This window comes from Patagioenas fasciata, chromosome 15 (assembly GCF_037038585.1).
Source record: "Patagioenas fasciata isolate bPatFas1 chromosome 15, bPatFas1.hap1, whole genome shotgun sequence".
In the NCBI taxonomy this organism is placed as follows: domain Eukaryota; kingdom Metazoa; phylum Chordata; class Aves; order Columbiformes; family Columbidae; genus Patagioenas; species Patagioenas fasciata.
In genome coordinates this window covers 17107760-17249094 of record NC_092534.1, presented here as the reverse complement: position 1 = coordinate 17249094, position 141335 = coordinate 17107760, and the positions used below count along the sequence as shown (strand labels likewise).

The following is a 141335-nucleotide window of genomic DNA, read 5'->3' as shown; positions in this document are numbered from 1 at the left end:
AAACGACGTGACTCCTAAAGCCAGCCGCGTGATTCAGAGCGGGGGGCTGACTCACGATATCTGAGTACTACACACTGGCAATACCGGCCCCGTTCCGGCGGCGCCGTCCCCGGTGCAGCGAGCAGCCTCCCGCCGACCCGGCGCTGGAGCGGGGCCGCGTGGCTCAGCCTGACGCACCGGGACCGGGCAGCCGCTCGCTCAGGGCAGCGCTCAGCACCCCCAGCCCAGCCCTGCAGCAGGAGGGGTCTCTGCAGCACACACAGGTGCAGTTTTGAAAGCGATGCCATTGGTGGCTCAGGAAGAGAATGAGCCTTGGCGTTTTGCTGTCTTACAGGTGAATTAGAAATTAGATGGAAATGCTTTGATTCCTTTACCATCACATAGGCTGATACCAGCATTTAAATGAACCCTAAGTGCTTCAGAGCTCCAGGTATTTGGGAAACACCTATCAACATGGTCTAGACAAGGAGGAAAGCGTGAAGAGTAATGGGAGTTCAGGGGCTTGAGATTTTTGTTGGTATTTGCATTGCTTTTATAAAGTATTTGTCAGTCATGTTTGCAGAGTAGGAATTCTAATGATTAATTGGCATTGCTATTGTTTATTGCTCTGATGTGAAATCTATTTTATGTATCAGTTTGGAATTCAGCCCAGCAGTGGATTACTGTTTTATCCATGTCCGGTTTAGAATATTTGATTTAAGCTTTCAGTGTGCAAATTAATCTTGATGTATTTGTAAATGGAGAAGCTGTGCAGGTTTCTATTTACGTGATATTAAAGATAAGGGACAAGAAGCAATGAAAATGGAACCAAATATTTACAGTTGGGAAAAAGAGAAACAGCAACATCTAAAATCATATTCTACATGAACCAAACTAGAGAAAAAAGGGCTGTAAGAACATAAAGGTGGATGTCTTTGCCTGGCTCTAGGAGATATTTATGGATGTAGCAGAGTTTAAACTGAAATTCATAGTCATGGGCTTCATGAGAACACGATAGGAAGCTCTGTGGTCTGCACTGTGTTGCAGATGTTTGTACATGAAATGGTATTGCCCAGTCTGGGGTTTGCACTGGGGAGCCCGAGAGCAGCACCATGAGCCTGCCGTGGGGCTGGGGACGCCGAGAGCCGCACCATGAGCCTGCCGTGGGGCTGGGGATGCCGAGAGCCGCACCATGAGCCTGCCGTGGGGCTGGGGACGCCGAGAGCAGCACCCTGAGCCTGCCGTGGGGCTGGGGACCCCGAGAGCAGTACCCTGAGCCTGCCGTGGGGCTGGGGACCCCGAGAGCGGCACCCTGAGCCTGCCGTGGGGCTGGGGACCCCTAGAGCAGCACCCTGAGCCTGCCGTGGGGCTGGGGACCCCGAGAGCAGCACCCTGAGCCTGCCGTGGGGCTGGGGACCCCGAGAGCAGCACCCTGAGCCTGCCGTGGGGCTGGGGACCCCTAGAGCAGCACCCTGAGCCTGCCGTGGGGCTGGGGACGCCGAGAGCAGCACCCTGAGCCTGCCGTGGGGCTGGGGACCCCTAGAGCAGCACCCTGAGCCTGCCGTGGGGCTGGGGACCCCTAGAGCAGCACCCTGAGCCTGCCGTGGGGCTGGGGACCCCGAGAGCAGCACCCTGAGCTTGCCGTGGGGCTGGGGACGCCGAGAGCAGCACCATGAGCTTGCCGTGGGGCTGGGGACGCCGAGAGCAGCACCCCAAGCCTGCCATGGGGCTGGGACATGGCTGGGATGCTGAGAGCAGCACCCTGAGCCTGCCGTGAGGCTGGGACACGGCTGGGGGCACAGCTGGGGGCTGGGGACATGACTGGGGACACGGCTGCACCTGGGACAAGCTGCCCTGAGCACAGGGTGGAAAACGATGTGCGGAGGTACCCGCACCCAGTATTGCTGGAGCATCATTGCTGGGTAATTATATAGCATCCGGGTTTGTGTTGGCCCCAAAGAAATGGAGCTGCTGCTCGGAGCATCTGCTGAGCTTAGTCCTGAGCTTCCAGGCAAAAATGAGTTGCTGGGCTTCAAGGACATCCCAGCTGGCTGTAAAACTCCTAGGTAAGCCTGGCCAAGTCGCTGGGTTTTATTTCAGTGAAATTTCGCATTTTGGTTTTATGTGTGTGTCTGAAATGGGGTTGAAAGCCACAGACTCGAATGACATTTTGTGGAGGAAATTGCCCAGCTTTTAATTTGCAGGGTGTTGCAGGGACGCTGTCCAGAGCAAACTGGGGCCCCTGGCTGCGGGAGCTCAGCGGCTGCAGCTTGTGCTCATCCTGCTCCAGCACCAACAGCGGAGAGCAGAAGAGACACCAGACAAAGGTGAGGGCACCTCCGTACCTGCACACCCTGCGCCTCGATTGGAATATCCCAACTGGTACAGTTCCTTGGGGAAATCTCTGTCACAGTCCATGAAACTGTTGTCAGATAGGCTTATTCCCCACGTGATTTCGGGAGCAGAAGACAGTTGAGGAACACAGAGAGAGAACATTAACTCCCAAAGAGATCCTGATCTTTTTAAAGGTTTTAGTGCTTTAAAAGCCATTAGAAAACAAGCTGTTATCCAAATACTATATCATATGATTGCTTGTTTTAATCATTAGAAAGCATGAGTTGAGGGGCAAAATGTATTCGTTTGGCAAGTGAACAGGAGCCAGAGCCTGGGAAAAGCAGCGCTAGGGCAGCTGTGCCGTGCGGTCCGGGCTGGCTCCAGCTCGCGGGGTGCGCTGCTCGCTCCGTCAGGCCGGGACAGACCTGCCCCCCTCTGCGCTCTGCTCTTCGTGCCCCCTCATTGTCATGCTACGGGGTGTTCTACTGGAGCGGGCAAGGCGGAAAATACTCAAAAGGAAAATATATTGTTGAAGACCAAGATAAAGTTTTAAGGGCTTGGAGAATTTCCCAATGGCTTTCGCACTGATGCAGTTTGAGCTCTGGCAGGAGATTTGGGGTATTTTTTCCCCTTGCTTTGGCAGCAGGGCATTGAGGAGGTGAACTGATTGGCTTGCACAAAGAGTGATTGCGGTCTCCAGGATGAAATGCTTCTCTTGGGTGTCATGTAACAGGTCAATAACAAATAGGCTGTTGCTTCTCAGATGAGCAGTGTTGAAGGCAGGCTCCCCTGCAGCCCTGTTCCCAGCGAGCCCCGTCTGGAGACTCAGGAAACAGGAGGTAGACGAGGTCTGGCAAGGTCTCCTCTCAGACGACGGGTGGTTCCTGGCCCCAACATGCCGGCCGGGTGATTGAGCAGAGGTAGAGGCAGCTTTGACAGTTGGCAGGAAAAATCTGAGGGGTTTTTTGTTTTACTGCAACTTTAAAATGTTATTACTATTCTCTCAAATACCGTACCCTATTCCCGGCGGGCGGCAGCGGGGCCGCGGCAGCGCGTGTTGCTGCGGGGCCGCTCTGCCGCGCTCTCCCCCTGCCGAATCTCAGCCCTGGGTCTGTCGCACCTGGTACGGGGTCTGCTGGCTCCGTGTGGTCTGTGAAACTCGCACTGCGCGGTCAGAGATCCACCACAACTCAAGCTGAGTTCAGTAGAATTAATTTGGGTTGGTTCCAAGATAGTTGGCAGAAGAATTTTGTCTAAAATAGCATCATTTTTACCACCTATGGCACAGCTTATTGGATGCTGTGCTTAATACGGAGCTGAGGAGGAAAGGGTTTTCCTATCACAAAAACTCCTCGTGACTTCTACCCCTCTCCCAACATCCTTCTTGGATTAGAGCGTAAAGGGCTCCTGAGCCCTGGGCAGCGCGGAGGGCAGAGCAGGAAGGGAGGGCGTTGCCAGGCAGGCGCCTGCGGGCGGTTGGAGCCTTGGGCGCCCTGGCCCACGTCTGCGCTCTGCCATACTGCAACGTTCAAGCCCATTTGTTATCTCAGGGCTGGTTGCTCAGACTGCGCATCCTCCCTTGGAATTACTGACTCATCCAGGATGGAATAAATATTTCCTAATGAAGATTTATAAAACTGCGATCAGTCCTACTGAAAAAATTTAGCAATTTGACAAGTTTGACAGAGGCAAAAAGCCTCATCAGAAACTTTTCGCCATCTGTGGTTTGTTATCCCTATATAAAATGTATATTAGCCGCTTGCTTACTTCTGCTGCTTTGGATTTATGAAGAAAAGTGCTGCCAACACCTTGCCCCTTTATGAGTAGAGGTTGATTGTCCGCAATAGCACGTTGATCCAGGATTTTAGGTACCTTTAGTGCTACTTTCGGTTGTAATTTATGACTGACATTTTCCTGTTTGGTTAATACAGGAATGGAGACATAAAGTACCAACTTAAATATTTATGTAGGTAGCATATCTTCTTGAATTTTTCGTGGTGGTTGGGAAATGCTGTTTAAAGAGCAATACATTGCAATTCAGTGGGAATGTGAAAGCTGTCAATGTTTTGAACAAAATCTGTGGATGCCATAAAGTGGTAGAATTACTCATTCGCCAAATCTGCTTCGGGAGGGAGCAAAATGTGTCAGTTAATGATATCTCAGTAGTGACAAAGAATTGGTCTAGAAAATTGGCACATCAGTTGAGAACGTCTGGTTATTGGTATTAGCATTTAATTCCAGCTAAAAGGGCAGAACTTCTGCGTGCAAGCTGAGTCAAAAGCAGACAGCGACTACTTATCTTGCCATCATGTATAATACGGAGATCTTATGATGCTCAACTCTCCTCATTCGCCAAATCTGATGATTACAATTACAAATGTCTTGAAAAGATCTTGCTTCCTTCCCACGGGCCGACAGCTGCCGGTGCTGTGCGTGCACAGATCCCACCGCGCGAGCTCCGCGGGCACAGAGCGCGTCTGCAAAGGTCTGGATCCGCGGCGCAGCAAGAGCTGAGAGAGCTGATTTGTATCTCTGGTCTCTTTCGCCCCACTTACCACAAAAATAGCTGGCAAAAGAGAGGAATACAGTTTAATAAAGTCTTGTGAAAGAGAGAAGAACAAAATTGATCTAGAAAATTATCTGCCTACTGTAGCTTTTATTGACACTTAATTTTTTCAAAGACATTGAATTAATACATACTGATTGTATAATATTAAAGTTTAAGAATATATTAAAATTTAATGAAAATGTCTTAAATAGCAAGCTGAAGAGCCAATGCTATCTAATTTTTTGTATCTGATGCTTCTACGGCTGAAATCTCTGCAAGCGTCTTTCTCTTTAACAGATATCAGAGCAGGCTTTTAAAGGAGCAGGTCTGTTTCCTAAAGGTCAGAGCGGAAAGCAAAGCCCAGCCCGTGCCCCAGCTGTGCCCTCCCTCCTGCCGGTGCTGAGCTGCCAGCATGGGCTCACAGGGGCTCCTGTGTGCACGGGGGGGATGCACAGGTCCCACAGGCAAAAAGAGCCGTGTGCGTGCAGCCCGTGTGTGCGTGCAGCCCGTGTGTGCGTGCAGCCTGCAGCCCGTGCGTGTGTGCAGCCCGTGCGTGTGTGCAGCCCGTGCGTGTGTGCAGCCCGCAGCCCGTGCGTGAAGCCCGTGTGTGCGTGCAGCCCGTGTGTGTGTGCAGCCCGCAGACCGTGTGTGTGTGTGCCCGCAGCCCGTGCGTGTGTGCAGCCCGTAGCCCGTGCGTGAAGCCTGCTGCGTGTGTGCAGCCCGCAGCCCGTGCGTGTGTGCAGCCCGCAGCCCGTGTGTGTGTGTGCCCGCAGCCCGTGCGTGAAGCCCGTGTGTGCGTGCAGCCTGTGTGTGTGTGTGCCCGCAGCCCGTGTGTGTGTGTGCCCGCAGCCCGTGCGTGAAGCCCGTGTGTGTGCAGCCCATGTGTGTGCGGCTGCTCCAGAGCTCCCCAGGCAAAGCTGGCCTTGGTGCTGCTGGTACACTGGAGCGATTTGCTTTGGTACTGTGCATCTTGAAAGGCACTCCTCCCCTTGTACAGAGGATATTTGTTATGCATTTTATAGTCCCAGGCGTGGCCATCTGCTAATACAGTCAAGTAGACACAATAAACAAGGTTTATCTCTTTTTAGGTTCTGTTACTTCAGGTTCTATTTTTGGTGCAGTAGGAGCCAGCACAGCTGAGCTGAAAGACTCTCAGAACATGCCATGCATTTTACAGCAAATGCGACTGAAGGGAAGTCGCTGAAGGACTTGAATTAGCGGCAGCACATAACAGGGAATTTGAAATTGCTGTTGCCCTGCTTTTCGCCAGGGGTAGTTTAGAAACTCTTTTTTCTGTAGGACACTCGACACTTTTATTCTCAGATTATATAGTCTGCGCAGTGCAAGTTTGTGTGTGTGAACTGCTCTGAGATATGAATGGTTGATACCAGCAAATCTTTTACCAATATGGGCATGGAAAGCTTTTAATTGCAGTCTGGAGGAGGGTCTGTCATGTTCAGTTTGTCTCCTGACACATCATAGACTCATATCTGCGTTAAATACTTAAATAAAGCACACCAGTAATTTTGTGTATAGACGAAAATTCAGCTGACCAGAGGTTAAGGTTTTTCTGCTTTGCTGTGGGTGTCACTTGTCAAATCGGGAGCTCACGGCTGGAAACAGCTCCCGGGTGTGAGCTGGGCACGCAGCCCATGCCGGTAACCGCGCTCTTTATTCTGCGTTTGGATGCGAGTCGACCCAGTCCCGAGGCGTTTGTCACTCCGTGGAACTCGCATGGGACGTGCTGGGGTCAGCCCGGCGTGGGCCGGGCCGGCGGGCACAGCTCCGTCCTGAGCCCGGTGCCGCCGCGGTCGCGTGGGATGGGAAAAGCCGGAGCCGCCGCACGCGTGTCCCCGCGGCCCTGAGGGGACGGGGGACCGAGCGGCTCGGGGAATGTCCCCTCGCTGGCTCCCGCGGCACCTGGCACACCATGGGTGGTGGGAGCTGGGCTGCGGCTGCTGATTTGTTAGTTTTTCTATTTATGTATTTATTTAAACCTTTTAACCTGCCGGAAGGCTTCTAGTTACTTGTTTGAAAGTCTCTGGCAAGATCTGATTGAGCTTGACTATTGGCAGTTCTCTTATGCATCTCTGCCTCCTGTAAGGCATCATTATCTCGGGTTGGTTCTCTCTTTCCCATTCACTGTGTGCACTAAGCTGCTCCTGAAATGCTTTTTCTTTTAAAATGTGATTATTCAGTAGGGAATTCGGAAGTGCTCTCTTAATTGTAAGAACTCCATGGCAGCGGGGCCCAGGATAAAGCCTAAGTGCTTAAGCTGAAATTTCTAGATTGTCTGGGGAAAAAGTTGTGGAAAATGAAGAAAACTCCACCTGCTGAGTGCTGTAACTTGAGAATGCCATTTTCATTCGTCCCTGTCTTTGCCCGAAATTGTCACAATTCCAAATCTTTGCTATGTTGATGCGTCTCAGATATGTCAGCCCTTTTACAGGGCTCCTCCAGCTCCTTTGTTGTTAATGTGGCTGGGTAGCACCACTCAGAGAGCCACTCTTAGGCTGGCAAACCGCACAGAACGTGTTGTTCTTGTTCTTGAGATAAACTTCACCAGTAATGGCAGGTCTGGGTCGGCGTTTGGTTTGGTTTTTGGTTGTTTGGTGTTCAGAAGAGTTCTAACTGACTTGCTTCAAAGTCTCTCTCAAGACCTGATTCGGCTGGGCCTCTTGCAGCTCTCTCCCGCAGAGGCGAAGGCGCCGGAGCGGGGCCGCGCCTCCCGCTCTGGTTGCTGCACCGAGGAGCGGTGGGACCGTGGCTCCCGTCTCGCACCGCTCTGGCACTGTGAACTTTGCCAGGTTAATGGTGCATGACTGGCTCCCCCTGCCATTTCCCTGATTAGCTGTGGTTTGGGCCAAGCCTTTGCCTATCTTAATCCTCTGCTAGTATTTTGAGACTTCTCGGATAACCAAAACAGATGAGTTGATGCTTCTGGGGGGGACACAGCGATGGAGAACGAGGGAAAGGCCAAGGCACTAAATACCTTCTTTGCCTCAGTCTTTACCAGTGAAACCAGTTGTGTTCCAGGTACACAGCCCCCTGGCCTGGAAGACCGGGATGGGGAGCAGAATGGAGCCCAGATAATCTGTAATAAGTAATTAAATTAGAGCATTAGGGTATTGCTCTGTGGGTGGATGGATCTTTTTGGAATGACATAGAACAATTTGGCATTGCTAACATTAATAGCATAGCAGGTGATTTTGCAATTAAAAAAAATGTGTAATAATTGGTCTATTTGTTCTTTTTAACTGATGCGTTTTACAGCAAGTGTCATAAATACTTGCAATTTGTAACATATGTTCAGGAGAAGATATCTGGTAATAGAAACTGTTCAATTATCACATGCTTCAGATATTTTTAATATCCCCACGCAAGGTAAGTGCGTTTTCTGAAGTCACAGCATAAATGAACGATCACAGTGAACCCCAAAATATCAGGAGTGCACTCAGGTGATGCAGCAGCCCCCTCCAACATTAGCACATAATTCCTTCAGATACCACCATGTATATGAACAGCAGTTGGAAAAGCAGATGTGTGATGGTGGCACTGGCAGAAGGACGCTGTGATGGCAGTCTGTGAGACACCTGGCAATGGCTGGGCTTCCTTCCCGCCCCGTCCTCTGCCTCCTGTTTCCTTTGAAAGCATCCCGAAGCATCCTCGGATGCAAGCAGTGATTGCTTTCCGCTGCTCCTGCGGGTCCCCGGCTCTTTGTGCTGCTGAGCTCTTCCCGCCCAGGCCTCAGCCTCGGCTGCCTGGAACATCCGCATCCCTCTGACTGCCCAAAACATCATCCGCATCCCTTCTGGCTGCCCGGAACATCATCCGCATCCCTTCTGGCTGCCCGGAACATCATCCGCATCCCTTCTGACTGCCCAAAACATCATCCACATCCCTCCTGGCTGCCTGGAACATCATCCGCATCCCTCCTGGCTGCCTGGAATCACTCTTCGCCTTGAAATCCCCCTGCGCGTTTTCCTCCTGCTCGGAGCTGTGTCCTCACACCCTCTGGTTTTGTCTCATTTTTCAGATCTTCCTGGGGGAGTTCTTAGCCTTTTTCTGTCCGTGGTTTTTTTCATTTAGTTTTGCATTAGTAATACAGGAAAGGGTCTGGGGAAAGGGGAAGGAAGCTTCAATTCTGCTGGAGTTTTTCCAAATCAGTTCATTATCATTAATCTTCCAGTGTTATTTCCCTCCCTTAAAGCTTCTTGGTTCATTATTACCACGAAAAGAAGAGGAACCCTTTGTTCGGTCAGAAGGGAATTGGTGTCTGTCAAGGCAGCAGCTTTTTGCTCCAGATTCCATATCTAATTTCGCAGAAAAATATTGTCAGCAAATTGCTGGAGGTATTGCAGTGAAACCCAGGGCTTACGCTACCAGCAAACATTCACACTTATGGAAATCTTTGCAGAGCTGTAGTATCAAAACAATAAATAAATGGACCGAGCAGAAAATGTACCTGAAATGAGGATGCGATTGGCACAAAGAAGAGCTGGCTAGTGGCATCATAAAACAATTAGCTGTCTCCTTAAGTGACACTTCCATTTCATTATACACAGGGAATTTATCTTTATTCATAAATTATCGGAAAAGAACTTTGAGCAGAAGAATAGTGCCTTCCCCATATGTGCAGTCTGTGCTTGCAAAGCAAAAGCTCCCAGCGGTTCGAAATGGAAATGTGTTTATTGGCATGGTTAGCAGCTCTGTTCTGCCAGCGCCTGCGGTGCTTGGTGTCCCACATCTGGCTGCCCAGCACTGGTGTGCGTGGCAGCTCCTGGCCCGGCGCGTGGCTCTGGTGGTGCCGTGGTGCGGGCACACCGAGCCGTGTTTGGCGGTGCCGTGGTGCGGGCACGCTGAACCGCGTTTGGCGGTGCCGCGGTGCGGGCACGCTGAACCGCGTTTGGCGGTGCCCTGGTGCGGGCACGCTGAACCGTGTTTGGCGGTGCCGCGGTGCGGGCACGCTGAACCGCGTTTGGCGGTGCCCTGGTGCGGGCACGCTGAACCGCGTTTGGTGGTGCCGCGGTGCGGGCACGCTGAACCGCGTTTGGTGGTGGTGCCGCAGTGCAGGCACGCTGAACCGTGTTTGGCGGGGCCGCGGTGCGGGCACGCTGAACCGTGTTTGGCGGGGCCGTGATGCGGGCACGCTGAACCGCGTTAGGCGGGGCCGCGGTGCGGGCACGCTGAACCGCGTTTGGCGGGGCCGTGGCCCAGCTGTGCACAAATATCTGGTCTCTAGCTGGAGGCCAATCCCTGCAAAGGATTATTGTTGATTGCGCAGAGATAAATACCGCTGTTCTGAAGCCCGCGTTTTCTCCAGCTTCTGGGGGATAATCCTGTGAGCGTATCTCTGCTCCAAGTGTTGCTACGTTTATCATAATTGGCATTATATTTAGAAACTGGGTTGTCATGTTCTCGCAGTTCGAACTGTTTGTCTTCGAGTCCTTTGGAATATTGCACAGATCCCTGGAAAGACCTGGATCTAGAAAAATGAATAAAAATCCACAAAGATCGCGTTTGTACCACCCAAGCTCAAACAGTTTCTGAGCTGCACTTGGGTTCTTCTCCAATTATTTCTTACTGGGTGGGGCCCAGAGAGCCCGGTGTCCCGAGCACTTCACAAATCCAGCGCAGCACTCGCTCAGCACAGCCCACGTGCTCCCGGCCGCCTCCCCCAGACAGATGGCTGTGTTTTTGCCTGTCGCTATATGAGGTTAGAGTAGGGCAGAAACGCTTCCCCCTCCTGCTCAACGGGATAAGTGTGGTAGGTTTTCTAAATTAAAATAAAAACAACTTAGGCTCAGGAGCGTGACTGATGCAATGTAACCCCAGTGACTTGTGAGATACGCCAGTGGAGTAGCCGCTGCGTTGACTTCAGCACGTGGTGCTGCTGCTGGGACTGCGTTTCTGTCCCTGTGTTTTGGGCACGGCTGGAAGCTCCCACCGAAGGTCGGGTGTCTCAGTGCGTGTGACGAGACGTGACGTTGTAAGGTGGAGACCGCTCAGCACAGCTCACCTCGAAATCAGTGCTGAGTTTTCAGGACATGTCGCAGTTGCCTGGGGTCTCGGTCTCTTCTCCAGTAGCGAAATTCTTCTCATGGCTGCCAGTGCCTCGTCCGCCACGCTGGGGGCCACGGGTGACGTTTACAGTACGGTTTTTGCGTTGTTTGCCTTCACAGGTATTTCTTTGCTCTAGTCTTCTAGTAAGAAATCCTATATGCTTCAGAAAGGCTCTCTATAAAGTTTGGCATTGCTGCCATTTAAATCCTTTTGCTGCTAGGAGTTAAAAAGACAATTGCAATGACACCACGGTACAATTAGCAGAGGAGCGTCATCCCTCGCCGCGGCAGCTGCCGGCAGAGGCGGCGCGTGGGAAGGCGGAGCGGCCGGGCACACGTGGGCCGGCGGCCCTGGGGGAGGCGCCGTCTGCTGGGTTCCGAACGCGCTGGAGTTGTTCCCGTGCGCGGGGACAGGGTGACACGGCTGAACGAGGTTTCATCCTGCGTCCCAGGCCCTGCTGCTTTCCTGCTGCCTTGATTTGGGGTTAGCATCGCCCTTGCGAAGCTCCCCACTTCTGTGGTGTTTAGTCAAACGGTGTCAGTGGTCTGATGTGTCCAAGCAATGTGCTTGTAAAGGATACCTGGAACACTGGGGACCTATAGATACAGAAATTATGGGACGTGATGGAGCTGACCATCAGAGCAAACGCTGCTGCTGCCGCCCCGGGGACTGAGCAGCACCATTCTCTGCACAGTTCATGACCTGGCTCTGCTGCTTCGCCATTATTTCAGATATTCAGTGGTCTGCAGTCACTGGGCAGACTTATTTTTGCAAGCTTTTGGGAACCAGATGGGTGAAGATGGACCCTTACGATTAGGAGGATGTAGGGCTGGGTTAGAGGACGTGCATTCTCCACCAGAGTTCCTGTGGAAGCTGCAGAGGGTCACTTGATCTTTCTGTGCTTTGATTTACCCTTGCAGAGAATAGATGATAGTCCTGTACCTTGTCTATATAGATCAGAGACAATGAGGCATGGACTTAATTGTGTAAATACTTGGCAATGCAGATTTCTGAGTTGTGATTTGGACCTCTTGTTCCTACTGTCTCACAAATAACTAACAGGATGGCAATTTCTCTTGCACAGCTATGAGATGCCAAACGTAGTTTTCATAAGGCAATATTTTGGGGTTCAGTTCTATTTTTTGCGTGCTAGTCATAAAGCATGAAAATGTTTGCTGCTCAGTGCTTGTCCTGCTCGAATCTTGAGCATATTCTATTCGCTGGGGGCTGGGTGGGAGGCGAGGAAGAGGCATTTACAACTTTTATGCTTAATGGATCACATATAAGCCTCACAGGTTTTACTCCAAACTCGTGAATGGTTTTCATAAATCTGCCTAACAAGCGTTGGTCTGTAATGCCTCAGGGTAAATAATGCTCATTCTTACATGGTCTCGACAGTTCTGCAAGAATTCTGTCTAAAAGAAATAATCAAGGGATAAGTTATGATTTTAGCATATATAATGATGTATTCCAGGAACGAGAGTGTTAGAAACCAGATAAGTAAGTTAAGAGGAAGTTCTTTTAAGATTAAAGCACTTGCGAATGCAAGTTCCCAGACGTCTTTCTAACTAACCTTACAAAAATATAATGTGACCTGAATCTACTCATATTGAGCTCACAGGGCAAAGCAGAGATGGTTGAAAGGAAAGATCTGGTTCCCTTCCCTGTCGCTGATGAATGCAGACCCAATTAGGAAAGCATGGAGCAGGTACTTAGAGGAGTGCTTGAGTGTTTTCATCCAGGTCTAAGGGAGCGAATTAGAGCAACTCCCGCCCTTGTTCAGCCCACGCTGGTGTCAGCGCACGGGCTCGCATTCAGCTCGGAGGGTTTGCGTTAGACCTGTGGGTACGGGTCTGGTTGCTTTGGAGTCGGTGGCGGAGCTTCCATTAACCCGTGCCCGGCACCGCGCTTCCTGCGCAGGGGGAACGTTCCCAGCGCCACACACGTGATCCCCTCCTGATAAAGAGCGAGAAAACTGATGCTGTTCGTTTAGGAATATCCAGCACTGCCAATTAGTAGGAAGTTTGAATACAGAAAAAAGCTGATGTAATTATGTGAACATCCTTGCTGTCTAATCAAATAAAAGTGGTTTCTGCATTCTTCCTACAAACGAAAGACATCCGTATTCAGAAGCACGTTTGGATTCATTCTAATATGTATTGAAAATCCTTTTTGTCTCAAGCTGCTTGGTGGCCGTTCTAGTCTGCTTGCACCAGCCACAAGGCTTAATTTGCCTCATGGTTCAGCTGTTTCTCCTCTCCTGGTAAGGTTTTGGAGGCAACCTGCTCATATTTGTAAGGTGTTATAACGATACATGGAAGTTTTCTTCTTTCCATGTTTCTGAGTCATTTTACGTGAAAACCTGTGAAAAAGAAAAAGGTGTCAGGGCAGATAAAATTGGTCTTCGACAGTTCAGGAAGAGCAATTGCATCCGTCTGGAAGAACACGGTTAGCGCTAGGATCCGCAAATGCAGACTGGGAGATCCGAGTGCATCCGAAGACCCCACAGTTAAGTGACGAAGGAGCCCCCTGAGTTACTGCTTTCCTTCTGAGGGGAAAACCAGACACTGAGAGCCAGTAGAACAATAGAAAATGGATCAAGGGCTCTAAAATATTAAACAGTGAAGAGATAAACTTTCTAAAAGGGGTCTAGAGGGTGGCTAAATTATGGGCATATATGCTAAATTATACTATAGGGAAACTGAAGTATAAATGTTCCAAATTTATTTTAAAAAAAGTGAACTGAATGCAGTTTAATGGAGAAAATGCCATTTCTTTTAAGAAGTTGGATTAAAACAGACAAAACCAAACATGCACACACACACAAAAACAACAAGAAAACCCCAAACCAACCCACCCAGCTCTCAGAGACCAGCGGTTTCTGCTGGGAAGAGAAAATGCAGGTGGCGAGGTTTGCCGAGCCCAGTGTAACCGGTGTTTGCAGGGGGAGCTGGGGCAGGTGCAGAGCTCGGGGAGCAGGGTCCCGCGGGACGCAGCACAGTGGGGCTCACTGGGGCGGCACAGCGGGGCTCACCAGGGCTCACTGGGGCGGCACAGCGGGGCTCACCGGGTTGGCACAGCAGGGCTCACTGGGGCTCACCGGGGCAGCACAGCGCGGCGGCACAGCGCGGCGGCACAGCGGGGCTCACCGGGGCGGCACAGCGGGGCTCACCAGGGCGGCACAGTGGGGCTCAGCGAGGCGGCACAGCGCGGCGGCACAGCGGGGCTCACCAGGGTGGCACAGTGGGGCTCAGCGAGGCGGCACAGCGCGGCGGCACAGCGGGGCTCACCAGGGCTCACTGGGGCGGCACAGCGGGGCTCACCAGGGCGGCACAGTGGGGCTCAGCGAGGCGGCACAGCGCGGCGGCACAGCGGGGCTCACCAGGGCTCACTGGGGCGGCACAGCGGGGCTCACCAGGGCGGCTCAGCGGGGCGGCACAGCGCGGCGGCACAGCGGGGCTCACCAGGGCGGCACAGCGGGGCTCAGCGAGGCGGCACAGCGCGGCGGCACAGCGGGGCTCACCAGGGCTCACCGGGGCTCACCGGCGCGGGCTCTGCTGCAAACCTGCGGGTAACTCACCGGCACAAAGCGTTAGTGCAGGTGCTGAGCTGGAAAACCTGATTCACTGTGTGTGATGAGTCACGTACCCTGAGGCTGGGGAGCAGTACTGAGTCTGTCAGGGACTGAGGGTCCTCAGCACCCCATAGACCGTGTCGGGGTGTATCGGGTGAGTCTATCGAGCAGAGCGGCTGCACGGCGAGCTCCCGGGATAGCTGTTTGACTTCCATTGTCCCCAGTGACCGCGTTTGGGGAACCTGCATCAAAACCAATGATTTCGTGTGACATCACGGGTTTGGAAACATTCACACACCTGACTTGGAAACGGCGTGGCTTTAGAAGATGGGGAACACGGTCTCCCTGTATGGACTGGAGCCTTTGGACCAAGAGAGCTCCCTGTCGCTCTTTCCCATGCGTCCAATAAACTCACAAATGAACACATAAATGCAGGTCTTGAGAGAAGCCCCACAACTAAAATAAGACAGCCAATTAATCTGAAAGTGCGTTTGCCAGTTAACGAAGTGTTCCTGAGCTCTCGAGTGCCGACAAGGAGTCTGTTGGGAAGTGTTTCTTGCTCCCAGGTATCCATTTGTAACAAAGCCCTGAATGGCAGCATCTGCTGAAGAGCTTCTTAGTGAACCCTCTCAGTTCAATCACATGTTGTTCACAGTACGTTTCCTTGACTGGGCTACAATAAGTGTATCTGGGCTGTATTTCCCAGGGATGCTTACATGCTGTCAAGTAAAATGACATTAAGAAATGCTGGAGAAAAGGAAATTACTTTTGCTTCATGCATTTGTTCTTCACAAATCCATGCTGGCTGTTACTCATCTTCACGTCACCCTCTGGTTCCCTACAGGTTATTTATTTCAGTATTTCTCTGCATGTTGAATGACACAGGAACCCCAGGATCCCCCGTGCTGAGATCTCACCTGTCTTGTCTTCCGCTCACCTGTGCAACCCGTTCCCTCAGCACTCCTCTGATTGTTTTCTTCCTGACCGACAGACACAAACCCCTCAAATTTAGCCAAGTATTCTTCGATCTCCTCTGATTTTTGTCGTAGTTCATGCTCCCCTCTCTCTGAGCAGCATCAGTTTTGCTATCCATCTGATCACAATTCACCTTTTATTGAGGACTGGGGCAGAACAGGGAGCAGCAGCCTTTACTGAGATGTTCTTTCCTCTTGAGTAGCACTCTGACTGTCTCTGACCTTCCCCTTCCTGCTAACGTGGCCTGTTTTCTTGTTTCATCTGTGTCTCGTTAGCTGCGCGTTTGTCTTTTTTCCCCTCTCTTTACACGCTGCAGCAATTCTTGGACACTCTTAGAAATTAGATGAGTAAATTGTATGTTTTCTGATGCCTCTTGAAAGAACTCGGTGTTTGCAGGGCTCTAGAATGACTGCGGCTGCAGGACCCTGCGCGTTAGCATTGAGAAGGAATAGTAATCAGAAGATCAAGTAGTACTTGATTAGTCTTTTGTGGAATATTTACTGTAGTGTTTAGGGGCCATAACAAAAACTTGCTAGGCCGCTACAGGACATACTCTTTCCTGCATTTCTAAACAGGATTTATAATTTAAGAGTGATACCTCATATGTCTGAATATATTTTAGGCTTAACTAAAAGAAATGTTCCAGCTAGTAGACTGGGAGACTTTAAAAACTATTGGTTTTTTTGGGGGGTCCAATGCTTGTCCTTTCTTTAGTGATGTCCTTGTAAAAGCTTCTTCACATGTTGTCTGTCACCATTATTTCATTTTTATAATAAGCATTGCAAAGCCACAAAGCTGCAACAGTAACACAAGAGAAGAAGTGGTAATGTATACACATAAGCATGAAAAGTTCATTCCCTAGATGTGAGGATGGCTCAGCGGGGGCTCAGAGAGGCATCGGGGGCTCAGAGAGGCATCGATGGCTCAGCGGGGGCTCAGAGAGGCGTCGGGTATCTGGCGTGAGCGGTGGCTCCGGACTGGCGCGTCACAGCGCGCCCGAGCAGCCGCGGCCTCCCCGTCCAAACCAAACCGCGGGCGCTGGAGGGATGAAGGCCCCGTTTCCACTGCTCACAGCGCCGCGTGCTGTCAGCCCTCCGGCTTCTCTCCCAGTGACACCATCTGCATTGGGTGGTTATTGTCAGCTGTAGAACCAAATGCCCTATAACTATGAATAGCAGAAAGTCTCCGCACCCCCATGGCTGACAAAAATTAAAGGTAGTACTATTTTTGTGTTGAGCTGCCATGTGATGAGAGATTTTGGCTTTTAAAAATGATTTATGTGTTTTTAAAGCTGAATACACCATATATGTGACCACTGAAAGTGTCATTAGGAGTTAGTGCCTGAATTCTACTGAAACTCATCTGATACTCCTTTGTAATAATGAAAATTTCTACTTCCTTAGAAGAAATATTAATAGGGGTATCAAGAAATGATGTTTACCTGCTTCTGATTCAGGTTTCAAAGATTTTACTCTCCTCTCCCTGCCCAGCCCTGGACTCCAAACACCTGAACGCACCCCGTATTTATTTTCTAATCTACGTCTGTTCTTCAGATGGCAGGTTTTCAGTAAAGCTATTAGCAGATAAAATGCTGGTGTTAGTTTAAATGCAGCTTCCTTCGACAGTGCGCTTTCGGCTTCTCCACGGTGCTCTGACACCCTGTATTTTCACATTTAAATCTTCTGCGGGCTTTGCAAATGTGGAAGTGCTACTTGCAGATGGGACTGATGTGAAGTTTAGCCTTGCTCTATTATCATTACACAAGGACCAAAATAACTCCTCTTTTTTTCCTGTAAGTGCGTGGTTAGTCTTTGTAAATACTGAAGACTCAAATGTGCTGTTTGAACAGGAAGGATGAGTAACCAGGTTAAAGCTGCTGTATTGGCACGAGCCCAAGATTCGGGGTCTGTGAGTGTGGAGCTGCTGCTGAGGCTGGGGAGCAGTACAGGGCAGTGGGCACCTGGCAGCCCTGGGCTGCACGACCCTGCCCACAGGCTCTTGGGGTCCCAAGGCGAGAAGCAGGAGCTAAGGGGTAGGTTTTGTAAAAGCCCAGCGAGACCTGCTGGTGTCCATGTGGTTGAAAATGCTCAACTGCAATAGTCTGTGAGGAATTGCTCTTGGAAAGAGCCGGTGATCTTTGCTGAGAACGTGAGTATGGGGCATTACATTACTGCCTAAAACTTCTGCAAATACTCGCACAGGTCTGTGGGGAGGGCTCCTCCAGCACCTACACAGCTCGGGCTCAGGGACTTGACCCCTGCCGAAAAAACCCAAAACCAGCCAAACAAAAAGGGCTCTGGGGCCAAATCCAGCAGAAATAATGACCTCTGTGAAAACGAGAGCCCTCGGGTAGCCCTTTGACTGCTGTTGAAAGGAAGATGGCTTTGGGTAATATTAATAACAGCCATAGTGCTCTTTCCCCCCTCCTGGTGCCACCCACTGCTGACATTTAATGACCTGTGCCACGGGGCAATATCGCTCCTGTCACAGAGGCGAGTGGCGCCTGGCGCTGGGGACAGCGGGCTGCAAGGGCCCCGGGCAGGAAGAGCCATCCTGCAGCTGATGAAAACCAGTTAAAAGGGGACACATAATTACGGCAAGAGGCTTCTCAGAGACCGGGGGTGGAATGAGTGACAAAGTGCTCGTGTTGAAAGGCGCAGAGGCCGACGTGCGCGGCCCTGCGTGACATGGTGGCTCTTTCATGGCTCCGGCGCGTCCCCCCGCTCGGCCGGGGCTGCTGTGGCTGGGATCAGGCCCCTCTCCGCTCATCACTGTGCGCTGATTTCAATAGGCAACATGAAACAGGAGACAGCTCGGTATGGGTTGTAGACTGAGTCATGGTTATTGAATTTGTCCAAGGTACAAAGGTGCTGTTTGCAGCAAAATGAAATAACTGATGAAAAAAAGATCTGCAGAGAACAAAGGGACTGGAGAGTAATATTTGTCACACTCTTATGGTGTTTCTGAAAGATTTATAAGGGAGGAAAAGAGAGTAAGAAACATGCTGCAAACTTGAAACAGTGAATTGCCTGAAAATAAAAAAGTTTAAAGGAAGTGAGCGTTGCTTTACTCAACTTCACAAAAACCGGGGGGGGGAGTAGGTACGTGGAACTGAGGAAAAAAACCTCAAGTATCAAATAAACAAAAAAAGGAAAGACGAGGGAACCTTCACATCCCACATGAAGAAACCCTATAGATGAACTCGCCCTCTTTACCTGGGTGCAGCGCAGGTTCGGTCGCTGCTGTGCAAGAGGCTGAGCTGGAGCTGTTCCTGCCCAGCTGCTCGTGTTGGCCTCTGAACCTTCTCACTGCTTGATTTGCAAAGAAATGGGTTTGCCTAAGTACTTGAACGTCTGGTCGGTCTTTAGTTGGTAACAATAGGAATAGTTTTCTTTGTCTGACAAAGGCATCTGTGGTGATGAATAAGTGGTAGGTGATTATTTGCTTTAATAGGGGGAAATCGGTAGGTGTGTGAGTGCTTCCATGGAAGGATTGTTGTGATGGGGTGAGGATGTAGGTGCAGCAGGACTTGCGGGAATGTAGAAAGGTCTTGTAGGAAGTACTCTGTAAATTATAGTTACTTTATATGAATAGACCAGAGTTCTGTGCACAGCCTGCCCTTAATTTGGCCCTTATATAGGTTATTTAATCTTTTATGAAGCATTTGCGTCAAAAGAAAATGGCAATATTGAAAGAAATTGGGACAGAAATTAAATGAGAGGTACTTATAGATGAACCCTTTGCCCTCTCTTCTCTAAATGGATATCTAATCAACCTCTGCTGACCTTTACCTTTCCGTTTCTCAGCCGTGCTGGCTGTCCCAGAAGGCAGCAGCGCAGGCAGCAGAGTCCCAGGCAGGCGTGGGCACGTGGAGCGCTGCCGTCCCTCGCTGGTGTGGGTGCCAGGGTGCCCTGCTGCTCCCAGGCAGGCGTGTGCCTTCGCTCTGCGCCCCTGGGCACGTGGAGCGCTGCCGTCCCTCGCTGGTGTGGGTGCCAGGGTGCCCTGCTGCTCCCGGGCAGGCGTGTGCCTTCGCTCTGCGCCCCTGGGCACGTGGAGCGCTGCTGTCCCTCGCTGGTGTGGGTGCCAGGGTGCCCTGCTGCTCCCAGGCAGGCGTGTGCCTTCGCTCTGCGCCCCTGGGCACGTGGAGCGCTGCCGTCCCTCGCTGGTGTGGGTGCCAGGGTGCCCTGCTGCTCCTGGGCAGGCGTGTGCCTTCGCTCTGTGCCCCTGGGCACGTGGAGCGCTGCCGTCCCTCGCTGGTGTGGGTGCCGGGTGCCCTGCTGCTCCTGGGCAGGCGTGTGCCTTCGCTCTGCGCCCCTGGGCACGTGGAGCGCTGCTGTCCCTCGCTGGTGTGGGTGCCAGGGTGCCCTGCTGCTCCCCAAGTCTGTTGCCAAAGCTACGGAACTGGATGCCCTGGTTGTGAATGAAAGAGAACGGTCTCCACTGTTCTCATCATTTATAAGGGGTTTGGTTCACAGTCCAGGTCCCACAGCTGGGTCTCAGTCTGATTAGCTCTTGCTGACTCCTCTCAATTTTGATCTATTTGTTTTTCCCCCTGCTCAAAGTCACTCCCCCAGCAGATGGGTCATCAGGGGTGGCTTTTTCAGGGCTCCATGAATGCTCGAACCAAAGGAAGGTCCCTGGCAGTGGAGGAAGCTCTTAGAGGGAGACATGGTGCTAACCATGAAGAACTGCCCTCGGCTGTGCTGAAACTGCGTTTAACTTGACAGACCTGTGACCATTTGGAAATTCATTCATTTGACTTGATGCTCCATTACAAATCTGCACTTCTGTGCTTCCCCCGGGCTGCTGAGTCTTTCTGGTTCAGCACAGTCCAGCACTTGCGTTCTGCACCAAAGCAGGTTCAGGCTTTTCTGACGTTTTGGTTCAAGTTGTATATACATATTTATTTTCTGAGGAAAGGTTTAATGTTCAGCTTTTACTAATGTAATTTTTACTGATGTAAGTTAAAAGCTAACCACTCATTTTGCAAAATAGCTGCCGGTATCTCGGACTGCATTGGAGTAGGAGAGTCAAGCTGGTTCTGTTATAGCACCGGTTTTTGTCGGTAAATCAGCCGTAACTGTGTTTCTGTCTGGTCTGTTAGTTTTATTCCAATATTATGGATCTGAAATTCTCTGCTCTTACTCCAGGGAAGCAAATGACAATTCTACTACCCCATAACTTTTAGTTAAGTCTCTTCTTACTGAGCTATCACACTGTTGCTCCCTGGTTAAATGTGGTTAGGGAGACATTTGCTGTCTGCATTTCTCAAGCTGTCATTGCTCAATGCAAATTAAGGCTTGAAAAAGGAAAGAAATATAGTTCTGCTGTTTTCCATAATTCCCATTACTTTGTCCTAACCCCTGTAAGAACAGCAAAGTCGGGTCATGTTTCCTGTCCCTGTCGTACCGTGGCTGCTCTGCCGCGGTGGCCACGGAGAGCCCGTCCTTCCCCCGCATGGCCCTCACGAGGTGCCTGTCCGTTACCAATGTGTTTATGTGCAGGGTCTGGGCTACTAAAGTTATTTGGAAACAGTTTTTGCCAGACAAAAAGAAGGGAAAAGTCTAAATGTTTTTTCTGATATTTCAGAACACTGGGTTTGTTTCCTCTGGGTAAACCAGTGGTGAGAGGTGCAGGGAGTGGGCTGTAAAATGATTGTCTCAAATGAAATATGTGTGAGAGCTGTGGAACAGCTGAAATAAATAGAAATGTATGTAACTGGAGATTAAACATCTGTTTCTCTATCTTGAGTTTGCTCTGGCTGGTCAGCAAATGATGTTCTTATACAGGTATTATAAAGGGAATATGTCTATTACCATTCAGAGGTTTCATTTGCTTTGGTGATTCGAGCCGTAGTTGTATAATTAGTTTCTAAGCAACTTGCGTATGAACAACTTCAGTCATAGATTCACAAGCTAATGTTTCTCTCCAGAGTCCTGTGCTTTTCTTCCCAATAATTAAACATCCAGGTTCAGTCAGATTTCCTGCTGCATCGTGGATGATGAGAATTGGCAAATACGTTCTGCTCATGAAAACATGCTAAGCATCCTCATTGTAAGTAAGTTGTACCTTCGAGCTCAAACTGTGACCTCGAGTTCTTTGTTGGATCCCGTTTGAAGATGTGCTGCGTGACATCTCCCCATAGACTCTGCAGCCAACACACAAAGCGTCCTCCTTGCCTGTTAACTGTGCCTTTCTAGCAGAAATTTCTACAAAATTAAGATTTCATTATTCTTGCAGAATGTAATGTGATACATTAGTTTGCATAATAGGAAGTATTATCACACTGTAAATAATTGAAGAAACCATAAACTACAGTTGACAATCGAAATGAAGCAAGTACATTTTCTGATGCTTTTTTGGGTGAGTTTCCTGGCTGGATTTTGCAAATGAGCAAGTAATTTGTAATGGTTATCTGAACATTATATGAATTAGAGAGGAGCCATTGTAATGAGATTTTTTTTAACCAATTAGCAAATGAGAACGATCGCATCATTTACTTAGAATTACTCAGAAAAACAAAAAAAAAGGCGTACATTTATTTGTGCGGTATTTTTTTGACTCTGTAATGCTTTCATTCCCCCCGATGAAAGAGCTTGCACCGGGGCAAGGAGAAGAGGAAGGGTGGGGTCCACAGGAGTTCTCTTCTGCTAGGGGACCGGCTGCTCTGTTCTCAGGGGTCTCTGGATCAGGCGCCACGTGATCCATGTGGTGTCTGCAGGGCAGGGAATCCATTCTGCTTTCTGCGGTGCAGCCTGGTGCCTTCACCGTGAGATCGTTCTTCTGCGTGCCTTTGCATACATCACGCTAGAACAGCGTGAATTTCCATTTTAGCAGGAGGTGGAACTTCTTTTTTTCGTTTCTTTTTCATTTGTTAGTAACCGAATTGTAATAGAAATGAAATTTCATGGAATTTTCAACCCTGTCTAAGAACATCTCGAGTTTTGCTCTGTTTTTTCTGTAAAGAGTGTTTTGATAAGAGCAAACCCTTGTTTTCCTTTGCTGTCACCTCATAATGTCAAAGGAAAAAGAGATTTGGCTGCTGCATATGCATGAATTGCTATAGGAGACGGGCTGAGTGCTTGGCAGAGGGGCTGTAACAGCTGAGATGTCGGCTGCTTGGCTGGTGCAGGGGTGATACGGCCACTGCAGCCGTTTGCACAGCGGGTCCGGGGCCAGCGGCACTGACGGTGAGTGTTTGCCATCGCTTCGGAGCGGAGCGGTCAGTCATTTCCTGCTGTCAGATCGCCGTGCACCACAACGCCAGCTGATAACGTGCAATCTATGGGGGCTGGGGGCTGCTGATCTCTGACGTGAAGGATGTGGCCATGTTGGAGGGACAGCGGAGCTCTCCGGGCTCTGATCTCTGACGTGAAGGATGTGGCCATGTTGGAGGGACAGCGGAGCTCTCCGGGCTCTGATCTCTGAGGTGAAGGATGTGGCCATGCTGGAGGGACAGCGGAGCTCTCCGGGCTCTGATCTCTGAGGTGAAGGATGTGGCCATGTTGGAGGGACAGCGGAGCTCTCCGGGCTCTGATCTCTGACGTGAAGGATGTGACCATGTTGGAGGGACAGCGGAGCTCTCCGGGCTCTGATCTCTGAGGTGAAGGATGTGGCCATGCTGGAGGGACAGCGGAGCTCTCCGGGCTCTGATCTCTGAGGTGAAGGATGTGGCCATGTTGGAGGGACAGCGGAGCTCTCCGGGCTCTGATCTCTGAGGTGAAGGATGTGACCATGCTGGAGGGACAGCGGAGCTCTCCGGGCTCTGATCTCTGACGTGAAGGATGTGGCCATGCTGGAGGGACAGCGGAGCTCTCCGGGCTCTGATCTCTGAGGTGAAGGATGTGGCCATGTTGGAGGGACAGCGGAGCTCTCCGGGCTCTGATCTCTGACGTGAAGGATGTGGCCATGCTGGAGGGACAGCGGAGCTCTCCGGGCTCTGATCTCTGAGGTGAAGGATGTGGCCATGCTGGAGGGACAGCAGAGCTCTCCGGGCTCTGATCTCTGAGGTGAAGGATGTGGCCATGCTGGAGGGACAGCGGAGCTCTCCGGGCTCTGATCTCTAACGTGAAGGATGTGGCCATGTTGGAGGGACAGCGGAGCTCTCCGGGCTCTGATCTCTAACGTGAAGGATGTGGCCATGTTGGAGGGACAGCGGAGCTCTCCGAGCTCTGATCTCTGAGGTGAAGGATGTGGCCGCGCTGGGGGCCAGCGGAGCTCTCCGGGCTCTGATCTCTGACGTGAAGGATGTGGCCATGTTGGAGGGACAGCGGAGCTCTCCGGGCTCTGATCTCTGAGGTGAAGGATGTGGCCATGCTGGAGGGACAGCGGAGCTCTCCGGGCTCTGATCTCTGAGGTGAAGGATGTGGCCATGTTGGAGGGACAGCGGAGCTCTCCGGGCTCTGATCTCTGACGTGAAGGATGTGGCCATGCTGGAGGGACAGCGGAGCTCTCCGGGCTCTGATCTCTGAGGTGAAGGATGTGGCCATGCTGGAGGGACAGCGGAGCTCTCCGGGCTCTGATCTCTGACGTGAAGGATGTGGCCGCGCTGGGGGCCAGCGGAGCTCTCCGGGCTCTGATCTCTGACGTGAAGGATGTGGCCATGTTGGAGGGACAGCGGAGCTCTCCGGGCTCTGATCTCTGAGGTGAAGGATGTGGCCATGCTGGAGGGACAGCGGAGCTCTCCGGGCTCTGATCTCTGAGGTGAAGGATGTGGCCATGTTGGAGGGACAGCGGAGCTCTCCGGGCTCTGATCTCTGAGGTGAAGGATGTGGCCATGCTGGAGGGACAGCGGAGCTCTCCGGGCTCTGATCTCTGAGGTGAAGGATGTGGCCATGCTGGAGGGACAGCGGAGCTCTCCGGGCTCTGATCTCTGACGTGAAGGATGTGGCCATGTTGGAGGGACAGCGGAGCTCTCCGGGCTCTGATCTCTGAGGTGAAGGATGTGGCCATGCTGGAGGGCCAGCGGAGCTCTCCGAGCTCTGATCTCTGAGGTGAAGGATGTGGCCATGCTGGAGGGACAGCGGAGCTCTCCGGGCTCTGATCTCTGAGGTGAAGGATGTGGCCGCGCTGGGGGCCAGCGGAGCTCTCCGGGCTCTGATCTCTGAGGTGAAGGATGTGGCCATGTTGGAGGGACAGCGGAGCTCTCCGGGCTCTGATCTCTGAGGTGAAGGATGTGGCCATGCTGGAGGGACAGCGGAGCTCTCCGGGCTCTGATCTCTGACGTGAAGGATGTGGCCATGTTGGAGGGACAGCGGAGCTCTCCGGGCTCTGATCTCTGAGGTGAAGGATGTGACCATGCTGGAGGGACAGCGGAGCTCTCCGGGCTCTGATCTCTGAGGTGAAGGATGTGGCCATGCTGGAGGGACAGCGGAGCTCTCCGGGCTCTGATCTCTGAGGTGAAGGATGTGGCCGCGCTGGGGGCCAGCGGAGCTCTCCGAGCAGCAGCCCGTCCGTCTGCACCACGTGGCCCACGGCTCCCGAGCTCATCCACCAGTTCCTCTGCAGAGGAGTCTGAGCTTGTTCCCTGAGAACATCTTGCACGTTTTTAATGTCATGTTGTGGGGGGTTGTACAGTTTGTGTGGGTTTTTTGTTTGTGGTTTGTTGTTTGTTTGTTTCTCTGTTTTTACAGCTCAGCTTTCCTTGTGGGTAATAGCAGTAACACCTTTCCTTTTGCGGTCCTCAAGAGTTCTGAGCGGGTTTGGTGGTGGAAGCTTGCTCAGTCCGTCAGCCGTGGTAACAGCCGCACGTCTTGCTCAGGTTTGGGAGGGAAGAACAGGGGGCTTGAAAATAGCTCATTGTATCACACATGGAGCATCTGGCAGAAAATTCTAGTCCTTCTCTGCTCTGATATGTGCTCAAGAATAGATCTGTCGTCTAGTTAACCAACTCTGGATCGCTTCTTGCTCTGTGTATAGGTAGCATCTGGCTTAAACAAGAGGAGGAAATAAAAGGAACCCATTAACCACAAGTAATAATGACGTCCTCCCATTTTCCTAAACAGAAGTTTTCTCAGCTTCAGTCGGAAGCTTGAATTGAGCAGCAAGTGTTTCAAACACTTCTTTCTGAAATACGAGGTTTTAAAATCTGAGCAATACAAGAACGTTCTAAAGAAAGGAAAATCGTTTTGGTTCTGTTTCTGAGCCCCAAATTACTGCTGTGATTGTTCTCATTCTTAGAAGGAAAAACACCCTCAATAACATCGGTAGGATGTGTGTGTCCCCTGGTACCACTACGCAAACCAGGAGGTTTCACATTACATTAATTTGCATGGTTTGCAAATATTTCTGAAGTAGCGTGTTGATTAGATTTCCCATTACTGAGTAACTGGTTCATTGCAGGGCTCTTCAGAAATGTGCTACTGAAAAGAATACCTTAAATTAGTTGTTTATGCAGATGAAGGAAACTATCGAGAGAATACGGACACAGTCTAAGCCTTAACTGGGGACACACGGGTGGGAATTTGTGTATGGGAGCGAGCCTTCTCCAGGCTGTCTGCTTTAAAAGAGACTGATGCTCCTGGTGTGGCATTCGGCACAGTGGAGGACCCGTCCTGCTCGGCAGGGACAGCTGGCAGAGCTGGAAGCGTCTTTGTAGGCTGCCAGGAACTCATTTCCGTGGTTCTGTGCACGATAATATTTTAATTAGGCAATTCATTGTCGTGGTAACTAGCTTTTCAATTAACCATTTCTTTAATGGTTCTCACTTTTTCTCATTACATTACTTTAATTTCTTAGTGGAGGAATAACTCTCAACAGACAGGAATTCATTCACCTGAGTTTTTAGGTGCTAAACATCAATGTGCAGTGGATGAAATATTCGTGGGCACTTTGTTTCTTATGCGAGTTATCTGTGCTTAGGAAGATGGGTGGTGCAGTGTGCTGTGTGACATTCCTGGTTGGTCTTGCTCTGTAGAAGAGTGAAATATGGAACATTTCTTAAAACTGAAAATACTGAGGTGTCTGTTCTTTACATCACTGCCAAGTAACTTGCCAGTTCAAACCTGGAAGACCCAAATATGTTGCTGATCAGGGGAATCAAACCTGACATGGAAGCAGTCAGAAAGTTTACCCGAAGATCAATTCATCATGTTTTAGTAATATTTCATAGATGTTACATAGGCATTTATAGGTTACTGAAAGATGCTGCAGGTGTTACTACATGTCGGTGTGTACTCAGGTGTTTGGAGCATCTGTGGACGTGGAGGACTATGGGTGAACGCAACTGCCCAGACTCTGCAGTGACTGTTCCATCACAAACCCATCAAACCCTGCATGTGTTATACACTATTGAAGCAGAACCTTAACTGCCTCTTTTTCTATTCTAGTTTTGTCAAAGTATTTCCATTGTTTGTGCTTTCAGCTGTATGTAGCAGCTTAATTACTGTTTTGAAACCAAGGAACATTGCAGAGGAGATGAATTAAACCCGAGTGTTCTTATCCCAGTGGTTTTAGCACTCTGCCTTTCAGTAAGGAGGGGACTGCCCATGATGAGAGAAATCTCATCAAGCGATTCGTCAGCAGTTGACTATGGTTCAGTTCTTCACAAAAGGAAAACACTGGAGATATGCAGATAGTGATTAGTTCACGGTTTTCCAGAGAGAAAGGGTCTAACTCTCACTGTCCAGAACAGAATCTAGTTAATTCCTTATTTTTTTTTATTTTAAACTGCAGTTCTAGTTATTTTTCTGAAAGTATGAGAGATGGTTGATCATTTTTCATCATGGGGATAGTGGGGGACACAGGGGCCTCCCAACAGGGCACCCGAACTAGAGCTGCCTGGGAGCCCCCCAGGGGAACGGTTTCTCCTCTGGACAACACGGCTGGAGGGCTGGGGTCTGGATTAACTAGAACACCCTGGTGTTCAACCGAGAATAAACCAGAATTCATATTGATTGGATTTTTGTTATTTTGATTTCATGCATTTTATCCCAATTAATATTTTAAATAGTATAATAGAATATGTACTTTGAACCTTGAACAATAGTAATGTTATTTTATAAAGTTTTGACCCTCTAAAAATATTTCTATTTGGTAACATTGATTTTAATCTGAATTCTCATTCTGCAGGTAAATCAAAATGTTGACTTTATATTTCAATTCAAAATAAAAACTGATTTTGAAATGGCAGCTTTTCCTGTGGAAAGCAAATCCGCCTTTCTAAACAGATGTACATGTGTCTTAATATAGTTTCAATATCACAAAGCCGTTCAGTGCAATTGACACTAATTGGAGGGGACAGGTGGCGGTGGTGGTGGGCAGGAAACCTCTCCAGGATGGTGCAGAGTTGACACAGGATACGCAGAGCTCAAGCTGCCTGAAAAATGCATGAATACCAGTTATGTAAGAAATTGATTAGTGAAGATTGAAAAATATTAGAGGAAAGTGCAATATGATGTAAACTGACAGGAATAAGAAAGATGCTTTCTCTTCCGTGTCCTCAAGAGGAATCCCTGGAAGCGGACTCTGCACCCCAGGGGTGTGTTGGAGCCTGGCTGGGGTGGGACAGGCCCAGGGACCCCAGGGACCACAGGGACCCCATGGGAACGGCTGCTCCGGCGGCCACAGCCCCGGGTTCACTTGACTCTGGCTCTGCAGCCGGATGAGGACGGGGACCCCGGCAGGAGGAAGCAGAGGCGCACCTGAGTGATTTATCACAGCTACGTATCACCCGCAACACCGCAACAACATTGTTGCTGGCTTACCTAGCGATTGCACTGCTAGAACGCTTCCTTTTTATGCACGGTAAACGAGAAGTTGCTAGGAAAAGGAGAACGGTACGGTGGGTTTTCCAGAGCAGAGCCGGCAGGCTGCTGTTCCTGCAGGGTGCGTCTCCCAGCGGCAGCTCCCTATTGCACACGAAGAGATGATCCATCCGTGACTCACCGAACGGCTCTCACTCTATCACAGCAAATGATCAAAAGAAAAAGAAAGAGAAAAAATACAATTTCCATGGCCTTATAAATGTGATAGGAGACTGTGATTAAAAATAAGGAGCTTAGCAGGAGAAGGGTAGGAGCACGGCAGCAGGAGCAGCGGGTTAGATGTTATTGCTGTTACTGAAATGGAGCACAGGGGTGACCACACTTTACAAGAGCTTTATTGCTTCACTCTAGTAAAAATGAATCACATTTCTCTCTCAGCTCTTTATTTTCCCTCTCAAAAGACCGAGAGGAAAAAAAGATGATAAAAAGCTCCAACATGAAAAAACGTCCGACTTTCCACGTCAGTGCTGTATACAGGTGCATGATTCACCAAATCCATCTCTGTGATTTTAAGTTGGCTTTTTGTTTGAACTATAGACATGTCAGACTTTGTAGAGGTTTCAGGCTTGGGCCTATGCTAATACTTGCTTTTATCAGTCAAATGTTCTGTGGTGGTGTAGAAGGGGCTCCTGCTGGAAGCGCTTCCCTTTGCTGGTTTGATGGGAAACAAAGAAATCTATGTGAAGTCTCCATTTCTGTGCTCTGAGAGATTATTTCCAGGAGGGTTTATACTGAGCACTTAAATGCATCCAGAGGTGCCTTTCAGTAGCTGACGCCATCCTGTGCGGTATTGGAGGGGGAGAACTCCACAGTTTTCCAACTCTGAACCGACGTAGTGACTGCCCAGCCTCTGTTGAGCACCCGTAACTTCTGCTGCTGTTGCAGCATTGGGAGCTGGAGGCAGCAGAATCCTCCAGCCACACAGCGCTCAACAGGCTTCGTTACTGAGGACGCCATATCAGAAAAGTTCTTGCAGACGTACAAAGGACAAGGGAGCAGCCTGCGAGCAGCACAGAAAAGTTGAGTTTATGGAATATGTGTTGAGTCCTGTAATATGTGCATATAAACTACAGATCTCATTGTTCCTCCTTGCAAAAACGTTGTACTACTCAATGTTCAGTCTGCACAGCACAGCTTGCCGTGCTAAGCCCTGCTGCTGCAATGGGGACACTTTGCTTTCTGCAGTGCCCGGCATCTGACGGTCCTGAAGCATTTTAATGCTAATGTTAATTAAGCTTTGCAACAGCTTTGTAAGATGGGTAAACACTATGACCAGACACAGCTGTGGCACAGGCCGGCTCTCCCGGGAACCTGCTGGTGGGGAGCACGCTGTCTGGGGCTGGATTTGCGCGTGGGAAGCCAGCCTTCCACCGCTGGGTGACCTTTTGTGCCAGCAAATTGGCACCTACATCACAGCTGGGACCTCTGCTGGTACTACGGCAGGAAAACTGGCTACGGTGATAGAAATGCTCTGTAGACTGGAATAGCACGATGGTCTGTCTGCCAGGGAGTTCTTTTGGATTGCCCCCGCAATGAGACTAGAATCCGGCTTCTGATATGCCGAACAGCTCCTCTGGTTCCCACTCACCATGAAGCTTTACCCGTTCCAGCAGTGCGACCTTGTACCGAGGCTGTGGCAGAACCGCGCTGTGTGGGCTCGGCTCCGTGACGGGCTCGAGCAGCAGCCGCGTGCCCGGCGTGCTGGAGTGAGCCTGCGCTTCATTCACACGCTGCTGGCTCGTTAGCAGTCTGTGCAGCCCGTCAGCCCTTCGTGTTCTCCCTTCAATGCTCTTGGTTTCCTAGCAGGAGGAAGAAATGCTCCTGGGCTTGTAGCTGAAGCCCTTTGCTGTCACATCTCGCTCCGGAGCCTGTCCTCCCCAGGGAGGCCGCTCTGACAATCCACCCCCGAGCTGCAGGCTGGCGTCCAAGCCGTGTGCCGGGTGTTATTTAGAGCCAGCCGAGTCCTGTGGGCGAACACCGTGGGGTCTCTTTGCAGAGGGACAGAGGGAGGAGGAGGCAGACGAGGCACCCGGTGCCCTGCTCTGCAAACGCCCAGAACCTGGCCCGCCGTGCTGTCAGGCGCTGTGTGCTGCAGGACCGATCACATAGCAATGTGGCCTGTTGGGGCCAGAAATGGCCCGGTTCAACGTTAACGCTGCGCAAACATTCTCCAACTGACTGAATCTGAGCAGATCCAAAAGTTGCCAGAAGCACTTTAGTGCTTTCCCTTTCTGCCAAAGCTGAAATGGCAACTCCGGCTCCGCCACCGTCTCCCTGGGACTCATTAGCTCAGCGCCAGCCGCAGGGGACACGGGGGACAGCGTCACACGTGTGGCTGGTGGCAACCTTCACACAGGAACAGAACTAGGAACCAAAACTGCGGTGGAGGGGAAGGATCATGCTTAATAATATGCAAATCGATGTAGCATCTCACAAAGATTTGATTTGAGTTTCGAGGCAGCTGCTAAAAATGTTGTTTTAACTCCTCTTGGGAGCCTAAATGCATCTCGCAGACACAGGCTGGAGAGGGGGTGATTACATTTTCTAATAACTTTAATTTTACAAGGCAGAGTATTTGAAAGCTGCCGTGTCTTTCATCCTTGGACCGAGTTTGTTGTGGAGATGGCCGTGTAAGGGTAATTGTATCAGTGTTAATACAGCAGAATCCTGCCACCTCATGCAAAAAATGCGCTAAGAAATGCCCTGCAGATTTGTCAGGACGTGAGAAAGTTTTGCTATAAATAACGAAATGTGAAATGTAATTTTCAATGCACAAACGACACGCTTCCTCCTTGCTTTTTACCGTTCCATCGCGGACAGCCCGACGCTCGGCGCTGCTGCCTGGGCTCCATCTTCGCGCCAGTGGGCTGCGAGCGCTCTTCTCTGCATCCAGTGCCCACCCGAGGAGCTCAGTCAACCCGGCTGTTTCTCTGTTTGTAAGGGCAAGTGATTGGGGTCCGTTGCCTTCCCGTAACCAATTCCACACGTTGTTAGCCTTGGGTAAGTCAGCCAGCTGGCTTTTCATTGCCTTTGCCTCACAGAAAGCAGCACTAGACCTAATGCAGTTGCTCTCACGTGACACAGCTGTGAGAAGGAGCAACATTATGGGCCTGGTGCTGGTGGGAAGCATCTTTAACATCCTCTTTGGTTACTCAAGGATTGGAAGACGTTTAATTTTCCTCCTGCCCTTTTCATATAAGGAACAGAAATACGTATTGAACAGCGTTACCTCTCCTGTATAATCACTGAAAGCTTTGCCAGCTGCACGGCTGCTGTGCTGCTGCGGTTCTCTTGCTGTTTAAACTCTTAGTCCTCAGCCAGGCCTGCAATGGCTTTTCCTCTGTCCTTTTTACTTTCCTAATAAATATTTCATATTTTCATATTTTCTAATTTTCTGATTTCCTCCTTTTCAGTCATTTTGTATTGGCTTTTTGTTCCTAACTGCCTCCTTCACTTTGCGCTGAATGAGAACGTGCTTTTAGCCAAACTTGTTCTTTCCCTTAATTGTGGTGATGTGGCTCTTGGCCATTTCATGGGTTTTTGGCCAAGAACTCACAATTCTCAGCATGTCTGCTTTTTCTTTTCAATCAGTTTTTGGACACTTTGTGTTCCTCAGTTTTTGGGCAATAGTCCTTTTGAAGCCTGGGATATAAAATTACATGTCACATTTACTCTTCTTTCAGTTCTGTCCTCATTTTATAACATTTTTTAAAGTATGTTTTGCATAGCATGATGTTAAACTGCACTATCTGGATCAGCAACAGTCTTACCAACATATTTGAGTGGCACTTGGAAAGTCGTGTCCTGTATCTGTGTGGTTCAGTCTCTGCAGAGACTGTTTTCTGTTCTAGCGGTGTCTCCATTAACACGATGTAAACTCTAAGCAATTTTTTCTCAGTTTGTTGCTTCCGTTTTGCCTTGGAGAAGTTCTCATGTTCTTCAAGCTGTGTCTGTGGCTCTTCCCTACAGAAATTAATTGGCATAATAAACAGATTCCTCCTCCTACAAAGCTTGCTTGCATCCTTAGGTTCCAACAGCTACACTGTTGGAAAATGGGGTTTGATTAGAATCCTTTTTTAGAAGACTATGCTAAACAAGGTCTCCTAATATTAGGAAGATACTTCTGTGATGGTGATTTCATATGTGGAAGAGGCTATCCCCAGGGACACACCCGCGCGTCTGGAGTGCTGAGCTGTGAGCCCTGTTGCTGGGAGCTGCCTAGAGCTGGTACTAAAGCAGCACGTGCTCCTGGATCCGCATCCAGAGCCACTGCTGCACCAGTTGCTCTGAAATCATTCGCTCCTGCCGTGGCAGCAATTTTGGGCAGTATTTGGTAGCTCAAGCTGCCAGGACGATCTTGTTCTCCTTGCATGGGTGTGCAGCAAGCTATGCAGCAGGCTGTAAAGCTAAAAATTCCCTGTTTTGGAAGAACGTGGCAGTTTGAGTTTGCGTTCCTCATCTGTCCCTTATTGAGTCACTTCGCCTTGTCATGGCTCTGAATCACTGACACTTAACTGATGGAAATGTTTTGTGCAGCTGATGTCAGGCCTGGCGCAGGCGCCTGGTGGGTGATCCTGGCTCCAGGAGGCTCACTGGGAACGTTCTTCAAGTGGCAGCAATCTGCACAGGGACAACATTAGTGCCTCCATACTGCACCTGGCCATGCACCGTACGGGTGCTGTAGTGGCTGAGTGTGGTCAGACTTAACACCACGAAGTATCTCTCTTGAGCATCTTATCTGGGATTTGAGAGGACACCACCATTTTTCACATGTCAGAGGACATCTGGTAGGTCCCAAGATATAAGCAAGGTCATTGTGCTGTGTTGCCTGAGATATAAACCTATGCGCAAGAGATCCTGAAGCACAGTTGGTGTCCGTGGGGCTGACAACAGAGCTCAGGCTTACAGAGCATTCACAACGTGGTTTCAATGCCTGAGAGAGCTCCCACTGCCACGGAAAACCTCCTGAGTCCCAGAGTCGGTGGGTGTCCCTGGCTAAGGTTTGCTGCCACCGAGCTTCTCTTCTCCCTTTCCCTGTTGTGGACCCATAGTCCGAAAGGTAGAATCTGGCCCTCCTTGGCTGTGCTCATATTGTCTTCTGCTTGGCATTTGTCCAGCGTCTCTTCCTGCTTTCTTCCCTGTCTCAAAAACGCGTGTCCCTAGATATCTAAACACATCCTGCCGAGAGCGCTCAGCGAGCACGGAGCAGATTGACTGCGAGCCCTCCTGACGCTGAATTCAGCTGACAATCAGCTGCTGATGCCAGCAGCTATTCCTGGTTTGTATCCTCTTCCTTCAGTCTGATGCCGGCAAGGTCAAGTTTAGAAACATGTAACAAATGTTACTTTCTCATTAACAGACAGCCTGTTGGGTGGCAGCTCCTGTTTTGTATACGCCAGTTGCCATTTTAATCAGCTCTCTCTGCTGCAAGCTCCGTGTTAGAGTAGCCGGTGATGCCAGGGTGGTGAATGGCATCAGAACCAGTAGGACTCTCCACACATGTTGTTTGGCTTTTCTTATTTTTTATAGCAATTAGTTTTTTAATCCCATTTTCCAAGGCACCCTGATTGTTCTTTGAGGAGGAAGGGATGAGGTGGCAGAGCAGGGGACATCAGCAGGGGGTGGATGGGTGGCTGGGTGGATGGATGGGTGGCTGAATGGATGGCTGAGTGGCTGGCTGGATGGGTGGATGATGGGTGGATGATGGGTGGGTGGCCGGGTGGATGGATGGATGGGTGGATGGATGGGTGGATGGATGGGTGGATGATGGGTGGATGATGGGTGGGTGGCTGGGTGGATGGATGGATGGATGGGTGGATGATGGGTGGATGGGTAGCTGGGTGGATGGATGGATGGATGGGTGGATGATGGCTGGGTGGCTGGGTGGCTGGGTGGCTGGGTGGCTGGATGGAGAGCATCGTTAACAGGTTGCAGCTGGTCCAGCTGTGCTGTTATAGGGAAACTTCTTCCACGTGGAGGAGAGCTGGTTCCAGATCCCGTAATTCCGGTTTTCTTGTACTGCGCCTTCAGCATCCTCCACTAATCTCTGTTGGCTGAGGCCCATTGAAGTTCGTTATGGACTCGAACTCAGCCAAGTACCTTAAAGTTGAGTATGCTGCATAGTGAGGAAAACGCACTCCCTGGGGTGTTGGTTTTGAATAGCAGGTGGGAGAAAGAGCCCTGCTTTATCATGACTAGAATGACGGCTCTTCCCATCTAATTATCACTATAATCTCTAACCTAGTGCTGCAGGCATGGATTCAGATGTGTACTCATAGCAATTATATAAGTGAATGAATCAAAAATATGTATCTATAAAAAGACATATAAATATGGTGATTTAAAACTGTTTTGTGAACATATGCATGGAGACTTACAGTTTGAATCAAATCCCTTTTGAATCTTTGGGAATCTTTCTGTCAGCCGCTCTGGACGGTGGTACCGAGAGTCACTGTCAGCCGCTGTGGATGGTGGTACCGAGAGTCACTGTCAGCCGCTGTGGATGGTGGTACCGAGAGTCACTGTCAGCCGCTGTGGATGGTGGTACCGAGAGTCACTGTCAGCCACTCTGGACGGTGGTACCGAGAGTCAGTGTCAGCCACTGTGGATGGTGGTACCGAGAGTCACTGTCAGCCGCTCTGGACGGTGGTACCGAGAGTCAGTGTCAGCCACTGTGGATGGTGGTACCGAGAGTCAGTGTCAGCCGCTGTGGATGGTGGTACCGAGAGTCACTGTCAGCCGCTCTGGACGGTGGTACCGAGAGTCAGTGTCAGCCACTGTGGATGGTGGTACCGAGAGTCAGTGTCAGCCGCTGTGGATGGTGGTACCAAGAGTCACTGTCAGCCGCTCTGGACGGTGGTACCGAGAGTCACTGTCAGCCGCTCTGGACGGTGGTACCGAGAGTCAGTGCCGCCTGGTGAGGCGGGAAGGGGTGTTCTTCCGTTCGGCTGAGGGCAGAGCCGGGGCTGTTTAAGGACGGACGAGGGTGGGAAGACTTTCCACAGGCTGGAAAGAGGACCTCCAGGAGAGTATTCTTGTCCAACACGCTTTAGGATTGATACTTGGCATCAGCTGCAATGAAATGGCCTCTCATTAACACTAATCACACCTCTTACTTTTTGTATTAGATAATTAACATAGTTACAGACTGGAAAGCCTGCTCTCCCTTTTTCTGCTGTGACAGCATTAGATTGCTGTGATTTACACTCTTCATATAGGTAGTAATACGGTTATTCAGTTAATCTATTATTCATTTCACTCATGATCTATTCTTTTCACATTCTTATTCTGTGAGTCAATTTCTCTCTCTGCTGTTGTAATACAGTAGCATTTTAAATGGTGAGAACACAGCATTAAACATGTATAAGATTTAATCTAATTTAAGATGCTTTCTTCTAGCAGGATATGCCTAATAAGCATAAAACCAATAATGTTCAAAATGCTATGGCATATTACCATGACACATTATGAAAGATCCTTTTTTCAAATAAAGCTAGGCACTAATGAATATGTAAAATACTTTCTTGTCCGTTATCCTGAGGCTGTCCGATTGACACAGAGGATCTCCTGATGGAATGGTATTGCAGACAAGCTGCCTTCAAGTTTACGAATACTACTTCTTGCTGTCTAATGTGATGTCTTTAATGTAGCGCAAAATCTGTGGTATCTCACAGTGTTAATGTTGGACACTGAAGTGCCTGTGAGCAGCTGATTTGCACCTGATGTAGTGCTGGACGTACATGTGTGATCCAGGGGCTGAGATGGGGCTTAGGTTTTCTGTCTGGGTCTTTCTGCAGCCTCCAGCAGCACAGCCTGGCAGTTGCCTCTTAGGTTGTAGTTTTAGAGACTCTTGCCCGAGTTCATTTATCTGGGCAATAATTATTTTTGCTACTATATTTTTTGACAAAAAAGGCAATTTTGGTGTGACTGAAAACTTGTTTGAAACCAGCTCAGCCTTGCGCCTGCTGCCCGAGAGCTGCGGTGCCGCAGCGGTCTGGCTGCGCTGGGTGTCCGCGCTGCTGCTGCAGCAGGCGCTCGGGCGCGCGCTGCGGTGAGCGTCTGCTGACGGTGCTGTGCAGCGCTGGCGCCCCGCTACCGCCACGGGTGATGGGAACGAGACCTGGGCCGGCAGGCCAGGATCCCTGGGACATCTGCAAGCTGATGCACACAAGTGACCAATGCTGCAAGTTCCAGAACACCAGCTCCTGTGATAGAGTGCTTAAAAACCCAGCTTTCTGACAACAAGCCAGAAGGATATTAGTCCTGAGCATGGCTTGGATTCAGCACTGGTTTCCCTTAGGCACGTTTAAGTTCTTGCTAAGGTCAGAGCTTTGCTGAACAGTTCTATTTGTTATTTCTGTCTTATTAGTTGCTGGGTACTCCAGGTGTAGTCCAGGATCTATTGTGCTGGTGGTGTTTGAACATCAAAGAAAAATAAGAGTGCTTTGTATTTGAGGAATGTATGAGGAGTGTACTTAACTCTACATATTTCTGCCCTGCAACTCACACAAAGTGAATTTTCAGGGAAAACAACTTTCCTGAACATTACAAAACCAATATTTGACAATGAGTGGGCATGCGGGGCATTTTTTTACCGAGGAGGTGCAACTCCCTTTGTAATTCTTCGTCGCAGGAGGAGCTTACAGAGGCTGTATTACAGGGCTTCAAGAAACACGGACACAGATGCAGGGACTTCCGTGATGGTTCTTGGTGTGCTGGAGACGCTCATCAGTAAACTGTGGTCATTCTTGCAGACGCGCGAAGGTAAAACAATTGCCACTTTTAGAGCTGGGAAGGAATTTTCCCTACGTATTCCCCAACTATTGTTATGTGCCGCGGGTCCTCCTGCTGCCCACTCCACTTTTTCTCTAACTGTGAAATCCCAGTGAATTGAGGAAAAGAAGCATTGGGCAGATGGTTCAGTTTTCGGCGGCTGCAGGTGGATGGCACACCTGCATCCCGGCCCCCTTGCCACCTCGGCTGTGTTTCTGTTTGCAGTTACGTCTGTGCCTCTGCGGCACTGGAGAACAAGGCACGCGGCAGCTCTCCCTGCGCTCCGCTCGGCCACGCGCCCGAAACCTGCCCAGAAACCTCTAGCGGTGAGAAATGCTGTTGTTTCATGGCACTGCTTGGTTTTACGGAGTGCTGCCCCATAGGTGATACCGTTCAGACCATGCGAAGAGCTGGCTTTGGTCTGCAGGCCTTTCCCGCTCAGGACCCCGGCTGCGCGGCGCTGACGTGCCCGCGGGTGACAGCTGGTGGCTGTTCAGGCTCCGGCCCCGGGCACACAGAGGTGCAGCACTGCTTTGTTCCCTGTCTGCCTCTCCTCGCGCCCATCCATCTTAACAGAGATGTCATTTCTAGCCCTCATTGTTTTGTTTCAGCTGTCAGCAAATAAGATAAGAGAAAGGTCTCTGACAATTTTGGGAGGCTGTATAGAAAAAGGTTACTGATGGCTGCTACTTGTTCTATGGGCATTTGGAAAAATCCTTGAAATGATAATTGGTGGCTTGGTGAAACGAATTATTACTATGGTAACAGCTGCTGAAATGTTACAGGAAAGTTTATTTCTACTTCTCTTTTTGTTTTCTGCGCTGACACGGCGCGGCGCGGCCCATTGCCGAGATGGCGGCACGAGCGTGTCGGCGACATTCGGTGTGCGGCTCAAACACAGAGAAAGGAGCAAGCACGTAAAAAGCTTTGTATTTGGGGTCTGAGCACAGCAGTGCAAATAAACACCGCGTCACTGAAATAAATTCAGAAACTGGAAAGAAAAGCTATGCACGTCAACTGGAGGAATCTTATTTTTAAAGCTAGTGATTTTTCAAATTAAAATAGTATTTCTTACAGAATTTATATCGCAATTCTACAGTTATGAGCCGCACTGTGTTACAAAAAAAATCCCCTTACAGTAGGAATTTAATATTTCTGCCAGTGTGTCCGAATGTGCCTTGCGGCAGTTGGGTGAGCGGCGGAGGAGGAAGGACTGGGTGCGGTGCCTCAGCCCCGCGGCGTTGGCTGGTGCTGCTGCTCATGACCAAAGGAGGGTTCCAGTCTCCAGGTTGTCCTCAGCACCCCTGAATAATTATAGATTAACTGCATTGCGGGAAAGCCTTGAAGCGAACTTGTGTCTGAACAAGGTGAAATGTCAGAGACTCTGCGGTTCAAAACCTAAAGTTGGGGCCAGGCCGCATGTCGCATGTGATACCAACTTCTTCTCTTTCCTTACGTCTTAATAACGCTTTTGGATGGGGCCGGTGACAGAGGCGAGGCACCGCGGCCTCAGGAGAGCTGAGGGCGCCGCGCGCCTGTAGTGTCGGTGTGAGCACAGTCCCGCTGCTCGACCGCGCATCTGGGCGAGAATCCTGCCAAAGCTCTTCGTCTGGGGACCTAAACCCTGGTTCGAAATCCAGATTGACCTTGTTGATGGGGAGAGAGGCAAAGAGGAGCCTGCTCCCTGGAGCCGTCTCCTGAAATTGTGGGCAAGTTTATGCACAAGTTCGCGTCGCGTTGCGTGAGGCTCGTGCCTTGGCTCCAGGGGGCTGGCCCTGGCATGGGGAGCACTGTCCAGGTGTTTTATCCTTTAACTCCTCCGTGACATTGCAGCTGGAATTACTGTCCGTGCCACACCACTGGAGGGGGTGACCTCAAGAAATGGCTTCTGCTCTGTTCTTTTCAGAAAGTTGCCTCTGGTGTGCTTTTAGAGGCTAAAACCTTTGGTGATGGATAGGATGATGGGCTTTGTTCAGAGCCGCAAGCACTCAGAAGATTTGATTGGAAATGACAGCCAGCAAACTCTGAGATACTGCTGTCAGTTTTATCCCAGTATTTGGGATCAGTCCTCGTGCAGCAGCGGTATTCCGGTATTCCGGTATTCCAGGTGCAGCAGTGGCTGGTGGGGCTGGCTGCTGCCACTCTGGGGAGTGGATTGAGGAGTCTTGTGCACGGACATTGGAAAGCTACGAGTGCATTAGTGGGAGGAAAAGTGGGGTTTTGTTCACAAACACCCACTCAGCCCCAAAGTGCTGGCACCAGAGATGGTTTTTGACAAGTCCTGATTCATATTCTGTATAAATCAGTGGCAATTAGGAGCAACTTCACTGTATTGAATGGGGTTGTCCATGTAAATGTAGATGAGATCAGAGTTATGCTTCTGTGCAACCAGTCTTAGTGGGGAGCGAATCCTGAACGAAACTAAAAGATTCAGGGTTTAGTGCTTTTTCTTCTCCCCGCTCTCCTTCCCATCGCTCCTGTCTCCTCAAACCCAAGGTATCACGTGGAGCACTTCCATAAATAATTTACTGCCTGCCTGACAGCAGCCGGGGCGGCACAACGCTGCCTGTGTGCTCCTGCTGCTTCAGAGCTCGGCAGAGCCGCCGCGCAATGGGAAACGCAAAACCTGAGGATTTTTGCTGTTCTATGAGGATAGAAGAGGTCCAGGGGCTCTGAAAGAGGCGGTTCAGGCCCCAGCACATCAAAGACGTTCTGTGGTGTTTGAAAGGCACCGCTCATTGATCCCGACCCCCAGAGGGACGCGGGTGACGTGGGGAGGGCTGCCCTGTGGTTAAGGGCCTGGGTGGAACTCGTGGGATTTTGGCTCCAGTCCCTGCCTGTTCTGGGTGATGCTGAGCGGGTACAACCAGCCCTGTGCTGGGCAGCAGAATGGTTGTGTTGACGGGCGCTGTGGTCCCCGCTGCCCGTTGGGGTGAACTGACACAGCACGTGGGGCTCGTTTTCCCAAATGACCTCGCAAAACTGCTAGATCTCCATCCTCACAGGGGAGTGATCGCTGAGTAATCACTGAGCGAGCCGTGGAGCTGGGAGCTGCTTTTCCCAATGTCCCGCGTGATCTCGAGCAAATCACGTAGGCAGAAATCTAGTGAGGTATTAAAGCGTTCCAGTCCTATTGAGGGCTTATCTCTGGTTCATTTCAGTGGGATTTAGGCTTCCACTTTCTATTTAAGTACCTAAATCTCTTTGTGATCCACATGAATCTTAAAGTTTCTCTTTGCAAAAAGGGCACCATAAAATGTCTCATGGGATGTTTTGAGGAGAAATTAAAGACTGAAAAAAATACAAGGTTTGACTATGGGACTATGTAGATTGGATAGAGAATGATCATGCATTTCCTAAAATGAACTCTGATGTGCACACTTGGCATGAGTGTTGTACGAGTGTTTGCGAACTGGCAGCAGCACCCACTCTCCATGTTGCATAAAGATCGTTCTATAATTTACAGCAAACCTCTGGAAAATACTTCTTTCACTTAAAACGGCAATACAAAAACTTCTGCCTGTGGCATGGCGTCTGTAACATGCTTGGCAAGCAGCACGAGCTCTTTATAATTCAAAAAGGCCACACGGATAATGAGATAAGGCTCCTTGCTGTAGCTAGATATTCCTTCCCAGTGCTGCCTCGGAACAAAAGCTCCACGAGGGCAGAGGACTCATGGACTCATCCCAGCACCGGGCCGGCGAGTGCTGCACAGAGCTGCGCCCGGGGCCGCTCACCGCGTGCCGTCCCGCTCCAGGGCGCTCCAGCCCAAGTACCAAACGGTAAACCTCTCCGGCACAGAATCTCGGCTGAAGCGTCCACTCTGGGGCTAAACGAGCTTCAGAAACTGTCAGAGCTGCCTTGGTGGCTCTGCTGCTGCCCTCTGCCAGCACCCCGGGGCCTTCAGCCGAGCCTGGCTTGGGCGAGGGTTCTGCCTTCGGGCAGACCCAGAAAACATTGCTGGAAGAGAGGGAGAGCTGGGGTTTGGGCTTGTTTTGTTTCGAGATGACATTGTGAGCAAGGCTGAGCTGAGCCTGTTTGTGGCCCTGGGGAAAGAAACTGTCTGTGGGAAATGATTCTTTCACTTGGCACTGTTTCCAGTGGGAATCAGTGAGGATTTCAAAGATGCTCCCCGTGATGTGCTAAAGCTTAGCTTAAAAAAGCCACAGAGATGAAAGGGCAGCCTCCTCTGGCGCGCGATGGGATGTGACAGGGTGAGCGGCTGCTGCTGCAATGAGCTGTAATGAGTTCGTGTAAGGGTAGGCACAGGTGCTGAAAAGTCAGATGAAGAGAAGTGGCTCTGTGCAGAGCAATTCCAGCAATGCCCGCGCTGCCCGTGCTCGTGGTGCGTTCGGTCCTGCTCCTCTTCGAGGCCGTGTCGTTCTCTGGGGCTCTGCAGGGACCTCCGGGGTGTCTGGAAGGCGCGGGGCGGTGGCTGTGCCGTGCTTTGCTCTGCACGCAGCCGCCTCCCTCGCTCACTGCTTTTTCCTTCTTCGTCTTCACGTGTCAGCTGCAGAGGCTTTGGCGCCGTAGCAGAGGCGGGTGAGGTGGCTGTGCTCCACTGGACGGTGCTGCGCTGTTTCCTGCTCTTCCAGCAGTCCTTCCCAGCCTGCGTTAAGCACAGCTGGAACGGTAGCGCGGGGGTGTGTGATTTTCCATCACGTTGCATGAATTGGCAGGGGGAGGGGGCTGTCAAGCTCTGTAATTCTCCAAACCTTCAGAAGCACAGGCTCTTCGTAGAGTTTGGGGTCTACTTTCTCCCGCACGACAAACTTGTAGGTGGAACGTGTTTATATCAATGAATCTATGGTTTCCTTCTCCCTTTTCTCCTGTTCAGTTTCATGAATCTGCCAGAAATCAGTAGGGAAGACTAGGAGATGATGCTCACATCTCTCTGGCTGTGGCAAAGTCAAATGGAAGAGGGCCCTGAAGAAGAAGAAAACACAACAGTGAAGAGTGTGATGGGGTGGAAGTGCTTCCAGCTGCTCTGCCTTCCCTGCAGAAGCTCTGCGTCCAATTGCAAACTAAAGAATGGGAGAAGCAACGTTAGAGAGGTATAGGAAGGATCTGCTAATAGTTATAAGCAGAGGTCTGCTTTCCCTTTCCCCTCCTTCGGTTTGCAGCGCGTTCTGTGGTCTCGGTAACACACGGACTGAGCAACGTGCACTTCTGCCTTGTGGCTGATAAATGGCACACAGCGACGGGGAATGGTGCTGCCTGCATCCGCTTCCTAAGCGGGTGAGCAGCCAGCTAACTCTATACACACTGGAAATGTAGGAGTTATTGTGGCAATAACCTGTTGAGTCACTGTTTTTTATTATACAATTATTTGTGTTCAGATGTGATGCCTAAATGACGTACAATACTGAAACGCTGCAGAAAAGGAAATGAATGCAGAGAGCATTACTCCATGTGGCAGAACGTCCCTGCTGAATCAAGTCTATAGCTGTTTCCCTTAAGCTCTAGTGAATAAGGTTCTAAAACTGATGGGTGCACTCCTTAGGGGCTGGCGTCTGAGTGCAGCTCAGGAGAGCAGCCCCGAGTCCAGACGCTTCTCTAAGGCTTCTCTCATCCTTCTGGATGTCACGAGTCTCAAACCTGGGCTGCAAGCCCCGTGAGGACACGCTTCTCGGCACTACTTCAACTTCTGGGTTCCCACTGGAGAACAGAACTGCAAAGGCGCGCAAATCTCATGCCATTTCAAGCTTACAAACCAAAGCTGGTGGTGTGCTGGAAACAGGTAGAGATTTAGGGTGGAGGAACATCTTTGTAAGTGGCTTTAAACAACGGAAAAACCTCATCTTTGTCATTGTGTTGATGCAAAGGCAAAGCACACTCCTGTGCTTGAGCTGCCGGGATTCCTCCTGCAGCTCAGACGGCACAGGCAGGTGGTTTAACCAGGGAGGCCGGGGCTCAGTCCTTTCCACACCGAGAAGCGGGCAGGTCCCGGCTCCAGGGCCGGTCCGCAGCAGCACCGGGGTGGTGCGCGCGTCCCCGCGTGGCGTGGCCGGCACCGTGCGGGTCTGCGCTGTGGCTCTCCGGAACGCAGCGCCCCTGGAGGGACGGCAGGTTTCCATGGCAGATACACTAGGAGCCTTCTGTTCTCAAGAGAAATACTCTATTCTCCAGCATTTCTAGGCTAAAAAGGATATCACGTTTACAATGCTGTGGCTGTGGCTCTGCCAGCTCTCCCACATCTGCACAGTGCAATGACGTGCTCCAAAACTCCACGACTTGTGAGGTTCAGTGCTGGGCTGGCAACATATACATCAGACTTTTCAAAAAGTTACAGCGCTGCTGATGATTAGAAAGAGAAAATACTCATTTGTCCTCTGGTATGGAGTGCTGATTAGTGGCCATGTCAAATCCGAATTGCAAATCTTCTAAACCGTGGCACTTACCAGCAAATAAAAGGTGTATTAGATTATTTTAGAATGCTTTTATGGCTCCGTGTGAGTAACTCAACAGATGGCACTAAGGCGCTTGGTTGTAATGCTACAGGAATATTAAAAATTGACTTGCTTAAAATAAGAAAGTAAATTCTTAAAAAAGTAAATTCTTAAAAAATTCTACAACAGTTTCGAAAGTGTGACATGTGCAGCATAGATAAAGAAGTGAATGTGAATCCGTAGTGCCACAGTCTGCCTTAGAGCCCAAGAAGACTCTGGCGCAAGCAGCAGTGCTGTCCCACACACACGGAGGACACGTGTGCGCCCCGTGGTGCTGGGGCCGCCGTGCAGACAGACGTGTGTGTGGGCACTGCCTGTGCCAGTTAGGGAGACGTATCCAGCTGCTGTGGAATTGTGTTAACCTTGTGGCATACGTTAGGTGGAAGTTTTCTGGGTTTGTGTTTAAAAATGGCATACTCAAGAGCTTTGGAACCAAACAAACCCCATCTGTTTCAGAAATCATACAGCACTGAGAATGTGCCCCAGCATACATCAGAATTTGGGATGTCGCAGAAGAAACAGCAATTTCTAGGATATGGGAAGATTTCAAAAAGCTTTTGTATATCTCTTGTTGAAGCGGTTGGTTAAACAAACTCATTGCCTAAAACTACTAAGTTTGTAGTGCTACTCATGAACTGTTTTCAAGTCTGAATTTCGACAGAAGTGTTCAGCACATCCCATGGCTGAGCCCTGTGAGCTGGCGGGTCCCGCTCAGCCGGGCCAGGCTCGCTCTGGCGCCAGCCACCATGGCCCCTCTGCTGCACAGCACCATCCCTGGAACAAGGGTGCTGCCACCGGAGATACTTCTGATCTGGATTGTGGTTGGTGCTGCTGGAGGGGAATATCCAGTGACATCTGAATTTCCCAAGGCCTTTGCATCAGGTAACTGCTTCTCTTGAGACACGCTTGGGGCTCCAGGAGGAGAAGGACACGGGGAGCAGTCGGCACAGGCTGACCCAGAGGGAATGTGCCCGACCGGTGCTGCAAGGTGTTACTGTAATAAACAGAACAGTGGCTGCACACCCAGGGTTTGCTGGGGGATTTCTGCGTGTTCGCTGTACCCAGGGGACACTGTATTGCCTGGATTACTGACAGTGAAGCTGATGTTGTAGGGAGAGAGGGAAGAGAACAGAAAGGTTATGTAAGCTTGTGTGAACAATTAGTTGCGAGTAAACCAGGGTGCGAACTGACAGCACGTCAGCTGACGCCCTGAATTCCTTTGTGTGAAGCATCTTCCGTGATTCAGAAAGTGCAGTGAGGCCCTGGACAGCTGCCCTTTCGGAGGTCCAGCTGAGCCAATGGAAGATGCCATTGATCCAGATGCTCCTCCGTGCTTCTCTGCCAGAGGCTGCTGCCCGTTCTGTTTGCTGGCAGAACGGGTTTGCGTGAGGATGCGTGGCTTTGGTTCAGGCAGCATCTGTAGGGCTGGCGCAAACCAGCCGCGCAGTTGGTGTCAGCCGGCCCAGGGACGTGGCTGACGGAATTAGGAACGCTCTGTGGTGTGCTCGGTGTGACAGGGACAGGACAAGGGCATTAGGAACGCTCTGTGGTGTGCTCGGTGTGACAGGGACAGGGACAGGACAAGGGGATTAGGAACGCTCTGTGGTGTGCTCGGTGTGACAGGGACAGGGACAGGACAAGGGCATTAGGGACACTCCGCGGTGTGCTCGGTGTGACAAGGACAGGGACAGGACAAGGGCATTAGGAACGCTCTGCGGTGTGCTCGGTGTGACAGGGACAGGGACAGGACAAGGGCATTAGGAACGCTCTGTGGTGTGCTCGGTGTGACAGGGACAGGGACGGGACAAGGGCATTAGGAACGCGCCGCGGTGTGCTCGGTGTGACAGGGACAGGGACAGGACAAGGGCATTAGGAACGCGCCGCGGTGTGCTCGGGGCAGCAGGTGCACACCCTGGCAAGGCGAAGGGAGGCAGCAGTTAATACATGGATGGAGCTGCTGAGTGTTCAGGTGGTGCCACAATGGAAGGAGATGTGGCGCGGGTCCTGGTCAGCCCTGACCCCCACGGGAGCCCAACATGTGCCTCAGGGGTGATACACCCACAGAGGTGTAATTGTTCCCAATTAAAGCGCTCATTGTTTTGGAAGTGAGGTCTTTCCTTACTGATCAAAGAGCTGCCTTTGATTAATCAGTTTGGAAATGAATGAATTCCTAAGTTCTCATGTTTTTGCTTTTCTTGGGGGACATATTTCAAAAGCATTTTGATCTTCAGTGACAGGTATTCAGCAAAAGGCAGGTATGTTTCTACAGGAAGAGCCGTGCAGTCTTGTGAGGAGCGATGTATTCAAAGCCGTGATCAGAAAGCGTTCAGGACACGCTGGCCTCCTGGGCCTGTGCACGCTCCCGGGCTGCTCCTCTGCTCGTTCCTAGCAGGATCAATGGCTTTAAAAAGCAAAATCAGGCTGCGGGTCTGCGGAGGGAAAAAAAGAAAATATAGCGTCTACTGCAAAGGTCAGAAAATATTTATGTGGCACCTCACGCTAGCAGAGAACAGGCAGCACGAATCCTCACAAACAGGCGTCCTGCTGCTACCAGCTGAAATGCGGGAGGCAGCTGGTGTCTCTCAGTTCTGGGGGTCATTTGATCCCCAGGGAGGCACTTAATGGATGGTATTTCCCTACTGCGTGTCCTGTCTTTTCTTCTGTGCTTCATTAGCAATAGCGGAGGGTCCTCCTGTTCATTAAACATGTATGCACTGCTTACCTGATTCTTCCCATGCTGTACTACGAAAAAAGATGGCGTTGCTACAGAACTAGATGCAATACTTCACCTGTAATTATACTTCATGTCTGCAAGCAGGTTTCCCCCGCTACTTATTACCAAGTCAAGGGGAAGGAGAGAAGCAAACAGGAAGAACAGACTAAGACCTGGCTGAAGTAAAGGCTCTTTGTACCTCCACTTGCCTCTGAAAGTTCCCCTCCCCACCCGAGCCGCCTGGCCTGGCTCGGTCTCAGGGACGCCCCAGAATGCAGCTCCTGCCTGGTGAGATCTCTGTGGGAGATGGCGGAGGTGGCCCGCGATGGGACACACGCATCTTACCGCGTACGAATCATTTCATCCGTGAGTGAAATCCTGCGGTGGTTTGACAGGGTGGAGCGTTACTATCCTACTTCTGTTCGAGGGAGAAGGAAAAAGTCACAAGTAAGAACTCAAAATATCACAAGTAGATCTACCTGGAATAAATTCCGATTCAAAACTCAAGCTGTGACCAAAATCCAGGTCTCTCCCTGGTGGCCCAGGGCCTCACATCGACTCAGCTCTCTTCCCCAGGATCGGCGCTGCCGCTGCCTTGGGTAACAGCTCTCCTGTTTTCCCAAAATGTTTTCATTCCAATTTACTTTCTTGTGACCTTGATCAACTTCACAAGTGTATAGATTACTTAATAACGGGAATACCCCTTACTTCAGTGGCAAATGCAATAGAACACGTTAACATGCAAATACACAGCTTGCCAGGAGCTGCTCTGAGAGCGGCCGGGACATGCTCAGCACACACATCTGCTTCGTGGCTCCTGCACGGGCACCGGCCCGCGCTGAGGGTGCTGTGAGCCCAGAGAGCGCTCAGGATTCACTGCAGGTGGGAAAAGCCTGACGGTGGGCCAAGAAACGGGTTTTGCGTCAGCCAGGGGCTCCTCGGCGCGGTGCTCGCCCTGGGACCCGGGACGGGGTGCGTGCCGAGCGGGCCGCTCGCCTCCCCCGCACCCGCGCCCCAGGGCTCCTGCGCCGCCGCTCCCGTTCGCACCGGAACGCGTCGGCGCTTTGCTGAAGCAGAATCGGCGGCCGCTCTCAATATGGGCTTGTTTTTGTCAAACTGAACACGTGGTTTTGTTACATAGCTCAGGGTAGTGAGAGAAATCCATTAAACTTGAAGTTAATTAGTATGGGAGAACTGTCAGTTTTTAAGATTGCATGAATGAAAGTAAGGGCATGGCTACTTAATTATCGAGTGCATTTGGATTTTTTAGCTTTTTTTATTATTATTATTTAATTCAAAATATTAAAATAAGCCCTTTGAAGATAGTGAAAGTAGATGAAGGATAGGAAATTGAAAAGACATTAAAAACCTGCGGCACTTTTTTTTTTTCCTATTAAGTCCATGCTGTTAATGGGATAAGAAAGCTTTTATCGCTGTGGTCTGCTTTCATTTTGTATCTACGTTGTTGCTGTAAAGATGCTTTAAATGGCAGAGTCCTAATCTATACCCCCAGGAAGGACTGAGCGTGTAGAGCTGTTAAACCTGAACGTGCCTGTTTGTGGCTGCTTCTTCCTCCCTGTTTCTGGGACCTCCCGCTGAAGAAACAGGGATCTCCAGGTGGTTTCCAGAAGCACTTGCACTCGGTTGTGTTTTATACCGTGGGCTACTTTCTTCTTCATTTTTCTTAGTTGAAGATAGGTCATTGTAGATTCAAACTTGCCAGTTGCTCTCCTTTATGGAATATGGTGCTGCTTCCACTCACACGAACGGGCCTCGTCCCACCAGTTTCTGCTCGCACCGCGTCCCACTGATGAAAGAGACCATGGAACGGGGTTTTGTCGTGTTCAGGGCATTGAATGAAGTACAGAAAGCTCTATCCCAGGAGCGTTGCTGCCTGCACAACCTGCTCCGTCTGTCCATCCATCGGCATCCAGGGCTCACCCGGCGCGGGGCCGGCGTTGCTGTGCGGGTGATGGACACTGAGCCATTTCTCATGGGGCGGCACCCACAACGGCGGGGCCTGTGCTGTGAATAACATGCACATTTATTGAATCTGGGTGTGCATTTAGTTGGATGCCACAGCGAGGCATGCACAAAGATACTGCCTGAGAGTGTTGGCAGCGTCTCCCCCGAGAGCCTGGGGATGGAAACGCTGCGGCGTTCTCGTGCTTCGGGAGACACCTGCTGTGCTGCCCGCAAACCGCAGCTCCGCGCCGCAGGTGCTGTGCCCGGGCTCCTTGTTACAGCTGCGGCAGGTAGGCCTGATATTTGCGTTGGTTTATGTGAAAGACAACCTGAATGTAGGGTTTGCTTCACTCCACGGGCTGCGAAAAGAACCAAGATTGGGCCAGTGGTCTGCATGGCTATTTAATCTTTTGAATCTTGAATTTTATGCAGGCATCCACAGCTGCCTGTGCTCGAGCAAGCTCCCTATCTCTGTGTGGCTCCTTTCGCCTCCTGCGAATGGCGATAATATCACTTCCCTGGCTCCCAGGACTGCTGTGAGTAAGTGCCTTAGAAGTGTATTTGCTTGGGGTGGTTTTCCACCAGTGCCCTAGCATCATTTGCTGCTGTGTCAGTCGTTGTGCTACGCTATGGTATTTTGTATAAACCCGCCCTGCGCTGCCACTGCCGTCCCTACGCACCCTGCTGTAGGGGTCGGGCACACTGGATGAGCAGATCCAGAGCTCAGAGAAGCTTTGGAACTTCTGCATTCCCCACGTTGGCGGCTGCGATTTAAAACTCCACGTTCGTAGTGCCCAGTGCGCTCAGAGCCGAGACCTCGGGATCTAAACTCATCCGTGACGCTGCAGGGTAGCACTGCGGTTCCCGCGGAAACTGGCGCTGACTCTCCAAAATCAAGGTGGACTGTTGGCTGATTATCTAATAATGATGCTGAGCATTTAAATACGAAGTTCTTCACCTTCCTCTTGCTGAAACAATTCCCATTCCTACAGCATCCAGCAAATGCAATAGAGGTCTAGCGAATTCAAACTGTGTCACAGCTTGGGCTGTGTAATCTGCTTTCCAGAGATGGAAGAATTCAGCCTTGACCCATTCAGCCACTGGGCCTTATGCTCTGCTCTTCAGATAAAAGGCTAATTTGTCCCTACATCTGCTCCACAAACTGGTACCATTGCGTGTATGACAAAATGCAAACCAGCAGGAGTTCTTTTGCTTTACCATGTGTTTTTATACTATGTCTTTCCAGAACGTTTTTGTCCTCAAGTGCATTTCCTTGTAAATAATTCTCATTGCATGAACTTCTTATCTGCTCGCGCTCTTGCTTATCACCCGAATTTAATCGCCCTTTGGCTCTGCACTCACTGGGCTCTTGTTTTGAATCAGTGGGTTCCATCGTTTTGCTGAACGTTCCTTTTTCCAGGTCATTGATTTCTAAGGTTAACAAAATGAATCCTCCCGCTGATCCTTGTTACGTCCCACTAATCCCCTTGCTATATCCTGAACTGCTCAATTACCTTTTGTCTTCAATTTCAGAGGCATTTATTGAACCCACAGATCAGTCTTTTGTGCAGGAAGCACTTTCATATTGGATTCAGGAACATGTTAATGTGAATATTTCTCATACTTATCCCTCAATTTGTTAAGGGTGTTTAAATTTTCTTAGTTAATTTGGTTTTTGACAGGCCCTTTTAGGTGTGCTTTCACCAGTGCTTATTTTTTCCTAAGGTGTCTTTCTAACCTCTGTTCTTTTCTATCTGCTCTTGAATAACCCACTATTTGATAGTGGTGGCTTTCCACTTTGCAGCACTTGCTCTTTTCTACCCTTCTGAGTCACTGTCTCCTTTGCCATCCGTTGTTCGTTTTAGGACGGGAATAAGAGCCAATATTGTTCTGAAGGACACTCGCTCTGGATTTGTCATTAGGAAACTGGGGATTTTCTTAGGCTTGTCTTTCATATCACTAACTCCATGTCCCTCTTTTTTTGATGAGGGTTTGATATCCACTTTAGCCAGGTTTGGCATGGCGAGCTGTATTTCAGCTCGGATGTACTGGGGAGAGCACGGCGGATTATTGGGGCTTCATTCTGCTCCCCGTCCCTGTCTTCCGGCTCAGGGGTGCGTGCACTTGGAGCACAACTGGCTTTACTGTTAAAGACTGAGGCAAGGAAGGCGTTTAGTACCTCGGCCTTCCCCTCGGCCTCCGTCACCGTGTCCTCCCCGCACCCCCCAGAGGGTGGAGGGTCTTCTTAGCCCCCTTTTGTTGCTGATGTATTTACAGAAGCAAAGAACCGCACACACAAAACCCCACAGAAATCAGCCATTGCATTGCCTTGCATTTTTTTTTTTGTATTGTTTTAGGCTTGCAAGCTGATCCGAACGAATATGTGCAGCTAGGAAGGTTTTTGGCCACTGAACATATATCAAAAATGCTTGCTTATGTTTGCCATCCTTTCCAAAATATATTTTTAAAACATGTTTGGTTGTTGTTTGCTGAGCTTATACAGCAACAGACCACTGGATACATGTTAGCAAGGAAAAAGGAAATGGAAAGAGACATCTAAATCAAGGTCGATACCGAGGAGCTGGACAGGTTCTCCCTTGGGGCAGATGAGAGGCTGAGGCTGCTGGAAATCACAGGTCTCGCCGTGTTCCTGGCACAAGCCTGACCTCCTGTGGACACCGGCCAGTGTCGTTGGCCTGTACATCTGGGCAAGATGTGTACAAATCATCTTCAGAGGCCAAACGTTCAGATTTCAGGGCAGCTGTTTGCTCCTTGGCCTCTTTGGGGCCTGCTGGCATAAACCCAGACCTGAGGAACAGCCTCCTGCTCAGCGATAAGTGCCGCATGGTTACACCGAGACTGGTGATTCTGAAAATGTCTTAGTGGCAGGGAGGAATTATCCTACCTGTGCCCTCTTCCCATAGAGCAGAGGGGGACACAGCAAACTGAGGAGCAAGCAAGGGGCAGCAGAGACAGGAAAAGGCCCAAAGCTTCTGGAGCAGAAGGTTTAATTCTGAATGAGGCTTTATCCTGCAGAAAGTCGAGGACTAAGGGCAAGGACCTGACTGCAGTTCATACGGTACAGTCTCACAGTAATTTGTGTCACTTCTTGGTGATCTTTCTTGTGCCTTTGTAGGCTGAGGGGACACACATTCCAGCCTAACCTGTGGTTCCACTTACCAGGGTAACAAAGAGCTGGGCAGAAGTGCTCACCTAAATGAGGGGGAGCCGTCTGTGTGAAGAATGACCAGAGGATTCCTTCCTTCCTCCCCACAGACCACAGGTGTACCTCTCACAGTCGGAACACAGCCCAGCCTGGACATGGCAGTTCCCTTTAGAAGAAATACACATGCAACAGCATTTTGGGTGAATTCCATTTCCAGTAATACTGTTTTAACATAGGAAAGAGAGGTATGTTTGTCTTAAGCATTTTCTTCTTTAAAACAGACAGCAGAAGGAACAGAGAAATTACAAGAGGTAGTGAGTTTAGCAAATCTGCACATAAAACCAACTTTCATAAGAATAAAATGCTGCATTTACAGCTCTAAATGTATACACCCGTATAATTTAAAAATAGAAAGCTACTTTGACTGTGTTTCAGGGCTTGCTCCCTTCTAGTTCAGTGGATGAAACGCCCAGGTGCTGGACTCAAAGTGTTTAACCTCACTGCATGGGCAAACCCAAACCATTCACGCACTTCGAACCCGGTGAGTGAGAAGGTGGCGGTTCGTGTAACCAAGGTGCAATTGTGTTCTTCACACCGTGTATGTTTTGACTGGCTTGTAAAAAGCAAGTAGAAGTTCATGACTCTCTCTGGCAGCTTCTTGAGATGACTGAAGGAAACATGATCTGCAGCATATTTGGCCACAGCCTGACTCCGAATGAGGAGACAGGTTTCTATCAGACAGCGGAGAAAAATCAAAGTCAGCTACCTGGAAAAGAACAAAGAGATCAGTTTTAATTCAGGTCCTGCTGGATCGAGTGAGTCCAGCACCAACACTTTGGGCCAGAACTGGCACTTGGTCTCCAGCCAGTTTCGGTCGGTCCCCAGCTTCCAGCAGCCCGCTGGTTCACACCTGCACACGTGGCTCACGGGCAGTCTCTTACAGCTCTGTTATTCACGTTGTGCCACGATGGAAAGTGTAGGAGGTGCTTTCCAAGGGCCATGAAAGCTCCTTTTGATTTAGGAGCTCACGCTTATTACAAATACAGTAACACAACAAGTGAAAGCTACAGCAGAAATGGAGATAAAGGTCACATAGTAGGGTCAGGTGACAATTTTGAGCTGCTTTGGGTAACACACGCACTCTTTTTACTGTCCTGTGTCCTCTCTCACTATCCCCCATTCTTCCACGTAAGCACTCCCAGACAGATCCTCTGGAGCGATATTTCAGTGCAAGCACCTGCTTGGGAACATTAACAAGCAGCCCACGGTAGCCCTGGCAACTTGAATTACAGTTCTAGTTCTCCCAACAAGCCAGAGCATGAGTGTTGCTTCAAGTGTTTGCCTGCGCTGTTCAGATTTTTCCGTGGACTGTATCAGATGCACCAGGGAAATGCTCCCCCTGCTCTGTTTGGGGATTAAGGAAGGGACGTGGCTGAAAGTGTCTCGTTACTATCCCGGCTCAAAGTAAGAGAAAGCGAATACCTCCACGAGATCTTTCTGTTGCGTGGCACTTCGAAAGGTTGTGTACAGCACCAGCCCCAGTACGACTGAAACCGCAGCGATGCAGAGCAGGACGAAGAGAGCCGGGTGGATCCCTAGGACAGAGCACAAGGCACACTCCTGGGGTGATAAAATACGCTGAGAAGAGGCGACGGCGAGAAGGAAATCAGGTTTTAGACGTGTTTGTATTTTTAGAATAAGGGACATGTGTGTAACAGGGAATCAATTTTTCAGCCCGGATCACGTCTTTCTGAAATCTCAGAAGTGGGAATATGGGGTTGTGAGGGTCTTTCCCTTTTTACCCCTCTTTTCCCTTGAACAGCATAAAACCCCCTGCTCAGTTACTTCTGTGAGCCCTGACGGCCCAGGGTGTCTGTACAGTGAGGTGTGAGATGCTGTTCCCAGCCGGGCTGTGCCCTGCTCACTGCGCCACTGGCCACTCGGCTTCCTCAGCGTGCCCAGGGCCCGCAGAGGGACGCGTGAGCACGCAGGGACAGCCAGCGGGACCCGGCTGCGGGGACGGGAACCTCTGATGAAATGGAGGCCTAGAAAAGATCTTAAAAAAAACATAACTAAAATGAACAAAAAGAATTGAGACTGCTTAATTAAGGGAGCGTTGCAGATGTATGTGTTTTCCTAGTTATCGTCTCTAGCTACAAGAGCCAGACTATTTCAACTGAAAAATACGTAATTTAAGTAACTCAGCCTTCCCAGGAAACTCATTTGCTTCAAGGTGCTCTTGAGACTGAGGGTTCAGCAGGATGCAGGGAGCTCGGAGCTTACAGTAGGCACGTTATAGGCTCTCCTCTCTCTTCTTCCTATGCTTTTAGAGATCTATTCCAGATTCCAGAAACCTCATCTGCAGGCTGGTTAATCCAGAGCTGGGTTCCCTGACCGGCGGAGGTGCCCACGCTGCTCAGACGAGCTGCCCCTCACCTGCCGGCCGCACTCGGATCGGGTGGTAGGTCTGCAGCACGGTCGCGCCGTTCTCCACTCGCACGCTGAGGCAATACTGCCCGGCGTAGCTGAACGTGTGGCTGAGGTTGTAGCAGGAGCCGTTCACCACCACGAGATGGCATTTCTCCCCGTCCAGGGGGATGCACTCGGCTTTTATCAGCCAGCACAAGGCCAGCGGAGGGCTGGAATTGCAAGAGCAAAAATTAAAAAAACCCCAAAACAGTGAAAACTTTGCAAAAATTTCAGCTAAAAGCTGATGAACCACTTGGTAAAAATAGCATAATAATTTGAAAATAATGAAGTTAACCTAAATACAAATAGCGATGTAATTAACTGCGCAATTGTTTGCTTTGTAGCATTTGTGGGTTCAAGAAGCTCTCTGTGGTGCTTCTATAGGAGCAAGCTGTTCAGGTGAGAGCCAAGCGTGGGTCACAGCAGGCCAGTGGGTGCAGAAAACCCCGCGGTCCCCCTCCAGCACAGGTAAAGCACGTCTTTCCTTTCTGCACTTCCAAGGGAGTATAGGTTGTTTCTCCTTTGCTCTTCTCACACAGAAGAAACCACTGTCCATGCTACTGGAGAACACCCAAGACTTTTCTGATTAAAAAAACCCACAAGCGAAACAGGGAAGAATGTAAGATGAGCTCGGTACAATGGACTAATGGCTGGAAAAGGTAAATAAATCGCAGGGATCACAGCACTTACTCCCTTACAATAACAAAGAGGTTTTTATCTGCTGTCAAGCAATCCAGGTGCACTCCACTTGGTGACTGCCTGGCTTCTCACCACGTCTGCTTTGTGCCTTTTATTTACATTTTCAGGGCCCTGTTCTGATTCTTCCCTGACTCACCTTCGGCACTATGGACTTTGGTTCTGACAACAGGTAGGGCTTTTTTTATCCCATCTTATTAGTATTTTGTTCCTTATCTCTTTAGGACCTTCTCTGCTAACGAAAGCAGCACGTTTACATGTTTAGCTCATTTTCTAGCTTTGTTTTTGACGACCCATCTCTCCAGCCTTTGTCACTGCTTCTCTGTCACAAACTCCCATTGCATGAGTCCCAGTCCTGGGGCTGGGAGGGGAGGGCTGGCAAACGTTGTCCATCCTAAGTCCAAGCCTGCTTTCAGGATCTCGGGTTTACCCAGAATGGTTCTGGCTGTTCATATTTTCTGCTACGCCACCTCCACAGCTCCAGTTTCCCCTGCTGCCAATGGGCCGTTCACTTCTGAACACAAACCCGCTGCTCTGTCTGCGGGGACCATTATTGCCTTTGGCAAACAGCTGTGTCCTGGGTGCTGCATCCCTACCAACGGCCCTGCTCTCTTCTCCTTTTTTGTTAATTTGGCATTAACCTAAGCATCTCCGAGGAGCAGAACACAAAAGGGTTACTCTTCTGCAGAATAAATGACTTCTGTGGTCATGGAGCTTTTGTGGTGAAGGAGCTTCCCTGAGAGTTTCAATGGTATTTCAAATCCTTCTGCCGTACAAAAACCTCTGGTCTGCTCTAAATATGGCAGCTTGAGAGAGCTGGTGCTGAGATCGAGGTGCTCCTGACTCTCCTGTGTTCCCGTAATCCCCACTGCATGGAGCGTCTCTGTCTCATTCATCTTGTGGCAAGCTTAACCTTGCCAGAATTATTCCCTAAGGCCATCACTCCCATTTGCCAGTCCAGGCTGCTGTGCCACAGGACTCCGGGTACGGTTTAATGGCGGGGAGATCGGTCAAGGACAAAAACTGAAAGGGAAGTTTTAAACTGATTTTTTCCCCCACTCTCTTCCTCTGGCTGTTTATCTTTTAGCATTCTCTTTACACAGATCTAAAACGAAGATTGGCTTCACGTATGAGGATTCTGCTTTGCTGTAAAGACGTGGGCTCTTTCAGGGTCTTGGAGTTCACGGTATTTCAAGTCAGGAAAATGCAATATTCAACAGCATTTTGTTCAAAGGAGTTTTTGTTTCTGTTTTAGGAAGCAGTTCTGTGGGTGCAACTGGCTAGTTTAAGGAAACAATGGGGGAAATCCACTTATATAGACAATGCTTTTTGGGGAAAGAAGTTGTGTTTGCTACTTACGTGCCGTTGATGTGAAGAGACAAACTCAAGTTTTCCATGACGTGGGTCTCTCTGGAGCCCACTACATTAACGCTTCTCACAGCATCTGAGGGAACAAGGAGAGCAGGTCACACTCCATGGGTACTCTGCAAATTCACCGCTTTGCCAGTCAAGGTTTGTTTTAATGCGCTTTGCCCATTCCAGGTCCATCAGTTGCACAGATAGTAATACTCACTTCATACCCAAAAGGAAACCTACCGGTAAAGTTGTTGTAAGTTTTCTGAATGATCTGTGATTTCTTTTTAGTATATATTCAACTACTTTATTAATAATTTACAGTTTTATTTATGTGTTTATTTACTCCTGAAGCTGACCAAACCACTGAGACTTTCCTGATGCTTATTTTAACTAATCTATTTTTTAGGGGTAGCTGGCATTAATTAAACAAATCCCCTGTGAGTTACACTAAACATTTTACTCTAAGTTTTAAGTGTGAGACTTTTACAAAAGATTGTTAAACTTTTGGTAAATGAAAAAGAACCAGAAGATTTTATTATTCCTGTATTAGAACAGTGAAAAGTCCACTTTGTAATGGAAGCTTTTCATTGAATAATGTTGACTAGTTCTTGTGTGCAAAGCAACACTGAGGTTGTACGGTCACATGAAGGCTGGATTGTATCTGTACATAGTTCTGTTTTGAGCATGTAAAATGTTCTATAATTACCGGACAGCTCCAGAGCAGTGGTGAAATCTCCGGTTTTCTGCACCGTTTCTCTTTCGTGTAGGACGCTTCCCATCTGCTCCCATTCGGCGATGACTTTCAGGTGCACCGTGCGGTTCCCCGCGCTAGAGCCGTTATAGTAGACAAAGGGTTCCTTGGTGATCTGATAAACTCTGTGTGCAACGTGGAAACATTTAGAGTCAAAATTGCCTTTTACTGGGTCCTCGTGTATTTCTGATTTTAAACGGAACAAGCTCTGACATATTTTCTTTATGCACAATGCTACAGTCGGCTGTGGTTCTAATTCTACTCTGTGTCCATGACAGTGAGCGTTAATGTCTGCGGCACTACCAATACAACTACAACCGGGATAAGACTCAGAGTAAATGATGAAATAATGACATTTTAAAATAACAATTTACAGTTACTTCTCCCAGTTCATTCAGTTCAGCTCATTGCGCACACAGTAATACACCTACACATGGACTTAAAGAAGAAATGTAGGTCTTTAAAATATCACCTTTTTGTGAGTGCGCGGTGGCTTGTGCCAAGGTTTCCGTAGCTCACCTGGCTGCTAAGCTGAGGGTACCAGCTCACAAAGGTGTGTGCTTTCCTTTGATTTGATCAGGATTTTCCTCTAGATGAGTGTCTGAATTGGAGCCATCCTGAATATTCGTTAAAGCAAATAAAGTAACCACACCTACCCATCTCCAAAATCCCAGTTGTAGACAAATGATGCTGCCTTGAAGAAATGACTTGGGTCATGAAGACAGAAGGAAATCCGGGTCACAGCCCCCGCGGAGGAACTGGAACCACGCGTGGTAAGTCTACTGTCTTCTATCTGGGCAATGGTCAGATTCCCTGTGACAAATTCTGTGAAATAACAAAGCGGAAAAAATTTAGCATTTAGCAATATTTGGAAATGCAGACATGACTTCTCCTGCTATTTCAGTGCACTCAGTCAGAACTTGAAAAGAAAATGTAACGGCCCTGTTGTGCTGGTGGCCTGAGCTCTTGCTCTGTCGTGCAACAGGGAACATCAGTAAGTGACCACTGCTGCCGGTCATCCTAACCTTAGCGCCAAAAATGCTGGGAAGCAGTATGAGCAGCATTGTGTTAGGAGTCTGGGCATCACTGAACAATGCTGGTGTGTCAACTGCAGCTGCCGACGCATCTGCTTTCTGGTTCAGTTTCTCTAAGTGACCGAGGCAGGAGAGCATGGGCAGGATCGCCCTCGGCTCCTGGATGCAGGTAGGGTACAGCACGGCCCACTGAGCGCAGTGCCAGCCAAAACCATTTTAAATCAAAGCGCCACACGAATCAAACTCTGGTGGCAAAAGCCATACTGATGCCTGGCTTTCATTTTTCTGATGCAAAGGCAGCAAGTGTCTAGATGTATACTGAATTCCTGAAGACACAGAAGTTGTAAAGCCATTTTACCTGTAATCTGAAGCACGGTGACATTTCTAGCAACTGGTTGACATAACCAACAGTTTCTATGAGTCACCCAGACAGATACAGGAAAAGTCCCAGGAAATTCACCAGTCACTTTAATCACGGAGTTAAACTGCTGCTCGGATTTCTGGATCAGAATCAGAGGAGCATAAATCCAGTTAAAGTGATACAAATCTGACGTGACGCTGTCATTCTTCACACTTAGGCTGGCGTGAACAGTAGCTTGAGCTCCTGTTGTGATGGGACTGTTGTTGGTTATTTCCAGACCATACTCCCCTGTGGAAATCAGAGGGAAAACAGAACAAAATGAACAAACCTCATTGTATGGCATTTTTTATTTTTTTATTTCCACGTTTTAACTGGTCAGCTGCCGTTATGCGACTCACAATGACATCCCCACAGAGGCTCTACCACCTTATTTCTTCTACCATTCAAAAACCTGGAGCGGAAACTGTTGCATCTATATATGAGTTTAAACAAGTAGCATTAAACAACATGTTAGACTGGGTCCTAGAAATGTTAATAGTAGGAGGGAGCTTCAGACTAGACCCTCACACAGACTTTGGTGAGGTTTTGTGGGCACCAGCTGCAGGTTGTGTCACTGGTGGTCTGACACAGTCTGAACTGCCAGCTGCTGGAAGAAGGTCCAGCTCAGCTCTTATCTCTGCCCTAGAGCAGTGAACTTTCAAACTCCAGTAAGATTTCATGCAACAGATTCCTTTGTCAGCCCTGTTGACCCATGAGTCGCCCCAACCTTCCTCCTGACTAAACAAGAAAACCTCAGTGCCAGCTGCTGCTTCTCTGTGCTCCACCATTGACTTTCTCTTCCAAGTAAGGACCAGAAATCCCAGTGTAAATGACACTTGTACCATGCTCTAGTGGCAGAGCAGTTGCCATCCAGCGGGGCCTGGACAAGCTGGAGAAGTGGGTCCATGTGAACCTCATGAGGTTCAACAAGGCCAAGTGCAAGGTCCTGCACCTGGGTCAGGGCAGCCCCGGGTATGAATACAGGCTGGGGATTCAGAGGTTGGGAGCAGCCCTGCAGAGATGGACTTGTGGGTACCGGGGGATGAAAAACTGGGCATGAGCCAGCAATGTGCGCTTGCAGCCCAGGAGGCAAATCGTATCTTGGGTGACATCAAAAGGAGCGTGGCCGGCAGGTCAAGGGAGGTGATTCTGCCCCTCTGCTCCACTCTGGCGAGACCCCACCTGGAGTCCTGTGTCCATCTGTGGGGTCCTCAGTACAGGACAGACATGGACCTGTTGGGGAAGGGCCACAGGAGGCCACAAGAACGATCAGAGGGATGGAACGCTTTCCTGTGAGCACAGGCTGAGAGAGTGGGGTTGTTCAGCCTGGAGAAGGCTTTGGGGAGACCTTGTTGCACCCTTTCATTACTTACAAGAAAGATGGGGACAGACATTTTAGGAGGCCTTGTTGCAGTAAGACAAGAAGTAATGCTTTTAAGCCAGAAAAGGGTGGATTCAGACTAGATAGAAGAAAGAAATTTTTACAGTGAGGGTGGTGAAACCCTGGCCCAGGTTGCCCAGGGAGGCGGTGGATGCCCCATCCCTGGAGACATTCAAGGCCAGACTGGACAGGGCCTGTGACACTGAACCGTCCTTGCTGCTCGGATCGCTCACGTTATCTTCCCTGCCTGTTTACAGAAGCTACTCCCTTCAGCTCTTACAACCACTGCAACAGGCAGACTGTGAATGAGGGTGGGTCTTACGGAAAGCACACGTTCAATTTTTCCAAAAAATAACAGCGCAACAAGATTAAATGACCTGCGTATGTTAAAAACAAACAAAGCCAAACCCAAAGGAAAGGCAGTAACTGCTGAAAGCTGTGAACTGGGGAAGAGCTGGCAACAGGATCTGGTGGTTTGCCCCCCGCGTGCAGCACGCTCCCTCCCTGCCCCAGCGCTCCGCATGGGAGCAGCGGGGCAGTGCTGGGCACAGCAGCAGAGCTGCGGAGCTCTCATGCCGGTGACCTTCCTTCTCCTCTCTTCCACATTGCTAACCTGAATCTTTGAGCTTAATAAACCGCATTTCTCACTCATCCATGACCTGTCATGTGGAGGGAGCGCTGGGCTCAGCTCACCCCTCTGCTGCCTTTCCTGCACCCACCGGCTTGGGATGGGGTGGAAGGAGAACTCGAAACATCTACTTCGTGCCCACAATTAATTCAACAAATCAGAGGTGCTGAGCAAATCGGGATGCAAAAGGACTGTGAGAAATGACAGTAATGTTACTGTCTGAGCAAAAACTTCACTGTTCCTGTTCCACAGCAGAAGGAATGGCCCTGAGTTCAGACTTTTGAGTTAGAGAAATGCTTGTGATTTGCTATAATGTCATAGAGAGGTTTCGGGTCTGTAGAAGATTCAGGCTATGCTCCACTTTGTTTCAGCAGAACTTGGGGAAAAAACAGCCAGCTACCTCACGCTTATCTAGCACTTCTCCTTGGAGGTTATCTCGGTGCTTTCCAAACAGGGCCCTATTGAAGCCCAATAGCTGCAGCAGTTAGAGATTAAGTGGCTAACCCAAGGTCAGCCAGCGAGCCACTGGAGGAGCAAGACATTTCACAGAATCACAAAACGGTTGGGGTTGGAAGGGACCTCTGGAGATCATCTGGTCCAACCCACCTGCTTTAGCAGGTTCACCCAGAGTAGGTGATGCGTCCAGGTGCGTTTTGAATGTCTCCAGAGAAGGAAACTCCGCAATGTCTCTGGGCAGCCTGTTCTAGAGCTCTGGCACCCCCAAAGTAAAGAAGTTTCTCCCATGTTTAGATGGAACCTGCTGTGCTTCTGTCTGTTCCCATTGCCCCTCATCCTATTGTTGGGCACCACTGGAAAGAGTCTGGTCCCATCCTCTTGACACCCACCCTTGAGCTATTTATAAGATTCCGCAGATATTTATGAGATGTTTATAAGCATTTAATCAAATTCTGGGATTTCTTCTGCCTTTCCAACCCCTCTTTGCAGAGTGCAGCTCAGGGAGGGTGCTGTAGCGGGGCACAGAGGCTGCCCGGGTGCCTTGTGAGCCACTGCACCCGGCCAGCGGGGGAAGCAGAACTGCAGCTTTCCGGTTAGAAATGCGGAGCCGAGCCCTGGCTCCGCGGGATGCGCCCGCTTCCCTGCCTGCGCCGAGGTTGCAGCGCCTGAGAATGGAGCCTGGGGAGGAGACGGTGCCCGAGCCGTCTCCATCCCGTGTCACGGCTCGCAGGTCTCGGCAGGGCACTCCCACCGTCCCCGCAGGTCAAGCCGCTCAGGGCTGCGATCTGCCCCTCGCCCGCCGCCCCTCCCGCACCCCCCCGCGGCGGGGACTGCGCACACCGGGGCCCCTTACCTGCCGCCGGGGCGGCGCGGCCGAGCAGCAGCAGCAGGCAGGTCAGCGGCAGCATGCTCGGGCCGGGGGCACGGGCAGGTACGGCCGGGCCGGGCCGGGGGTCGGGGCTGGGCCGGCTCTGGCTGCGCTGGGCCGGCGCTGCCCCCGAGCGCGCCCGCGGGACTGCGGCACCTCCGCCCGGCCCCGGGACGCTCCCCCGCGGCAGCGCCCAACCAGCCGCTCCGGGGGACGTTCCTGCGGTTGTGTTCCAGTGCAAGGGGCGGCTGCAGAGCCGCGGGGATTGAAAAGAATAATAAGTACCAAGCACAAACACTGCCCGCCTGCGGAGCGGGGGGCGTTTGGGGAAGAGCTGGGACCCCGGTTCGGTGCGGCTCGCACGAACGCAATACTTTCCCTTTTTTTTTAATTAATTTAATTTCATTTTAAGGTACTTATTCGAAGCCTGTTCTTACTGCTGTGGTGTGTCGGTTTTTTTCTGAGGGATGAGCCCCCCCTACCGGCTTTGCTCCCGATTCCCCGGCGCGGCGGATCCGCTTCTCGCCGCTCTCCGGGCGCCGCCAGGCCGCAGCGGGGCGGGGCGGGTCCGCGGCGGAAGGGGCCCGGGCCCGCCGCGGGGACCGGCAGAGCCGCGCCTGCCCGGGGAGCTCCCGCCCGCTGCCAGCGGCATCGCGCCCGGCGGCCGCTGCGGTAGCAGAGCGCCGGGGCTGAGGGAGCGCCGGGGCTGGCCAGCCTCGGCTCAGGCGGTGCGGCCCGGCGGCAGCGGGAGCTGGCAGGCGCCTTCCCAGGTGGGCAGGGCAGGGCAGGGGTGTCCGGGGCTCCGGGCCGCGCTGAGGGAACCCGCGGGCCTGAGCGCGCCCCGCCGCCCGAGGGATGCGCGGGAGGAGGCGGCCGGAACTGGGCTCGGGCGCTTCCGTTGCGCCCATGCGCTGCCGCCGGCCTCCGGAGCAACAAAGGAGGAGCTCGGGGGCCAGGGCCGCCGGGCCCGGGAGCCGGGGGTGAGGAGCGCCGGGGTGGCAGTGGCAGCAGCAGTAGGGGCGTTTCGGTGGCGCCCAAGCCGGGGTGTGCGGGTGAAGCGAGGCGGCGGGAGGCGAGGCCCGGCCCGGCGCAGCCTGAGGGCGGAACCGGCGTGCGGCGGTGGGGAAGGGGCCGGAACGGCAGCCCAGCCCAGCGCGGCGCTCGCAGGCCCCGGGCCTCGGGCGGAGCTCGGGGGCTGAGGAACGGCGGGAACCGGCCTCACGGCCCTTGGCGGTGCCTGTGTCCACAGGGCGGGCGGCTCGGCGGGAATGGGGCCGGCGTGACGGCGGCCTGGGAGCGGGGAGCGACCGGCGGAAGGTGAGGGGAGCGGGGCAGCCGGGGGGCAGCGGGGCAGCGGGGCTGCTGATCGCGGGGACGCCGGAAGGGCGGCCCGGCCCGGCCCGGCTGGAGCGGATTGTGCGGCAGCGCTGGCAGGAGGGCGCCGAGGGGAGGAGAGGGGAGGAGAGGGGAGGAGAGGGGAGCAGAGGGGCTGCCGTCTTCCAAGCCGAGTTTGATTTCAGGTTTCTGTAGAAGGGGGAAGGCAGCTCGTGGCGCAGGACCCCGAGTCCTGCTGGGGGGCGGGTAGGGGTGGCTGTAAGTTTGGGACCGGCTGAGTAGGAAGACAGGATCACAGGTGTGCGGTGCTGGGAGCATCCCCGAGCATCCCTGAGCCTGCTGCTGCTCCTGGGAGAAACCAAACAGACGTAACATGGCCATGTTTACACTGTGCTGTGAAGAGCCCAGGAACCACTTGTATCTATGGGTGTCCATTACATCAAGGGTGGATGTAGGATGTAGGTGATGTGATAGCTGCTCTTAACCACCTGTGTGAACTGACAAATACTTTTGGTTTTGGTAGGTGTGTTGGTCTTGATTTTATGTACTGAAGGCCGATTCTTCTTCCTCCAAGATGGCATTTGTTTCAGCACAAGGGCCTACGGTGGTGGACCAAACCACTTTGATGAAAAAATACCTTCAGTTTGTTGCTGCTCTTACGGATGTCAATACACGTAAGACACTTTTTTTCTACTGAAAGTTACAGTTCTTCAAGAATTTGTTTCACAAACATAGTGGTATTGTTTAGACAGTTGATAAATGTGTGTTGAATCCAGTTTAAATTTCGTTTGAGTTTTAATTTTTTGAAGAAGCAAAATGATGAGAAATACTTGCAGAGCCAAAGTGAGTGAGGTGTGTGTGTGCAGGTGTGTGACGGTTGGTTGTGAGTTGTGTGCCTTGTAATTGGGCGGTGATAGCTAAACTGATAAGATCTGATTGCTTCTTTGGTCAATGAGCCTGGTATTTTTCTTCATGATGTAGTTTTGCGCTTAATTTTTTTGCCTGAATTTCCATTTTCAGCTGATGAAACGAAGTTGAAAATGATGCAAGAAGTCAGTGAGAATTTTGAGGTAAATAAAATAAAATTTTAAAACCTGCAAACAACAAAACCCCACCAAAAATCCCAACCTTCCGAAGAGTTCAGGAACGTCTGCAGGGCTGTGTGTGCGTTGTTTTTTTCTGTTTCCCATTTAAGGTAGCCGTATGTCATGCCGGTTTTGTGTTCTGTGTGAGGCGACTGTTGAAATAGAAAAAATCATATTACAGTCTGTTACGACTGGGTGAAAGAGGCTAATTTATATTCCCTTTAATTTGTTTCACTAATGGTGATCTGTAGTGTGTCAGCAGGTACATAATCACTGAATTGATTAAAAAGTTACTGAAAATGTTTAATAATGGCTTTGAATGTAAATTAATATAATCTATGTAACGTCTATTAATGTCTCCCCCCTTTTTTTCCATAACTAGAATGTGACGTCGTCCCCTCAGTATTCCACGTTCCTGGAGCACATCATCCCCAGGTTTCTCACCTTTCTGCAGGACGGAGAAGTCCAGTTCCTGCAGGAGAAGCCGGCACAGGTAACCGCGGAGCCTCTCTTGGCGTTTGCGGTGTGCGCACCAGACTACTCATTCACCGAAGCACTTGGTTTACCTGATGAACTGATTTACCTCTAGACTTTGTTGTTAAAAGTAGGTCTGTCATTTGGAGTAAAATTGAGAAAGTCCAGTTCCTGAAGAAGTTGCTAATAAACTTGGCGAATCTAGGCTTCTGTGGAAAATGAGGAAAAACTAGGTGCAACAGGATTGGCTTTCTCACTGCAATATGACACGCTATTGCAAATTGCTGACTTGTCTATGTCACGAAATACTAAAATTGAGTTCTTCAAAATCTGATAACTTTCATTTTTCAGTTGTTACATTTGCCTGATTCACATATGTGGGTAGTAGGAAGCATTATGTATTTTTACGTCTACATGGTTTAAAATGGCTTTTTCTAAGTGTGCAGAAGTATTAGGCTGAAAAAATGTTGCAACCAAATGTTGATTTTTGTGGCCTTTAAAAAAATTCTGTTGTAGCTTTAAGTTTTGTTTTGTTTTCCCAGCAACTCCGAAAACTGGTGCTTGAAATAATTCACAGAATACCAACAAACGAGCATCTTCGCCTTCATACCAAAAATATCCTGTCTGTGATGTTTCGATTTCTAGAGGTATCTTTTTTTCTCTTGAAACTGTTTTGAATTTTCAGAAAGATTTTCCTCATCTTTCTTCATCTCCAGAAATTGCCGGGGTGAGGATCTTAGCGAGCTGTGCTCCTGGAGCAAGGCTGCCAGCTTTCATTCTGGTTAGGCCTCCCCACGGTGATATCTTACCCGCAGGTTTTCTGCGTGTTCTCCTCTGCCCTTTAGAAACTTGGATTTGACAAACGCAGGGAGCTGTTCTCCCGCTAGACGAGGGTTCGTTCATGAACGCTTTTCCGCCTTACCTGAGCACACATGCCGTAGTCTAGAAACTTGCTTTGGTTTCTTGCTTGGAATTGAAAACATTGTCATTCAAAGGCCACGGAAAACAGCCTGCTCTGGTGGAGGTGCCTCAGTGAGTGAACAGCCCCACGCGTGTCTGTCTGTGGGGCAGCAGGAACGGGCCTGATAGTGCAGAGTGGTTGGAGCTTCTGGTTTTTGATCCGATGGGGTGGATTTAATTTTAGCCATGCTCTTAAGGCTGCAAGGTGAAGTTATATTCAAGGAAAGACATCTTGCTCATGCAAATTCACATCAATGGGGTACTTGTAGGTTCTGAGATGAGTATAATTGTATGGAAGTACCTGTGGAGTAGTTGAAGAATGCTGCAGTAGGCTATAAAGATTCTCTTTTTTTTAGACGGAGAATGAAGAAAATGTACTGATTTGCTTAAGAATTATCATTGAATTGCACAAACAGTTCCGACCAGCAATCACTCAAGAAGTAGGTCATCATCTTTCTGTGTGTTACAGAACTTACTCGCGTGCTCTTCAGAATTATTTTGTTCAAGAGGGGTGCTTGGTTGGTTGTTTTTTTCCTGCTGTCCTTTTATGTTGGTTGAACTGTTGTGGTAACCATGTGTTACTATTTATTTTTTTAACCTTAAAGTAATTTTAAAAAGAGAATTGTGTAGTGCTGGCACCCCAGGAAGAGACCAAACTGTTAAAGCCCGGTTGTTTTTGCTCTGAGTGTTTATGGGCAGTATGATTAGACTAAGGAGTAAAACCCCATAGAAGAGAACTGATGCCTTTTTAGTTTGTGAAGGGAAGATCCTGAAAAAGGAATGTTATGATTGTCTGCCCCCCCTGCTTCTCTCCCGAGACTCATGAAGGAGTACTTTTATTCTGTTGTTTTATTTCCTTGGTTTTCTTCTAGGAATACTTAGTTGACTTATAGTAATTTTTTCTAATAATACTGTACTGAAGCTACAATAGGTAAATCATGTTCTGTCTGAGTGCAGTTTAAATTATATTGGCAAAACCAAAGGAAATAGGAGAACACTTTCAGATTATTCTTAAATATAATGAACAATAGACTGTATTGTTGACTAAAGCTTTGGTGTAATTGTATTGCTAATACTGAGATTCTAAAATGGTGATTTTTTGATCTTTATGGTAAACCCACTTTTTCCTAGATCCATCATTTTTTGGACTTTGTGAAACAGATTTACAAGGAACTTCCAAAAGTAGTGGTAAGCTTTTTATTTCTTAAATGGCCCTTGTTATAGTCAGAAAACTAGTTTGTATTTCTTAATTTTAACTCCAAAAGATATTAACATAATTACTTTTGTATCTAGTGATACAAACTAAATATAATTTTCATTAAAATATTTAACAAAAATCCATCTAAACTGGAGAAATTTAGATTTTGAACTAGAAAAGCTGTTTCTAGCACAGTATTACTGGTGCGAGGAAACCGAGGTAAGCTGGAAGAACAAAGCAGCAGTCGGTTGAGTGCAGTGGTGTCCAGGTAGCCCGGTGCTTTCCTTTTCTGAGGGAAGGTGAGGTGGCGCGCGTTCCAGGGACGGGGTTCGGTGTGCTTGCTTTCTGCGGAGGCCGTTCCTGCTCTTCCCGCTGGCAGACAGTGGCTGGCTGGGTTTCTTCGGCAGAAGCAGCACCTTGGGTGGGGATGCTTTTCTGCTTCGTGCTGTAGCAGGAGCGGACGCTTGCGGGACCTGTGTGTGGTCCTGCCAGATGCTGCAGTGTACATGCCTGTGCAGGGAAGAAAGGTGTCTGCAGTAAGTTATGGGGAAAAATAATACGGAGGAATTGTAATGAGATAAATGACCTTTTGACTATCACTAGCATGATTATATTTTTCTTCTACTCTTTGCTTGTAGAATCGGTATTTTGAGAATCCTCAGGTGATCCCGGAGAACACTGTTCCTACTCCTGAAATGGTTGGCATGATTACAACAATCGTGGTGAAAGTAAATCCCGAGCGAGAAGACAGTGAAACGAGAACAGTGAGTATTCGATCTGCTCTAACCGTGAGACCGTCTGTATCACTGTACCCCACTCGTAAGGGCAGGTAAAGGTAATAGGCTTTCTTTTTGCTGTTTTTCTTATAAAGATGTATTTGTGGCAGCTTATTGAAACTTTTCAGATACTTTCTATGCAGCTGTAATTACGGAACTTTTATTCCATAGAATACCAAATGGTTTTGTGCTTTTAAAATGTTTTTATGACTAAATATATTGCTATTAAAATGAGCAGTTTCTTTAAAAATGTATTTCAAATACTTTTTTGGGTTAATAATCAAACTGTTTATAAAACCTGCACTCTTTCTTTCAGCATTCTATAATTCCCAGAGGATCTTTATCTCTGAAGGTCTTGGCTGAGCTCCCTATTATTGTTGTTCTTATGTATCAGGTTAGTACTTTGCATGTAAATACTCTGTATTACTGAACAGCTTGTGTACCTTCTGCTGGCTAACTTATTAGTAAAAACGGATGTAGTGTATTTTTGAGATTTAAAACGTGGTCTAAAACTGCTGAGATTTCTTCATGTTTTCCGATCAGCTCTCCAGTAAGTTGTGAGTGTGACAGCCAGAGTTCTCTAATAACACTCTTCTGGTTTTTTTTTAGCTCTACAAACTGAACATTCATAATGTAGTTGCTGAATTTGTGCCCTTGATTATGAACACTATTATAATCCAGGTTTCTGCTCAAGCGAGGTGAGAACGTTTGAACAGTATTTTGATGATATTTGGGATAAACTACTTAAACCTGCTCTTCAATATTTCCCCAAATGTTTTTGTCTGAAGTCCTGTGATTTTTCTTTCTTCTAGCGTTACTGCTGTTAATCTCGAAAGTAGCAATGATTATTTGACTCGAAATTGCCAAAGTTTTGTAGGTGAAGTAATTGGCAAATCTAAATATGTCCCTTATATGTCAGGGATCAGATCTGGAGCTGTGCAGTAGATGGGGTGTTCTGAGGAGCAGCAAGTGGTGCTGAGCGGGCAGCAGAGACACATCCTGTCCTGCCCTGTCTGCCCAGAGGATATGAACAAGTAAAATGGTGGATGCTAATGATAAGATGCTGGTGCTGATGCATTGGCTCTCTGTAGAAAGCTGAAGATTGTATGGCTGTGCCAGGGTTGTGCATTTCTGCTTAAAGCATGAGATGCTGAGAGTTAGAATGGCAGAGAGCTTATAGAAAATGGTCTCTCCCCTGATGATTTTATTGCCTAACGAACAAGACCCTCACCACAAGATGATGTGATTTGAGACATCTGTGAATTTTCTGAACTAAGGTATTAAAGAGGAGGAAAAAAATCATAACCAGTGTTCAATTTAATTTCAGGCAACATAAACTTTATAACAAGGAACTGTATGCCGATTTTATTGCTGCTCAAATTAAAACGTTGTCTTTTTTGGCTTACATCATAAGAATTTACCAGGTAGGTTACGTTTTTGTTGCTTGGTTAGTGCAGCAGCTCTCTGGTCGCTCCTGGCAGGGAAACGCCTGGGGGGCCGGGGGTTGGAGGGGGGTGTTGGTGCAGCAGAGCTGGAGATGGGGCTGCGCTCTGTCCTGCCGCAAGTGTTCTGTTGCCCATGGCTTCTAGGGAACGGCTCTGGTGTTTTGTTTTTACGATTAGACTTCTTGAAGAGAAACGAGAGAATTTTAATTGAATGTTATTTTGCAAGTGTAAAGCAAAGCTTAAAAATAGTGTCATAGTAGTTGTATTGGTGTTATTTTTTTTGGTGATAGGAGCTGGTGGCTAAATATTCTCAGCAAATGGTAAAAGGCATGTTGCAGCTGCTGTCCAACTGCCCGGCGGAAACGGCACACCTCCGCAAGGAGCTGCTGATCGCCGCCAAGCACATCCTGACGACAGACCTGAGGAGCCGTGAGTACTGCTTCTGAAAACGTAGCTGGAAATTGGAGAGATTTCAGCTGCCTCTGTGGATTTAAGAGACACATTGCTTACTAGTCGTTTTGAACTTACATACTTCTGATTATTTTGAGAGTGGATGTGATTTTTGTTTTGCCTTTTTTCTTTTTCGTTAATAGTCTGATTAAGATGATGTACTGAGCAAGTGGCGTTTCTAACTTGCCAAGTATCTGTTGTTCCAAGTAATTACCAGTTGTTCATCAATATTCATGTTGGTTTGTAATTGTGCCTGCAGTTGTACTTTAAAATACCAGTCTGTTAACCTGAATGGAAGTGATTCTGTCAAAACCCGATGCTATGTGTTTGATTCAGCTCGTGATACTCACCTCTGGCAGAGGAAAGCTCTCTTTGTTCTGCCGGAATTAGCTGGGTTTGGTGGATGTGTTCTGCCGTGGCAGAATTGCAAGATTGAAGACGAGTGTACATTGTAAAATATTTACTTCTATCTTCATCTTTCCCACGTGGTCCCTTTCTTTACCTTCAGCTAACAGTAGTTATGGGGCAGTGTGATGACTTGGAGGTATTAGATGACAAAAACAATAGCGTGTTTCCTAGCTCTGGAATTTAGTATTGTGGTCGCGTGGAAAGCTGTTTCTTGGCCATTTTTCTGAAGAGATCAGCTTACTTGTTCTACATTTCTCAGCTTCTCCTCAATAACTTCTGAACTTGATCAGTTTCGACAAAATTCAGCAGAGGAGCAAAGTCTTAAAAAGCTGATGTTCTGCATCCTTTGTGCACTTTAGCGTTTGGGTGGTGGAGAAGACCAGAGGTCACGTCTGCGTTGGAGGGACTGAGCGGAGCTGAGCCCACGGCAGCTGCCTGAGGGTTGAACATGCGTGTTGCTGCCATGTCCCTCCAGCTCTTCTGCTGGCTCCCTGGCAGCCCCAGAGTGCATGTAGAGGAGGAAATAGCTTGAAATATTAAGGCAAAGAGGAAACGTGGTATCGCAGGGGTAATAAGGAGTCTGAGGAAGAGGAGAATTGGGATGAAATGTATGTGGAGATCTGCAAAAGAGTAGGTTTGGTTGTTCTGCTGATGCGCTTCAACTTCTTTGGAACAATGAGTGCTGAGGAAAGTGCTTCGTGTTGGGGTGTTTGGCCATCAATATTACTGTTCTCAGTGAAATGGTCTTTCAAACTGAGTCTTGTGTGTTGATGGGGAGTTGGCGAATGGTGCTGTGTATCTCACCGGGATGCGTTTTGTCTGTGTGGGACTTTTCTGATTCCTAGAAGAGAGGGAGCAGATGAAACTGCACTTGTTCTCTCCACTGTTATCACTGTAACGATGGCTTCTGTCTAATATCGCATATCATGTCAGCAAAGTGGGGTGCACATCAGTATTAGGTGGATAGCTGGTTTTGTTGTGTCGGTGCTGTGACTGTGGACTGCAGTGTTACCCGAGGGGCAGGTGTCGGTGCAGGTCATCGTCGTAAGAGGTTAATTGCAAGTTTCCTTCTGTGTAGCACTGACTTTTATGAGCTTCAGGAATGAACTTTAGAATAAAACCACTTTGTGACTTATGTCTAAATACCTTAGTTTAATACTTACCTATCTTATTTTGATGATTTCCTTTACCAGTCACTACACATAGCATTTTTTCCCCCTCTCTCTTTTTTTCTTTTTAATTATAGAATTTATTCCATGTATGGACAAGCTGTTTGATGAATCTATACTGATTGGCTCTGGATACACTGCCCGAGAGACACTGAGGTATGATGGAGAGTTTGGAACAGCTATCGAGTGCCTGTCAGGGCTGGTTGCTTTCAAGCTTTAGTGATATTTACAACAAAGTCTGTATAGGATCCTAAATCTTTGCTTTAAATAACTAATTTTGTTAGGTTCGAGTATTGGAAGAGCTTCTGCTGCCATAAAGAGCCGTTATTGAACACTGATGGCACAGCATAGTAGTGTGAGCGTAGGGCAAAATCAGATAAATGGGTGAATGAAAACTATTTACATTTGACGTGCAGAGCACAACCAGTGCTCCTAGTGAATCCGCTCGGTGTCTTACCAGTAGTGCATGAAACAGCCTCAGTCCCGTGTCCAGTGCAAGTTCCGAATGGAGTTTCAACTGTTGTGTCATTATGTACCTTGAAACTTCCTCACAACTGAAAAAAATACATGGGGAGAATACTTACTTTCTTCAGTAGTCTATGAAGTTTTGGGTGCTTTTGCTGACCAAATTAAAATACGTGTATGAGCGCAATTATCTCCTCTTGCTTAAGTATCAAGGGTACCTTATTGGCAACATGTATTAGGCGTATTTACTAGATGCTTAAACGTGGTATTTGAAAATAAATGATTTTTTAAATTTATCAATTTTTGTAGCTACTTTTGAGATCATGAGTCATCAATGATTAATTGTGAAAGAGTTTACCGACACTGCTTAAAACATGCTAAATTTGCTCTTTATGTAGAGGAGCGTGTGCGCTGGGGCTGTTGAGCAGTGGGAAGGAAGGTCAGAGGGGTAATATTAGTGCTGTGGGACAGATTAATGCATCTTCAGTTCGATTATATGGGTTATCATTCCCTTGTGTAATTGAGAGAACCTTTTGAACTCTGGATTTACATATAAAAGTAGATATTTATGTAGAGTCTTGGAAATAGCTTCAGGCAGTAATTATTGATTAAGTTAAATTAACAACAATTATAGTTGTCCTCAGTGTGTTCTCTTCGTTTCTCGTTTCCGCTGCTAGGCCGCTTGCCTACAGCACCCTGGCAGACCTGGTTCATCACGTCCGGCAGCATTTGCCTCTCAACGATCTCTCCCTTGCTGTCCAGTTGTTTGCCAAGAACATTGATGACGAGTCGTTGCCCAGCAGTATCCAGACGATGTCCTGCAAGCTGCTGCTAAATTTGGTGGATTGTATCCGCTCTAAAAGTGAACAGGAAAATGGAAATGGTAGAGATATTCTCATGAGAATGCTGGAGGTATTGATTTGTTGTTGAATATCCTATTCTGTAGTACGTTGTCAATCACGTTTTGCTGTCTCCCGTCTTCAGCAGTCTGCATACTGGACTTTGTGTTAGTGCTTCAGAGAAGGGCTTTTGAAGAGGTGTGCAGCTGGGATGGCACCTCAGGTGTGGGGAGATGCGCTGCCAGCTCTGCTTTGCGTTCAGTACCTTGACTCGGAGCAGGAGACCGAGTGGCTGTGGTGCTGGGGGCAGCTTAGCTCTTGGTTTTTTTTTTTAAATTTTATTTTGAATTTTGGTTGTAATCTCCTTTTTCCTCACTGAAGGGTATGAAAGAATGGCATTTTTTAATGCCTTCTCAATATGTTTTTTTTCTGTTCGTGTGTGGTGTTTCTTGGTTGTAAGTTTTCAAATCCCAGCAGAGGTTTATGTTGCAGGTCCCTGGCGCAGCCCAGTACAGTCCGTAAAGCGTGAAATAGCCGCACTTTCCAGACCCACTTGTCCTTTTAAAGGATCTTGTTTAAATTGAGGATTTTTGGGGGGCCTCTTTTTGTTGTTATTTTTAAAAATCAGAGATGCCCCCTAAAATCTGTCATCCGTGGCGCAGTAGAAGTGAAACAGCATCTGCTTGCTGTCACCACATTGTTAATGGACAAAGGTTTCCGAGTGTTCCTCCTGCCACAAGATGAAGATGCACTTAATTGTAGGGTAAAACACTTCTACGGTAAATACTGGTTTAATGATCTCGCATTTGGATGTGAGAGCACATCTTGAAATGTGAACGAGCTGGTGTTACACTTGAAGAGAGCTGAGGAAGCCGTACGGCTGCTTGTTTTGGAAAGGGAGGTGTAGGAGTTGTGAATGACGTGGTCCCTCCGTCTGTGGCTCTTCTGTCGCTGACAGATTGCTGTAGGTCTGAACGCACCAGGGAAGACATTCGGTCATTTTAATCATCTCCAGATTGTTTGGTGTTACCCCTGAACTTTTTTATTCCGAAGGTAGCAGGAGTTTAGGGAATGGCTTTCATCCGCAATGCAAAGTGCAAGTGGTGGTGCAAGTGAAAAATGTCCATGTTCTGCATTGTATTGGGTCCTTTATTCCACATTTCTCAAACCGAAGCAGCTTTCTAGCAGGGCTTGTCTTCCAAATCAACTTACACTTTTATTTTCTACTTTAAAAAGAAATCTGTGTTGTAGCACAGTTGTTTGGTCATTCGTTTATCAAATTAATATTTATAATAATATGTTAATTCAGAGAAGCTACATGTAGGCGAGAAGGGAGCTTCCAGAACTGGTGCTAGTGGGGAAATACCTGAGCAAGCCCATTAAATCTTGCCTTTAAAGTCTGGGAAGTACAGAAAATTTTCAACTGGAACCTGGTGCAACATGTGTCTTTGCTAGGTTTCAGCAAATATTTTGACTTTTGGAGCTAGTTAAAAGTGAGCAAACTAGTTCGTGTTGCGCTTAAGATGTTTACTGTCATTTGATGATTTCAGAAATGCTTAGGTGTAAATCGTATTGATCTCAGTATGCCGAAGTATTAGTATTAAATTTAGAATAGTTTTGGAAGAAGAAACGTACTTGCTCTTTTCTTCCCCGTCCCCGCTCTTCCACTCCCTTTGCTCTTTGTGCCGCAGGTCTTTGTTCTGAAGTTCCACACCATAGCACGATACCAGCTGTCTGTCATTTTCAAGAAGTGCAAGCCCCAGTCTGAGCTCGGGGCTGCGGAGGCCGCGCTACCTGGGGTACCCACGGCGGCCAACGCGGCGCCCGTTCCGGTTCCGTCTCCCGCCCCAGCCACCCCGGTGGCCCCCGCGCCGGTGCCCGTGTTTGAAAAGCAGGGCGATAAAGAGAAAGAAGATAAGCAGACGTTTCAGGTCACGGATTGCCGGAGCTTGGTCAAGACTTTGGTCTGTGGTGTCAAGACCATCACGTGGGGCATAACATCCTGCAAAGCTCCTGGCGGTAAAACTGCGTCATATTCAGTTGCATTTATCTTTTGTGATTCTATGATTAAAACTCTCTAGCATGAAAGCAAATAGTATTTTTAATGGTTAACAAGTGTCTTGTTCTTTCTCTTCTTTCAGAAGCACAGTTTATTCCCAATAAGCAGTTGCAACCTAAGGAGACTCAGATCTATATAAAACTGGTAAAATATGCAATGCAAGCTTTAGATATATATCAGGTATGTAACCTGGCCACATAGCACTTTTATGTATACAGTTACTGTGTGTTAGATACTTTCATAGGGATTATTTGTAGTTACACAAAATACTAATGAAATGTAAATGTACGTGATTTGGAATGGAATAGCTTCACAAATACACTGCGACATCTCCTGCTCTTGTCTCCTTCCACTCCCGACCTCATGGTTTTAAAATCTGTGCTAAAAAACACTCTATTTTAATATTTTTGTTGGCACTATTGGCTCTTGTGCCCAAATTCGAATTGTGTGGGGCTTGCACGTGAAAGTCTTGGTATTTTTTCAAAAGGTTCTTTAGGAATAGTGAGAAAATCGCTCAAGTTCTTTAATCGATATGTGCATTTTCTGAATTGCTGTAGGTGCAAATAGCAGGAAACGGACAGACGTACGTTCGAGTAGCGAACTGCCAGACGGTCAGAATGAAAGAGGAAAAGGAGGTTCTGGAGCATTTCGCTGGTGTGTTCACGATGATGAATCCTTTAACTTTTAAAGAAATCTTTCAAACTACTGTTCCCTATATGGTGGAGAGAATCTCCAAGAACTACGCTCTTCAGGTATTATGGGTTGGTTTACTTTTTGCAGTTGGTATAAACTGGGTGTAGAAATAGCTTGTGCCTTGAGGTACCTGGGGCTGGAGCGGAATTACAAATACTGATGGTGAAATGAATGCGAGATTTGAAGCAGGCTATAAGAATCTTTTGTAAAAATGGCTTTTCAAAAGCTTTCCAAAGTGATGCAACACAAACGCCAGCATTTCAGTTTAGAATATGTGAATGGGCTTTGTTCTTGAAAAGTATTGAACATTGTGGAGTTCTTGTTTTGTTCAGGTTCTTGCATTCATGTTCTGCTGTTTTCTGGAACACAAGTCCTATAATATACATTTAAAATTAAACCTAAATACTTAAAGGATATGCATGGTTGTTTTCCACTGAGGATAAGCTGAACCACTGGGGTAGCAGTGGAGATAGGGGAAGAAATTTGAGTGTTTTGTTTTAGAAGGGTAGTGCGTTTCTCCCCCTGTTCTTTTTGTTACAGCAACAGCAACTCCTCTGTGGTTTCCTTTTCCAGATCGTTGCCAATTCCTTCCTGGCAAACCCGACTACCTCTGCCCTCTTTGCCACGATCCTGGTGGAGTATCTCCTGGATCGGCTGCCAGAAATGGGCTCCAACGTGGAGCTCTCCAATCTGTATCTCAAGCTGTTCAAGCTAGTCTTTGGCTCAGTTTCACTCTTTGCAGCTGAAAATGAACAAATGCTGAAGGTAAAGGTCCTTTGTGTTAAAAACAAAAAAACCTGTTTTGACTCCTGGTGCATTCTTTGGATGCCTGAAGAAATGTGAGAGTTTCACGCTAATATTTGAGAGTGTTTTTGTGTTTGAACCACTGCTGGTGATACATCCCCATTTGTTCCAAATGCTAAGCACATTGCCTTATTTATCAGAGATGGTTTCTGGGAATGTTTGCTTCGTATTTGAAACTACAAAGTGATGTGCCAGTTCCGAGTATAAACGGCTGATGTGTGCTTGTGGTCCGATCAGGACTGCCATGAACCCGTGTCGCTCTTTGCTCAGGATATGTGTATCTGCTGTGTGTTTTTCCTCTTTGTTTCCATATTAATTCAAGACTTTTGCTTAGACTGGAATGACTTTGTGTGTTGCTGAATCTCCTTTGTTCGTGTTGTGTTCAGTGACACGTACCTCCTGCGTGAGGTGTTCCTGTGCTCTCCGCACGTCTGGGTTAAGGAATGCAGGTTTCCTACTGACAGCACGTTGTCTGTGTATTCCAAAGATCTGTTGCTGTTGGTGAGATCATCTCGCTATTCAGTGAGTTTAGTGGTGAGCTTGAAGCAGGAGTGTGCTCTTCTCGTCCAAGTAAAAGCTGCCTATATCCAGAATTAACTGAATTAACTGAATGCTGCTTTTTCTAATTTTTTTTCCATTTATCTTCTTTCTACCTTTGAATAAACAGCAGTTTTGATGCAGGTAACTGTGTGATAGTGGTTTCTGTGCTTAACTACTTGCTGCAGCAGCGCTAGTTCAGTTTTCTGGGTAGAACAGAGTAGGGCCCACTGATTTTCTAGATTCTTTGAAAGATAAAAGTAATACGAAGCAATATTTATAAGTGAAATGAAGCAATATTTGTATAATCTTGCTCAAATTCTTCTCATTTGTCATCAGAATCAAGGTCGTTTGGGTTTCCTAAGCTGGGGATCCAATTCAGAGAGTGTGATTTACAACCTGCACAGTTTCATGCTTCTGTTAGGTTTTTGTTTCTGCAGGATTGATGATGTGGGCCTTGGGAAGACAATAGAATTGAATGATGAAGGCCATTTGCAGCGTTTGCATAGCAACGTGGAAAATCCAGAATGTGTCCTAGTTTGTCCCCGCTCTGTAGGAATCCTTGTATTTATCAACTAATTGTAAGGATTCCTGCCAGCTGTTAATGCCCTCTGCTCTAGACAGGCCCCCAGTGCTGTGACCGTTTTCTACTTTTACAAGTCTGCTTTCAAAGTGAGATTTTGGCATCCAGAACCATTAAGAAGGAGTGCTGAAGCTGATCAGGAGGAACTGAGTGTTGTGAGCCGTCTCTCTGGGGGTCCTGACATTCGTGATTTCTGCTACTCACCCTGGGTTCTGCCGAGCAAATGGTTTTCCTTGTGTCAAATTTGTAGAAGGTTTTTTGTTTTGATCGAGTTACTGCTTGGAGTAGCAAGCAGACTCGATCGTTTGGCTAATATGGAAGCAGGGTTTAATTAATCAAAGAATCTCTGGGTTCTGATGCTGTTCCAATACAGATTTACTTTAGAACAGTTCTTCAGCAGTGGTATAAGATCAGGGTGGTATCAGGGTGCTTGGAATAGCTGAAGGTTTTTGATCTGAGCATCTTGTCACATGCTGAACTCTTGTACATGATGATGATAAAATGGCTATTTTATTAATCTTCAAGCTTTATGTTTTTATAGCCACATTTGCACAAGATTGTGAACAGCTCTATGGAACTTGCACAGACTGCCAAGGAGCCCTACAACTACTTCCTGCTGCTCAGAGCCCTGTTCAGATCCATCGGAGGAGGCAGCCACGATCTCTTATATCAAGAATTCTTGCCGCTGTTACCGAACCTACTGCAAGGTAGAACAATGCCTGCCTTCTCCGCCCCCGTTTCTCGTCTTTTCATGTAAATGGTACTCATGAAGTTATGTTATGTCATCTGAAAAACAAACAAAAGCCCTGACTCTGATAAGCAACTTCTGATTTTGAGCTTAGCGGCTGATGAAATATCTTTAATGTGGGTTATTTCATTTTCTCCCAGCTGCTCCAGGCTCCATAGTTTTGGCTGCTTCACAATTTCTGCTGCTTGTTTTTGTTTTTCATTGGGGGCTGTTGGAGGTTTTTTACTTCTTTCACTTGCTTTTTTTAGCTCTGGGGAGCTTTGTTAGCCTAAGGCGCCCAGGGCCAGGCACTAGGAGAAGCAGTGTTGCCAGGCCATCACTGTTATTTCTGGGAAGGACGTTTCCGAGAGGCTCTGGTTGCCGTGCAGTTGAGGGCACGTGTGTGCACCTGCAGGTGTGTGATCAATACAAACGCAAGTGGTGTCAGTTTGCAAAAAGAAACGGGAATAACAATCACTTTGATTAATTACACATTCGTGCCTGCAAGAACTGTGTTCCAGAGATACCGAGGATGAACAAGGAAACGTGCGGAGCTACTTGAACCTAAGGACAAGCCGATGGGAACAATTCCAGAAACGTGGAATCCTGTGGTTTCCATTTACAGCCGTGGGGGCAATTTTAGTTGTAGTTAGCAGAAATGGATGCTATCTATAAATCACTGTGTGGAATACAGGTCAGCGTAGAAGTGCTAGCCAGGTTTACGGAATACATGTAATGCTGATGGGGAGAAACATAAGTTGAGGAGTGTGTTAGTCTGTGTGGACAGTGAATATATTTGAACTGATTTAATGTTCCTTTTCAGGATTCCAGGTGTTTTCAACAACATTTGTTCTGTGTGGAGGTTTTTTTAATTGATACAAAGCTGTGGTTTGAGTCAAATTATCTTTTTCTGGCATTCAAATGCTACTTTATTGAGTCGTATGTTAAAATAGCTATGCATATTCTAAAATTTCTTTTTTTTGGATATGCATGTACCTACAAAAGCATTAACTGCATAAAATCCGTAGATGTATCATTATGAACGGTATTATATTTTGTAAATATGTTATTTATAGAGATCTAAACGTTACAGAATAAAAGAAATGTGAGGTTATGCTGAATTTAGGAAATAGCAATTTTCATCAACAAACTGCGGACTTTTTCCTTTCGTTGTGTAACTTGTCGATGATTTTCAGGACTGAACATGCTGCAGAGCGGCCTTCACAAACAGCACATGAAGGACTTGTTTGTGGAGCTGTGCCTGACGGTGCCGGTGCGGCTGAGCTCCTTGCTGCCCTACCTGCCCATGCTGATGGACCCGCTGGTGTCGGCTCTCAACGGCTCCCAGACGCTGGTGAGCCAGGGCCTGCGCACGCTGGAGCTGTGCGTGGACAACCTGCAGCCGGACTTCCTGTACGATCACATCCAGCCCGTTCGAGCCGAGCTGATGCAGGTAAACGCGTTGTTTCCCGTCAGGCTGCAGGAGGTCATTGATCTGCTCAGGACTGCTAGAAACTTATGTGAACCTTTTGGTCTGTCCTGAGACCCATACCGTCCGGTTTGTGTGTAAAAGGCCAGCTGGTGGTGTCTTGTTAAACCGAAACCTCTGAAAAATTTAAAAGTACCCACTCTCAAAGGATTAAAGTTAAGATTTGTGTCTCAGTCACAAGAATATTGCTACGTGTAAGTTGAATCGGTATGGAAAATGATTAACGTTTGTTAACTTTTTCAAAACAAGAGCACTGAATACCTCCAGCGTATCATGACTGACAGCTACATGAAGTCTTATGTATACAGATGATGTGGTTCAAATTTGGAAGCATGTTTTTAGTGTGGCTATTTCCCCCAATACAGTGCTTGCATATACCTTATCCTTTAAATATAACATTTATTTTTTGTATTTCCAAACTAGCTCTTTGGGGTTAATTCCCTTCAGCCTTAACTGGCCTTTTTCTTTTTTCAATTCCTAATGTTTATCTACCATTAGCCGTAAACGTGCAATCACATTGCAGTGGGGCAGAGGTTTTGTAGCTGATCACATTAATCTAATCTAAAACTGCATTTAGGACAACTTTGTTGCAAAGCACTAGAACCGTTGCAAACTGAGGCTTCTTATATTCAATCCAGGTGAGTATTTCTGGAAGTTTTGCAGGGTTGATTACCGAGATACAAGAAAAAGTCTTTTCCTTGACTTTTTTTACATTTTAACCAGAGAACTGTCGAAGAGTGCCTGGTCGGACCATTAACGTTTACAATTCTTCCAGGCTTTGTGGCGCACCCTGCGCAATCCTGCTGACAGCATTTCTCACGTGGCGTATCGGGTACTTGGTAAATTCGGTGGAAGTAACAGGAAGATGCTAAAGGAGTCACAGAAACTGCAATATGTAGTCACAGAAATCCAAGGACCCAGTATTACAATTGAATTTTCAGACTGCAAAGCATCCATTCAGCTCCCGATGGAAAAGGTAAGGGCAGAGCTTATTTGCTGTGCTAGGAAGAACATTTTGGATACCATTTATATCTGTGTATAAGTGCATGGTCTAACTGCGGTATCTAGGGGTTGGGAATGGCGGTTATTGCTGGAGAGGAAGGGGAGGCAGGTTTCCTTGAGGGAGGGCAGAATGGGGCTGGACCTCACTCAGGGCTTCGGGTGCTTTCGGACTCTGAAAATCAATGTATCTGCCGTAAAACTTTGCGTTTATAAAATACCATAACAGTTTCAAGCCTGCTCTCTCAGGCTTTCTCTGTATTTCTTAATTTAGGTAGTCCAAATTGTACACACTTTTAAAGTTACTTTTAATATGTATTAAAGGTACTGTTCCCTTGATGAGTCACCTTATTGCGAATATGAAGAACAAGAAGTGTTTGGTTGCTGTCTTTTTCCATTCTAGGCGATCGAGACTGCTCTGGACTGTTTGAAGAGCGCCAACACGGAGCCCTATTACCGGAGGCAAGCGTGGGAAGTGATCAAGTGTTTCTTGGTAGCTATGATGAGCCTGGATGACAATAAACATGCGTTATACCAGCTTCTTGCACATCCCAAGTATGACAATTCTTTAATCATAAATGTGTATGTAAAATTTATAGTGTTTTCAGAACAACCTGATTTAGAGCCAATGGTTTGTCTAGGCAATGCATTCTTCAAGGGGTGTTTTACCTACCGGTTTATCCTGCTTTCTTTTACATTAATGCAAGACTTTCCAGGAAGAGGAATTTTGTTGTCATATTATTTGATGCCAATGATGTGTTCATTTTTCATACTTTTTCTTTCCCTAATAACAGTCCAATGTATAATAATCTGTTACATATAATCAGACATTTAAAAAATGAGTTTAGTATATTTAAGTAGTTGGAATGTTTTGGTGCTTCGTTGTGTTTTGAAGATGAGCTTAGACTGTGATTTTTGTATGTACACCTGACTTGTTACTAAAGTGAGATACCAAGTTCAGTTTCATTTAGCGGCTGAACTACAGCGTAGTCACACACGTAACCCGCGTTTCTCCATGTGGGGGCTTTTTGTTGATAACTTTAACATCTTTTACAGCGTTAGTCATTGATATGTAATGGGTATATTAGTTCTAGACAACTTCAGCATAGTAAATGTGGCTAAAGAATATTGTAGCTTTTATAATAATGGACTTGTTAGACTTGACATAAGTAGAGCTTTGCCATGAATAGGTTTTGTTGGACAGTGATTTGATAAATAATGTTTCAATCTTTCGAGATTAAAATCAAATGTCATTTTAAAAAAGGGGGAAAATGTTAAAATATTGAAAATGACGTTCTGTAATTGAGTTGCGCGTGGTGCCTGTGTGCCTGTTATTTGTAATGCATGTGGCTTCTTCTGAGCCACTGGCTCTAAATGTTCCTGATGAAATGGAGCTATCCATCATGGCTCAGACCAGGGGTTGGCAAAATTAATATGGACCGAGTGAACTGGTGTGGCTGTGTTGAAGTGAGGGAACGGGAGCTGGAGGAGGAGTTAGACATCCACAGCAAACTTTAAATCAAGTACTTGACAGTGCTCATGTCTGAGCAGCCGGTACTGCAGTTTAGGATGGTAATGAACGGAACTTTGTCTTTCAGCTTTACCGAGAAGTCCATTCCCAGCGTGATTATCTCGCATCGATACAAAGCCCAGGACACTCCGGCCCGGAAGACGTTTGAGCAGGCGCTGACGGGGGCGTTCATGTCGGCCGTCATCAAGGACCTGCGGCCCAGCGCGCTGCCCTTCGTGGCCAGCCTGATCCGCCACTACACCATGGTGGCCGTGGCGCAGCAGTGCGGTGAGCGCGGCGCAGCGCGAGCGCGCGGGGAACTTTGTGTGCGTCTAGTAGTCATTTGTTTTATGAAAGTCAGGATACTGCACTTGCTTCTGGGTACATATGTTGGGTTTTGTTGGATGGCTGACTTAAGTTTTAATTCTTTTGAGCAGTGAAAACTTAGGAAGCAAGTGTTGAAAAACAATCGATCACCTTATAATGCTTTATAAGTGCTACAGCCAATGAAATAATTACAGCTTGGGACAGTTTGTATTTCCAGAGCATTTCTGTGGCTCGATAGACACAGGTCTTTTGGCAGATCCTACTGAATTCGTTTGGTCCCACTTGTGGTTCTGAAGGACCATCAGGGGAACTGAGGAGACCCCAGAGCACTGCGGTGTCTTCTGTCTGTGAAGAAAACTTCTTGTGTGGGGTTGGACTGTATGACGAGCAGTTTGGGAACTGGCACGCTACAAGTGTGTCACTCTTCCTTGTCACATTAATGGAACTTGATTTTTTACGATTCTTCATTTTAATTAAAACTTCTTGCAGTGCACAGTCTAGCGCATAGAAGGAAATATGCAAGTAGACGTAATCTTTGTTTCTTCTAAGAGTGAAGAATGCCTTAAATCCATTAATATACAAATAGACACCGTGCTTACTGGTTTTACCATGAGCTAGTTGTAGGAGCAGTAAAATCTGATTGAAATATGTTCATTGAAATATCCAGTGTTTTATCTTTTTTCCCTCTTTTCCTCTTCACCATGAATTGCAGGTCCTTTCTTGCTGCAGTGCTATCAGGTGGGAAGCCAGCCCAGCACAGCCATGTTCCACAGTGAAGAAAATGGCTCGAAAGGCATGGACCCCTTGGTGCTTATTGACGCCATCGCGATCTGCATGGCGTACGAGGAGAAGGAGCTCTGCAAAATAGGAGAGGTGGCTCTGGCAGTGATATTTGATGTTGCAAGCATTATCTTGGGTTCAAAGGAAAGGGTAATATATATATATATACACACTTTTTTTTTTTTTCTTTTGAAAGTATATTTAAATCATCTAATTCAGCCAATGCAACTTTGCTTCTCGAATTTTGGAGTCTACCACTGAGCTGAAAACAGCAAACTGATACATTTCTTTGTTTCAGGCTTGCCAGCTTCCCTTGTTTTCGTACATCGTGGAGCGTTTGTGTGCTTGCTGTTATGAGCAGGCTTGGTATGCCAAGCTAGGAGGTGTCGTGTCAATTAAATTTCTTATGGAACGACTGCCAGTAATTTGGGTCCTCCAGAACCAGCAGACTTTCCTGAAGGCACTTCTCTTTGTCATGATGGATCTAACTGGAGAGGTATTTAATGAATGGATTGTATCAAAGAGCTGAGGGAAATAAATTAGTGTTCTTAAATCCGTGCAGATTGTACTCTTGCTGATCTTGATGCTACTGAACTTCAGAATGTATCATATCTGCAGTTCATCTACGTCAAGTGCTCGGTTTGTTGATGGGTAGTGTGTAGATTTGTGATCTTTATTTCATAAAAGTCATCTGTGATACCTTAGGTTTCCAATGGAGCAGTTGCTATGGCAAAGACCACATTAGAACAGCTTCTGATTAGATGCGCAACGCCTCTAAAAGATGAGGAAAAAACAGAAGAAATCCTGGCGGCACAGGAGAAGTCGTTCCACCACGTCACACACGACCTCGTTCGAGAAGTTACCTCCCCGAACTCCACTGTGAGGAAACAGGCCATGCATTCCTTGCAGGTGCTGGCACAGGTCACCGGAAAAAGCGTCACGGTGATTATGGAGCCACATAAGGAGGTGAGCAGAAATATTTACGGAAAGTGAGTTTAGAGTTGTTTGCCAGTTTGGATTTGCAAAATGCTTTTCCGAGTACGTTTTCCCACATGAGTGAATTAACTTTAGTGCTTTGATAGCACACGTTTGTCATCGGCTGGTTCCGTTGTTCTGAAATACTGTGGCTGGAATACTGTAGAGATTCGTACAGGCTGTGCCTGACTGCTCAGCCAGTATTTATGGTGTCTTCAGGTTGATTTACTTCTGAAATTGGCTGCTCATCCCACCACCAGTCCCACATAGGCTAGGCAGGTAGATAATGCATTTCGAACCTCATTTTTGTGTTATTCTCTAAATGTAAGGCATGTTGTTGCTGTGTCTTTCCCTATCCAGAAAGAGACTATAAAGATCAAGGGTGCTTGAAATAGCTTTTTGCTGGATACTCCTTAGAGCTGGTAGCGTTCATTCTCTTGAGAGACAAATAAACCTACATAGGCCCTAAGGGCCACCACCACATATGAAATTCTAGATGTCGTCGTAGTTTGGGGAGATACGGAGAAGCCCCTTAATTGATAGCTCATTTTGCTAAAGGTGTTTATAGAGGAGAGTGAGAAGTTGGTGTAATGGAAAAAACTTAGGTTAATGTTTTTGTTTTGCTGATGTTTTAGGAATTTGAAATATTCTTGTTTCTTGGCTTTAACATGATAAATGCTCAAGTCTATGGTTTTCTTTTTTGTTTTTAACATGATGTGAAGTTACTAAATATTATAGATAATATATAAAAATTACAGATACTGAGTTGATGTGCTAACTCCTTGTGAATTAAATTAGTTCAGAGAAGTCCTGTTCTTGCTTAGCGAGGTGTAAAGATGTACATCTGGAGCCACAATAGCAAACAGAACCATGCGGCGATGACTAATGATGGCTCAGTGACCAGCTCTGCGGGGTCATTTGAATAGGCTGCTAATTAAGAAATCTAAATTACATTGTGTAGGTTCTCCAGGACATGGTTCCTCCCAAAAAGCATTTGCTTAGACACCAACCTGCAAACGCACAGATTGGCCTGATGGAGGGAAATACGTTTTGCACAACCCTGCAGCCCCGCTTGTTTACAATGGACCTCAATGTTGTGGAACACAAGGTTTTCTACACGGAGGTACTTTCTTTTCAATGTTGTTATATGTGAACGTAGATACTTAAGTAGTGATGGTGTCGGAGCTCTCATTGTTAAAAGTACACATTTTCGCTGTGCAATTTAAACTTTAACCAAAATGCAAGAATTCAGCTCTGGAAATGTGAGCTGCGGTCTGCCCTTGCCTCCAGCATAAAGCTCCGAGCTGAGCAGAATATTCCAATGTGTGTGAGGCGTATTAAATGAGCTTTGGTGTTATACTCCTGGTTTAGTAGCCCTAACTTTCTTATTTAGTGCACAATGTATCTGTTAAGTAAATTTTTTACCACCAAAACGTAGATACCGTTTGCTAGATTTTTGAGTCCGTAACAGTTTGAGTAAAATCAGGTATGAAATAAGTGTGTAGATTTAATGTGGAGAAACTGTCCGGTTCCTTGGTTTCCTGGCTGGCTTGTCCAACTCTAAGTGCTGAAGGTGTTTGATCCCAACAGTAGTTGTGATTCCGAGGCAGGAGTGGGGTGTAGTTGTCAGTGCAGAGGATCCTCTGTTTTTAAGACAAACCGAAGTGCTGTAGATCAAAGGTGTCTGTACAGGCGGGAGTGATGTGTTGGCATTGTGAAGGTGTTACTAGTGTTCTTGGATATAGGTGCAATCTGGGCAATGTTAACTCACAGAACTTGGTTTCAACCTGTTGGGTGTTCTCAAACAAACCCCATATGCATCCAGTGAAAATACTCAGCCCTAGAGAGGAGAGCTCTGGAGGAAAGAGTTGTTCCCCCGGGAAGAGACTCATGAGCATTAGAATGATTTATGACGTTTTCAGCACATTTTTTCCATATTAATCTCCGCCTGTTCTGTTCCCTCTTCCCTCGATGTTTTCGGTGTTGTTGCTGCCATTCAGGCAGCAAGCTTCTCTGTAGACTTTTTTCTGCTGTCTGAGCAGCCCGTTTGCAAATAGACCTGATAGATATTGGCCAATAAAATGCAAAATGGTGAATTTTTGCATGACTTTTCTTTGGTGGCGGTGCTAATGGGCTCTCTTGCCTCTGCCGGACCACTGCTCTCCGTGGGAGCTTAGACGCTGATCTTGAGTAGAATTTTTGCCTGCTGGTGAAATTTGGAGGTTGGCTGGTGTGTGACATAAACTCGGCTCTTTGAGAAAACAGCACTGGAAAGGTCGCTGATAATACCATTCCAAACATCCTTCACAATGCTGTGCTAAAATGATTGCTGAGTTTTTTCCCCTAGTTGCTGAATTTGTGTGAGGCTGAAGATACCGCCTTAATGAAACTACCTTGTTACAAGAGTCTTCCGTCGCTGGTGCCTCTTCGGATTGCAGCCTTGAGTACGTAAAACTTCCCAAACAAAGCGTGGGGTGGGTGGGTGTCCCTGTGAGCAGCGGGCAGCCCTGTGCCCGAGAGCAGCAGCGCGCCTGGCCGCGTGGAGGCTGGTGGTGCTCCAGAGGTCACGGCTTAATGGAGAACAATGGGAAAACATCGCTGCTTTCTTAATGACTAGGATTTAGTTTCTGAAATGAACCCAAAATATTTTTAGTCTAATTACGTTATATAGCATTAGGAGAACTTTAGAAGACTGTTCGTAGAATTTCCATTCTTTTACTGTTTTATGATGCCTGTTGCTTTTGGCAAAGCATCTGTAACTTAAGATGAAATAAAAGAAACTTGAAGAGCAGAAATGTAGAATTAGGTTTTTCCCCTCTCCTTTGAAATGGAGTTAACAAAGAGAACCAATTTCCTTTGATATTTGCAGATGCTCTAGCTGCCTGCAATTACTTGCCTCAGTCAAGAGAGAAAATCATTGCTGCACTTTTCAAGGCACTTAATTCAACAAATAACGAGCTGCAGGAGGCAGGAGAAGCGTGCATGAGGAAGGTGAGTGGCTTAAAATGTTGCTTTCCGGGCCGTTTCTCTCTGCTGAACTCCCTTGTTACAAAGCTTCTTGGGAAGTTCTCCGCAGGAGATAACGGCTGCTCTGTTCAGTTTTTGTCAGTGACACCAATGTAATTAAGTTTCTGTCGGATGTGCTTTTTGGGGTTTTGAACTTAGCCATAAAAATTTCTTCTGGTTGAAATGATGCATTATAAGCTCTTGGCCAAGGACCATGGCAAGTCTTTCAGTCTGTCTGTCTGGTCTTCTGCCTGTCTGTTCTTTGTGAAGATAGCTTCTAAATAAACAGTGTCAGTGCTTCCCAGCAGTTTCGCAAATGTGCGTGCCTGGCGTTATTGTACCAGCTTTTCTCGTGTCTCTGTGTTGCTGAGAGGTGTGGTGGAGACCCCAGGGCGGGTTTTGGCGCAGTGCGCAGCGCAGCAGAGCCAGGCTCTGCGGCCGGGGCGGTACCGAGGTCAGGGCTGGTGGCCGTGCCTGGTGCTGCTCCGCTGGCCGCTCTGCGGGCGCCAGGCTGTCGGGTAACAGAGCTGGAAGGGTAGGGAAGCGGATATTCTCTCGTCGTGATTTGCAGCCCAGTAGATACGCCTAATTCTGATTCAGCAAGATTTTAATACCATTCTTGTAAATATAGAAAGCGATAACAAAAATACTTACAGTTTCTTTGGATTGGCTGGCACATAACAGGGAATGTAGCTATAGCGATACTGGTGGTTTACGTTTGCTTAGGCCATTGGCTGATCAGAGGTCAGAGGTTGGCTTTTCATGTCACTTGAGTCATGGAAGGAAATGTACTTATTATTTGTGGCTGCTGCCAGTGCAGCCGGGTTGAGAGGTAAGAGGGAGGCAGTAAGGCTTGTTCTGACCTATGCAGTTGATATACATTTTTCTGGTTTTTTTTCCTGTGATAAGCCCATGCTCACAGAGGTTCGGTTATGACAGTAAATATTCTCTTTGGCTGCCTACCCCCAGATTCTCTTGAGCTTTTATGTTACTTAGGATGCACCCAGGTTGTAACACAGAAATCTGCTCTGTTGGCTTTGGCCAAATTCCCACGCAGTTCTTAATAAAGCAGCGTCTAAAGGTTTGTCCATAGCTGTGTTTTGAATTTATAGCTGTGGCAGTTCTTCAATCTGTCTGTAATTATCATCTCCTACTTGATTATTTTATGGAGCATCCTACTGTGCGTTAGAAATACTTAAATACTTCCCAAATCCATCTTGTCATGTATCTTTTTCAAGCAGTAAATGTTGTATAAGCTATTGCATTCAGAAAGAACTAAACAAAAGGAAAATCAAGTCAGCAGAATTTGTTTTAAAAATAAAAGGGACTTGCACACAAGTCGTTCCCCTCTCCATCTGCATCTTCATGCTGTGCTTTCTCGCAGTTCTTGGAAGGAGCTACCATAGAAGTTGACCAAATTCATACGCACATGAGGCCGCTGCTGATGATGTTGGGAGACTATCGGAGTCTGACGCTGAATGTTGTGAATCGCCTGACGTCTGTCACCAGACTGTTTCCAAACTCCTTTAATGATAAGTTCTGTGATCAGATGATGGTAAGCCCATTCCACTTTTCTTTAGCTCTTCAGAAGGGGTTTTCTTTTCGCTAACATTTGTATCGTTGAAACATTAAAGAACAGTTCAGTAGTGACTCGAAGTATGTATTGGAAGTAAAGGATTTTTGTTTCACCATTTTGAGTTAATTTCTAAAGAGCTATTAAACCAGAAGGTTCAGAGACGTTCTTTTGTAGAGAAGACACACCTGGTTGTGCTAAGGTCTGCTTGGACAAGTTTCTCTTTCAGCAAGATGCCAGCAGCACAGTACACTAAGGAAACCCTTGAAAATACAGGATGTTTCAGAAAGATGGACCCAGTTTGAAATCACTGTATCTCTGCAGCCTCTTACAGTCTGTACAGCGGGTGGAGGGAACATAGAGCGTTTATTGAAAGGTTACTAAAACTTGATAACGTATTAAACAGTCTGTAAGTTTTTATGTGATTGTAACACGTTGGGTCCACCTTTTTGGAACACCCACTGCTTCCTGGTGGGCTAAGTCTGTTTTGTTGTTTTCTTGGTTTATAAAGCGGTTGAAGTTATTGCCCTTGTTTGCGGTTTTTTAAACCATGTTTGTGAGTTCTTTAGCCTTTTGCAGTGGATATTTAAGTATGTAAATGCATACGTATCAAGCAAATCATTATGCGAGTGGAAGCTGATCAGACTTGAGATTCTTGTGCCTTTAATGTATGTGCGGTCGTAGCCCCTGCCTTCCTGACCATGGACGGGACTTTGAGCAGCAGTGAACTCCACTCTGAGGGAATGAAAGTAACTGATCGTTTTCCCCTTTGTTTCCTTCAGACAACAATTTCTGCCTCTTGCTTTTCTTGTAGCATATGCTCTCATTTGCTAAAATGGAACAGTGTAATTAGAAGAGTAACACTCATTATCCTCTCTTTATAGCAACACCTTCGTAAATGGATGGAAGTTGTAGTTATTACACACAAAGGTGGACAACGGAGCGATGGAAATGTGAGTTAATGCATGCTTTTATATGGGAAGACAAGAAATAAATAGTGTTAGTGCTATGGGATTACAGAACTAATTCAGCTGTAATGTTGCCATAACTGATTATGCACTGATGTTTTGTTACAAGCTAATGAACTTATATGTATATTGAATATTTGTTACACATCTTAGTAAGAGAAGCTTCTTATCTGCTGACGACGGTTACTTTACAGCCTCTGCTCTACCGGTTAGGATGGGAATAGCTCATTGACTTTATTTTTCTTCTCCGGATTTTCTCCTTAGAAATCCGTTCTGCACTGGAGTGGCTGATGAGCTCAGCAGCATAATCCCTCTTTTTCATGGATATGTTTGATGTTCATAACATAACGTAGTCTTCTGAAAATTATACATAATAACAATAATGTAATCCCAGTTGTTTTTCATAAATGGTATTTAAAATGCAGGTCAATGTTTAGCGGTTGAGATCACGTTAATATCTCTCTCCCATCCGAACTAATGGCCTCAGTGAGACCTGTGGGAAGCTTATCAGTTTTCTCATAGCTGGGAAGCTGCGCAGCATGGCGAGTGCGCTGCGGGCTCTCAGCCGTCCCGCACTGAGTGGGCTTCCCGCTGCAGGGTCCTTTCCTGTAGATTACCAGAAATCCTGTCATTCCATTAGCATTTTATTGATAACTTACGTGAAGTGCTGAGATTTATTATTGCAACTAAGAAAAAATTGGGGGGAATTTTATTAATTTCTTTGTTTTTCGAATTAGAATGAAATTAGATTGGGTTCCTATTTCCCTCAAAACACAGAAAGGGCTTAATGGCTTTTCATTACTGTTCCCTGTCATTACAAAGAGAGCTTTTACATCTGAATTCAGTCACTACTCTCTGTTTCACGGAGATGTTCTTTAATGGAGTGGAATTCATTTCAGATGTCTGAACTTCAAACCTGTTTGGTTAAACACATTTTATTCAAGTCAGAGCAGTTCCAAGGCCTTCATTAATTAGGAAGGCGTTTTAGTGCACGCGCTGCTCGGTGAGCGCAGTGAGTGCTCCGCAGCGCTGCTGCCGCCGGTGTCGTTACGCACCGTGCAGCTCTCGTCTAAAACACGGCTGTGCTGACAAAGTCCAATCAAACCATGATATTACTGGGGGAAGGCAGACTTCCGCAAGGGCCGTGTTCTTTGTACGTCATGGTAAGCAGATGCTGTACGTATGTTACGCCTTTGCGTTTGATTGCTGTCTATACTCATGTAGAGAGAAAAAAAAGGTGGGATGTGTGGTGCTGGTTTTATACATTTAACTGGTAGTATTGATTTAATCGTGTTTCTGTTTATCTGCAGGAAATGAAGATTTGTTCAGCAATAATAAATTTGTTCCACCTGATCCCAGCTGCCCCGCAGACGCTGGTGAAACCTCTGCTGGAGGTCGTTATGAAAACAGAACGAGCGATGTTAATTGAGGTAAAATTGAGTGGAAGTTAACCTTGCTGATATTTTTGGTTTATAGTATTTGTAAACATTAGTATATAGTAATTATAATATGTTAAACAAGGTGTGGGGACATTTGGTATAATAAATATGCATTTCAAGCCTTTTGGGAGGTGTTAACATTTGTCTTAGGCTCTTAAAAGTGAAGTCTTGAAGTTGTCCATAAATTGTCATCATAGAAGTCCTGAACACTTTGTATGTGCAGAATTGCCAAGTCACGTGTATTTCCCTGAGTGCCAGTAATGAGTAGAAAATACTCTGAGCTCTGCGTTTTGAACCCGAGCTCTCTGAACCTTCCAGGCTGGCAGCCCCTTCCGGGAGCCGCTGATCAAGTTTCTGACCCGTCACCCCTCGCAGACCGTGGAGCTGTTCATGATGGAGGCCACTTTGAACGATCCCCAGTGGAGCAGGATGTTCATGGTACGCTGGTGGGGAGGGGAGCCGGGAAAGCCCTCATCTCCACAGAGCAGAGCGAGGAAAGCTGCTCCATCTTCTCCGTGGTTTTTGTCCGTGTACGACCTCGCAGTCCTCAGTCGTGGTCTCACTCTGGCTGTAGGGTGCCTGCTCTCCGTTCTGTGTTTGCTTGTTCTGAGCTGTTGATTTTATACCTTTCCTGATCGTGTAGGGTTATTGCTGAAGTTGTAGAGGTTATTTTTCTATGTGAGATATAACCTCTGCAACTTGAGTGAGGAATGTAAAAACTCAGGATGATATAGCCTTTCGGTATCTTTGCTTTTAAAGGTGGTTGTTAAAATTATTTCTTCCCCTTTTTCAGAGTTTCTTGAAACATAAAGATGCCAAACCCCTGCGAGATGTCCTGGCAGCCAACCCGAACCGGTTCATCACGCTGCTCTTACCCGTTGGCACCCAGGCGGCTGTCAGACCTGGCTCTCCAAGCACGACCACCATGCGCCTTGACCTTCAGTTCCAGGCTATTAAGGTGCTAGTTTATCTTGTTTATCTCTGCACTAGATAGCTGAAAGCTCTTCAGCTACAGGCCTGTTCCATACAGGCTTCCCGGTGTGTGTGTATGTACTATAGCCCCTAGAAAAACACTCGGGAAAGTGGGAAGAGTCACTCTAGGAAGGGAAACGAGACTCAAGTGAACTATACTTTTTTAATCAAATAAGATATAAGAGGAAAACATGGCAACAGAAACTTCTTTTTAATTCCTTCTAAAATTGGTCTAAACTAGGTTTTATTTGACCTTTCAAAAAAATATTTTAGGAACCTCAGTTGCCCTTGAAGAAGTGCTTCTGTGTTACTGGTTCTGCTGGCAGATCTGCGTGCTGACTGTGCGTTCATCCTGGCTTGCTTTTGACAGATCATAAGTATAATAGTTAAGAATGATGAGTGCTGGTTAGCAAACCAACACTCCTTGGTGAATCAGCTGAAGCGCGTGTGGGTGAGCGAAGCTTTTCAAGAGAGACACCGTAAGGAGAACATGGCTGCAACAAACTGGAAAGAGCCGAAGCTGTTAGCTTATTGCTTACTGAACTACTGCAAGTACGTAAGAACATTTATTTCCTCTGGCTTGGGTACCTTTTTCTTCTTTTTTTTTTTTAAATTTTGAGAACATTGTCAAGGTAGACAGAGGCGCTAAAAGGAGTTTGGAGTTATTGAAGAGGAAGTTTGATGCATTTCATAATGCTGCCATTAGCTCTGAAGCCATGCCTGCTCTCGGCTCTCTGCTCGTTTAAAACCAAGGGTGGTTTCTTCACCGGTTCGTGGGTGTAGTAGTTTGGTTGGGTGTTTTTTCACAGAAGCTTTTCGTGTTTTGTGTTTTTCCAGAAGGAATTATGGTGATATAGAGTTGCTCTTCCAGCTGCTTCGGGCTTTTACGGGTCGATTCCTCTGCAATATGACTTTCCTAAAGGAATACATGGAAGAAGAGATCCCCAAAAACTACAGCATTCCCCAAAAAAGGGCTTTGTTCTTCCGGTTTGTAGACTTTAATGACCCGAACTTCGGAGATGAGCTCAAAGCCAAGGTAACTAAAGCAATTAAATCAAAGGAGCCTGATATTTAGGTTTAATTTTCTTCTTGGGAACTAGGGCAACAAAACTCGCTTACTTAAATGTCAACAAGTTTGCTAATTGGCAGAGCCATTTAGGGGAAAATATCACACCTGAAGAGCAGCGCTAATGAACAGAGGCAGCAATTCGTCTTGCTTTCAGTGCTCGCTGCTTTAGTTTGCGCTCTCTGAGAATCTTTGCCCTTAGAGGGGGGAAGGAAGAGGAAAACAAGTCTGTGTGTGTCTGTTCGTTAAGGTTTTAGTCACAGCTTCCTCTTGTGATGCACTGAGCGTTTCCCATGTGCAGGGTGCGTGTGGAATCCCTTGCGTGTTGCCTGCCTTTGGAAGGGTCCAGGAGCTGTAACGGGGTTCTTGTTGCTGTTCTCTAGGTGCTGCAGCACATCCTGAATCCTGCGTTCTTGTACAGTTTTGAGAAGGGGGAAGGTGAACAGCTCTTGGGACCCCCAAACCCGGAGGGAGATAATCCAGAAAGCATCACCAGCGTTTTCATAACAAAGGTGACAACCCTTGTTTACATCAACACGTTTGAAATGTAAAACAAAAAGTTGTTCCTCTCGTTGGCTTTTTAATCCTGATTTGAATTTGTTTTGCTGTTTCTAAATACTGTGATGGTTGTGTCAGATCTGTCATAACTTTGCATTGTTGTGGGAGCCGCCAGTCAGGACTGGGCTGCACTTCTCGGTTTCTGATCTCTGACTCGAGCGTCTGTCTTTGGGCTACAGCCCTATAAGGCCAATTTCTGGCCCTTTTCCGAAGCAGAGCTGGCCATGATGGAACACTGGTATCTTTAGAGTTCACTGCACTTTCATGGAACCAGTTTGCAGTTAAAAAATGGATGTTGAACCTGAGGGTTGGGTTTTTAATTTTTTTTAGTAGCTTTGGAAGTTCCTAGATGTGCACATATTTAAAATATCTAAATAGCTCACCTCAGGAGGTTGCTTTGTGGGTATTAAACTGAATCAAAGATGTGGTTTTAGTTATTAGTTTTCTTAAAAAACACTCAAGAAGAAAAAAAAACAACTAGATAGATAATAAAGTTGGGTTTTCCTGTTCTGTTGTTCTCATCTCCGTCCTCTCCTCTTTGATCATCCCTGGGAGCAGGTATTGGATCCGGAAAAGCAGGCGGATATGCTGGATTCCCTCAGGATCTACCTCCTGCAGTTCGCCACGCTGCTGGTGGAGCACGCTCCGCACCACATCCACGACAACAACAAGAACCGCAACAGCAAGCTGCGCCGCCTCATGACGTTCGCCTGGCCTTGCCTCCTGTCCAAGGCGTGCGTGGACCCGGCCTGCAAGTACAGCGGGCACTTGCTTCTGGCGCACATCATCGCAAAATTTGCCATCCATAAGAAGATAGTTCTGCAGGTATCGACTGGGAGCTGCTTTCACACGTTGAAGGGATGCTGATACCTTCTGTGCTGTGCTTTCAGTTTAAAATGCAGAGTGGAGGGTGGACAGTAGTTTTGGAGACGTAGTACACAAGTAACAGTTACATTCATATGCAACAAATAAATACAGAAGCAGGAAGCCAAGTATTAGTACAAGTTTATTTGGGCATAGGAGAATGCAGAAAGAAGTTTGACGATAAGTGAAAACAGAAAAGGGTAATGGGACAATTGAAAGTCCTTGGTTGGATTAACAAAATTGATAATGTTTCTTCATTTCAAAGAGTCAGACATTTCAGGTGAGACAAAGTGGGAACCATGGGAAGGCTTCAAATGGGCCAGTGGAGAGGGAGGAAGAAAAAGGGAACGTAAGGGAGACAGAAGTATAAGCTGTAGACTTCCGATGATGGAGTATCATTGTATATTTATCAAATTATGGGCCGTTAGGAAAAAAATGGTGTTGTTTAGGAAAAGTATGTTGTACTTTCTCTTTAGAAATACTTTATTTCTGCAAATATGTGTAGTATTAACGTTGGTCAGCAACTTTGCTGTTCAGGTGTTTCACAGCCTGCTAAAGGCCCATGCGATGGAGGCCCGTGCCATTGTCCGGCAGGCGATGGCCATCCTGACCCCGGCTGTGCCGGCTCGGATGGAGGACGGACACCAGATGCTGACCCACTGGACGCGGAAGATCATTGTGGAAGAGGGGCACACGGTTCCCCAGCTGGTGCATATCTTGCACCTGATCGTACAACATTTCAAGGTACTTGTACCAGTCACAGAATCACAGAACGTTAGGGATTGGAAGGGACCTTGAAAGATCATCTAGTCCAAGGTAGTCATCGTATCTCATATATCATGGAGATAAACTGCAGTTCGATATACGGTTTCATTTCAAAAGGCATCAGCTGTCTGCCAAGGTATTTATTTAAAACTGAAAACAGCTATTAAATAGCAAACCACTTACTAAGCTTTATCGCAATTGAAGTTAGAGCTCAGAATGTTAGGTGAAAGTCGGCAGGACTGATTCGCTGCCGAGCTGTGAAGATTCTTTAAGAGTTGTTTAAAAGGTGCAGAACATGTTCTTTTCCATCCTCCGGTAGCCCTTGTTCGTTTGACTCTGTTCTGTGGGTGGACCAGGTAGCTGGTACCTCTAGCTGCTGTGTGCTGGAAAGCACTGAACAAGTGGGGAGTGCTGCACAGTGTCAACATGGGAGGGCTTTTGGAAGCGCTTGTTAGAGTAGGATCCTGGTGACAGCCGGCTGGTCAGCTCTGCAGCCGCTCTTCAGGAATTGGAGCCTCACTGGTGTTTGACAAAAAGAAATCTGCCCGTTCAAATGTGGTTATATCTCTCCAAAAGGGTCAGCAAAAAGCTGGAATTATTGTTCCTGGAGAAAAATTAGGGTATCTTAAAAAAAACCTCTTAATGTGAGTACATGCAATCAGTAGTCCCCACTGAAAATTGTAGCCAAAATTTTATTTTTAGAGCACCAGTTACTTTTCTGGATTGAAAAATTTGAGCATGGTAGAGATTTAGCAAACTTGTGGATTAAAGACTGTGTTACCATTTTATTTTGTGGGAGTTTTTCTGTAGAATTCTCTTGGTTAACAGCCTAACGTGACTGTGAAACTGTGGTTCCAGGTTTATTATCCAGTGAGGCATCACCTGGTCCAGCACATGGTCAGTGCCATGCAGAGACTGGGCTTCACTCCCAGCGTTACCATCGAGCAAAGGAAACTGGCGGTGGATCTTGCCGAAGTAGTTATTAAATGGGAATTGCAGAGAATTAAAGACCAGCAGGTAGGAAGTCCGAACAAACTGGTGAAGATTGAGCTGCCGTGCAGTTAAATGCTTTCTTAACATGCACGTCACTGGTATTGCAGCCGGATTCAGATATGGATTCAAGTGCAAGTGGAGATGGACCAAGTTCTGCCTCGTCTGCTGTTAAAAGAGGATTGTCTCTTGACTCTGGCCAAGAAGTGAAACGCTTCAGGACAGCTACGGGGGCAATAAGTGCGGTGAGAAAAACTCAGATTTTGTTCATAGACTCTGAAATTAGAACTTGTGGCTTAGTTACTGTTCTTTTTTCCGCATAACTGGAAACTCCCTGAATTGAAGGTTATACTTCTAGAAGACGTTTTAAATCTGTTCTAGTTATCGTTTTTCAGCGTGGTTTACGAGGTTTGTGTTTTGTGCAGGTCTTTGGGCGCAGCCAGTCCCTGCCGGGAGCGGACGCGCTGCTCTCCAAGCCCATTGACAAGCAGCACACGGATACAGTCGTCAACTTCCTCATTCGAATCGCTTGCCAGGTAGTGTGTTTATTCTGACAAGCAAGTACCAACGTGGCATCAGTAGCCACAACCAGAAACCCCTCTTTCCATAGGAGTCCTTTTATGCTTGGATTATCCTAGTATTTGTGGACTTTGTTTGGCTGAAAGATTAGAAACTTGAGTGCAGAACTGTAAAAAAGTGTTTTAAGGAGGAAAGAAATTGAATTTGATAATCAGTTTCTGCATGTTTTCATCTCACACCTGATGGCTGTTATACATGAGAGGTGGGCTTTAGCTTCTTATTGTTGGCATTATTTGTTTATAACTGATGCAGGGACCGTGCACTTTGCTTCTTCATTACTTTCTCTTTTCAACACGTCCTGTATAAAGGTGACCTGTGGAGTTTGGCCACAGCCAGGCAAAGACTTTGAAAAGTTTCCTTAATTCATGTATGTGTTTGCCTGATGCTGCAAAGTATGCTCTTTTATTGCCTAGATTTAACGGCAAGAGTATTTAACCCAAAACTGAAGAGTATTCAGAGTTTCGTAGGGAAAGACTATTTGAATTACATATCTAAGGATAACAATTGTAATTGAATTTGCAAGATCAGATACATGGAATGACTACTTTTCATGCAGCATGTAGCTTTTCACCAAGTTCTGTTAAGAATTAACTTCTCCAGAGTGGGGAAGATTGGCTGGTGTAGCTCAAAGCTGAAACCGTTTATGGCTTCTGCAGCAGACTCAGCTGGTAAGTAACACAGGAGCTTATACACCACAGAACAGGCGTGAATTGAGTGAAGATTTATGCACGTTTGTGGATACCTTGCAAACAGAAAAGGTGATGAGAGTTGTAGTAATACCGTATGGGTTTACCCTTCTTTTAATATACCTCTGATGGGTGATTTGGGGTAATTAGCTAGCGGTTTAGACCCCAGTTTTGATATTTGCTACTAGTTGTCAGCTTTTTGTGCAGTTAAATGCCCTGTGACTATACTGATAAAACTACTTAAACTCATCCATTTCAGAAATAAGAAATTATGTGCTTGCCTGGAATGCATAATGAATTAATGAGTTGGCTACAAAAGGGTGTCATTTGTGAACTCTGATGAATTGCTAGGTAAACGACAACTCAAACACGGCCGGTTCTCCTGGGGAGTTACTGTCTCGCCGCTGTGTCAACCTTCTGAAAACGGCTCTGCGACCAGACATGTGGCCAAAATCAGAACTGAAGTTGCAGTGGTTTGATAAGCTGCTGATGACTGTGGTAAGTACCGTTCTAGGCCTGTGGGTTTGCTTCTGCAACAAACAAACTATCCTAGGGGTCATTTTGTAGTTAGAATAATATGTCTAGGAATATTTTATTTCCTCTTGTGTTTTTTTTGCCCAGTTTCAAATATCCCCTTTTCTTACCTATAAGTACAACCTGTAGTAGAATGTGCTGGTTTAGGTCTTGGCGGAAGGCCTGTGTCTGGAAGTTGCTGACAAACAGAGAAGATGTTATCATCTCCAGAAAGCATTTAGAGCCAGCAAGGCAACTTTCAAAACTGAGGAACATACTGTAAATGCTTAAGTAACATTTTTATGGGTAAAGATTTCATAGCACCTGGTATTTTAGTGTTTTATATTGCACGACATCCAAAAGATGGATGTGAAGCTTGGCCAGTGTAGAAACCTCAGCTTGATTACAGGTTGTCAGCAGGTTTGTTCTGAACTTGCTGCATTTCTGTTTGTGCTCTCTGCAGGAACAGCCCAACCAGGCCAACTTTGCCAACATCTGCACGGGACTGGAGGTGCTGAGCTTCCTGCTGAGCGTGCTGCAGCCGCCCGCGGTGCTCAGCAGCTTCAAGCCGCTGCAGCGCGGCGTGGCCGCCTGCATGACCTGCGGCAACACCAAGGTTCTGAGGGCAGTGCACAGTTTGCTCTCTCGCTTGATGGGCATTTTTCCTACAGAACCGAGTACGTGCTATTTTCTTCCTCCTTTTATCCTTTATTGCTGCATAACTTAAGTGATTAAGGGCAGGGTGAAGACACTCTTTGGAATGTGCTAATATTCTGTTTTATGATTCCTGCATTTAATGGTCCATTTTAGCTTGCACTTTGAACCTCTGCTTAAAAAGAAAAGCTGAAATAAGTAATCATGTGGAATACATCATTATCCATTGACATAAAAACTTAATAACCTGTGGCTGTCATAACTTTAGTTCAAGAAATGCATGCTATAAATTTAATGTATTTTTGCAATCATCATTTTTCAGCTTAAGAAGTGCATTTTTTTTTTTAGTTGTTAAGCTTTTCTGTTTTGCTAAAACAAGGAAGGGAGAGTGTGAAAAAGAAAGACAATAGGTAATGTGCTATATCTTAATATAAACTAATCTAGATAATCTTTATTAAACACATCAGTAATGTAAGACTTCTCATCCATATGAATTATTTAGAGGTAGTGGCACACTATAGAAACATATTGGTCGTATAATAAAGAGGTTGATGTAAGTGAAGGATCTCTCGTGTCACCTTGGTTTATTAGCGAGATGGAGTTCCCACGATGGTGTGGGCGAGCGGATGTTCGCAGTGTAACTGTTCCTTGCTCTGTGCCTGACGTTACCAGAATTGAACACGACTCTCCTACCTCTGCAGGTACCTCAAGCGTCGCTTCCAAGTATGAGGAGCTGGAGTGCCTTTATGCTGCGGTTGGAAAGGTTATTTATGAAGGACTTACCAATTATGAAAAGGCCACCAATGCTAACCCTTCTCAGCTCTTTGGTAAGCCTCACGTCTGCAGCAGCCACTGCGCAGTGCCCCCTAACGAGTGTGGGCTTTGTCAGGAGCTTTTCTTGTCGGTAAGGAGGTTGCAATCGGCCTCGTGCAGAGGCGGCCGCGGGAAGCGCTTGGAGCTGACTCGCGAGCTGGGGATGTCTGTTCTCTGGGAAGAAAGGGACGGGGGCTCATTCCGCTCTGTTCTGGCAGCTGACGTGGCAGCTCTTACTGGAAGTGGGGAGCTCCAGCTGTGCTGGGTGGAAGCCTTTTGTACTCAGAGTGCCCAGGAAAGAGATGCAGCTCTCAGATTAACCAAAATACAGAGTGAAAGTTACTGGAAACCAAAATCCTGTGGGTACTACTCTGAGGTATAATAGGGTATTTCAAGGGATCTGGGCAAACATTCTTAGGTGTTACTGCCTTATACTTTATTTTTCAGTTGTCTTTAAAGCCACATTTATCAGCTGACGTAGGTAGTGTAGGAAGATTTATGTATTTATAAATCTTGAGTTCTCAGTAAGTAGAAATTATGAAAAGCTATTTTTTCTTGATTGAGCAAATCTGAATTTTTAGCATATCCCATTCTGAAGACCTGAAATTTTATGTTCTTGTTCTTTGTACTTAATGTAACTGGTAGGGAGCTCAGCTACATACTGCAATTACAAAGATACATTGGATAATGCTGTTTGGCCCAGAAGTGGTTGTGTTGGTAATATAGGCTTGAAATTGCCCCATTTTGGAAAAGTTGTTGACTTAAATGGCAAATGACCTTCACTGTTCTACTCTGTGATCTGTGCAGGCAGCTCTGATTTCGCTTGGGGAACTGCCTGTTTCTCAGGTGTCAGGCGGTGCCTTACAACAAACTAACCAAGAAGGGTGTTTCTTACACTGCGTCCAGAGCCCCACTGAAAAGCATCAGCACAATCTCACCGTCAGGTGGTGCATAACTTACGGAACCTGTGCTGGAGAGGCTGAGCTTTCTGTGCCGCGTTCTGTGCCGCGTTCTGTGCCGCGTTCTGTGCCGCGTTCTGTGCCGCGTTCTGTGCCGCGTTCCGTGCCCGTCTGAACAGCTTTTGAAGCAACCATTCAGTGAACAAAGCGCCCTTCTGCGAATGTCGTTGTGGGCCTCTCCTGAACGATGGGGCTGCAGAAAGGAAAGGAATGGCTGTAGGCTTTGTGGGGGTACGGTTTGACAGGATGTTTGTAGTTTTTTAAAAGTATTAAGTATTTTAAAACAGAGATGTTGCTAAAACGGGTTGGTCTGCGTGGATGCGGATAAGCTGTCAACAGCTGTGTCGTTCGAAGGGAGCGTGGTCTCGTAGGCATCGTGCGTTCATGAACTGCCAAAAGTACCAAAAGTGTTTCAATAGTGTTTGCTTTTTCAGTCTACGGTAACGGATTTACGAAACTGTAGAAAACCAAGATTGTGTAACTTTTTAAAATTGTTAATTACTAAACCCAATCCCATTAATGTAAAAGTTTTGCTAGTTTTTGCCACTAAAGCAAAGGTGCAACGTTAGGAGTTAGTTTCACTTTGCCTGGATAACCATTTGTTGTTGTAAGGCCCTGGAGCAGTATCTGCTCTCAGTTCCTCTCTTTCTCTCCTCTCTTTCTCCCCCTTGTCCATCCGTCACGCACTTAGATACAGAACTTTCCAATATTTTGCTTATTGCAGAAATTAAACTTTAGATTAAAGTTGAGACCGAAAGGTTTTCTTCGAATCTATCCAGGTTTCTAGTCCCTGTGACCTGGGTAGGCCGTGTGTTTTCACAGCAGGACAGAACACAGGTAGAACACCTGCCTCTCTCGCTTGTGTCCCACTCAATAGAGGTTTTACAGAAGTATTGGTTTTTATCCGCAGGTACTTTAATGATCCTGAAGTCCGCATGCAGTAACAACCCCAGCTATATCGACAGGCTGATTTCGGTTTTCATGCGATCTCTGCAGAAGATGGTCAGGGAACACCTAAACCCACAGGCGACAGCAGGAGCGGCAGAAGCAAATACAGGTATCGCTTTAACAGACTGTTTGTTAATACTGGAACAGCAGTTTGAGTTACGTTGGTAGAGCTGATGCTTTTGTTTTCATGTCTGTACAGTTCTCTCTAAACAAATGAACTGGGTCATGAGTCGTTGCAAAACTAATCAGATGTTCTTTTAGAAAGAGAATCCCATGCTAGTGAAGACGGCTGTAATTTATTAATGAATAAGCTGCTGAAGAAAATACTCTGCAAGAATTGCTGCTGTTAGATTCTGAGCTCATATTTTAATTAGGTAAATGAGAACCTTGGAAATTTTATTAACACTGAGAAAGAATTGGAAAATTATTCAACTTGACAGATAAGCAAGTCAGGAAATGAAGAGAACAGAATAGATGTGCCGCATCATACGGTATTTCTTTCACAAGTTTAATTGCGGTTTTTCAACACTGGGATTTCATGATATCTCTTACCAAAGATTTACTGAAATGAAAGCCCACAGGTTTGCCTTAGGATTCTGAATGGATTTGGGTGCTTTGGAAGGAGTCTGTCACACTCCTTTAGGAATGGAAAGTAGTCCAGGTAAGAGACATTGCGAGTGACCCCCGGGTGTAGTGAGAAGGTGCCGTGATGCTCAGGGACGGGGTTTAGTGCTGGACTGGGCAGTGCTGGCTTAGCGGTTGGATTTGATGGTCTTAAAGGTCTTTTCCAACCTAAACGATTCTGTGATTGTCATAGCTGTTTCTAAATTACAGTAGCTTATCTTGAAAATGTCTTTACGAGGCGTTTTATGGTCATCTAAACAAAGCTAATCCTCCCCCTGCATCCACAGCAGGTACGAGTGAGCTGGTGATGCTGAGCCTGGACCTGGTGAAAACTCGCCTGGCCGTGATGAGCATGGAAATGAGGAAGAATTTCATACAAGCTATTCTAACATCTCTCATTGAAAAATCGACGGATGCCAAAATTCTGCGTGCAGTGGTAAAAATAGTGGAAGAGTGGGTGAAGAACAATTCCCCAATGGCAGCTAATCAGGTACACTGAGAAGACAAAATCATTATTGCACTCAAGTATCAAATACATGTGTAAACCACTGTTATAATTCATTACTTTTTGACAGTGAGGCATCTAAGAGTCTGTTGTATGTGTTTAGATGCCCCTGATGAGGTTTGGAATGCTTTGCGTCCCCTGGGAAGGTAACTGGAGGTGCTTGGTGGTTTTTAGGCTTGTGTTAGATGTGTGATCTCAGATGCTGCTTTGCTGAGACCTTGTCTTGAAGTAAAGATTTTAAAATCCATTTCACATGCACTTGGCTAGAGAGACCCTTCCGGAAGAGCACGACTAATGCTGGTCTAAATCACGTTATTCGTGGAACATCTTGTGGCCTCAACTTGCCCTGTTTTCTGTTAGATTTGAGTACTTGACAACCTAGAACTGTATAAAAAGACCTACTCTTTTTTGTAATCTACAACTTCAACCTGTTTATAGCAATGATTTTAAAATTCTCTAACATATATTGGAAGGATTGATTTGTTTCTGTTTTCGAGAGCTATGACCCCCTTACCAAGCTATTTTTCAGTATTGAGAGCAAAGGAGCGCTACAAAGGAAGGCCGAGCTGGGCTTTGGCTGTGCTGGTTCTCTGCGTGCTTTAAGATGAATTGACAAAATTAATCATGTCTTCTTTTAACACAGACGCCTACTCTGCGGGAAAAGTCCATTTTACTAGTGAAAATGATGACTTACATTGAAAAGCGTTTTCCAGAAGACCTTGAATTAAATGCCCAGTTCTTAGACCTTGTTAACTATGTCTATAGGTAATTATGGCAATTAATCATTTATTGCAGCTTATTGGTTCATAGTTTGTACCATATGACCTTTGTAACATGCCATCAGTCTTTTTAGGTCTGAATTTGGTGTTGGTGGTATTTACGGAAGACAAAGTGAAAACACAAGTCCCTTAGAAGGGGTTTTGGTTTTGGCTCCGAGCAGCAGCCTGTTCCTTTTCCTGTAGCTGCTGGTATCCGAAGAGCTGCGGTGGCAGCTGGAATCTGACCGTCTTTTGACAGCTGTAGCCTATTAAGACTTCTGCTTTTAAAACTGCGTGTAAATTATACTTTGAGGAGACTTTGCTGGCTAAACTGGCAGGTTTTGTAACATGATGAAATAATGAGAATAGTTACCATATTAAAAAATGCCACATATTTAATCTTGTGCTGATGATTCAGGTTATTTTGAGTTCCTGTTTGCTGCTGTTAGTGTTCTGGTTAACTGTGTCAAACCCTCGTATGGACATGGTCAGAAGGTTTTATCAGTGAATGTCATTTGGCATTCCCAGGAGGATATAGGTGTGGCTGAATTTGGTTCACGATTACGATGACATTTTATCCTCAAAGAGTTTTTTGCAGTAGTTCTGGGGAAGTTTCCAAAGAGCACCAGTATTGTCTGTGCTGTTTCTCTGAAGTGCTGCCCCGGGATGCGTGGCACAGCAGCCGGGCTTCTCCAGAACCTCACCTCTTTGCATTTTGCTGTTTTGTGCACAAAACCCAGAAGGTTTCTCTGTCTAACGTCCGTGTCCCTTCGCTTCTGTTCGTTTCAGGGATGAGAGTCTCTCTGGCAGCGAGCTGACTGCGAAGCTCGAGCCGGCGTTTCTGTCGGGGCTGCGCTGTGCCCAGCCGCTCATACGAGCCAAGTTCTTTGAGGTCTTCGACAATTCCATGAAACGGCGCGTTTACGAGCGCCTGCTTTATGTGACCTGTTCTCAGAACTGGGAAGCGATGGGCAACCACTTCTGGATAAAACAGTGCATCGAGGTAGGGAAATTATTTGTGTCAGAAGTACAATCGTAATTTGACAAACATGTTTTATTCCCCATTTTCCGTGGCTGTGTTTAAAAGCATTATGCAGTTTGTATCTCGTAGTATGTATTATCTGTATCAAAGCTAAAAATACCAAGTCTGTTGCCTCAGATACTTGCAGTGATTGATAAATATTAAACCACAGTGGTGTTTTCCTTGAAATACTACAGTGAAACGTATATTTAACAACTCCTGTTGTGTTTTAATGCCCCAGCTGCTGTTGGCAGTGTGCGAGCGGAATACGACGATAGGGACAAGCTGCCAGGGCGCTATGCTGCCCTCCATCACCAACGTCATCAACCTGGCTGACAGTCACGACAGAGCAGCGTTCGCCATGGTCACCCACGTCAAGCAGGAGCCTCGCGAAAGGGAGAACAGCGAATCCAAAGAGGAGGTAACTTACAGAAATCTTTTTGATGGCATACAGCTCTTCCTGGTTTCTCGTCAAGTCAACCTGCAGGATGTGTCTTGAGCTGATGTGCACGGATTATTCCGTATATCTTGTGTTTAATACGTTGTAGTTTAGCCATGCGTGGGTTTCTCAGAACTCCACTCATTTGAGCTGACCTTTGCTATAGCACTGTAGCAGTTCTGTATCCGAACCTGAGGAACTAGCAGAGATAAATGGCGAGACCTGAAATAAGTTGATTGGAAGGGTATTTTGTGTTTGTTTGGAAAAAAGCACAAGTGCTTAGGAAAAATCTGCGTGCTCTGCGTTGTTTGCTTCTGCATAGGATGTCGAAATAGACATCGAGCTGGCTCCGGGGGATCAGACCAGCACACCCAAAACGAAGGAGCTTTCGGAGAAGGACATTGGCAATCAGCTGCACATGCTGACCAACCGCCACGACAAGTTCCTTGACTCTCTTCGGGAAGTGAAGGTTGGTAGGGGTCGGTTGTTTCCGGACTCCCCATGGTAATCCTACGGCTTCAAACTGACTTGACGTGCTTTTTTTTTTCCTTTTTTATCTCACACTTCAGATTTTTTTTCACTTTTTTTCCTTTTTAACGGATACGTCTCTCATGATCTCATCTGAGTTCTTACTTGCATAAAGTAAAAAACTCTTAAGCCTTCACTGAGTTGCTGGTTGTTACTCTGTCCCTTTCCACCTGTAAGTGTGTTATAGCTGTTCAGTTAAGAAAACAATGATGGCAAAGACCAGGTATAGGATCAAAAAAGTGTATGGTATCTTAGGATTAAATAATTCACCAGGAGATAATTCTAGCTGAAAGCCGTGTTGAAATCTCATGGTTGTAACAGTTCTATCCATTTTTTTTTAAATGGTTACAGTGCTGAATCCATCTCGATCCATGTGAAAATACGATTAAATTTTGTTACAGTCACCTGTATTGCTGAAGGAAACACTTATTTAATCTGTTGATTGGAAAACGCATTTGCATTCCTGCTTAAACAACTATATAACTGTGAACTGTTTCTCCACAGTATTAATTGTATTTCCCCATTGATTTACATCTCTGTTTCTAGACGGGAGCGTTGCTGAGCGCCTTTGTGCAGCTGTGTCATATTTCTACACCATTAGCAGAGAAGACCTGGATTCAGCTGTTCTCACGGCTTTGGAAAATCTTGTCAGACAGACAACAACATGTAAGAGTCTCTCTCCTCACTTACAGATTCTTCTTTGTGAACGACTCGTGTTCAGGAAGATGTGTTTGTGTGATCAGTGACTCGTTCACTTGCTTGAGAAGCTTGCTGTTCTTCGTGAGCACTGAATGCTGTATGCCTCTGCCAGTACGCCTTTTGAAAGAAACAGGACCCTTCGATTTAAACAGAGAACTACACTTATCAAATTATTGTTCCCTGCATTAGTGAGATTTTTAATCTGAATTCTCTAATTGAAGAATCAGAATGAGCAATGCCGTGTTTCCCTGCAGGCCCTAGCGGGTGAGATCAGCCCTTTCCTGTGCAGCGGCAGCCACCAGGTGCAGCGCGACTGCCAGCCCAGCGCCCTCAACTGCTTTGTGGAAGCCATGTCGCAGTGCGTTCCCCCCATTCCCATCAGACCCTGCGTCCTGAAGTACTTGGGGAAAACCCACAACCTCTGGTTCCGTTCTACGCTGATGCTGGAACATCAAGCCTTTGAAAAAGGACTGAGTCTGCAGATCAAGCCTAAACAGACAACAGAATTTTATGAGCAGGAAAGCATAACTCCTCCTCAACAGGTAGCGTTCTATTGATTGAAATGTGAAGAGAAAACATGCAGTGACAGTATAGGACAATAGTATCAAGAATCATTTAGGTTGGAGAAGACCCTTAAGATCATTGAGCCCAACCATAAACCTCACACTGCGAAGTCCACCACTGGAGCACGTCCCTGAGCGCCACGGCTGCAGGTTTCTGCAGCACCTCCAGCACATCCCCGGGCAGCCTGTTCCCGTGCCTGACAACCCTTCTGTAAAGAAACTGTTCCAGATATCCAATCTAAGCTTCCCTGGGCACAACTTGAGGCTGCTGCCTCTTGCCCTACTGCTTGGTATCTGGGGACACTGACCCCACCTCACTACCACCTCCTTTCGGGTACTTACAGAGAGCAAGGAGGTCTCCCCCCAGCCTCCTTTTCTCCAGACTGCACGCCACCAGTTACTAGTTGCATGCTTTCTGGAGTTTTAAAAAGAGTTCCTATAGACACTTTGCTGTTTCCATGTCTTTCTCAATTTTCTGCAGCGTAGAACGTGGTTTTGCTACCTGCTGTGCTTTGTAAGGACAGCTTGACTGTGGAGAAATCTGTGTGCTTCACTTTGTAGGAAATACTGGATTCCCTCGCCGAGCTCTACTCGTTGTTACAGGAGGAGGACATGTGGGCCGGACTGTGGCAGAAACGCTGTAAATTCCCGGAGACAGCAACAGCTATTGCCTATGAGCAACATGGCTTTTTCGAACAGGTAAGGCCAGTGGTGTCAGAAACTGTTTGAGTAGTTCTGCTGTCAGGGTGAATATTAATATGAATATTAATAAACAGCTTAGTCTTTTAACGTAGTGCCCCAGCTGCTTTACTGGCTAAAGTAGTTTAAGGCCGTGTCATACCCAGATAAGGTGAGAGTTTTGAGCACATCATCAGTTGTTCATTACAGCTCTAAAGCTGCCAAATAGTGACGATATTCAGGAATGACTTAACACACTTTTTTTCCCTAAACTTTGAATTTATAAAAGAATTTATATAAAGAATTTATTTTTAAATAGAAGAATGTTCAGTTAATGTGTCTATAGCAAATGGAAGAATAAAGTGGTTTGGATTTTATTTAGGCACAGGAAACTTATGAAAAAGCAATGGAAAAGGCTAAAAAAGAGCACGAACGGAACAACGCTTCCCCTTCCATCTTCCCCGAGTACCAGCTGTGGGAAGATCACTGGATTCGGTGAGGCTCTAAAGCTCAGGTAGAGCAAGTGTAAACCCTGCAATAGAAGTAGAAGACTCTGCTGGTTTAAAGCATTAGTTACGGGAATAAACGTGCTCGGGACTTAGCTCAGATACAAGAGCAACTTAAGGGAATAAAGCCCGCTATTCTTTACTCCCCTACCAAAGCCTCAGAAGCGACCTGCCTGAAGTGTTGTACAAATGTAATTTGCTATTGGTGAAACTGGAGCTGAAATTTGTTTTTCCTATTTAAAATGGCTGTTCTGGGAGACCCAAAATGCAGCTCTTCCCTGTTCACAGATCTGTGTTATGACTGGGAATAAGTTCAAAAAAGGAAATCTTCCCATCTGGGTAAAAGTTCTGCAGTGCTTGCAGAGCTGTTCATAGACAAACAAATATGCGGATAATATTCCAATACACATCATCTATAGTCGCTTTTACTGAAATTTTTTTGTTTTTCGTAAGCGAATTGACAATGGTTTTGATTTTCTCAGTTGCTCCAAAGAGCTGAATCAGTGGGAACCTTTGACAGAATACGGCCAGTCCAAAGGTCACATAAACCCTTACTTGGTCCTGGAGTGCGCGTGGAGGGTCTCCAACTGGACTGCCATGAAGGAGGCTCTGGTGCAGGTGAGCGGGGGCGTCTCGCGCTCCTCTTCGGTGTCTTTGTTCGTCTGACCGCTGGCGTTTTTAACCAGGCGGAGTCACGGTTCACTTCGCGCACGCAGTGAGCTGCTCTTTGGCAGTTTTCCTTGGATGTCCCCGCTCGGCTGGGTGGTTTGGCAGCTGGGGGCCGTCACTTCAGCAGGCAGGCTTGGCTCTCTTTTCTGCCTCTTCATAGAGCTGTACCCTGTAAGGAATGCAGCCAGGACAGGTGAAAGACATGGGGCGTGCTCACGGGACGTGAAACAGAAACAAGTGCTTGCCACAGGAGTGTGTGCCAGCAGGGTACGCAGAGAGACTTAAAATGGGACCCTTGCATGTATATGAGACCATTTAAAATAATTCAGTGTTGAGGAGGGACTGTTCTTGTATTTAACACCTTTACAGGGACAAATTTCCCTTTTGTGAAAAGGAGTAAAGTAAGAAAATACATCTGTTATCATCTTGCTGTCTGTGGGAAATGTCACTATGCTTCTGAGTGTGAAAAGACAAAAGGCCATTGCCTCTGTTTTTGTTTTAGCACTGGAAGGGCAAAGCCAAAGTGTTGTCAGCTTCTGCTGGCCAAGCTTCCAACTGCTAAACACACAGAACATTTTAAGATGCTTGGGAGCGCTAGCGGTTGGAGCCAGTGTGGTCAAGCCTAGAAGGTGGAATATCTCTTTTAAAGCCTAAACCAAGAAATGTCTTGTCCAGTATATTATAAACCCCGAGTTCAAAGAAAAGGAGATCAATGGCGTCTGGCAGGTTCTGGGCGCGGAGGTTGGCAGGGCGAGCAGAAGTGACAGCCACGAGTGGCTGCTGGGGTGCGTGAGGGCGCTGAGTGCTGTGGATGTGCTCAGTCAATAGACCGGTACTGAACGGCTGAGGAGAAGGTGCTGCTGAAGCCGTAAACGGAGCTTTCGTGGCTCTACTCAGATACTTGTAACAGTGGCAGGACACGTCTGCATAAATGTTAAGATATGAAAGAATAATTGATTCTCTGCTGCTATACTCGCTACTCCAGCTTTGTTGGTATTCTTTAATGTGGCTGTTTTTATCAAGTTCTATGGCTGATTCACAGGAGAGGTCAGAAAAGACAGCAAATGTGTATCAGTTTTCCTAAATCTTAGTGAAACATTTTTAATAATCTACCTAATAAAGTTGAGCTATTAACATAGCAAGTGGCCTTTGAGAGCACGCAGGACTCATTTCCATTTGCTCACATGGCCATTGTGGTTAACGATCCAGGAGATAATGTAATCAAGACAGAGATGATTTTCGCAGTGTAAATGGAAAGAGCAACCTGGCAGTTTCTCTTTGCTGGCTCAGGCGTGGAAGTCGGTTGAGGATGACAGAACTAACAGTTGTAGTGGTTAAGGTGCAGTGTATCAACGAGGAGATAGTGCAGAGGGATCGCTGCGCTGCGTGCCGATCCGTAGAGGGTTTGATGTAAAGCAGCGCAACGGGAAGTGAACGACTTCCAGACCGAAGGCCTGGGGGTCAGCTGTGAGCGTTGGTGCAGGTTCACTGGGAAATGCTCCCTGAACCTGGTTCTTAGAAGCGCTTGGCAGTTTCTAGTTGCTGTATTTCTACTGTTTGTGGATTTGAAGAAAACGGTGTAAGGTTATTTTGTACCTGATTTTAGCACTGTGACCTTGCCTTTGCACCTGTACTCAGGAGTTACTTTGACATCAAAGTCAGTTGTAGATGTCTTAAAAATTATTAACTGTTTATTCCCATAGACTTAGCAGTGTCCCAGAGCAGGCAGTTAGGAGCTACACTGCCAGCATAGTGTGCTGCCGTAAAGGGACGGGATCCTCCCAAGGGAGAAGTTGACGTGCCCTGATGTTGGGGGTAGTGCATCTTCTCTGCAGAGAAGCATCTTCTTGATTGACGCAGGGCGAGCGGGTTTGCGGTGTTTGTTTAGTTCTTTAAAGTCTGCGTTAGAGTCTGAATGATCTCGACTGGGCTTCTGTCCGGTGCCTTGCAGGTGGAGCTGAGCTGCCCGAAGGAGATGGCGTGGAAGGTGAACATGTACAGAGGGTACCTGGCCATCTGCCACCCCGAGGAGCAGCAGCTGAACTTCATCGAGCGCCTGGTGGAGATGGCGAGCAGCCTGGCCATCCGGGAGTGGCGGAGGCTGCCGCACGTGGTCTCGCACGTTCACACCCCCCTTCTCCAGGTGAGAACGAAAGTGCTTTATTGCCCGTTATTTTCCAGAAGCAGTTTTCAGGACTTTGAGTAACTGTGAGCATAAAATATTTCACTATATAGTACTGATTGTTTTTTTGTAGTGGTATTTTTATGGTAAAAGTTGCAGAATGTGCATTTTGATTTGGATTCCTTTTAAAGTTTTTGTAGTTTACCTGAATCCATTCTGTTTGTGGCATACTGAGGTAGCTCTTCAAAAATTGATCAGATGGCTCAGCCTTTTTAGTGGACTAATGCATGATGCACTGCAGTGCTTGAGGACCGTGAATATTCAGTGGGTTTTGAAGCAAAGTCCATTTTGGATGGATATATTACTACAGTATGTTACTTGCAGAAGTGTTGAAATAACCACCTAAGTGTTCTTCTCAGTTAAATGTGTTGCATGTGGTATGGAATTTTGTCAACTCTAATGTGCTCCTGTATTGTTTTAAACTTTTTGGCCTCAAGATGCTTCCAGAAGCTTCTGGAGACTGAGCCTTGTGTCCTCTGATTTGCGTTGTACGGCTGCAGGCAGAGCGTGGCAGCGGTAGGGCAGCACCGGCTCCACTGTGGGGTCTGGACAGGGTCACTTGTCGTCTAGGCCGTGTCCTTGCTTGGATGTCCTGATGGACGTGCGCCCGGTGGAGATGAGCGGCGGTCGCTGGCGAGGGAACCCGTCATGTCCGGGCAGGAGCGGTGGAACAGCCGAGTGCAACGCGAGCTGCCGTTCCACCAGAGGGGTGCGCTCAGTGATGCGCTGCTCACCGGGCTCTGCATGGCCCTCGCCTGCAGGGATGCAGGGGCCCTGGCTTTCCGAGTTGCGTGTGATGTAGTGCCTTCTGTAGTTCTGTTAGGATCAGTAGCTTTGCCCTGTGTGTGATGTAGTGCCTTCTGTAGTTGTGTTAGGATCGGTAGCTTTGCCCTGTGTGTGATGTAGTGGTTCTGTAGTTGTGTTAGGATCAGTAGCTTTGCCCTGTGTGCGATGTAGTGGTTCTGTAGTTCTGTTAGGATCAATAGCTTTACCCTGTGTGCAATGTAGTGGTTCTGTAGTTCTGTTAGGATCAGTAGCTTTGCCCTGTGTGCAATGTAGTGGTTCTGTAGTTCTGTTAGGATCAATAGCTTTACCCTGTGTGCAATGTAGTGGTTCTGTAGTTCTGTTAGGATCAATAGCTTTACCCTGTGTGCAATGTAGTGGTTCTGTAGTTCTGTTAGGATCAGTAGCTTTGCCCTGTGTGCAATGTAGTAGTTCTGTAGTTCTGTTAGGATCAGTAGCTTTGCCCTGTGTGCCGCGCCCGGTGTGGTTCAGGGGTAACCGAATCTGCGTGCTCTGAGGCGCCTCTGGAGCGACCGGCCCTGTGTGCACAGCTCAGACACCGGCCCAGAAACTGCAGTTTTCTAATATAGGTTGATTGATCAGGTGAAGGGAATGGAGGTGGAAGTTTCCTTCAAACTGAGAGGAAGTTGTCAGTTCAACAAACAAAACATTGTACCTGTTTAAGCTCTACCATGGAATGAATTCCTTCCTGCTCCGTTTTCACTGATATTTCACGTTTTTCCTCCCCCAAGCCTGGCAGTGTCTGCAGCGTGAAAGCGTTAGTGCTGCGAAATACAGTGTTTAAATGCTGTCCGATATCAATTAAAACAGGCTTCAAAAATAACCTAATATGTATATATCCCTCCTGAAGAAATGATAAATCAGTCCATGACTGACGGGGGTACAAATGCAGCCATGAATTTGCACTGCAGTAATTACTTTTTTTAATATCAGATAGCATGTGATTAAATACCTGTGAGAAAATTAAGTTTCTGTGATGGATGGGTGCAGGGTGAAGGTTAAGCTATTGTGAGAGCCGATACCGAGATGATTGTAGGAAAATATTACTGTGTTTAATTCATTTTGTTTCCAGAGATTTCACGCTGTAAATTTGGACTGCCTCTTTTTTTTTTCCCCTCCAAATAGTTATCTTATTTGGCTGATGAACAATGAATGCAACTGCTATCTGCCAAGAGGTAGCTTAGAGAATACTGCAGTGGTTTTATTGCGCTACAGGTAATTAAATCCGTTCGAGTTTGCGGGCCTGTCCTCCAGGTGGTTGTTGAGCAGTGGCTGCGGCCCCCTTGGTTTGCTCCTCCTTCACTGGAGGGCAGTGCCTGACACCGCAAAACCAGCCTGACCTCAAGAGCTCTCAAAGCGGAGGCATTTGCAGAGTATCCTGACGCCTCCCGCAGCGCACAGGCAGCGTTTCTGTTCATTCAGGTTTCTATCAAGGGTTGGGATCAGGCCCAGGGCTTTTAGACTAGGAAGTTCTGTTAAAAGCTTTGATCTTTATTTCTTCAAAGTTCTGTTAAAAGTTTTGTTTAAGGTCCATATACCTACTTGATCCTTGTATTCAGCACACCGTCTATATATTTACTTGTGCTTTCCTGTGATGAGGGTTGACGTAGTAAGTTCAAACCTGTATGCTAGAAGGTAATTCTAACTTGTGGTTTTATTTTGAAGTGTGTGGGGGTAAGGATAGGTGCGTATGCTATCAAGGCAAGACATGTCATAGCTGCAAGCTAAATTTAGCAAGCAAGCCCATAGTGCTATAGGAAGAACGCAGTAATGTCTGTTTGCAGGCAGATGATGTTGGGTGTCCAGGTTCTGTCGGAGTGAGGCCTGTGTGGAATGAGACTTGTACCCCATCCCCGGGGAGCCGGGAGCTCAGGTTACGCAGGGACCTCGTGCAGCGTGTAAGGAAGGACTTCATGTCACCTTGAGTGGGCTTTGAATAATTTGTTTGTTTATAAAGACCAGCAACCCGTTGGTGTAAATTCTGTGGATGAATTCACCATTTCAGTCAATGACTGGAGTGTTTCCTACTTTGTTATTGATCAGACTGGCTAAAGGTCATTTATGCAACTAATAGAGAGGTCCCTAAACCAGCAGAAATAGTTTCGTCTTGATCATTTAAAGGTGGCATCATTCACAGAGATCTTTTTCTAACAGTGAAATGGGCCAGTTTATTGAACTGTCCTTCATGAGAATTTGTATTGCTTAATGGTTTCTAGGCAGCACAGCAAATAATTGAACTTCAAGAAGCAGCCCAAATAAATGCAGGATTGCAGCCAACGAATCTGGGGAGGAACAACAGCCTACATGATATGAAGACTGTTGTGAAGACGTGGAGGAACAGGTTGCCCATCGTGTCGGACGATTTATCCCACTGGAGCAGCATTTTCATGTGGAGACAGCATCATTACCAGGGTAAAAGTGCCTGGTCCAGCATGCATTCATCATGTAATTTTCCAGACAGCACGTTGTTTGAAATAAGTCGTTATTCTTTTTATTTAAACATACAAAAATGCTATTGATTTTGACAAGCGTTTGTTTTTTATTCTGTTTCCATTCAAGTGTTTCATTATCTTAAGTCATCATTTCATATGTATTGCTGTGTAAGATATTGCTGAATATATAATTTCATTTATAATGACAGACATTTTGTGTTTTGTTTGTAGCCATTGTAACTGCATATGAAAATAGCTCTCAGCATGATCCCAGTTCCAATAACGCGATGTTGGGGGTTCACGCGTCTGCATCGGCAATTATCCAGTATGGAAAGATCGCTCGGAAACAGGGGCTGGTGAACGTGGCTCTGGATATTCTGAGTCGCATCCATACGATTCCAACCGTGCCCATTGTGGATTGCTTCCAGAAGATTCGCCAGCAGGTGAAATGTTACCTTCAGCTGGCTGGAGTCATGGGCAAGAACGAGTGCATGCAGGTACGGCAGCGCCGCCTGGAGCTCTTGGTGGAACCTGGAGGATCCCAGGGACCACCAGATGTGATTCCAGTAAACTGCCCGTATACACAACGGCTCTGAGATTTGCTGGCCGTGTTACACCATGCCCAGAATGTTGTTCTAAGCAGTGCTGTTAGTCAAAGGCAGTCTTTGTCCTCTTTGGACTGAATTTCTTACAGATCAGCTGAATAGAAACCAAAGTGGAAATATGTGGGGTTTTTTAATTTTACAAGATAGGTAAATGGAAGGAACTTTGAAAATTACGTGATTTACAGTAGGAAGAAATGATACTGCTGCAAGGCTAAATGGAGCTCTAAGGCGCTTTGGAGCGTGGCTCAGCGCGGGCTGCTGGCACGCCGGACTGAGATCCTGTTACAAGGAAAGGAAAAGGTGGCTGTAGGCAAACCCCACTCACGTAGGATTGTAAGGCCAGCAAACTGGGACCTTCTAATGTAATATAACATAACAAACAAGGTGGAAAAGATAACCCATCACCTGATGAATATTGCCTATAGTATCTAGTGATTTTGCATAGACCAGTGGAAATGTAAAGTTGTTGTCGGTCCAGACTTTTCTAAAATGAAAATTAAATGCTTGAAACTCATGTTATTTAAATGTTAGGATAATATTTTGCCTGTTTTTATGGCACTTTTGTTGTAATTAAAGCTTCCATGGCAGAAGGCTTTTCTCACTCAGGTGTATTTAACAGGGCCTTGAGGTCATTGAATCAACCAATCTGAAGTACTTCACCAAGGAGATGACCGCGGAGTTCTATGCGTTGAAGGGAATGTTCCTGGCCCAGATCAACAAGTGAGTATATGCTGCCTGGCACAGGCACTGGGTACCGCTGACAGAGATGCACCTGAAGCTTTTCACCACAGTGTTCGAGCAGGAAAGTTGTTCCATGTGTTTGTACCAGCCGAGAATTGTCACAACTCTGTAAGAAAGAAAAGGTACACGTGAGAGTTCCTTTGCAGTTTGAAGATGTAATGGCTGCTCATATTCCTAAGTATTGTAGAAAAAAGCTAGTTAAAGCAAACGTTGCGCCAGCTCTTCTTTAGAAAGTTTGATATTTGAAGGGTAGGACAGGAAGGGACAGGGAGAACAGGCTTGGCCAAAGCTTTGCTAAACTGATGTCTGGCTGATGTCCTCATGTAATTGTCAAACGGAGGTGTCTTTAGTTGTATTCTTAATGTAAATATCACACAGAAAACCACGGAAAACGAAAGTTCAGTCTAGAAGCTCAGAGCTGCTCCAGCATTAGCTGACCTTTTTGTTTCTCTGCTTTCTGTTTCGTTGTTCATTGTATATGTCTCGTGTAGCTGCAGCCGGTCAAGGCGCAGGAGGGTGTGCTGGTGTAGTCCGTGGTGCTGGCACAGCTCTGGCGTCCTCAGGGCACAGGAGGGTGTGCTGGTGTAGTCCGTGGTGCTGGCACAGCTCTGGCGTCCTCAAGGCACAGGAGGGTGTGCTGGTGTAGTCCGTGGTGCTGGCACAGCTCTGGCGTCCTCAGGGCACAGGAGGGTGTGCTGGTGTAGTCCGTGGTGCTGGCACAGCTCTGGCGTCCTGCAGTGTGGACAGCAGCGCTGGTTTTGGATACCTGCATTGGAAGGGCTGGTGTGCTGTGCGCTGGAGCCACCGTGCAGTGAGCGGTTGAACAGCTGGGTGCGGGCTGGCTGTCACACACCTCCTGCTCGCCGTTCTGCTCTATGCTGGTGGGCACCTGACCGTTTGGAGGAAGATCGCTCTTTAATTCAGTAAAAAAAGCCATCTCAGCTGTCAAATTTTGTTCAATGAGGCCAAGAAAACCCTTTTCAGATTTCCACAGCTTTTAGTACGGGCGGTATTTAATGGCAGTGTTGCTACCTGTTATGTATGCGTGGAATTATTTCTTTGCCGCTACATTGTGGACACTTAAGGGATGAAATCCATCAGCCGGTAAGCTGTACACAGCAACCTCACACAGCAATTTAAGTCAGGAAATGATGAATATCTTCTTCTGTGGATACAAGAGAGAATTTTAAATAGGCAGAATGTAATTAGTTTGATGGAAAGCACAATGGACTATTTTTTTTGGCCATAAGCAAGCGTAGTTTCAGCTGAGGTACAAAGAGAGGAAAGTGCACCTTGCCCCCGCCTTTTTTTATTATTATTTTTTTTTAATTCATGCAGATGAAATAAAAGGCAACTCAGCTATCTCTGTTACTTCTTTCAGGATGGAATGCATAAAGGTTTCTATTTAAAGGATGGTTCTGTCGTACTTACAGCTTCTTAATCTTAAAAAGCACGCATGCAGTGCATGCAGTGCAAGCAGGGCAGCGCAGCTCAGGGCTCGGGGAAGTCGCCCTTAGGAACACTCTTGAACCCCATACCCGGTGTCACCCACACGGAGTGGAAGGTCCCCTGCTCCCGCGCTGCCCGTCTGCGCGGCGGGGATAGAACGTTGGGAAGAAGCCAGCACGGGCGTCAGGAGTGATGGATTGCGGAGAACGAGAAACGAAAACCAGCGCAAATGTCCCCTTTTCGTAAAAGGGAAGGAGAGATACAAAGTCATCCATCAGGCTGCTGCTGCGTAGGTCGCTTTAAAGCCTCCATCTAGGGTGCAGAAAGCCTCTGAGGGCGAGTAACGTGTTTGTTCCATAGAAACCAGTGCAAACTTGGATAGACTTAGACTGCGTTACCTCAGTGTGGTTCATCTCAATGCTTATTCAGTAAGGGAGAAGTGAAGCGCTTTCTATTAATAAAGAATTTTGGAATGTTTAAATTTCATTTTGGTAAAGCGTCTATGAGTTTTCTCATCCTGCAGAGTTACATAGGTTCAAGGGCTGTCTGTATATCAGGGTGAATCATGCCGAATCCTGGGCTAGGATCACTTGAGGAAACCCAGAGAAAACTTCAGAAGGCTCAAACAAATCATTGTTTGGTTACCAAGAACTGTGAGATTAACCTTAATATTCCTTCCATTTTCCTGCTGAAAAATAAACTGCTAAAGCTGTGGGGATGAGGAACCAGCTCTTTCCAGAGAATGTTGATTGCAGATTTTGTCATGCCTCTGGTGGGAGAACAGTCCTGTAAGAGACAGCAAGTGGAACACTTGCCCGCTGTCGCTTTTGCTTCCTCCCTTTTCTGCTCAGCAGGGAAGCACTTTTTAATGCACTTGCTTCTGCTTTTCCTGTGTTCCCATGTGTTCTTTATCCCGCTGTCCTCCCTGGTTGCACGGGCAGCGTGCTGGAAGGCGTTTTTAGTGGGTTTTTCAGGGAGACTCTGGAGATCTTGGACATTTATGCAGTTGTTCCCATTATGAAGCTTTTGGTTTCACGGGCACTGAACTTAAGGAAAGCTGACAAAACCATCACAAGAGGCCTTTCTGGAGAACTTAGTGGAAAAATGCCATGGAGTAGTAAGAAAGTAATTGGGTGCCCTGTCAGAAATCTGACTCTTAAATAATTTAGCAACTTTTTGTTAGTGTAAGAGTGACGTTTCTCCTGGTCGCAATGCAGGTCTGAAGAAGCGAACAAAGCGTTTTCGGCAGCGGTGCAGATGCACGACGTGCTGGTGAAAGCCTGGGCCATGTGGGGCGATTACCTGGAGAACATCTTTGTGAAGGAGCGGCAGCTGCACCTGGGGGTCTCTGCCATCACCTGCTACCTGCACGCCTGTCGCCACCAGAACGAGAGCAAGTCCAGGAAGTACCTGGCAAAGGTAACGTCTCCGTGGCGAAAAGGAACTGGAGCTCCGCCGCTTCGGAAAAGGCTGCGATGATACCGGGGCCCAAACCGGTGCAATCAGAGAAACGGCAGCGACTGATGGGAAACTGTGATGTGGGTGGAGGTTTGCATACGGTTACCTCTAACTCGTCGGGGAGTTTTCTGTAGGTTTGGGACCTCTTTGTGAAAAGGGGTCAGATCCCATCCAGCACCTGTTCTGCATGATGCAGGGAAATAGCTGCAGGAAGGCATCGCATCCTTCGGTGCTTTAACATAACTTGATGTCTGTTTATCATTACTATGGATAATTCGTATTCACTTTTACTTCAGTATTGTATTCTATTCCAAATGAGCCTTTCTGTAAATTTTTACTCAATTCGAGAGAATTTCAGCCAAAGCTCTTTGTTTAATGCATTTGTCAGTTTGGGGGTATTTACTTCAGTCTCTCTCATGATGAAAGTTTAAAAATGCTAGCAGATCTGCAATGCAATCTGTTTTGAATATGAAACACAGCAAACATTTTTGCAGATGAAAGGTGGCGTCCATAGCCCTCTAAAGTGTATTGTTATCCTTGTCTGCTGGCAAAACTGGTAGAGATTTTAAGTCAGCGCTTAATAGATTTGCATTTGAATTAAATCGTAGAAAAGATATAACTGGGATGGACAGTTAAAATAATGAAAAACACTCAAAGAAATACTCAAGTTCTTGTGTCAGAGTTAATTTATCTGCATAGCAGATTTTAGGTTCTACAAACATGCCTCGTTTTCCACGCACCCCCCAACCAAAACCTTGAAGAATTTGTGGAATGCTTGTATGTTCACTGCCTTTCTCCTGGCTTCTTTCCCAGCAAGTAGTAAACTTACATTTACTTTTTACATCCTTCAAATATGATTTTTAATGGAAAGAATGGCATTGGCCAGGCGTAGTGAATGTAAGTTCTCGTGTCAGAGGCAACTTGAGCACGTGCCAGGACTCCAGTACCATATTAACAAAATCCCCGCGATGTTTGCGCGTCGCGCTGATGGTGTCTTCTCTCGCGGTTCTCCTCAGGTGCTGTGGCTGCTGAGCTTCGATGACGACAAGAACACGCTGGCGGACGCGGTGGACAAGTACTGCATCGGTGTGCCGCCCATCCAGTGGCTGGCCTGGATCCCGCAGCTGCTGACCTGCCTGGTGGGCTCGGAGGGCAAGCTGCTGCTCAACCTCATCAGCCAGGTGCGCTCGTTCTTCGTTGTCTTGAACCTTTGTCTGCAAAATGAGACACAAATACTTTTCAAAGCAAATTTAGAAAAATACTATTGAGTGCAACTGTTGAGGAGTTTGAAAATGATAAGTAGACTATTTTAAATTTCAAAGTGAGCATTGCTTAATGCGATTAAATCCAGTGAAATTGTGTGCCATATGTGCCTGGGGTGTTACAGCTTTCCCGCTGGAATTCTGTGTATTACATATTTATGAACATTATAGACCACATTTAGAAATATATAGTTAAATGCTCGTAATGCAGTAGTAGGGATAACTAATTGTTAGCTTTGGTGACTAAAGGGCAAACTATTTCATTAGGGCTCTGGTTTTTAGTGGACTTGAATTTAAAGAACAAGGCACTGTCTGTCCCCATCAGGAGTCTCTGCCAGGGCCTTTTTGCTGGCTGGGGACAGCGGCCGTGCTCACTTCATGTGCTCATTCTTCTTCTTCCCTTCCGCTCCTGAATTTCGAGATGTGGACCTGATTCTCCATGTGGGTCCCTTCCAACTTGGGATATTCTAGGAGTCTCTGATATCCACCTTCTTTTATACTGGCCCTTTCAAATCTCTGAGAACGTGTATTTCTATAGAGAGAGATCATGCACATGTGTTTGCTTGTGAACATAAATCTGGATGAGTATGCGTGTGCGCATGTGTACGCGTTTCCTTCCCTCTCTCTCCATAAAACCAAAATGAAACTTTGAAGAAGGGACAGTGCACCTGAGCAGCTGACACAGCAAACTATCTACGGCTGCTTTTCTAGTGTATATGGCTGGCACTGGCTTAAAACAGCAGCCTGCTCATCTGTCTCCTGACAGCAGACAGGAAAAACTGGTTTCAAGGAGCGGTAGACGCTTTCCATTTGTTGAGATCTGTATACACTTTTTAGAAAGGATTGGATGCTTGGCAGTTCTGCTGTCGTTGGTGCCCAAGCTTGTAAGTAGCACAGATATTTTTGCTTCTCTTGCCTTTAAACTTCAAGTCCGTGAAGGAACATAAAAGAAAAAAAAATGCCATTTTCTGTGTTACCAATTTAGAACTTCATTGTGCGGAAGTGCTAGAACCTAAACCCTCCAATTCTCAAATAAGTCACTCTTGACTGGCAGCATGAAGCTGATGTGTCAGGCCAGCAGTCTGCCGTAGATACCACATCACTGAGCACTGAGGTGCCACTGCAAAATCTCTACTGCTTACCATCCCCATTTGGGTGGAGGAAGAGGCAGTGATTTAGTGAACTCGTGGCTGGAGAAACCTCTGACCATGTCTCGGATGTGCTCTGTCCTGGGCGGTACTTAGACACATGGTTTCTCAGTAGACATGCACAGATTTTAAAGGGGATGCTGAACGTTAATAGCTCTCTTTTTCTTTTTTTTTTTAATGGAAGCCATAAAATGTGTTTTATTTTGGGGTGAAATTGGTGTCCTCTTACATTAAGTGCCACATTTAGGAGTAAAGTTACGCTCTAATGGGCCTTCTTATCAATATGGCGGGGCTCGCTGGGAGCTGTGGCCTCATTTAAACCTAACCGCTGTCATCGTGCCCGTTTTCTGCCACTCTGTGCACGAGTAAGATCCTGGAGCCTGCCCAGCTGCTCCTCTGGCATTATGCTGCTGTCAGGTTTATTAGGCAATATGATCTGGAAGCCCTCATTAGTTAATGCCTTAGCGGTGTGCGCAGGGAGTTACCGCTTAATCCTCTTCAGGTTTCTGTTGCTGAAGGAATCCTTAATTTCTTAGTCTTCCATAAGCTGTTATGTAGCACGAGGAGCTGATTATTACTGAACCGCACTCATTTCCAAAGGGCCGCTGTGTGTGCGGCTCTGATCTATGGTATGTTTTCCATACTGAGCGCTGTGTCCGTGTGTGTCTGCACAGGTGGGCAGAGTCTATCCCCAGGCCGTGTACTTCCCCATCAGGACCCTGTACCTGACGCTGAAGATCGAGCAGCGGGAGCGCTACAAGAGCGGTGAGCGTCTGCCGAGCCGCTCCTCGGGCTCTTTGTGAGCGGGTGCTTGGAGTTTCACCCGGTGGTACTGGGAACACGCTTTCTCTAGAAATCGTACCAATCGTACCAGCTGACCGAGGCCAAGGAAAGAAATATCGAAAAACTTTGTTTGCATTCGTCTGTTCCTGTGAAATCAGATCTACAGATGGCTTGAGCTATCTTGAATTTTCTTGAATATAATATTCACCAATAGTTTAATCTCCTTCATTCTTATATCACCTTATTTATTGAGAATCACATGTTCCTTACTGGATTTTCATCTTTAAAAATTGGTGGAGAAGTAGAAAATTCCTGGATTTCCGATACAGAAGAGCATTGTACCGTTCTAAGGTCTTCTGGTCTAATTTGGGTTAAAAGCACGAATCATGGGACATTCAATTTCTTTCCAAGGCTGTCAAACTTTTAAAAATAATTGAACACAAGGTGAATACTCTGTACTTCTCCACAATAACTTCTTATGGTGAATTTTAAAGTAAGATGAGCATCTACATTTACACAAAGTAAAATCCTACTTAGAGTGGTTATGTCAGTGATTCCCCAGAGTTAAGTTCTCCTTTTGTCGGGTGTAATTTCCGGGGAGTCCCAGGGGAGCTGCCTGGAGAACTCCACCTGGTCTGTGTAAAAGCGTGTTGGGAAACACGTGCAACCCGGGGCCCTTGGGGCTGCTCCAGAGGCACAGGGACGGACAGGACGCTGCTTTGGAGGAGCAGGAGATGCCCGCGTACCCCGGCACTTCACTGCGGTCCTGTCCAGTGACAGGGGTTTCTGTGCCGAATTCGTGATGTTGCCACATGCGCGTTTAGAGAGACCCACAAGAATGTTTTCCTGCGGGTTCTGCCGCAGTCTGCTCCCCGTTGCTGGCTGTGGTGTGAGGCAGGGGGTGTCCTCAGAGAGCACAACTCGGCGGGGTCCCTGGGGAGCTTGTACTGAAATGACACCCAGCCCTGATGTGTGTGTGGCACCAGCACGTTCATCCTGCAGTCAGGCGTGAAAGGTCTCCCCGAGAGGAGGGGAGCAAACCCCCATGATGTAGATAATGTGATCCTGTATTGAACCATGTCAGCTACTTCTGGAGCGTGGTTTGGTGGTGTGAAAGCCGAGGCTACACCTCCAGTGTTTCTGTTGCTCCGAGTTTGAACTCTGGACCCCTGAACGGCATTCGGAGCAGAGTGTTTGCTTTCAAAAAAACAATTCTTTCTAAACCCCACCATTTTTCTCCATTTTTTTTAAACTCAGTAGGTAATACATGATCAATACTTAAAGCAAATCCAAAGCAAATTCTTGGAACAACTTATTTTGTGCAGGCATCTCCCAAGTTGCTGAAAGGTGATTCTAATACTGTGAAATGTCCCCGTTGCAGACTCAGGGCAGCAGCAGCCGAGCTCGGTTGGCAACCAGTCGCACTCCGCCTCGGACCCCGGGCCCATCAGGGCCACCGCGCCCATGTGGCGCTGCAGCAGGATCATGCACATGCAGCGGGAGCTGCACCCGACGCTCCTGTCCTCTCTGGAGGGCATCGTGGACCAGATGGTCTGGTTCAGGGAGAACTGGCACGAAGAGGTATTTGCCTTGAACACGCTTTCATATGTATAATACGTATCGTCCGAGGAAAAGTTAACTGCAAAATATTTATCTAGAATGATTTTTAAATATTATAACTATTTGTTTTGATCGGTAAACTGATGTATTTGTAGAACTGGCTGTGCTGATTGGAGTTTTAAGGAGCTTGGTTATTTCTGGAAGAAATAGAGAGGTTTCCCAAAATGATCAGTTTGATGGAGGCCTCGAGGGTGTAAGCTGTAGCTTGCACTAACTGAACGCTGGTGTTGTGGCACTGAGTTTCAGAGATGGCACTTTCCCTTGGCCTGGTGTCGGTGACAGGCGGTGATTGTTCTCTGGAGCTGGAGTTGCACCGGAGCCGACGGACGTGCCGCTCCACTTCTGTTATAATACCTGCCTCTTGAATCTCAGGCGGTTCTGTTCTGTCTACCTGGAACAGTGTGTGTTTGAAGAGGGATTCCTCATATCACACAGTTTTCTAATATATCACAAAATATGAAATCTAGAACGTAGCTATGGTCTAAAGAGCACGGTGCACTTTGCTGCGTTTCCACCGCTCGGTCTGGTTGCTTGCAGGCCAAGAGGAGTCAGGACTGGCATTGTGACTGAGCCTCTGATGTGCTTTAAAAATACAGTTTTAAATAAATATTTCAGAGAGGATAAGTTTCCTACATAAAATGCAGGGGAGGAATAAATACTTGGTGTCAAATCAGAAGACCTAATCTTGCTGACTATTTTGTGTCTTTTTTAAATCCTCAGGTTCTTAGACAGCTGCAGCAGGGCTTGGCAAAGTGCTATTCGGTTGCCTTTGAGAAGAGCGGAGCCGTGTCGGATGCCAAGATCACTCCCCACACGCTGAACTTCGTCAAGAAGCTGGTCAGCACGTTCGGCGTGGGGCTGGAGAACGTCTCCAACGTGTCCACCATGTTTTCCAGCGCCGCCTCCGAGTCCCTGGCCCGCAGAGCGCAGGCCACGGCTCAGGATCCCGTCTTCCAGAAGCTAAAAGGGCAATTTACCACAGGTAAATGTTGAAAAGGATTTTTAAGTGTTACTTCTAATCTTCAGAGAAAGTTCCTCCCTTAAGCTCAGCTGTGAAAACATTCGGCTTTTTTATTCTTCTTCCAATATTTTTCCTGAGAGAAATTACGGAAAACAGCACCTTTCTGTCATTCACCACACTGAAACAGTTTGTTCCAGTCTTGTGTGGAGTAGTAAAGATAATTCAAGTGAAGAAGAGACCTCGCTATAGAGAACGAGTATATTGTTGTAGTTTTATTACCTAAAACTGTGGTCAGATCACGTCTGTGTTTAAAGATAAATTAGGTGACTTCACTGTAACAGTTTTGCAGATTGCGTGGAGCCGCCGGCCGCAGGTGAGGGGCAGTCGTGACCTCTGTGCTATGGTGCTGCCGGGTTTGATGAAATACCCACCCCACAACTCCAGACCGAAATACGGTCAAGTCATTGAAAACAGTCCACTTCTGATGAATAGGGTTCCTCCTGTGTTCTGGATAACTAGATTATAAAAATCCTATTACATGAATTCACATCATTGTTAGGTAAATGGAATCAATAACTTTAATCAGATCTAATAAAAAAAGATATGTAAGGGAAGTTGCTTCTTTCCTTGATTTGCCCGGACACACAAATCCCGGGAAGCCATCAAATGCCATGTGTTTCTTACTCATCTGCAGTGCAGTAATAAGTGATGATTATGGATCTTTTTGTTGGAGAGTTAATGTTTTTTCAAATACAATTCAACATTAATGTCTGCAGGATGAAAATAATTATTTTGCATAGTGATAGATTTGATTTTATTTTAATGAATAAATTCAGTGTTTTAATTCACAAATCAAATGTGGGAAAACAGAAGCAGTTAAACCGATCAATATACTTACGCATTTTTGTATTTAATTCATTATGCAGCAAAACAAAGCAAGTTTTTGGTTAGTTTTGTAAGGACAGTAAAATGTACCTGAATGAACAGGATTGTAATGACTGCACTAAGACACGAAAGGCTGTTCGAACAGGCGAGGAAGCATTTGTGATCACGCCAGCCGTGTCCCTTGTCACAGCGGAACGCTGCGAGTGTGGTGCTGATTCTCAGTGCTGGTTGCGTTGAGATGATGGGCAGATAATTGCAGCGGCTGCCTCGGTTCAGAAGTGTCCATGGCGAGGAGCTGTCTTGGAGTAAAATGTTTGCTTCGGTTATTTCCAGATTAATGCTGACAGCTGTGTTTTACAGACACTTTCAACTGTTGGGTTGCATAATCTCCTCCACCAACATCTGAGTTGCCTCTCGCTTGCTGTTTGGAGCCGCTGGGGACACTCACAGCGTTTCTTACCTGCTCAATGCTCCGTGTGCAGCCGTCTGCGCCGCTGGAGCTTTGATAGGTCATCTTTTCCCATCTGAACATTAGGTACTTTAAAACCAAATTTCCCTTTGAATTTTTTCCCGGAACTTCAAACGCACAGTTCTTTGCCCATCTGTTCTTTGTTGCCTCTCTCCTGTTCTGCTAAACCTTTGACATCAAAGAGCAGGGGGATGTGAGAGCTGCTCCCCGTGAGAGCTCTGAGCTGGGGGGAACCGCCTCCATTGTTCTTCTGTGGGCAGATGACAGCTGAGGGTTCGCATCGTGCTGCTTTCTGCGGCCGTCTCTGCACCAAAGCCCAATGGGAATGGAAAATTCCAAAATATACCCTGAAAGGGCAAGATCATTTTCTTGAGAGTTTTGGCACCTGGCACAATGAATTCTGCACTGCGGATGGAAACTGCAATCACAGGGAAGCTTCTTCAAGTCCTGCTGTTCCTCTGAAGTGTGGGCAAAGGGCAGACAGAAGAGCTCTGGTGTTCATTTTCAGCTTTTCTAAGGGCTTTTAGTTCTCAGAGCGAGCACAGCAGCACTGGGCAGCTCTTTCTTTACTTCCCTTCCGAGTTTCAACAGGACCTCATCCAGAAAATCCAGATCAGGAATTGCTGTCAGCATCATATTTGACCTTGGTCTGGTCTCTGCAGTCCTGGTTTCCCAGGGCTGAGGATACAGCACAGTCCTGCTCTGTGTCTCCGCTCGCTTGGCCCTGACATTTTTCATGTTGTTTGGTGCTTCCCAAAGTTCTTGAGAGAAAGCACAGAGTTTATAAATGTCTGAATCACCATGTCAAAAGCAAGACAGGTCTTCTCTCTCAGAGAATGCCTGGATCTTCTTCAGTATCGTGTGTGAAGGATTTGAACTGCTCTGCAAAGCCAAGCTTACATTTCAGCCCTAAGTGGCATCTGACATGATGGGAGTCCTGGCTTTGTAAGTGCAGATCTTTGGGTTGTGAACTCTGAGTGTAATCAGACTTGGTTTATGGTCAGAAGCATCTTTACAGTCTTGCAGATGAGCTACTGCTTGCTCTAAAAGCTTTCGTTGCCTGTGACTTTTCACTGATTGGAGCTGTTTCCTGCTGGTTGATTAGAAGGCTTTTTGTTGGTTGTTAAGTCTTGGTTTGAAGGTGTGCTTTTGGTCGGCTGTTCTGTTTGTTTTGTTTGGGGGGGGTTGTGTGTGGTTTTGTTTGTTTTCTTCCTTTTTTTGTCCTTTTTGTGTCTGGGGACAGGGTGACACAGCTGCCTGTGCTCCCGCGGACTCCTCAAAGGATTTTGCCTGAGGGCACGTGGCTCAAAGAGCCTCTTTGAAAATGCAAACTTCAGACACTTGGTAGCTAAATACACAATATCCAATTGGAAACGCTGAGGATGTAGATATATATTTATACATATAAATACATATGTATGTTCATTTCTCTTTTAGACTTTGACTTCAGTGTACCAGGGTCAATGAAACTTCACAATCTTATCTCTAAACTGAAGAAGTGGATCAAAATTCTGGAGGCAAAAACCAAACAGCTACCGAAGTTCTTCCTCATAGAGGAAAAGTGCCGCTTTCTGAGTAATTTTTCGGCTCAAACTGCAGAAGTAGAGATACCCGGAGAGTTCCTCATGCCAAAGCCAACACATTACTACATCAAGATCGCAAGGTAACCGGAAATACCCTGGGGTGGTTGTCATTCTGAAATCAGAGGAGAAAATGAAAACCTCCCCCATCCATCCATCCATCCATCCGCTCCGTAAAAGCAGATGTCGTGTACATTTCACATATTTAAATTGCACATATAGGGACATGCTTTGGTATATGCCTTTATTTGTTTATTTCCTCCTGCTCCGGTAATTGTCCATTGCCTGAGCAACCGTGCTGTTACATGAAGGGTATATTGGGTTTTCTGTTGCTATGAGTTGAGATTAGTTCTCCTGTTGTGGTCAATAGTGGTACCAATCTTCAAAAGAGCGATAAAGGCCTGACCTAATGATTAATGTTGTGCAACAACTGTTTCTGCTTAAAAACAAATAAACAGAATCAAACAGAATAGCTTTTTGACTACAAAATAGAAACCATGTGCTTGCTGGGTAAGAGTCGTACCTGGTAATACAGTTGTGCTGGTTTTGTTGTTGCTTGGTCGTTTTGGGTTTTGGTTGGTTGTGGTTGTTTGTTATCAGGATTTGATATCAGAGGAGACCAGCTCAGGTGCTTTGGTCCCCTTGTCTTCCTCCCAGGTTCATGCCCAGGGTGGAGATCGTTCAGAAGCACAACACGGCGGCCAGGAGGCTCTACATCCGCGGCCACAACGGCAAGATTTACCCCTACCTGGTCATGAACGACGCGTGTCTGACGGAGTCGCGCAGAGAGGAGCGGGTGCTGCAGCTGCTGCGCCTGCTCAACCCCTGCTTGGAGAAGAGGAAGGAGACCACAAAGAGACATCTGTTCTTTACAGGTACTCAAAAGAGACGTTTTAGATTCTTTTCAAACATGGGTTGTACTCAAAGATGAGAATTGCTAAAGTTCTTGAAAGCTGCTAATCACCGATGCTGAAGTTGTGGAACATTCAGAAGGTAAATCACATCTGTCTGGGTAGTGAGTCTGTTCTGGCGTGGCAGCACCTCTGAAGCAGCCGATTGCATGTGATCCGAGGCTGTTTCTAGAAGAGGTGACACAAATCATTCACATGTGATCCGAGGCTGTTTCTAGAAGAGGTGACGCAAATCATTCACATGTGATCCGAGGCTGTTTCTAGAAGAGGTGACGCAAATCATTCACATGTGATCCGAGGCTGTTTCTAGAAGAGGTGACGCAAATCATTCACATGTGATCCGAGGCTGTTTCTAGAAGAGGTGACGCAAATCATTCACATGTGATCCGAGGCTGTTTCTAGAAGAGGTGACACAAATCATTCACATGTGATCCGAGGCTGTTTCTAGAAGAGGTGACGCAAATCATTCACGGTATGAAGTTCAGTTGTGAATACCACACATAAGGCAGAGGATGCACAGAAAGGTATCCTCGGTATAACAGGATTAGTAACGTCACAGGTGTTCCTTCAAAGAGCAGTTTTCAGCTCTAGTCTTTATGGGGAGAATTGTGTACCTTGTGGTGTGATACTATTTGAAAGAACCTGAAGAACATTCATTCTCTGCTGCCAGAGGTTAATGGGAGCAGAGCAGAAGAAACAGCTCATTAGCGGCCCGTCCTTCTGCAGAATGTATTCTGAAGAAATCACATCAAACAATTTAAATGCGTTTGAGCGACTTTTCCCTGTATTTCTGAGGCCGATCATTGTTGCTCCTGAGCGAGCTGAGCAGAGGCCGGTTCTGCCGTGGCCGCGGTCTCTGTCCCAGTGTCTGTGGAGAGGCCGTGCAGGGGCCGGGCGTTCCTGGTGTCCGTGTAGGTGGGGATGTGTGGAGCACTGGGGACGATCAAACGGCTCTTGGGCACCATCACACTGCAAATGGGGTCTCTGCCAGTTCACTGCTCGTCAAGGAAAAGCTCAGTGGCTTAATTTTTGTTACTACTGAATACTTCCTTGTGTCTTCCCAATGTTATTTTCAAATAGTGTCATTTAAACGTATATTCCTCAACTATATTAAGATTTTTTTTCCTCCAGTTTTTCGCTTTAAACACACTGAGTTCAGGAGTTTTGCTCTTCAGAGTCATTTTTATTGACGTGATGTCCTGTAATCAGATACTACAAACCAGTTTGCATCCGAACAAAATATTACCCTCTTTTCTGCAGATACAGAAAAGTAGGAAGTATAACGAGTTCTCGGGGTTTTTTTGCTAAGATAATGGAGATGTTTCTGTTAAGATTAAAAAATTGCTATCGTACTTGTTTTCTTTTTAACTGAGCTTGTGAATTAGTTATGAGTGTAGTAATAAGAATTTTCTCTTGATACGCTTTGGTTGATTATCACAGTCGTATTCCAAGGGCTGGTACTCGCATGCCAGTTCTCTGTTGGCATTTGTGTTTAACGGTGTCCTTTGTTCTGCTCTGTCTGTGCACCCCGCGCCCGTTCCCGCCCCAGTCCCCCGCGTAGTGGCGGTTTCCCCGCAGATGCGTCTGGTGGAGGACAACCCCTCGTCGCTGTCGCTGGTGGAGATCTACAAGCAGCGCTGTGCCAAGAAGGGCATTGAGCACGACAACCCCATTTCTCGCTACTACGACCGGCTGGCCACGGTGCAGGCCCGGGGCACGCAGGCCAGCCATCAGGTAGGAGCGTGCACCGAGAGGCACTGTGTCCAGTCCTTCCCTCCACCTTGGCCCTTCGCCTTTCATTTGATGTGAGACGTATTTTGCAGAAGGGGTATTTTGGGCTTTTTTGTGTGTTTTTGGTTTTGCTCAATGTTTTCTTGGGGACTCTTACATCTCCTTGGTGTTTTAGATTATCTTGGAAAGCTAAAAAAAACCTGTGTTGGTTTTACTGTGGGCTTTTTGAGTAACTGCACCTGCAAACAGACAAGGCGCTGATTGCTTTTTGGCCACTCCAGATAGTGCTTTGAAAATAATTAATTGATAACATGAGAAACAACATTTCACATCTGTTTTCTTCTGAATCTTGAACAGAAGATGTTTCGAATCAGGTTATCCAACGTCACAGGTTCTCTGACAGGCCTGTTTGCAGTTCTCATGGTTACATGGTTTTATTAAAAATCTGGTCTTTTCATATAACAAATACTTCCTAGCTGTGCAGAGGATGGGCTGACAAATACTATGTGTGTTTTGCCAAAGACGTCCGGAAACAATGTATGAGTGAGAGTGTCCCAGGTTCCGGACGCTTGTCCTAAAGCGGACGCAGCAGCTGGGAGAAGTTTGTGGCTGATGTGCAGACCTGTCTGTTGCTGGGAAGCGCGTTCAGAATGACCTTCCTGCTCCTGTTCCTCACGCGCAGGTTCTCAGAGACATACTCAAGGAGGTGCAGAGTAACATGGTGCCGCGCAGCATGCTGAAGGAGTGGGCGTTGCACACGTTCCCCAATGCCACGGATTACTGGACCTTCCGGAAGATGTTCACCATCCAGTTAGCCTTAATCGGCTTCGCAGAGTTCATCTTTCATTTAAACAGACTCAACCCTGAAATGCTGCAGATTGCCCAGGTAGGGTGTAGTTTGTTCTAGATGCGTACTGGCAGCTGTCATCAAATGGAAATTTGACTGTAGTTCTGAAATGAGTCAAGACGGTAATTCGGCGTACATAATTAACAGAGCATTTCAGCAGGCTCTCCGTTATGTGTGACTGTGATTGCTCGTCATGGAGGCAGTCGTTTAAACCGCACTCCCTGCGGACGTCAGCTCGAGCTTCTGTGGAGTTTAGAACTTTGTCTGCAAAATAGTTCTTGGATTTTGGAATCATTCGTGTAAATGACTGATGAGTCTCTCTTTTCAGTCATTCTTTGAATATCTCTGTGTCAAACAGATTTAAAACAAATTAGAACTTCATTTTCTTAAAGGGGAATAGCCTTGTTCAAACGCTGTTCTCTCTTCAGCATTGCCGTCACGTCAAGCTACAACTCCTGTTAATAGCGATTTGTCTGTTTTAACATTTAAAATGAGGCTTGCCACCTTAGCAGGGCAGAGGTGGTATATATTAAAGCCTTAATGCCATTTTAATGCATGGAGGGCTGTACTTCATATAGCGATGAGGATTCTTTAGTCCCTCTAGATAAGTGTTCAGCTGCTTACCCAGAGTGAGCTGAGATCTGTCTGTTTGCATGATCCCTGTAGACCATGCTACACAAGAATCTGTTCCTGAAGTTTGATATTGCAATAGTTCATATTTATTAAGGGGGTTTGGACGCATATTTTGGGAGAACACCTGACTTTGTGCATGACTTCAATTTTAACACTTTTGCTCAAAAAAATGTTTGGCGGAACGAGTAAAAAGCTGTTGGAGCACTATGGGTGCTCTGGGTATAAACAGTGAACAAAAACCCAACCTCTTTTATTTCCGTTAATGAAAAACGGTTCCTTTTAACCCCAGGATACTGGCAAGCTGAACGTAGCGTACTTCCGCTTCGACATCAACGATGCTACCGGGGATCTGGATGCCAATCGGCCGGTTCCGTTCCGGCTCACTCCGAACATCTCCGAGTTCCTGACCACCATCGGGGTGTCCGGGCCCCTGACCGCCTCCATGATTGCGGTGGCTCGCTGCTTTGCTCAGCCCAACTTCAAGGTTTGCTTCTCTTTCAAAAGGTTGTTTGCACGCTTGTGAAATCTGACATTTTATAAAGTAAGCAGCCTTTCTTGGTTAAGGCCACGACAGAAGCCAGCTGGAATGTTTGCAGTTTGCCTTTTGGGAAAGAACTGCAGGAAGATAGGTGTAATGCAGTTTTTTGTCCAAACGTGTGTACTCGGGCTGTTGTTTCGGTGCTCTAGCCTCCAATCATTACAAATTCTGGCAGTGGGAAATAGCAGAATGACAAACGCAACATCATCTAGAATCTTCATAATAATCTGTGACTAGAAATGCGTCTTGGCCCTTTGTTAGCAGAATAGAATGCTGAAGATACGCTGTTGCTTTGATGGATTCTGGCTCTTAGCAGAGTGTAGTTTTCTAACTGAATTGTCTACCTTCCTTTTAAATTCTAATGCTTTCCAAAAATGAGGCATCCTGCACTTAGCAAGCGATTTGCACCAGAAGGACACGGCACATAACGTACCATGGCTGCAGTGTGAGCCAGTTCCTTTTCAAAGGACGGACAATATCCTGAAGTGATTTATTCGTTATCTATAACACAGAAGGCTGTGTCAGACTATTCTTTAATGAAGTATCATCTTCCCTTCCGAAGCCGTGCATATACATGAAATGAATTTGCTGACATCACCTGGCGTTTCAAAATCTGAATGGCGTATGCCCAGTGTGGCGTATATTTAGTATGTGTTTATGTATGTTGGCCTCATACTTAGAGGTGTTATAAGATGTTTGATTTTTTATGTTCAAACATTGAATTTGATCCCGGCTGGGTGTCTGAAGGTTTGTTCTAGAGGGCCAAGGCTGTTGGAGCTGACAGAATAGTGTCAGTGACGTAACTCAGCGACGAGAAAAACCAGGAAACCATTTGCTGCAGGCGTTTCTTATTCATCCAAGGATAGAACTGGCCTATATTTACATATCTATGTATATATATTACATACATATGTATGTATGTTGCAGTCTTTCCCTATTTGGCAGAAAACTGTATTCTCTGAGAGCGTAATTGTTCTGAAAAAACAAAACGCAACCAGAAGAACCCCAAACAAAAGAGTTTTGCAAAGCACTTTGCACAGGAGTTCTGTGAATGCGTGGGGAAAGTTGTAAACGTAGAAGACTCCTTTAAAAACAGAATATACGTGACTGTATTGTACCATGAAGATCTTAATGTATGTTATAGTGTATGTGATTTTCATTCTGTAGAAGTCATTGTGTTGTGTTTTCATGAGAGCTCTTTATGAAAAGAGAGGAAATAGTGAAGACAGTTGGACGCCACACGTTTCGAAAAGACCGAAATTGCCGAGTGGGACCGAAAGCGTCAGAATGCTGTTCACTAAAATCTACTTACAGTTCTATAATCCGTTGGTTCCTTGGATTAGATAACTAGTCTGATGTTCTCCTTCGTGCAGGTGGACGGCATCCTAAAAACCGTGCTGCGGGATGAGATAATCGCGTGGCACAAGAAGACGCAGGAGGACACGTCGTCCCCGCTGTCGGCGGCCGGGCAGCCGGAGAACATGGACAGCCAGCAGCTGGTGTCGCTGGTGCAGAAGGCCGTGACGGCCATCATGACGCGCCTGCACAACCTCGCGCAGTTCGAGGGCGGGGAGAGCAAGGTGAACACTCTGGTGGCGGCTGCCAACAGCCTGGACAACCTGTGCCGGATGGACCCTGCCTGGCACCCCTGGCTGTGACCTCACACTTCAATAGCTTCTGTTGCTGCTCTTTGTGGTGTGGGCCGTATATTGTGCTAAGAAAATGTGAACAACGCTTGCCAGCCCACAGTTACCGTCACACCGCGCCTGCCGGTCCTTTCAGTCGTGTTTACAGTAACATGACCATTTTAATTTCAGGAGGGGACATTTGCTCCCGTTTAAGAAATGTTGTTAAATATGCAACAGCAGCTTTCACAATTAGCTCAAAATGAAGAGAGGAAACTTAAATAGTGTATAGAGAAATCTTATTTTATGATGAGGACTATCAAACTAGCGCTGTTAGATTTGGGGTCTGCCATTCTTGATAACCTGCAGTATATAAATTTTTTATACAATAGTAATTATTTAAAAAAAAGTATTCCCAGTTACTGAATTTTGTGAAATTTTAGTTAATCACTGCCCCTTCATTACACCAAATTGAAGGCACAAACAAATACTCTTCCTTTAAGTTTGCTTCAAATGTACATGTGCAAAGTTGGTTTGTACAGAGGATTTTGTACCAAATGTATAGAGGTGACTTTTTGTCATTACTGGGAAAATGATGATCAAACTGTGCTTTTCCTGGAGCACGAGCTGTGTACAGTGGAAGTGTAAACCAGTGAGTGTTTGCTTTAGTGTGGACAGTGTTTGGTGGGGGAAGCTTGTGAAAAGGATGGAACCAGTCATCCTTTGATACAGTGTCTGGCTGTAACAGATAAGAGTCAACTCTTATAAAGTTCTCTCTCTTTTTTAATGTTTAGAGTTACAACAGCTTCTTTAGCAGGAATCTGTTTCATTGGAACTTAAGAAAATATCATTTTAATGTTTCACTCGTCTTCTGTTGTGTTAGCAATTTTTATAAAACGTCGGTGTTGAGAATGTTAAATTTGTACAGAGTGATTTTTTTCCAAAATAAATATTTTGTAAAACTCAATGGTATTTATTTTATTTAGAGTATTTATAATACTATGGACCAACAGAAAAGACCCCAAAGCGGCCTGTGTGTTAAAGCTGATGACTGTATTAATGAGATGTGGTGTCACGTTCTCATGTATGATGTTGAATTTGTTTGCAGAGGAACTGCACACAGGAGGTAAGTACATGACAAGAATTTCTTCATTGGCTGTACAGTCTTCCTAGCTGGTCAGTTAATGTGTTCACCGGCTGTTTTCTAGAAGTCTTGCTTTAAACAGAATAATCTGGTTTGTGTCTACAAGAAACTCAGCTTTTAAGCAATTGTTCAGAAGTCAAGATGATACCTGCAGGTGAACTCTGTTAGGGGATTCTGCTCTTCCCACAGAAACGACGATTATCTTGGTTGCCCTGCCAAAGGATGGGGCTCTTTGTCTTTTAAATGTTTTATTAATAACCGGTCAACAGGTTCTTTAGAGGTTTCAGAACAACACGAGGGGCACACTTGAAGTCACTCAGCACCGTCCAGTCCTGTGCTGTCTGTCAGACCAGCGGAGTTTCTGTAAGACTTTTCCTGGCTGGCTGAGCTCACCTGCACGTTACCAGAGGAACAGCATCTAACACGGGTGACCTGCAGCTTGCCGTAGGCGGGGCTGTAGCCAAGTCCTTGCGCAAAAGCAAAGCATCGTTCTTTCCACGGGCCTCTCACAGAGTTGCAAAAAGACCTGTTCCTTTCATCTTTGCAGCCACCAGCAGAAGCAGTCGATGGAGAAGGAAGCCGAGTGTCAGCAGGATGGGGGCCACGTCCCGCTGCTGGTTATCGCGGTTGACAGTTCTGCCAACGCCACGAGCGGCGCGGAACCTGCTGCAGTGAGGCTGGCGAACGGAACCTGCAATGTATGTATGTATGTCTGCACAAGTCTATACGTAAGTATACAGACCATTTGCAGCCATGATTGCAACGTGAACTAAAATAGTTTAATTAAGCTGATGAATTTAAACCCATTTGAAGGCCAAGTGTTAAATAGGGTGTGACTGTACGACGGGCCGGGAGGCACCGCCTCGTCATGTCAGACAGACCTGGGTAGCAGCTCTTGGCTCAGTCTTCATCCCTTCAGCCGGGACCTGCCGGTGCTGGGCTGTGATGCCTCTGGTGCTTGGTACAGAGAGGATGGACCAGGGCTTTTCCAGAGGTGTCTGCTGCTCCTGCTGGGTGCGGAGCAGCCGGTACTCGCTGAGCTCCAGCAGGAACGGATCGTAAGCATTTACTCCTCTGAAGTTTACAAGAGTGGCAGCCAGCTGCTCCGTGGCCACGCGGTGACAGGTCAGGATGGTCACTTCGTGGGCTTGAGATGCCGGCATGTAGAGCAAGGGGCTGAAGCCGATCTGCTTACGGCAGTTCCTGCATGAATCAAAGGATTTGCTGTGGGATTTGGCTGGGAGGAAGATTTTATTACTCTCACTGGACACATTTTCTTCTAGATTATGGTTCTTTTTCCCTGTATGATGAATTAATCATGGCCCCTTTATTGCTATGCTTCTGTATCAAAGAGGATGGTAGAGTCATGCTGTACTTGGTATATACAAGTGGAAGCTCAAATACGTGAATGGTAAGGACTATATAAGGATTTAGAAAACCAACATATTTTCTCTTTTTTATTTGGCAGAGACTCACTTCCTTATTGAAATCATGTTGGCAAGAAGAATCTGAACTTCTTATAAAACAAAACGCTTCCTGCATGTGTCACAACATCGTCTACATGCAGTCATTCACAACGAAGCTTAGTGCTTTCATGGAGGGAATTGTTGGCTTCCTTTTGTTAGAGATGGTAGCGTTTGTAGCTGTGAATATGACACATGCTGCATCAGAGGGGCTGCGGTATTTTTTCCTTAATCATTTGCATGTCTTAGATATGTCCCATTCTCGGAGATGACAGCATTCCCTGAAAGGAAATCATCAGATAACTGAGCCGCTTGTCTGTTCATGATAGAAATCATAATGGAAAAATGAGAATTCAGGTTAAAAGCGATAAATTTTGTTGGTTTTAGATTTGTGGCATCTCTCTTATCTATTCAAATGTACTCCTGAAAGAAAACCTGGGGCTGTGGGAGCAGAGCTAAGAGGGAAAAGAGTTATTTTAATGAGGTCCCTGACAGTGTTAATGTGCAAATGTTAATAGCTGGTTCCCTTATTCATGAATATATGCTATGGATTTGCAGAGTCTTAACCCAGAGTTTTACCACTGACTCCAAGGAGTTAAATCCCAAAAGCTTTTCGTTACACATGAGCATCCTCAGGTGTGGAGGAAATCTTCTGATGTATCTTGTGTCAGCAGCAGCGTCCATTAGCAGGTAAGTGGTTTGATGTCGTAGAGTATATGAAGTTCCTGATTATCTTCGCGAACACGTGCCATGTATCTTAGCTGCTTTCAATTTTTTATGATTGTAGATAAGGTTTTCCTCTGTCTCATTAGTTCAGATATATGCTCAATATGCATCTTGCTGAGCAGATACTTGAAAGTGAAATACATTAATTGTCGATTCACTCTAAGTATTCCCTTTAAGGTTTCTTCCCTCAGATTAGATATTACACAAAAAATCCCCATGTTATTACTTTGTAAAATCAAATGCTTGAGAATTAAAAGAGATCAAATTTAAAACTGTCTCTGGAATGGTGTGCATGGGCATTATGTCATTCTGAAAATTCCTCCTGGTTGCTTGCTTTGGTTGGTTGGTGTTCTCCTCTTCCCTTTGAGTCTTGGGCAGAGGTGGCTGCGTCTCCCTGAGGGTACCTAGTGACCAGGCCTTGGCACCCAAGTTGCGCCAGTCATATTTTAAGTCAGTATGAAATGTATAGATCTATACATGTCGGTGGAGTTTCGCACACATACCTCTATTGGCATGAAATGAGCTTTATGGTAGGTCACCTGAGTGACAGAAATATTAGTAACTAAGAAGCAGATTTGGCGTGAAAAACTGTAGACAAAAATGTGAGCTGTGGGTTTTATGTGGAGGATAAATAGTTGTCAGGTTCCTCAAATTATACGGTATTATTTCAGTCTCCTGATTTTTGTAAACATGTTTGGCTCCATCTTGATGAGATGCTGCTGCTGCAATTTAACCATTTAGTATTACAGTCTGCTCTCAAAGTAAATTATCAGAATTCATTGAAGTGAATTATGCTCCAAAACAAAGTCATTTGACTTTAGTGGGTATTTGAGTCCACCCTCTGAAACTGGTGTGCCGCTTCCCTCTCCTGTAATTGGGCTGTCCACGAGTTGTCAGATACAAAGGGAACAAGTGAGAGATGAGTTATTACTGGAAGAAGATGACTCAAAGCATTTCAGCAGCAGACAATGAAAGCTCTGTTTCATAATGGCAGTAGAATAATGTTGCTTTTAAGGCTCCTATCTGTTTCAAATATGATGTATTAAATGTTCTTTTGTGGTGTAGAAACCTATTCAGGGAGAAGAATTCACACTCGCAGGAGCTTTTAATCAGCTCGGTGTGGGTGCATTTCACGTTGAAGGGGTTCGAGAGCGCACACGTGGAACAGCGGGCGCACCGTGGGGTGCACGTGGGTTCTCGGGTCCGTGTGCCCGCTGCGGGCTCCTCTGCCGCTGCGCATGGCTCTGAAGGAGCTGCTGGAAACGCACGAAAAACAAACAAAGAAAAGGTGTGAAGTTGTTAACTTTAGAATTTCATCTCTAGCCTGTGGCCTTTGCTCTAAATGAGCATTGCTTTTCCCTCAGAGCTTCAAGAAAAGAGCGGAGGAAATGCTGCTTCTGTGTCAGCCATGTTGCCTCCCCTCTCCGCTTTCAAACTTCTCCCTTCCCACTTAAAATCTAATGCTTTACTTGAATAAATCCTTCATTTCTTTGTGTTACCCCACAGAAAACACCACGTCTGTGTGTAAACGCGCGGCTCTGGGCTCCTGGGAGAGCGGCTGCAAGCCGGCCCTGCAGGGCCCGGTTCCGGCCGCTTCCGGCCGGCGCGGGGCGCTCCGGAGCACCTGGCGTGCAGGGCGAAAGCAGCGGCGGTGCTGGAGCCGGCTGGGCGACCCCTGCAGGGCAGAGGCGCCGTTCGCCAGGCTCGGCTCCTCCCGCCGCGGCGCCCTCCCCCGGCCGCGGGTTCCTCAGGCCGCCCGCCCCGTTCCTTCACCTCATGGCGCCCGTTCCTTCACCTCATGGCGCCCGTCAGCCCTTCCCGGCTCCTTCCTCCGCTCCTCCGCAGCTCTGCCTGCTCCCGGTGCTTCCCCACGGGTTTGTTTCCTGGTTTGTCTCTCAGTGACTGAGTCGGTAATTAAAGCTTTATTTTAATTTGCAATAAATTAAATTGAGTGAAATGCCCCCAGTGCTGCTGCTGACGGTAAGCAGCCTGGCAAATGTTTGTAGCTGTGGTAACTTTGATGGCTGGAGCTTGTACAGCCAGGACTTTGAACACATTGTCATGGAAGCTCATGAGGGGAGATCTCGGTGCTACAAAAAGCAGTTGCTTTTTCTTGTTTTTTTTTCATTAGCTGGTGCTTTTCCCTGCGGCTGCACTGAGGTTCTGCATGTGGTTAATACGCTCTTGGAAAATCTTCCTTGAGGGAGCGGTAAAACTTGTCCTGAGCTGGTGAGCAGTGGAGCGCGCGTCTCGCTGCCACGGCGAGGTTTCAGGTGTTTGTGCTCCGCTGTCTGCGTTGCCGGGAAAGCAGTGACTGCGCCGTGTTTTGGCCGTGGAGTCTGCTGGATTTGCGAGGGCAGAAGCTGTTTATTTCTCGTGTTCAACAACGTGGACCTCATTAACGCTTTGTATAAATATGTGTCTCGCCGTTTTATCGGTGGTGGTCAGACTTCTCTGAAGAGCAGGTAACTGCCCCAGAAATCAGCTGTCATAGTGAAGTGCCGAGAAAAGCCCTTTCCAACCCACCTGATTCTTGTGCTCCTCTACATGGTAGAGATATTTGTTACATTAGAAGTTGTATTTGCTTTGGCTTTTAGAATTCATGTGCCCTAATACCAGGCCTCGCTCGCTGCCTATGGCCTATTTGAATTATTTTTAGGAAGGGATATTTCTGCGGGCTCTAAGGTGCTGCCAGGTGCTGTCTGAGTGCTGCCTCAGTGCAGCCTCCATGGGCTGGGACAGGACCCGCTGCGTGGAGCTTTCGCAGTCTGTGTCTGGGACAGGACAGAGGCCTTGGCAAGCGCTTCGTTTCTCTTGATACTAACGCATTAATTATTGTTTCCCTTCAGTCCTTGCTGCTGGTTGGAAGAAGCTGGCATTAAATAATCTATCCTGCTTATTCAGCAAGAGTTCCCATCAGTAGCAATTCATAAACCACTTTACAGTGGGTCAGCATTGCTTAACCATCCCTTGAAGCAATACAAGTGGCACAGAACTTTTAATTGGGGTCTGGTGGTGTCGCTTAAATGTTGTTTCACTGTGTAATAGCTGTCCCCATTCCTTTCTATAATAAAAAATAGCAATGATCAAGTAAACTAAGCACATGTATTATTATAAAAGCTATTTTTTTTAACATCTCATGCAATAGCCTTCTTTTTTTTTCTTTCAGTGTGAGCGTGCAAAGGGAGCGCTGTCTGAGACTGTGCACAGGACCCGCACTCGGGCCGTCAGACTCCTGGTCTGACTCTGCGCGTGATTTACGTTCTCCAGTGATTTACGTTCTCCAGTATGGAGTAAGTGTGGGGAATAAAAGATTTTGTACTTTGGACACTTTGGGGAGCGGGTGTAAAACATATTTGCTTTGTAACCCATGGGTGAAAAACGCTGCTCTCAGTTAAAATAATGTTTCTCGTTAAGGCACTGCAATCTGGGAGGTCCAAACTCAATTTTTTGGGGATTAAATGACTTTTGAAGCATTTGTGAGAGTGTCCAAAACTGTATGATCTCCCAAAGACCCTTTATCCTCTTCTCCCTTTTACTGCACGTGCTTGGCAACAACTAGCAGAGACTAAATGTGTGGACATAAACAGATAATACAGAAGATGGCAAGATCACAGTAAGAACAGTAAGAGTCAGATGGATTAGTCTTGCAGGCTGTATCTGGTTTCCAGATGCGTAGCTGCATGCATCCTGTGTGAGATGTGTTGCTCTTGCTTTGGAAGCTGTATACATCACAAACCAGCTAGCCGTAACGGGAAAACCATTTTATCAATATACTGTGTCAGTTCTGTGGAGATTAAGGGCAGCAGAATTCTAGCACAAGCACAAAATGTTGTACAAAGTACTCCTATACAATTTAATCCTTTAATCCATGCAGTAAATAAATGTTTTTGATGTGAAACATAATCACTTTGATTAATGCAGCAGAGGGGAGTATTTTTTCTTCTGCTGCTTTAGGTAGGATAAATAGGAAAAAGACTGGTTGGGGTTTGACAGAATAAGCCCTGTCCTTTAGACAAACTAATCTTTGGGTTATGGCACCGTTATTGGCAGAATACACCATGGCTCCATTAGTTATCAGTGATTTCTCCAGTATGATAAGTATTTCAGAGTTTTGTTATTGATTTTTCTGAAGCTCTGCTCTTTAGAGTGGGTGTCCGCTTGATAACTTCAGTGCACACACTGAACCGTGCAGGGTCAGGACAATGTCAGCAGAACCTGCTGAGAGATATGGAGCCACCAATGTCAAAGCATTTCAGTAGTTCATTCACATTTTATGGAATTGTTTCATTTTCAGAAAACAATATAATGGTTGTTCATTTTTAACCATTTCAAATGAAATGAATTTCAGTTTTTTTTCCAAAATTTAAGCTAGAAACAAAGTGAATTGCAACTTTTTGATGGGGTGCAGTTGGGGTATTCTCAACTTCACAAGTGTTCATGTCAGCTTAATACCAAATCACGTATTTTTATTGTTGAAAACTGCAAGCAAATACTATGCTATTGATAGCTTATATTTGCTATAAATAGTATAAATAGTAAAGTGATGATGCATTTTCCTCAGCAATCCAGAGGGGATTTTTAGTGCAATTTTTGTTGTTGTTGTTAGAATGTAGTATTTTCAGTCTGATTTTCCATCCTACAAGCTATAAATCTTACCTGTTTACAGGTGCGTGTAGCATTCTGCGGACTAATGGTTTCAAAGTGCCATCACATGAAAACAATGGTGTCGCACAATAGTTGACTCCCTTGGGAAATTACATAGCTATCTCCGTACTCAGGAGGTTTGAAACTGTCAGTGCTTGCTAAAGATGAGTAATAGCAATCCTAGGTGTTCTCAGCCTTGAGTTTTAAAGTTGTTTTCAACTCTCAATGCAAATGTCCCTTTCAAGGTGAAAAATGTCATACCAGAACGGCTGAAAAGTTTCCAGGCAATTACACTGGTGAATAAGTGTGTGTGGATTCTTGATAACTTCTAAATAAGCTCTTTTTAAAATAAATAATAATAGTGAAAAAGACAAGAACCTCTGTAATTTATGTATGGGTTGGCTGGGCTGGAGAAAATAAAGCATTGAGTAAATCTGTAGGGCTATTTACTGATTGCTGGAATCTATAAATGATCTTTTAATCAGTGTGTGCTAAGCTTGCCACTGCAGGTCCGGCTCTGCAAAGACTGTCAGGTACTATGGAATGACAGGATCTCATCACAGTGACGTGCGGAGCCCCGGGTCTGGCTTTGAAATTGCGAACCAATATAATAAGCAGTAACCCATTCACAGATTATCTCTTAATTTGAGAGACTACATAGGCAGCAAACGAGCATATATAAGCAGCAAACCAGCATATATAAGCAGCAAATGTGATGTCACTTCTATCTCACCTATAGCTCTGTTTGCTGTTGGCAACATGAAATCTTGTACTGTAATTTTTCAGGTTCACGTTGTGGCAGGAATTTGGCTGCATGTTCCACTGTTGCAAAGAGTCTGCTTTTGTCGTCTTCTGGCAGTTTTAGCAGCTTGAAACACAAAAACACGGAGAGAGGATTGTTACAGCTGTGATCACTACTG

The 141335-nt window shown here is 46.8% G+C and overlaps 2 protein-coding genes and 1 non-coding gene across 7 annotated transcripts; 2 read left to right on the top strand and 1 right to left on the bottom strand.

Moving 5' to 3' along the window:
* Window positions 1-51496: 51496 nt before the first annotated feature.
* TMEM130 (transmembrane protein 130) lies at window positions 51497-61938 on the bottom strand. Its single transcript, XM_065850476.2, has 8 exons — window positions 61327-61938; window positions 57967-58257; window positions 57231-57399; window positions 56530-56699; window positions 55827-55911; window positions 53739-53941; window positions 52785-52897; window positions 51497-52068 (listed from the first exon to the last, which is right to left on the bottom strand). Exons 1-8 carry the CDS (start codon window positions 61379-61381, stop codon window positions 51892-51894), a joined length of 1263 nt encoding a protein of 420 aa, XP_065706548.2. The 5' UTR covers window positions 61382-61938; the 3' UTR covers window positions 51497-51891.
* A 38-nt stretch (window positions 61939-61976) lies between these two features.
* TRRAP (transformation/transcription domain associated protein) lies at window positions 61977-133402 on the top strand. 5 transcript variants are annotated; one of them, XM_065850467.2, is made up of 72 exons: window positions 61977-62111; window positions 62591-62658; window positions 63200-63350; window positions 63697-63746; window positions 64144-64254; window positions 64778-64882; window positions 65552-65635; window positions 66327-66383; window positions 67032-67157; window positions 67486-67563; window positions 67779-67867; window positions 68497-68593; window positions 68905-69043; window positions 70719-70797; window positions 71784-72018; window positions 73637-73964; window positions 74087-74184; window positions 74562-74756; window positions 75271-75462; window positions 77163-77328; window positions 78545-78801; window positions 79613-79813; window positions 80240-80391; window positions 81435-81634; window positions 82386-82603; window positions 82752-82949; window positions 83159-83419; window positions 84390-84551; window positions 85776-85872; window positions 86298-86419; window positions 87819-87989; window positions 88892-88960; window positions 90286-90405; window positions 90733-90852; window positions 91208-91372; window positions 91757-91938; window positions 92224-92422; window positions 92836-92964; window positions 93569-93835; window positions 94412-94618; window positions 95498-95656; window positions 95740-95874; window positions 96055-96165; window positions 97246-97392; window positions 97871-98084; window positions 98763-98888; window positions 100744-100890; window positions 101693-101895; window positions 102554-102675; window positions 103458-103671; window positions 103931-104110; window positions 104451-104597; window positions 105203-105322; window positions 105610-105897; window positions 106480-106617; window positions 106979-107091; window positions 107585-107720; window positions 109723-109914; window positions 112974-113169; window positions 113421-113686; window positions 114414-114514; window positions 117202-117403; window positions 118459-118623; window positions 120527-120617; window positions 122017-122216; window positions 122976-123237; window positions 126008-126233; window positions 126808-127025; window positions 128611-128795; window positions 129475-129678; window positions 130562-130756; window positions 132184-133402. In XM_065850467.2, the coding sequence occupies exons 3-72, from the start codon at window positions 63251-63253 to the stop codon at window positions 132466-132468; spliced, it is 11514 nt and encodes a 3837-aa protein (XP_065706539.2). In that variant the 5' UTR covers window positions 61977-62111; window positions 62591-62658; window positions 63200-63250; the 3' UTR covers window positions 132469-133402. The 5 variants fall into 5 exon arrangements, with proteins under 5 accessions (XP_065706539.2, XP_065706538.2, XP_065706542.2 ...); XM_065850466.2 differs by lacking the exon at window positions 61977-62111 and adding an exon at window positions 62244-62321; XM_065850470.2 differs by lacking the exons at window positions 61977-62111; window positions 62591-62658 and adding an exon at window positions 62253-62321.
* Window positions 63482-63619, top strand: LOC136108951 (small nucleolar RNA ZL1). The gene has a single exon (XR_010652439.2). It is a non-coding gene; the product is annotated as a small nucleolar RNA ZL1 (small nucleolar RNA).
* Window positions 133403-141335: the final 7933 nt, after the last annotated feature.

Bases quoted from the DNA above. Each gene is read 5' to 3' on its own strand.
- TRRAP (XM_065850467.2), top strand. From the start codon at position 63,251: ATGGCATTTGTTTCAGCACAAGGGCCTACGGTGGTGGACCAAACCACT. The intron at 84,552-85,775 runs GTACTTTCTTTT...TTTTTCCCCTAG, and splicing joins ACAAGGTTTTCTACACGGAG to TTGCTGAATTTGTGTGAGGC. The intron at 98,889-100,743 runs GTAAGCCTCACG...TTTTATCCGCAG, and splicing joins TAACCCTTCTCAGCTCTTTG to GTACTTTAATGATCCTGAAG.
- TMEM130 (XM_065850476.2), bottom strand. From the start codon at position 61,381: ATGCTGCCGCTGACCTGCCTGCTGCTGCTGCTCGGCCGCGCCGCCCCG. The intron at 56,700-57,230 runs GTAGGTGTGGTT...CGTTGCACACAG, and splicing joins AACTGGGATTTTGGAGATGG to AGTTTATCAGATCACCAAGG. The intron at 55,912-56,529 runs GTAATTATAGAA...TTGTTCCCTCAG, and splicing joins CACTGCTCTGGAGCTGTCCG to ATGCTGTGAGAAGCGTTAAT.